Source organism: Salmo salar, chromosome 14, assembly GCF_965601325.2.
Source record: "Salmo salar chromosome 14, fSalSal1, whole genome shotgun sequence".
Taxonomy (NCBI): domain Eukaryota; kingdom Metazoa; phylum Chordata; class Actinopteri; order Salmoniformes; family Salmonidae; genus Salmo; species Salmo salar.
Window position 1 is genome coordinate 65,012,397 of NC_138304.1, and position 112,969 is coordinate 65,125,365.

The window sequence follows — 112,969 nt, forward strand, 5'->3', positions numbered from 1 at the left end:
TTCTAACTAGTGCATTACAACCTCTCTATGGCCAAGGCATGACAGATACCCCTACCGTTACTATCACAAAAATGCAAGGTGCCATAAAGGCAAATACTGCAAAATAGAAATTCATAACTGCTATTTAGATGGAGTAGGCCTAGCCCTAATATGGCATCGGTTTTGAGCGATAAGATTACTGAAACTGGACGCATGCACATACTGTAGGGCTATAGCAGTTCACAATGGAAAAATGAATCCAAATGGAAGAGAGACATTGAATTTGTAATGAAATGAAACGTAAACGACCATGAAAATACACACACTGTTCCAAATGCTGCCAGATTATGCGCTAATGTGACTCCCCGAGCGCCCAGATGTCTCCCAACCTTCCTTTATCGAATCGCATCAGCCTCGGAAAGTCTGCCGATTCAGGGGTTTCTGTCTCTGCTATACACGGTACGAGAATATATAGGGGCGGTGGGTGAGAAGGGCTGCAGTAGTCGCACCATGCACAATAAACCCTGTTTAAAAAGAGTGGTCTCTAAAATAATTTATTGCAATTAAATGAATCAGATATTTTACATAAGAAATTGCTACTGCTGCACAAACAGAATAAAAAGAACACCGTAGTAGGCCTAGCCAATGATCTATATTAACACTAGATGGCTGATGTTATGTATTGGTCAATGAGAAGCCCTGAAGCCATATTGGTACTCATTAGAAGGACCTGTCCTCCATAGGAATGAATGTTATTCTTCAGTTCTAAAATTCTACTATATCAGTATACATGTTATTGGTAGTAGCCAACATCCCTGTTAGCCACACAGGTGGGATTGCAATGTTCATAAACACATGCGAAACAATCAGCTTTCCAAACATTGATCTCTGTTTGAGTCTTTTGCCTTATAAGCAGCCAGGGGCATTGGCCTGGGTGGACACAGGCCCACCCACTGTGGAGCCAGGCCCTGCCAAGCCCACCCAATCAGATTGAGCAAAAACAAAAAAATAATACATTATTATTTAAAAAATACTCCTCAGCATTCATTGCGTTACCGGTGAACACGGTGAGAACAATACAATATGCTCTCCATACCTTTGCTAAGAATTTAACTACAGTGTTTAACATACTACAAAGAACTCTGATTGTAAAATGTCTACACTTTTTAGTCAATAGGCTATGGCTATCCATACCTGTGCATCCCTACTTCTTGGTCACCTATGTGTCTCTAAATACACCACATGACCAAATGTATGTGGACATCTGTTCGTCTAACATTTCATTCCAAAATCATGGCAATCTTGGAACATTGCAGCGGGGACTTGCTTCAATTCAGCCACAAGAGCATTAGTGAGTGAGGTCGGGCACTGATGTTGGGTGGTAAAAGATGGCGTCGACAGTGAGGGCTGCCTCGCTTCTTGCTCTTAGGAAACTTTGCAGTATTTCGTTTTTTTTATGTATTATTTGTTACATTGTTAGCCCAGAATTTTGTTGTGTTATTACATACAGCCGGGAGGAAATATTGGATATCAGAGCGGCGGTAACTCACCAGCACTACCAGCATTACGACCAGGAATACGACTTTCAATCGCTGGAAAATAAATGGGACGAACTGAAAGCACGTACAGTATATCCTAACAATGGGACATTAAAAACTGTAATACCTTATGTTTCACAGAGTCGTGGCTGAACGACGACATTACGAACATACAGCTTACAGCTTCTTAAAACTGCATTGTTGGTTAAGGGCTTGTAAGTACACATTTCACTGTAAGATCTACACCTGTTGTATTCAGCACATGTGACAAATACAATTTGATTTCACATTTGATTTGATTTTGATTTGATTACCAGGCATGCACAACACAGTAAATACATAGGTCTAAACTATAGCCTACACATAGCCTACACACCCTGTTAAGATCTCAATTGCTCGGTTTAGCAGCATTCTTGGGGTCCTACTTTCTGACAAGAGAATCCATGTGGGTGTATATGAGGATCAGTCTCATTATTGTTTAGTTTATTAGGAGCCCCATTAGCTACTGCACATGCTGCAGCTACTCTTCCTGGGGTCCACATAAAATGTACAAATGAATAACAAAGTACAGAACAATTATAGACAATAACATAATATTACATTAAATTCAAAAATAAAATAACAGTTATATATTGAGAAGACACCAAGAGACAACAAATATGGAACTATTTACAAACAATTAATATATGCATATTCTTATACACAGTACAGGTAAATTAGATCTGTAGAAAAAGGAAAGGCGCTGTTGTCACAAAAAGAGCCGTGTTGAATAGACCAAACTGCAGCGGGAATATGGATGCTCATATTTTAATTAAAAAAAAGGAGTAAAGCATCCACTGGAAAAACAATACACACGACAGGAACAGTCTTACAGGCATACAAAAACGCAGTGCAAGAACAACTACCCACAACCCCAAAGAAAAACACACACACCTATATAGGACTCCCAATCAAAGGCAACTCAACACACCTGCCTTCAATTGGAAGTCCCAATCACCAGCACAAACATTCACACATACAAAACTGCCACATCCTGACCCCAAAACTAATACAATAGCTCCATCTGCTGGTCAGGACGTGACAGCTGTGATACAATATGTATTTGAAAGCTAAGCGTACTTTCTGCCTTTTTATTGTAGAGTTAAGCAACCCTTAGCAGTGTGCGTGTGCGTGTGTGTGTGTGTGTGTGTATGTGTGTGTGCGCATTTGAGTGTGTGTGCATGGACACCGGGAGGGAGGTATTTACCCAATTTACTTAATCCCCTGGCTGTCAGTCCTTCCCAACCTGCTTGCACAAACAAGAGTACTTTTTCAACAAGCCTACTTGACAAACTTGTTGGCTAATTAGTTACTCAATGTCAAAGAATACTGTGCATGTTTTACTGAAAATGTGAAACCTGTATATCTGATTTTGACTGAGTATCAGAAAGACACACATTTAGCTAGGGCAACAGATGTAGGATCTTAATTTGAGCCAGTTTGCTACAGCAGGAAAATAATCCTGCAGTAAGAGGAAATGTGAAACCTGAATGGTGGCTGTATATCTGATTTTGACTGAATATCAGAAAGCTACACATTTAGCTAGGGCAACAGATGTAGGATCTTAATTTGAGCCAGATTGCTACAGCAGGAAAATAATCCTGCAGTAAGAAGAAATGTTAATTATTATGTGGATTTCGTAAGGGAAAATCAAGTCTGAAATTTCGAAGTGGAAATTAAACTTCAGAAGCCTCAAATATAGTATAGCCTCAAATACATTACAAGTTAAACATTTCCTGCTGGAAAGTTCTCCAGCAACAGGGTCATCAAATGAAGATCCTGCCTCTGTAGGCTATACTTTTATAGTAAACAGTTTCATTCATCTACCAATATAACCAGTGCAACTATGTGAAACACATCCTTCCACATACAAAACTTATTCACAAAACCCTTATTCACACAAAAACTCACAAAGTAAACACCCGAACAACCAAATTGAAAATTAAACAGGCATTTATTCATGTGGCATGTAATGTAATACACTGTACAAAGCATGGAAGCAGGCAGGTCTTTACATCCAATCACATACTCCCCACCAGGGCACAGTTGCATGCGTAGGCAAGGGATCCAATCAGGGTAATGTACTCCTTGAAGTCCACGGAGCCGTCAGCATCCTGGTCCAGCATCGTCATCAGGTCATCCACTTTAGGACCACCCTTCTGCTCATGCAAATGTAATATAGGATCATTTACATATACATTTGAGTTATTTAGCAGATGCTCTTATCCAGAGCAGCTTACAGGAGCAATTAGAGTTAAGTGCCTTTCTCAAGGGCACAACGACAGATTTTTCATGTAGTCGGATCACAAGTAAAGAAAGACAATATCTTAACATTTCTGTATTTAATTGTCATTCGCACTGAATGGCTGAGACTCCATGCAATATAGAATCAGTAAAAGTTCAATCAAACAAAGCATTAAATTGTTTTTATTCAAATCACAACACACTTAAAGGGGTACTTCAGGATTTTGGCATTGAAGCCCTTTATCTAGAACCCAGAGTTAGATGAACTCGTTGACACAATTTCTATGTCTCTGCGTACAGTTTAAAGGAACTGCTAGCATGCTAGTAGATACCATAGACTTCTAGTCATTGCGGTAATGCTAGTTAGAATTGGCTAGTGAAACTACCTCTAACTTCCTTCGTACTGGATGCAGAGACATAAAAATAGTATCCATGAGTTAATCTGACACTGGGAAAGTAAATAAAGGGTTTAATTGCCAAAATCCTGAAGTATCTCTTTAACAATAAAAGGTGGCATTAGAATAGCATTTACTATCTCATGAGGGGCCAGTTTCCCAGATACAGATTAAGCCTAGTCCTAGACCTAAAAAGAAAAAGTATGCTCAGTGGTAGCTAGCAGGTCGTAATGGACCAATGTGATATTCCATTAGCCGTTGCTGGATAGGTATTGTCTGGCGTAGCACAGAGAATTTTCGACCAACCTTAACTCAATTCGGCCAAACTGTCAGAGTCCAGTTGGTTTGTTTGAATTTAGAAAATGTGGAATTATTATAATGTTTTGCTCCATGAAGTAATCTAACAACGTGTTCATCGCCATCTTGTCTTTTTCAAATCTTTTCTCATTGATTGAGACAGGTGGGTCCACCCCAACGTGTTACGATGACAGTCACCTGTCTCGATCAATGAGAGAAGATTTGAAAAAGAAAAGATGGTGGCGTACACATTGTTGGATTACTTCATGGAGAAAAACATTTATTTTAATAACGGAGCATTTTCTAAATTGAAACAAACCGCATGCAACTGGACACTGACATTTTTGAAGATACATGTTTGGCCGAATCGAGAAAGAAGATCGTATCGCCAAGGTTGGTTGAATATTCTCTGTGCTACACCAAACAGTACCTATCCTCTCGTAGGCCTGGAGACTTCAGTCCTCAGGGGCCTGATTGTTATCACACTTTTTGCCCTAGCTAACACGCCTGACTCCAATAATCAACTAATCATGATCTTCAGTTAAAAATGCAATTTGTTTAAATCAGGTGTGTTTGCTAGGGATAGGGGAAAAGTGTGACACCAATCAGGCCCCCGAGGACTGGAATTGCCCAGGCTTGCGAGCATCACATTAGCCCGTTACAATCTGCTAGCTAGCTCAATGGATACTCGTCATTGAAAGTGATTTTTAGTCCAGGACTATAGGCTTAATCTGTATTCGGGAAACTGTCCCGAGGTGTTGCAGTGACTCACCCCAGCGATGTTGGGCAGCTCTGCCTTGATGAGGTTGGTTAGCTCTTTTTTGTTGAGGGTCTTGGCATCTCCACTACCAGCGTGCTTGTGGAATGTCATGATGAGAGCTCCCAGGGAGGCTTCCAGAGGTGTGGGCTGTGCCATGGTTTCTGAGGGTGATGGTGATCCTGGGGGTGGAAACTATTATAAGTAATAGGCAAGTAGCTTACATGTGGAATGCCATATGTTCTTTACGGGAATGAAGAGGACTATGTAAGTAAGTAAGCACTTACCAAATGAAGAATAGACATGTTAAATTGATAATAGTTTACTGTATTATCTTTTAAGGTTCAGTCTAAGAACTTATTCAGTTTCCTGTCGGTCTTACCTGTGTGTAGAATAGGAGAATCTGTCAGGTGCAGAGGGGGTGGAAAGTAAAGGAGCTTATATAGAACAGCATCTGGTCTGTGACACTCCCCTTGATTCCATCCTCCTCTCTGCCCTTCCCTGTTCCGTCCTCTGTTTCTCCTCACCCTCATCTCTCTCTACGCTACGCCCTTCCTGCATGTCCTTGTGTGACCTGACCTTTCATGGTAGCTGCTTCTCTATAGAATACGCTGTCTAAAAAAGTATTGTCTATATTAATAGCATCATCCTTAGCCTTAATAGCGTTTGTGTGATTAATAGTAGTCTATACACTAAAGTTGCATAACATGCAACTCAAATGAATACGAAACATTATTTGTCCTCTCTTACGTTTTTGTGAACAGTATGCCTTCGTATATTATGTATGTATCATGCAACAACAACTGGTTTAAGTTATGTAAGTAAATTGAAAGTCTGTTTTCTATTACACTGTCCGTGGCATTTCATTGAATGGTAGGGTGTGTCCATGCTCTTTGTCTTGCAGTAAATACTTGCATTCCAGATCAGGTTATATTTTAGTTTATCCTGTTTATGGTTTGTTATAGAGGTGTCATTAAAAGCACAGCCTCTCTCTAACCGTCATTTAAAACAGGCATTTTTAAATCATATCAAATGTTATTTGTCACATGCTTCGTAAACAACAGGTATAGACTAACAGTGAAATGCTAAACTTTTAGCTGTCAGAATGGTGGGTGCAGCTGGTGTATGCAGTCAGGCGCAGGAGAGCAGAGAATTGGGAGAAACATAACTTTACTCAGAATAATGAGTGGTGCAAGGTAAAACAATACACTTGCCCAAACACAAACACATCAACTTTTACACACGGGCAAGAAACAGCACCCGTCGAAATAACCAGTCACCAACATTACCGAACATGACAGAAAACAATCCCGCACAACACCATGGGGGAAACAGAGGGTTAAATACATGAACAATAATTAGGGGAATGAAAAACAGGTGTGTAGAAACAAAGACAAAACAAATGGAAAATGAAAAGTGGATCGGCGATGGCTAGTAGACCGGCGACGGCGACCGCCGAGCGCCACCCAAACAAGGAGAGGAACCGACTTCGGCTGAAGTCGTGACAGTACCCCCCCCTTGACGCGCGGCTCCAGCAGCGCACCGACGCCGGCCTCGGGGACGACCTGGAGGACGAGGTGCAGGGCGATCCGGATGGAGACGGTCGAACTCCCACAGCATCGAAGGGTCCAACACGTCCTCCACCTGCACCCAGCATCTCTCCTCCAGATCGTACCCCTCCCACTCCACAAGGTACTGAAGGCCCCTTGCCCGACGCCTCGAGTCCAGTATGGACCGAACTGCATACGCCGGAGCCCCCTCGATGTCCAGAGGGGGCGGAGGAACCTCCCGCACATCAGATTCCTGGAGCGGACCAGCCACCACCTTCCTGAGGAGAGATACATGAAACGAGGGGTTAATGTGGTAATCGGTGGGAAGCTGTAGCCTGTAACACACCTCGTTTATTCTCCTCAGGATTTTGAATGGCCCCACAAACTGCGGACCCAGCTTCCGGCAGGGCAGGCGGAGGGGCAGGTGTCTGGTCAAGAGCCAGACCCAGTCCCCCGGTCACTGAGGTGGCGGTATGCGCCAGCCTTCTGATGCCTCACGGCCCGCTGAAGGTGCACATGAGCAGCGTCCCATGTCTCCTCTGAGCGCCTAAGCCAGTCGTCCACCGCAGGAGCGAGTGGCGGAGTGAGTTCTGGGCCATCTCTGCCCAGGGTATGAACGCCGCCCACTCCCCCAGCCGGTCCTGGCAATAGAACCGCAGAAACCTTCCCACATCCTGGTTCACTCCACCTGCCCGTTACTCTCGGGGTGAAAACCTGAGGTAAGGCTGACCGAGACCCCCAGACGTTCCATGAACGCCCTCCAGACGCTTGACGTGAACTGTGGACCTCGATCAGATACTATGTCCTCAGGCACCCCGTAGTGCCGGAAGACGTGTGAACAGAGCCTCCGCAGTCTGTAGGGCCGTAGGGAGACCGGGCAAAGGGAGGAGACGGCAGGACTTAGAAAACCGATCCACAACGACCAGGATCGTGGTGTTACCCTGTGAGGGAGGTAGATCCAATAGGAAGTCCACCGACAGGTGCGACCACGGCCGTTGTGGAACGGGTAAGGGTTGTAGGGTGGCTAGGGGCCTTGCACTGAGCGCACATCGAGCAGGGGGAAACATAAACCCTCACGTCCTTATCCAAGGGGGGCCACCAGTACTTCCCACTAAGACAGAGCACTGTCCGACCGATGCCCGGATGACCAGAGGAGGGTGACGTGTGGGCCCAATAGATCAAACAGCCGGTCGCGGACAGCAGACGGAACGTACAGACGCCCAGCTGGACACTGGAGGGGAGTGGGCTCTGCACGTAATGCCCGCTTGATGTCCGTGTGCAGCTGGGAGTGTGATCCATGGACCGCTCCTCTGTGTCATACAGCCGGGACAGTGCATCTGCCTTCGCGTTCTGGGAACCTGGTCTGTAGGAAAGGGTAAACACAAAACGGGTAAAGAACATGGCCCACCTTGCCTGGCAAGGGTCCAGTCTCCTCGCCGCCCGGATGTACTCCAGATTGTGGTGGTCAGTCCAGATGAGAAAAGGGTGTTTTGCCCCCTCAAGCCAATGTCTCCACGCCTTCAAGGCCTTGACGACAGCCAACAACTCCCGGTCCCCCACGTTATAGTTTCGCTCCGCCAGGCTGAACTTCTTCGAAAAGAAGGCACAGGGGCGGAGCTTTGGTGGCATACCCGAGCGCTGAGAGAGCACGGCTCCTATCTCAGCCTCGGACGCGTCCACCTCCACTATGAACGCCAAAGAGGGATCCGGATGCGCCAGCACGGGAGCCGAGGTAAACAGAGCCCTCAGGTGTCCAAAAGCCCTGTCCGCCTCAGCCGACCACTGCAAACGCACCGGGCCCCCCTTCAGCAGTGAGGTAATAGGAGCCGATACCTGACCAAAGCCCCGGATAAACCTCCGGTAGTAGTTGGCAAACCCTAGAAACTGCTGCACTTCCTTTACCGTGGTGGGAGTTGGCCAATTATGCATGGCTGAAATGCGGTCACTCTCCACCCCTGATGTGGAAATGCGATACCCTAAGAAGGAGACTGCCTGCTGGAAGAACAGGCATTTCTCAGCCTTGACGTACAGGTCATGCTCCAACAGTCAGTCGTCCAAGTACCCTGCGCACCAGAATGTCATCAATATACACCACTACACCCTGCCCATGCAGGTCCCTGAAAATCTCATCTACAAAGGCTTGGATGACTGATGGAGCATTCATCAAACCGTACGGCATGACGAGGTACTCATAATGGCCTGATGTTGAACTAAACGCCGTCTTCCACTCATCTTCCTCCTGGATACGCACCAGGTTGTATGCGCTCCTGAGATCCAGTTTAGTGAAGAAGCGCGCCCCGTGCATTGACTCAATCGCCATGGCGATAAGAGGTAGCGGGTAACTGTACCTCACCGTGATTTGATTGAGACCTCGATAGTCAATACACGGGCGCAGACCTCCATCCATCTTCACAAAAAAGAAACTCGAGGAGGCAGGTGAAGTGAGGGCCGAATGTACCCCTGCCCCAGAGATTCAGAGACATATGTTTCCATAGCCGCCGTCTCCTCTTGGGACAGGGGATACACGTGACTCCTGGGAAGTGCTCCGTCTACCAGGAGATTTATCGCACAATCCCCCCGTCGATGGAGTGGTAATTGAGTCGCCTTCTTTTTGTGCTCGGGGAGGCGCATGGTGGAGACCTGGTCTGGACTTTCCACCGTATTAGCACCGACGGAAACCCCTAAACACCTCCCCGAGCACTTTCGTGACCACCCCGTGAGAGCCCTCTGTTGCCACGAAATAGTGGGGTCATGAGAGGCCAACCAGGGTAGGCCCAGCACCACGGGAAATGCAGGAGAATCAATAAGGAAAAGACTGATTCTCTCCTTGTGACCCTCCTGCGTAACTATGCCCAGTGACCTCCCTAATTAGCCCTGACCCTAATGGTCGACTATCTAGGGCGTGCACAGGGATGGGCCTGTCCAAAGGAACAATGGGGATCCCTAAACTATGGGCAAATTATCTGTCAATAAAATTCCCAGCTGCGCCTGAATCTATGAGCGCCTTATGCTGGGAATGCGGGGGGAAAAAAATCAGGAAAATTAATAAACAAAAACATGTGAGCAACAGGGGGCTCTGGTGAGCCTGGTGCCGACTCACCTGGGACGACACGAGAGTGCCCTGCCTGCTGCCTCGACTTCCATAGGAACCTCCCCAGCACCGACCGGCAGTGTGCCCTCTGCGGCCACAGACGGTGCATGGAACGGCCCCTCCTCCGGTCGCCCTAAGTGCAGCATCTCCCAGCTCCATGGGCGTTGCAGCGGTGGTGCTGGGAGATGGAACAAACAAAGCCAGATCTGGACGTCCGTAGGGAGTCGGCCTGCAGGGACACCACACTCACCTTTGACCAGCTGGTGGACATGTTCATCCGGTTGGATAACCTGCTGGCTACCCGCAGACGTCCTCACACAAACTACAATGGTAGTGATCGATCAGGGCCCTGTCGTTCCATCCCGCGCTGGCGGCCAGGGTGTGAAAGTCCAATGCAAACTCCTGTGCGCTCCTCGTCCCCTGCCTAAGGTGAAAAAGCCGTTCACCCGCCGCTCTACCCTCAGGTGGGTGGTCGAAAACTGCCCTGAAGCTGTGGGTGAACTCCTCGAATTGGTCCAACACCTCTTGTCCTTCCCCCCATACGGTGTTTGCCTACTCTAGGGCTTTCCCTGAGAGGCAGGGGACAAGGGCGGACACGCTCTCACGGCCCGAGGGAGCCGGGTGAATGGTTGCCAGGTAGAGCTCCAGCTGGAGTAGGAACCCCTGACATCCCGAAGCCGTCCCATCATACTCCCTCGGAAGAGCGAGCCGAATACCACTGGGACCAGGTGAAGGAGGGGTGGGTAGTGGTGCCATTGGTGGTGTAGGCGGAGGCGCTGGAGGCACTCATCTTCTCTCCCAGCGATCCATCGTCTGCAGGATGCGATCCATGGCGGTGCCGAGATGTTGCAGCATGGCCGCATGCTGCTGGACGCGCTCCTCGACCCCTAATACGGGGTTGTCTGCTCCTGGGTGCAGCTGGTGTATGCAGTCAGGCGCAGGAGAACAGAGAATTGAGAGCAACGTAACTTTACTCAGAATAATGAATGGTGCAAGGTAAAACAGTACACTTGCCCAAACACAAACACACGAACATCAACTTTTACACACGGGCAAGAAACAGCACCCGTCGAAATAACCAGTCACCAACATTACCGAACATGACATAAAACAATCCCGCACATCACCATGGGGGAAACAGAGGGTTAAATACATGAACAATAATTAGGGGAATGAAAAACAGGTGTGTAGAAACAAAGACAAAACAAATGGAAAATGAAAAGTGGATCGGCAATGGCTAGTAGACCGGCAACGCCGAGCGCCGCCCAAACAAGGAGAGGAACCGACTTCGGCTGAAGTCATGACAGCCCAGTGACAAAGAGAGTATGTGTTTATACTGTTGTTTTGATTATACAACAGTATAAATATCACTTGGCTAAGTCATCTGAAGAGCTGAAGGACTAATGTGACTGATGATAAACCTGCAAATAAGTCTGTGGAAATGTAACATGAGATTAAATTCACTCATAATTACTCACCCCTATCAAAATGAAACCTACAGTTGTATTGCTTCTAATAAGTAGTACGTAATCATTTTGTAACTTCGGTGAACTATCCCTTTAATATTTCAAATACACACTGTGGACTCAATTCAATTGTAGAGCCTTAGCTGGATTCATGTAGTTGCACTTTTTCCCATGGTCAAAACAAATCACAATGGTTTTGCGCACTGTGAATACCTCCTAGACATCCTCGCAGGTGGATGCTTCAATTTGACAGATGTTTTTATGGATACTAATTTCACTTTTAATCTGATACGGATCATTTGATGATGAAGATGGTATGGATCTTACATTTGGCACACCTGTAATAATAACATATGTGTTGTTGGCATTGTGCCACTGGTGAAGTTCCTCCTGTGAGAAACATTTCTGACATCTTCTCATGACATTCTCATTTGAACGCTAGGCTCACTACACAAAGCCACTCCCACAACTTTAGCTGCTTACAAAAAGTGAGTTGCAAAAGAGATTTGATAAATGCCATTCACAGCAAATTAAATGTGCCTCTATAAGGCACAAAACACCAGGGAAATGATGACAGTTCCAGAAGTTTTTTGTAGTATAAAAAGAAAGTTGCATATGTACTGTATGTTCTCAACAATTGGCTAAACCTAATGACCAGTGTTTCGGCAACACAGTGCCTTCAGGTTTTAGTGTATCAAATATTTATCTTGGGTATGGACAGTTTGGTTTGGCTGTTTCTCTCTCTCACTGACCATGTAGATATTCAAGTTGAACTCGTTTGGTTGTGAAGTTGATTTTACTATCATTGGAGTTATACAAATAGAGAACCCTCATGCATGATAAACAGCTCAAAGAGCCATTGAATGTCATATGTGAGTCATACACTGATGATGCATAGAGAAATTAAGATTGGGAAAGAGTTAGGAGCAGGGCCTTTTGGAGGCCCTAAGCGAGACTTTGTGACAAACTACATGCAATTCTACTCATTTTGCCCCCTGGAGGTCAGGCACCTGGGCACGTGCCTTGTCGGTATTCGGCCATGATTAGGCCTACAACAAATTTAGATAGCTGGCTAGACTGATTTACCAATCTAAAAAGTGTTAACTGACATAGCTAATTGAGTGACTGACATAACCAGAGAAACATTGCTGATGCAGAACCAATTTCAAACTTGCACCTTGTGTATTCTGCTATTCTAACTCTCAACAGTAAGCTGAGACCCAGTCTGAGTAAAAACAAATACAAATCTTTTGGGGGAGGGGGGGGGGGGGGGGGGGTTGCGACCCCTGGAGCAGATTGAGGGGGAAAAGGGTATACACCGAAAAGGGTGTTTTTTTTTAAAGAAGCTGGGTGTTGTCGCCAGGTGACCCTCACTATATGCCCATGTCTTTTTGGTCAGCAAATTATTTCAAACACATTTATGCACACACACCAGAGATAGAGAGGGAGGGAGAGTCTGGTTAGGGGAAAGAGAGGGGTGAGTTTAATTTAAAAAAATGTAACTAGGCAAGTCATTTAAAAACAAATTCTTATTTACAATGACGGCCTACCAAAAGGCAAAAGGCTTCCTGCGGGGATGGGGGTTGGGATAATTTTTATTTTTTTAATGATATATAAATATAGGACAAAACACACATCACGACAAGAGAGACAACCCAACACTACATAAAGAGAGACCTAAGACAACAACATAGCATGGTAGCAACACAACATGGTAGCAGCACAAATCATGGTACAAACATTATTGGGTACAGACAACAGCACAAAGGGCAAGAAGGTAGAGACAACAATACATCACACAAAGCAGCCACAACTGTCAGTAAGAGTGACCCTCTTTAAACGAAGAGATTGAGATGAAACTGTCCAGCTTGAGTGTTTGTTGCAGCTTGTTCCAGTCATTAGCTGCAGCGAACTGAAAAGAGGAGAGACCCATGGATTATGTGTGCTTTGGTGACCTTTAACAGAATGTGACTTGCAGAACAGGTTAGGGCAGAGAAGCAAGACAGAGAAAAAGAAAGGAATGAAATGGGAGAGATAAAGAGAAGTCTGCCATTTCATCAGCTTCCCCTTATCGCTGCGGTTCCAAACAACCGCATTTAAAACTGTATTTTAAATATTTCACTTATAGTACAGTAATATGTCATTAAAGATATTTCACTAGAGGGCATAAAAACATGACTTATATTAAAGAAATGGACCCGACCATCTAAAAGTTTCAATGTCGCACAATAAAACTGCTGCACCTCTCCATTAGGATCGCTTTACAAGGTCGTTGTAGAGGCAGATTGCTATTTGCTATTTAACCACATAGTGTTGATATGTGAAGCTGCCAAATATACATTACTGCTTTTCTCAAATGTATCTAAATGTACAGCAAAACATAAGAACATGTGGCATACAAATCTATTTGAAATGATTTTCATGAGAGGTTTCCATTAGCTAACCCACTAATATAAAAAATGTGCTGCAGGCTACAGTCACAGACGGTGGAAAGATTTTTGACAGGGGTGCAGGTTTTTTTTGTCTGATTTAGATATTTATGCTTTAATTTCCGAGGGAGGTATTTACTCAGTTTAATCAACCCCCTTGCTGTCAGTCCTTCCCAACCTGTTTGCACAAATAAGAGTACTTTTTCAACAAGCACCCCGTCTAGCCTGCTCAACAAACTTGTTGGCTTGTTAGTTACTCAATGTCAAAGAATAATGTGCATGTTTTGCTGAAAATGTGAAACCTGTATGGTGAATATCAGAAAGCTACACATTTAGCTAGGGCAACAGATGTAGGATCTTAATTTGAGCCAGTTTGCTACAGCAGGAAAATAATCTGATCCAAGATGGTGTAGCAGTCAGACATCTTTGTCTTTGTCTTGTCCCATGTACATATCTTTTTCTTCGCATTCTTTTTAATATTTTTCCTTAAACCTCAACTTCAAAATACTCTCCTGCAACCCGCCTCACCCAATGTGGTGTGGATCTGTTTTTTTTCTAAAGTATTTCGACTTCAATTGGAACGGGAATTCCTCAACTGAAGCTAGCTAGCTAACTAGCTACCAGCTATCAGTCAGCTAACCTTTAGCTCGGAAAGCTCTCGCCAGTTCGTACAACGCGTTTCAAACCAGAGCATACCGGACCTATTTTTCTCTCCATATCCCCGGATTCCTACCGCAAACTCTGAACCTTTTCATCTGGACCGTCGCTGCTAGCTAACCGCAACCCGGGTTGACTACTCCTGGCTAACGTTTCCATCGCGGAGCAAGCACTAATTAGCCTGGAGCTAGCCCATGCTATGCCCATCTCCCGGCGAGGGCTCCTGGGCTACTCCCCTGAAGGCCCATTCTGCTAACCGCGGCCTGCTAGTTATCTAGAGCATATTGGACTGTTAGCTGATCCATCGGCCAGTTTCTTGGACCACTATACCCATTTTGCCAATTGGACTTGGACCCCTCTTCTACTTGGAACCCTACTAATTCCACGACTGGTCTATCGACGTCACCGCACGAGAAGGCAAAAACAGACTTTCCCCCATCGCGACGTCCCTCTAAAGCCCTTCTGCTAACTTACTAGCCCCGGCCTGCTTACTGTCTGAATCACCGTGACCCCAGCCACTCACTGGACCCATACGATTCACTTGGCTGCGCATGCATCTCCCTAATATCAATATGCCTTGTCCATTATTGTCCTGGTTAGTGATTACTGTCTTATTTCACTGTAGAGCCTCTAGCCCTGCTCAATATGCTTTAACCAACCATGTTCCACCTCCCACATATGCGATGACATCACCTGGTTTAAACGTCTCTAAAGACTCTCTCTCTCATCATTACTCAATGCCTAGGTTTACCTCCAATGTACTCTCTTCCTACCAAACCTTTGTCTGTACATTATGCCTTGAATCTATGCTATCATGCCCAGAAACCTGCTCCTTTTACTCTCTGTTCCAAACGTGCTAGACGGCCAGTTCTTATAGCCTTTAGCTGTACCCTTATCCTACTTCTCCTCTGTTCCTCTGGTGATGTAGAGGTTAATCCAGGACCTGCAGTGCCTAGCTCCACTCCTACTCCCCAGGTGCTCTCATTTGTTGACTTTTGTAACCTTAAAAGCCTACTCCCTAAGTTTGCTCTATTCACTGCTTTAGCACATTCTGCCAACCCAGATGTCTTAGCTGTGTCTGAATCCTGGCTTAGGAAAACCACCAAAAACCCTGAAATTTCCATCCCTAACTGTAACATTTTCCGCCAAGATAGAACTGCCAAAGAGTGCAGCTGTCACGGCTGTCGAAAGGATCGGACCAAAGTGCAGCGTGGTTGTAGTTCCACATTTTATTAAATCCGTGAAACTTTGCAAAACGTAAATAACTGAATTTACAAAACAACAAACCGTGACGCAGAGCGAAACAAACACTACTCAAAAGATAATCACCCACAAAACCCAGGAAGAAAAACCCCTACTTAAATATGATCTCCAATTAGAGGCAACGAGGACCAGCTACCTCCAATTGGAGATCAACCCAAAAAACAACAACATAGAAATAGAACAACTAGAACTTAAACATAGAAATAGAAAACATAGAAAAACACAAAACACCCCCTGTCACGCCCTGACCTACTCTACCATAGAAAATCACATCTTACTATGGTCAGGACGTGACAGCAGCGTTGCAATCTACTGCAGAGATAGCCTGCAGAGTTCTGTCTTACTATCCAGGTCTGTACCAAAACAATTCGAGCTTCTACTTCTAAAAATGCACCTTTCCAGAAACAAGTGTCTCACCGTTGCCACTTGCTATAGACCACCCTCTGCCCCCAGCTGTGCCCTGGACACCATATGTGAATTGAATTCCCCCCATCTATCTTCTAAGCTCGTGCTGCTAGGTGACCTAAATTGGGACATGCTTAACACCCTGGCCATCAAGCTTGATGGCCTCAATCTCACACAAATTATCAATGAACCTACCAGGTACAACCCCAAATCCGTAAACACAGGCACCCTCATAGATATCATCCTAACTAACTCGCCCTCCATGTACACCTCTGCTGTTTTCAACCAAGATCTCAGCGATCACTGCCTCATTGCCTGCATCCGTAATGGGTCTGCGGTCAAACGACCACGCCTCTTCACTGTCAAACGCTCCGTGAAACACTTCAGAGAACAGTCCTTTCTAATCGACCTCGCCGGGGTATCCTGGAATGACATAGACTTCATCCCGTCAGTAGAGGATGCCTGGTTATTCTTTAAAACTGCCATCCTCACCATCTTAAATAAGCATGCTCCATTCAAAAATGTAGAACCAGGAATAGATATAGCCCTTGGTTCACTCCAGACCTGTCTGCCCTTGACCAGCACAAAGACATCCTGTTGCGTTCTGCATTAGCATCGAATAGCCCCCGTCATATTCAACTTTTCAGGGAAGTTAGGAACCAATATACACAGGCAGTTAGGAAAGCTAAGGCTAGCTTTTTCAAACAGAAATTTGCATCCTGTAGTCATTGGCGAAAATCTGCTATCAACTTTGGAGGGGACAATTACATGAAATTTTCTCAAGAGCAATTCCTGAGGGGGACACCAAAAGTAGTGCTGTAACACATAGCCTACATTGTAATATGGTAAATGTATATTGAGGAACCAAAGAAATAAGGTTTTTGCCGTACTCCTAACTACCGGTACCCAAAACTACACAACTAATCACAACAGCAATACCATTGCCTTTAACAAATCTTAGTTCAGTCACCAGTTTAAGTTGAGAGTGGGGGTATCCATGGCATTTTCCAATTATGTTCCTATTTTACAAGTTAAAAAAATTGAGAACCTTTCATAATGTTGCCAAACAAAGACTCAACAAACTTACCTGAGACTCCCCGTCTCTGCCAGTCTGTCCCTGCATATCTGTCCCCAACTCTGCTGTCTGTGTGCCATCTGTTGCCTGCTCTGCCTAATGACATCATTGTGAATCATTTCCATTAGAATTTCATTTCTTTCTTATGAACATTTTATCAACTAGTCTTTGAGATATTCGGCAACTAGGGTTCTTACTATGCGTTTTGGTGTATTGAAAAATACTCTGATGTCCGTCTTTTATTTTTCTGCCATTTTTCTACCTGGCTGGCTGGCGGGCTACACAGTGTGTAGTTTATTTACAGTAGGAGATGGGCTTCTATCATCTTCAATCATTCTATTTGGGCTTCGATCTAAAAGGTAGCTAGCAAATGTGAAACGGATTAAAATGACAAGAGTTGACAGCTGTATGAGTTCACCATTTACACAACATATGCTGCAACCTTTTGTAATTTTAATAGTTTGTTTCATATTGGCTGGCTTCCAACAATAGCTGAATTTGCAAAGCTAGCGAGCACCAATTCAGTTTCAGTGGTGTTTGCTATAATCTTTGCTACCCGGGTTAAATAAAGGTGAAATAAAATAAATTAATAAAAGTTCACTTGCGACAATTTAGCTTTTGCAACGAGACCATTAAATATATTTAAGACAATGGTAGAAGAGATTGTAGTTCAGTTTGGATTTCAGTTTATCGCTAACCTTATCACAGGGACTTTGAAGCACTAACTTACATCATCTGCATGCTGATTCCATCTTTGACGACGCCACATAAATGGAATAGGTACTAGCTAGCTTAATAGTTAATATTTGCGCGCTAGCTCTGCATATTCAGCTAGTGTGTGTGCGCGATTGACTGGATTAACCTCACGTCAGTTACGTTCATTGAGTGCCTTTCAGACAGTAGATACGACCTCTACATTACCTAGCAAGCTAAGGAACTGGCAGTGGATCAAACCATTGTGAGGCAAAGGGTGGGGGGGTTGCAATCTTTTGAAACTTAAAAATGCGCTATTTAGTGTCTATAATCAGCACAATTGCTTTCATTGCGTATTATTAATATTATTTAAATTACATAGTTATGTTTCAGTGATATATTGGGGGGGACAAATCATATTTTTCCCAGGATGGGGGGGTCGTGTCCCCCCCGTCCCCCCCGGGATTTCCGCCCCTGCCTGTAGTACAAACTCAAAAAAGTTCTGGGACACTCTAAAGTCCATGGAGAATAAGAGCACCTCCTCCCAGCTGCCCACTGCACTGAGGCTAGGAAACACTGTCACTCCCGATAAATCCACAATAATTGAGAATTTCAATAAGCATTTTTCTACGGCTGGCCATGCTTTCCACCTGGCTACCCCTACCCCGGTCAACAGCCCTGCGCTCCCCACAGCAACTCGCCCAAACCTCCCCCACTTCTCCTTCACCCAGATCCAGATAGCTGATGTTCTGAAAGAGCTGCAAAATCTGGACCCCTACAAATCAGCCGGGCTAGACAATCTGTACCCTCTCTTTCTAAAATTATCTGCCAAAATTGTTGCAACCCCTACAACTAGCCTGTTCAAACTCTCTTTCGTATCGTCTATGATTCCCATAGATTGGAAAGCTGCCGCGGTCATCCCCCTCTTCAAAGGAGGAGACACTCTAGACCCAAACTGCTACAGACCTATATCTATTCTACCCTGCCTTTCTAAGGTCTTTGAAAGCCAAGTTAATAAACAGATTACCGACCATTTCGAATCTTGCCGCACCTTCTCCACTATGCAATCTGGTTTCAGAGCTGGTCATGGGTGCACCTAAGCCACACTCAAGGTCCTAAACAATATCATAACCGCCATCGATAAAAGACAATACTGTGCAGCCGTATTCATCGACCTGGCTAAGGCTTTCGACTCTGTCACAATATTGGCAGACTCAACAGCCTTGGTTTCTCAAAGGATTGCCTCGCTTGGTTCACCAACTACTTCTCCAATAGAGTTCAGTATGTCAAATTGGAGGGCCTGTTGTCCGGACCTCTGGCAGTCTCTGTGGGGGTGCCACAGGGTTCAATTCTCGGGCCGACTCTCTTCTCTGTATACATCAATGATCGCTCTTGCTGCTGGTGATTCTTTGATCCACCTCAACGCAGACGACACTATTCTGTATACCTCTGGCCCTTCTTTGGACACTGTGTTAACTAACCTCCAGATGAGCTTCAATGCCATACAACTCTCCTTCCGTGGCCTCCAACTGCTCTTAAATGCAAGTAAAACTAAATGCATGCTCTTCAACCGATCGCTGCCTGCACCTGCCCGCCCGTCCAGCATCACTACTCTGGACGGTTCTGACTTAGAATATGTGGACAACTACAAATACCTAGGTGTCTGGTTAGACTGTAAACTCTCCTTCCAGACTCACATTAAACATCTCCAATCCAAAATGAAATCTAGAATCAGCTTCCTATTTCGCAACAAAACATCCTTCACTCATGCTGCCAAACATACCCTCGTAAAACTGACCATCCTACCGATCCTTGACTTCGGCGATGTCATTTACAAAATAGCCTCCAACACTCTACTGTAATGTAATGTAATACACCGTACAAAGCAGATGGAAGCAGGCAGGTCTTTACATTCAATCACATACTCCTCACCAGGTCACAGTTGTATGCGTAGGCAAGGGATCCAATCAGGGTAATGTACTCCTTGAAGTCCACGGAGCCGTCAGCATCCTGGTCCAGCATCGTCATCAGGTCATCCACTTCAGGACCACCCTTCTGCTCATGTCAATGTAATATAGGATGTAATATAATATACATTTTAGTAATTTAGCAGACTCTCTTATCCAGAGCAATTTACAGGAGCAATTAGAGTTAAGTGCCTTGCTCAAGGGCACATCGACATACTTTTCATGTAGTCGGATCACAAGTAAAAAAAGACACAATACCTTAACATTTCTGTATTTAATTGTCAATCGCACTGAATGGCTGAGACTCCATGCAATATAGAATAAGTCAAAGTTCAATCAAACAAAGAATGAAATTGTTTTTATTCAAATCTCAACACACTTAAAGCGATACTTCAGGATTTTGGCATTGAAGCCCTTTATCTAGAACCCAGAGTTAGATGAACTCGTGGAACCAATTTCTATGTCTCAGTGTACAGTTTAAAGGAACTGTCACGCCCTGATCTGTTTCACCTGTGCTTGTGATTGTCTCCACCCCCTCCAGGTGTCACTTATTTTCCCCAGTGTATTTATCCCCGTGTTTCCTGTCTCTCTGTGCTAATTCGTCTTGTCTGGTTCAAGTCAACCAGTGTGGTTTTCCCCGTGCTCCTGCTATTCTCTCTTTTGCTAGTCCTCATGGTTTTGACCCTTGCCTGTTTTCTGGACTCTGTACCTCCTGGACTCTGATCTGGTTTTGACCTTTTGCCTGTCTATGACTATTTGCTTGCCTACCCCTTCTGGAACTAATAAATATCACACACTCAAGCCATCTGCCTCCTGTGTCTGGGTCTGAGCCCTTATAGGAACTGATAGCATGCTAGTAGATACCATAGACTTCTAGTCATTGTGGAAATGCTAGTTAGAATTGGCTAGTGAAACTACCTCTAACTTCCTTCGTACTGGATGCAGAGACATAAAAATACTATCCATGAGTTAATCTGACACTGGGAAAGTAAATAAAGGGTTTAATTGCCAAAATCTCAAAGTATCTCTTTAATAAAAGGTGGCATAAGAATAACATTTACTATTTCATGAGGGGCCAGTTTCCCAGATACAGATCAAGCCTAGTATGCTTAATAGTAGCTAGCAGATTCAGATTACTTCATGGAGCAAAACATTTATTTTAATAACGGAGCATTTTCTAAATTGAAACAAACCATCTGCAACTGGACACTGACAATTTTGGCCGAATCGAGAAAGAAAATCGTATTGTTAAGGTTGGTTGAATATTCTCTGTGCTACACCAAACAGTACCTATCCTCTCGCAGGCCTGGGCACTCCAGTCCTCAGGGGCCTGATTGGTGTCACACTTTTTGCCCTAGCTAACACACCTGACTCCAATAATCAACTAATCATGATCTTCAGTTAAAAATGCAATTTGTTTAAATCAGGTGTGTTTGCTAGGGATTGGGGAAAAGTGTGACGCCAATCAGGCCCCCGAGGACTGGAATTGCCCAGGCCTGCGAGCATCACATTAGCCTGTTACAATCTGCTAGCTAGCTCAATGGATACTCTTCATTGAAAGTGATTTTTAGTCCAGGACTAAAGGCTTAATCTGTGTCTTGGAAACTGGCCCGAGGTGTTGCAATGACTCACCCCAGCAATGTTGGGCAGCTCTTTTTTGTTGAGGGTCTTGGCATCTCCACTACCAGCGTGCTTGTGGAATGTCATGATGAGAGCTCCCAGGGAGGCTTCCAGAGGTGTGGGCTGTGCCATGGTGTCTGAGACTGATGGTGATCCTGGGGGTAGAAACTATTATAAGTAGTAGGCAAGCAGCTTACATGTGGAATGCCTTATGTTCTTTATAGGAATGAAGAGGACTATGTCAGTAAGCACTTACAAAACCAAGAACAGACATATTAAATTGATAATAGTTTACTCAGACCAATGATATCACACAGATTACTGACTTGAACTCTTGTTTAAATGCATGAACAGATGGAGACATTACAAGTATTTGGACACAGTAGTGTAGTAAATAAATGTACAGTATAACCTTTGTTAATGATTCTTTCCAGTCACGCAACCGTACCTTATGTTGATTACTGTTCCAAATGACATTCATGTACGATATCTAACCCAAAAGCATTTAAAAAATGGATTTTACATGTTCCTGCTTTGTACCCTATTATCAAATTTTTATTGGTCACGTACACATACAGTATTTACAGATGTTATTGCAGGTGCTGCTAAATGCTTATGCTTCTGCTACAACTGTGCAGTAATACCTTACAATATACGAAAATCCCAAAAATGTAAAGTCCATGATCAGTTCCTTCGTTCTGTTGATGTTGAAGGAGCGATTATTTTCCTGCCACTACTTCGGCAGGGCCCTCACCTCTTCCTTGTATTATCTTTTAAGATTGTCTAAGAACGTATTCAGTTTCCTGTCGGTCTTACCTGTGTGTAGAATAGGAGAATCTGTCAGGTGCGGACGGGGTGGAAAGTAAAGGAGCTTATATAGAACAGCACCTGGCCTGCGACACTGTTATTTGTCACATAAATACAAATGCAAGTATTTTTGGGGAGGCTTGCGTCGCCCTGGCGGCCAGGGGCCTAAGCAACCGCAAATGTCACTCATGCCTGGAGCAGATTGAGAGGGGAAAAGGGTGTAGGCCGAAAAGTTTTTTCTATTATTAGGAAGCTGGGTGTTGTCGCTAGGTGACCCTCCTTATACGCCCATGTCTTTTTGGTCAGCAAATTATGTCTTAACACGTTTATGCCACACACACACACACACACACACACACACACACACACACACACACACACACACACACACACACACACACACACACACACACCAGAGATGGAGAGGGAGGGCGAGTCTGGTTTGGGGAAAAAGAGGGGGGTGAGGGTTAGGGCAGAGAAGCAAGACAGAGAAAAAGGAATGAAATGGGAGAGATAAAGAGAAGTCTTGCATTTCATCATCTTCCCCTTATTGCTGTAGTTCCAAACAACCACATTTAAAACGTTATTTTTTATCTTTCACTTATAGTACAGTAATATGTCATTACAAAGATATTCCACTAGAGGGCATAAAAACACAACTCTTGGAGGGTCCATTTCATCAATAAAAGTCATGTCCCACAATAGAACTGCTGAACCCCTCCATTAGGATGACTTTACCCCTACTTTAGGACCACTTTACATGGTGGTTGTTGAGACAGATTGCTATTTGCTATTTAACCATGCAGTGTTATGTGGTGCAGCCAGATATACACTTCTGCTTTTCTAAAATGTATCTAAATGTACAGGAAAAATTAAGAATCTATTTTAAATTATGTTCATGAGAGGTTTCCATTAGCTAACCCGCTAATATACAAAATGTGCTGTAGGCTACAATCAGACAGCGGAAAGATTTTCAGACAGTTGTGCAGGATTTGTTTTCTCCCCGATTTAGATATTTATGCTTTAATTTCTGACATTTGGTAGATTATTTATTAGTCTTGTCTATAATTAAATACATGCAGCTTCTCTTCTGTCTTTATAAGTTGCCCTAGGAGACTAAATAAACCCTTGCTCACCAGATTGTCACAAATAGATAGATTGAATGCTTCAAACTAGTTGACATCGGTACAGTTCTCTGTGATCTCTGTTTCTTTCATGAAGTTAAGGCATTTATGGACTGGGGAGAAAATGCAATAACAAAAAAACATTGTGTAAAAGATTTTCAGTGCAAAATGTCCAAATGACATCAGTTTGACCGGTTGCGAGGAGATAGAAAGCTGTGAAAATGACCCAACATGTTTCTGATAAGATTTCAGTTTGGATTGGATGCATATATCTGGTTGAATTGAAATACTACCTGTTTTTATGACACTGATCAAGATAGCACCCCTACTGACAGTATCTGACTGTGCTTTTGCATTCTCTCATATTTCTCCGCTCGAGTAAAGATGTTGCCTACATTTTGTGTATAATTTTACTGCCATAAATTATTAATATTAAGACTATGTGAGAGGTTATGGACCAACAGTCAGTGTCCAGATTTCAGTTTCCATTTAACGGATCTCAACAGTAGGCTACGGTTCCCTTGATGAACCATAGGCCTATTTGAAGTCCCCATCTTGTGACTGTCGAATTTGTATGGCGCCTCACAATCATCACACATAACATAAGCACTGCTATCATCCTCTTTTACCACTTCACCAAATCATTAACAAACATTACTTTTCTGGCCCTCCCTCTTCCTTTTCTGGCCCTCCCTCTTCCTTTTCAACTCCCCATTTCGCAGCTTTTCTTTTATTGAATTAAAATCAGATAATGTCCTTTTTGCCTCTGTGGATGGCATGAACTTTTTCTTGACTTGTAGGCAGGCCTATTTAGCGCGCGTACAGTTAGGCCCTAAAACTTAGGCTTATGCACTAATGCCAGATAAAATATTGAAAGATAAACCTCAATGTAGCGGACCTATAGGAGGATGTGCTCATTGTAATGGCTGGAATGGAATCAATGGAATGGTAACAAACACATGGAAACAACCTGTTTGAAGAATGGCGCTGGAGGGGACTTATTTTTAACTTATTTTTTTTTACTTATTTTGTACATAATGTTGCTGCTACCGTCACTTATGACCAAAAATAACTTCTGGACATAAGAACAGCGATTACTCAACTCGAACTGGGCAAAGATTTTTCTTTAAGGAGTCCAACGCGAAGGATATACTGCTTTCTCAGGAATGGTCCAAATCCCCATCATTTGTGTGAAGAAAAGACAGAGAAAAAGGGGGCGGAGGTCGGGCTGCCTTCTGAGAATTCGTAGGCAAGTGAGTAAACCCCCTCTACCATCAGTCCTATTAGCCAACGTGCAATCACTGGTTAACAAAATGGATGAACTCCGATCAAGGATAACCTACCAACGGGACATTAAAAACTGTAATATCTTATGTTTCACAGAGTTGTAGCTGAATGACACAATGGATAACATACAGCTGGCGGGGTTTTCGGTCCATCGGCAAGATAGAACTGCTGATGCTGGTAAGACAAGGGGTGGCGGTCTGTGTCTATTTGTAAATAACAGCTGGTGCACAAAATCTAATATTAACTAAGGTTTTACTCGCCTGAGGTAGAGTATCTCATAAGCTGTAGACCACACTATTTACCAAGAGTTTTCATCTATATTTTTTGAAGCTGTCCATTTACCACCACAAACCGATGCTGGCACTAAGACGGCACTCGGCGAGCTGTATAGGGCCATAAGCAAACAGGAAAATGCTCATCCAGAGGCGATGCTCTTAGTGGCCGAGGACTTTAATGTAGGGAAACTTAACATCCGTTTTCCTTAATTTCTAAATCAAATCAAATTGTATTTGTCACATGCGCCGAATTCAACAGGTGTAGACTTTACAGTAAAATGCTTACTTACAAGCCCTTAACCAACAATGCATTTTTAAAACAAATAAGTGTTAAGTAAAAAATAGATATGTAAAAGAAATAAGTAACAAATAATTAAATGGCAGCAGTAATATAACAGTAGCGAGGCTATATACAAGGGGTACCGGTACAGGGTCAATGTGCTGGGGCACCGGTTAGTCGAGGTAATTGAGGTAATATGTACATGAGGTAATATGTAGTTAAAGTGACACTGCATAGATAATAAACAGAGTAGAAGCAGTGTAAAAGGGGGGCGGGGCGGCAACACAAATAGTAATTTGATGGGTAGCCATTTTCTTTTGCTGTTCAGGAGTCTTATGGCTTGGCAGTAGAAGTTAAGAAGTCTTTTGGACCTTGACTTGGCGCTCCGGTACCGCTTGCTGTGCGGTAGCAGAGAGGACAGTCTATAACTAGGATGGCTGGAGTCTTTGACAATTTTTAGGGCCTTCGTCTGACACCGCCTGGTATAGAGGTTCTGGATGGCAGGAAGCTTGGCCCCAGTGATGTACTGGGCCGTACGCACTACCCTTGCGGACGGAGGCCAAGCAGTTGCCATACCAGGTGGTGTTGCAACCAGTCAGGATGCTCTCGATGGTGCAGCTGTATAACTTTTTGAGGCTCTAATGACCCATGCCAAATCTTTTCAGTCTCCTGAGGGGGGAAAAGGCTTTGTCGTGCCCTCTTCACGACTGTCTTGATGTGTTTGGACCATGATAGTGTAACCGATGTGAAATGGCTAGTTAGTTAGTGGTGGTGCGCGCTAATAGCATTTCAATCGGTGACGTCACTCGCTCTGAGACTTGAAGTAGGGTTTCCCCTTGCGTTGCAAGGGCCGTGGCTTTTGTGGCGTGATGGGTAACGATGCTTCGGTGGGTGTCAGTTGTTGATGTGTGCAAGGGTCCGTGGTTCGAGCCCGGGTTGGGGCGAAGAGAGGGACGGAACCTACACTGTTACAATAGTTTGTTGTTGATGTGGACACCAAGGAACTTGACGCTCTCAACCTGCTCCACTACAGCCCGGTCGATGAGAATGGGGGCATGCTCTACCAGCATGTTAAATGTGCAACCAGAGGAGAAAAACTGTAGACCACCTTTACTCCACACACAGAGATGTGTACAAAGCTCTCCCTCGCCCTCCATTTGGCAAATCTGACCATAACGCTATCCTCCTGATTCTTGCTCACAATCAAAAACTAAAGCAGAAAGTACCAGTGACTCGCTCAATAAGGAAGTGGTCAGAGGACGCAGATGTTAAGCTACAGAACTTATTTGCTAACACAGACTGGAATATGTTTTGCATTGTCCCCAACCCACCCCCCATTTTTACACTGCTGCTGCTACTCTGTATATTATCCATGCATAGTCACTTAACCTCTACCTACAGAATAACTAACCGGTGCCTCCGCACATTGACTCTGTACTGAGGACCTATATACTAGGTGTTGTCAGAGGATGGCCCAAAAAATTGTTAGACTCCAGTCAACTATATAGCCTCCTTATTGTTATGTACCTCACTCTCAATTTTCACTGTTCTCATTATTCTGTATATAAGTGGGAGATTAATAAAATGTAGGGCTATTAATAATTTCTAAAATAAAAATTGGCCCTACTTGTCATGTAAATGAGTAAGTCATTTTAATAATGTTAAATACACAACACAAACTATTCTTTGACTGTGTTTGCAAGGTTTACCAATGTAACCTACTATATAGCTCAGTATATCCACCGTATCATTACTTCACTCAAGGCAGCGCATAGGCTACAGGGCGGCGCCTGTCTATAAATTCTCAGACGCAATATTTTTCTCAGCTCTGCACGATTCAACTCTTCTCAACTCTTCTCAACCGCCAACTCCACACTCGTGAACGGTAAGAATTCAGCATCTAATATGTATACTCTTGTTCATGTCCAACTGGTAGTAAAAAAAATGTCTACGAATGTAAAAGGTCGCTTCGGGCTAAAAAGTTTTGTTAATCCTATCTGATCTCTTCCTCAAACTCAGGAACTAGTCAGCGGACTTGAAATACTTTAATTCATGCTTGGTCTTGTGCGATTGGCTTTGAAGTGCAGTTTTCTAGGGTACAGTCCAGACTTACAGTAGTACCTTTTTAGGTGTTCTGCATTGATTAAGGATTTTAAAACTTCATAGTTTCTAAACTAAAATAATCACATTTGTCATAAGGACAAAAGAGCATGTCCAACACATAGATGTAGAACCTAGAATGTTTGCTAAACAATTAGAGTATTATAATTGTGTGCATTATAATTTTTTGGTCTAAAAGAATCTGAGTTTGTAATATTATTTAACAATAAAGAAATTGACTGAAATAAAGGTGTGGCTCACTTTGACTGGGTTAAGAGCTGACTGTGGACATGTACAGACACTTATTTCCTCACTGTTGGTGCAACCTCTCTTTCTCGAGTCTGGTTTGTCTTTCCTTTTACCCTACTTTCCTCGGTTTTGGACTACATTTTTTCCAAGCTCAGTCCATTTCCTCTCTTCTCTCATACCACACCCTATTTCATTGGCTCTCTTTTACATTTCCCTTCTATCTAATTCAACCAGGTAAAGTTAGGTCAAATGATCTGTGTGCTCTCTGTATCTGACTGGTGTGAATGTATTTTGTGTTCTGTATTTGAAAGAAAATAACTTAGTAGTGAATCTGTGATTTAACTTTTGTTGGTGATTTTTCGGGATTACTCATGAGCATTACTCATCGGAACGGGCAGGGCACATGGTGCTGATTTTCTTCAACATGGCCCATTCAATCACACACACACCATTCAGATTACGAAGTTCCCTCATGAAATATAGTTCCTTTAGCCAACATCTTGTAAAGTACAGTATTTGTGTAAAAAAAAAAATTTTTTTTTTTTTAAAAGCCAGAATAAAGATACACGTTAGTCACATGAATGCTTTGCTACCCTGTCATTCAAGTGTAATTTCTCTCTCTCGCTCTCTCTCTCAGTGCAACCTAACTTAGACCGGCAACCATGCCATCAGAACTGGAACGAGCAATGGAGTCCATGATCACTGTGTTCCACAAGTATGCTGCTAAGGAGGGCAATGGCAACACTCTGAGCCGCCGTGAGCTAAGGGACCTGATGGAGAACGAGCTCTCTGGCTTCCTCAAGGTGGCCATCTCTACTACTATCTCTACTATGTCTGTGTATCACATGGCACCATAGGGCTCTGGTCAAAAGTTGTGCACTATTTAGGCAATAGGATGCCATTTGGGACGTACAGCATATTATCTCTATTACTATATACTATTAGCTATAGAAGAACTCCCTGTTAATTTGATACAGAAAACATGCAGATTTATGATTAGGGTCCGGAGTTTTTCCTGATCACGTGACTTGACCAGGAAAAACTCAGGGGCCCAGGTCATAAGGCCCAGAGTTTTCCTTGGTCAGGTGGTTGGCAAAAAAAAACAGTATTTACATTGTTAGTATTATTAAAACATCCCTGTCTTCCTTTCAGTCTCAGAAGGACCCAGCCACAGTAGACAAGATCATGAAGGATCTGGACTCCAATGGTGATGGAGAGGTGAACTTTGAGGAGTTTGTTTCTCTAGTTGTGGGCCTGTCCATCGCCTGTGAACAGTGCTACCAGATGCACAAGAAGAAGATGGGGAAGTGAGGGATGAAAAGAGGAGAGGAGGAAGGGGCGTGGAGAAAAGGGTTCTAGTTTTCACTTTTGTAATGATCACACTGTCCATTAAACACAAAGACCAAGGAGTTGTTGTCATTATTTTGTGTGTGTGCATGCATGCATTAGAGAAAGTAGTTATAGATGCAGGTTGTACGTGTTATACTGTAGCTAGTCTATTGGAATTCAATTAGAGTGAAAATATTGTAGATGTGTGTTTCTTTGTCTACAAAAAAATGCATAATAGTCTTGGGGGCAGTTTCTTGGACACAGATTAGGCCACAGGAGGTTGGTGGCACCTTAATTGGGGAGTACGGGCTCGTGGTAATGACTGGAGCGAAATTAATGGAATGGTAACAAATACATCAAACACATGGTTTCCAGGTGTTTGATGCCATTCAATTTGCTCCATTCCGGCCATTATTATGAACCGTTCTCCTGTATAAAAAGCAATTTCAATGGATAATTGCTGTTGAGCTTGTTTTTTTTGTCCAGAACTAGGATTAATGTGTCTGAGAGACTGCCCAATAAAGACACCATATGACATGTCCTTTCAATCTTGTACAGATCACATTTAGATTTTAGTCGTTTAGCGGACACTCTTATCCAGAGCGACTTACAGTAGTGAGTCCATATGTTAACGTACTTAGCCACTCCTCAGTAAAAGGCACATGACAGCCCACTTGGAGTTTGCTAAAAGGCACCTAAAGGACTTTGTGTCAGAACTCACTAGTAGTGATGGGGTGAAGTCAGGCGCAGGAGACCAAATATGCGTTAGTAGAGCGTTTTATTTACTGAGTCCAAAACACCATACCCAGGCATTGAACAAGGAAAACAAACCAGACCAAAATGTCCACCTCAACAGGGTCGGAACACAGTCCAGAATAAACGTCCTTCCAAAAATACACAAAACAAAACCGCCCCAAAACCTCACGACAGGTAAACACAAACAATCCCGCACAAACCTCAACCTAGAAAGCGAGACTAAATACCCCACTAATGAACTTAACTAAAAACAGGTGTAACACAACACAGACAAAACCAAACGAAAAGGGGATCAGTGGCAGCTAGTAGGCCGGCGACGACGACCACCGAGCGCCGCCTGAACAGGGAGAGGAGCCACCTTCAGTAGACGTCGTGACAATCAGACCATGGTTAACAAGATTCTCTGGTCTTATGAAACCAAGATTGAACTCTTGGGCCTGAATGCCAAGCGTCACGTCTGGAAGAAACCTGGCACCATCCCTACAGTGAAACATGGTGGTGACAGCATCATGCTGTGGGAATGTTTTTCAGCGGATGGGACTGGGAGACTATTCAGGATCGAGGGAAAGCGGAGCAAAGTACAGAGAGATCCTTGATGAAAACCTGCTCAGGACTGAGGCGAAGGTTCACCTTCCAAGAAAACGACCCTAAGCACACAGCCAAGACAACGCAGGAGTGGCTTAGGGACAAGTCTCTGAATGTCCTTGAGTGGCCCGGACTTGAACTAGATCGAACATCTCTGGAGAGACCTGAAAATAGCTGTCTATCCAACCTGACAGAGTTTGAGAGGATCTGCTGAGAAGAAAGGGAGACACTCCCCAAATACAGGTGTGCCAAGCTTGTAGGGTCATACCCAAGAAGACTCGAGGCTGTAATCACTGCCAAAGGTGCTTCAACAAAGTACTGAGTAAAGGGTCTGAATACTTATGTACATTTAATTGATTTTAGAATAAGGCTGTAACGTAACAAAGTGTGGAGAAAGTCAAGGGGTCTGAATACTTTTCGAATGCACTGTATGTAACAGAGGCCAACAAAATAACTGTAGGGTGGTTTAATTATAGGACACATAGTGGGCTATATTTTCATATAATTATTTTCCCACAAGGCCTTTCTCATTGTGTGTCATGGTCTGGTGCAAGTTGAGTAACAAAAGCTGTTATTTCCTCTCTCATTCTCTCTCTCTCTCTCTCTCTCGACAGGGCCTTCCCTCTCTTGTTCTCTGAGTACACTTAGGCAGGGCCTACTTTGCTGCCAACCAATGTTATTGGTTACAAGGCAAACAGGGGTGTTGCTAGGTAACTGTGGGTTGAGGGGGAGGTTGCATAAACAGTATAAACACTATATCCACATGAGTTACATCCACATGAGTTACACGCCCATGTGACACACAAAAGGGTTTTACAATGGGGACTTCTCTCTGTATAATTTCATAACATCCTCTCTACTCACTTTGTGCTATGTGCATTTTACAGAATACTGTAATGCTGTATAGTGTACTGTGTTAAATAAGACAACAAAACTACAGTAATTTACATATTCTCAATTTAAGTGAGACAACACTAGATACGTTCCCACTTCTCAAGGTGAAAAACCGTTCAAAATACATCATTTCTACCAGTTTTGCAATTGAAACAAAATATTTTCAACCAGTTTTGCTCAATGGGTTGGAAGTCATTGATCATTGGTTTGAGAGTCTTTTTGTAAACACATTTTCGGGAGAAAGAAAATCGGAGAATTTCGATTTCAACTATTTAGATACAAATTCCATTTTGGATAGTTCAATAAAACTAACTTATGTAGTTCCATTTACAATGCCTGTCTCAAAGTACAGAACCAGTCAAAAGTTTAGACACGCCTACTCATTCAAGGGTTTTTCTTTATTTAATTATTTTCTACATTGTAGAGTAATAGTGAAGACAATAAAACTATGAAATAACACATATGGAATCATATAGTAACCAAAAAAGTGTTAAATAAATCTAAGTATATTTTATATTTGAGATTCTTCAAAGTAGCCACCCTTCGCCTTGATGACATCTTTGCACACTCACACTCACACTTTTCATTTTCTCAACCAGCTTCACGAGATAGTCACCTGGAATGCATTTCAATTAACAAGGTGTGCCTTGTTAAAAGTACATTTGTGGAATTTCTTCCCTTAATGCATTTGAGCCAAGCAGTCGTGTTGTGACAAGGTAGGGGTGGCATATAGAAGACCAAGTCCATATTATGGCAAGAACAGCTCAAATAAGCAAAGAGAAATGACAGTCCATCATTACTTTAAGACATGAAGGTCAGTCAGTACGGAACATTTCAAGAACTTTGAAGGTTTCTTCAAGTGCAGTCGTAAAAACCATCAAGCGCTATGATGAAACTGGCTCTCGTGAGGACCGCCACAGGAAAGGAAGACCCAGAGTTACCTCTGCTGCGGAGGATAAGTTCATTAGAGTTACCAGCCTCAGAAATTGCAGCCCAAATAAATGCTTCACAGAATTCAAGTAATAGACACATCTCAACATCAACTGTTCAGAGGAGACCGTATGAATCAGGCCTTCATGGTCGAATTGCTGCAAAGAAACCACTACTAAAGGACACCAATAAGAAGAAGGGACTTGCTTGGGCCGAGAAACACGAGCAATGGACATTAGACCGGTGGAAATCTGTCCTTCGGTCTGCTGAGTCCAAATTTGAGATTTTTGGTTCCAACCACCGTGTCTTTTTGAGACGCAGAGTAGGTGAACGGATGATCTCCGCAAGTGTGGTTCCCACCGTGAAGCATGAAGGAGGAGGTGTGGGGGTGCTTTGCTGGTGACACTGTCAGTGATTTATTTAGAATTTAAGGCACACTTAACCAGCATGGCTACCACAGCATTCTGCAGCGATAGGCTATCCCATCTGGTTTGGGCTTAGTGGGACTATCATTTTTTTTCAACAGGACATAGACCCAACACACCTCCAGGCTGTGTAAGGGCTATTTGACCAAGAAGGAGAGTGATGGAGTGCTGCGTTAGATGACCTGGCCTCCACAATCACCCGACCTCAACCCAATGGAGATGATTTGGGATGAGTTGGACTGCAGAGTGAAGGAAAACCAGCCAACAAGTGCTCAACATATGTGGAAATTGTTGGAAAAACGTTCAAGACTGTTGGAAAAACGTTCCAGGCGAAGCTGGTTGAGAGAATGCCAAGAGTGTGCAAAGCTGTCAAGGCAAAGGGTGGCTACTTGGAACAATCTTATATATACAATATATTTGTTTAACACTTTTGGGTTACTACATTATTCCATGTGTTATTTCATAGTTTTGATGTCTTCACTATTATTTTACAATGTAGAAAATAGTAAAATAAAGAAAAACCCTGGAATGAGCAGGTGTGTCCAAACTTTTGACTGGTACTGTATGTCTAATTGATTAAAAACAAGCACAAGGTTTGGCACTGATCAAAGTTCTTATCTTCTGTATTCTGGAATAATGGCGGTCAGTCCACAGTTCCATATGTGACCACTAGATGTCAGGAGAGTATGGCAATCCTACTGTTAAACTCTGAGCTATTGCATTGTTATACGGAAGAAAACTAATTTAAAAAGGGAGGGACTACAAGAATGAGTGCAACGAGAAACTAGTTTTCATATTCCGTTGCAGAAGGATTTGCTGAGATGTGCCTTAATAAGTACGACCCAGGTCATTTGTTACTGTCAACCCTCACATACACAAACAACCACATAACACTGCTGCTTACATTAACCTCTACCGTGTGCTCTTCCTTTTATATTTTCTGTCCTTTAAAGACAACAACGTTTAGATTGAGAGAAGGTGTTGGGGAGGGGGCAGTAGAGGGAAAAAAAGGCAGAGAGGAGTTGCACAGGGGAGGTCAGTCAAGTCAAATTAAAAATCTAACTGTATTTGTCCCATGCGCCAAATACAACAGTTGTACACTTTACCGTGAAATGCTTACTTACGAGCCCTTTCCCAACAATGCAGAGTTAAAAATAGAAAATAGAAACACAATACGCAATAATGAGGCTATATACAAAGGATGTCGCAATATGTACTCGTATGCTATATCTCATCATGGTTACACAAACATATTTGAAGATGAAGATGTTTGTGTTCTCATATGATAAGTTGGTAATATGTGTGTGGATGTGTGACTGCTGTTTATTTATCTATTGCTCCTATTTATGAGCACTGGGTAATAAAGGCCTGGGTTGTGTGTGTGCGTGCCTGTGTGTCAGTGGGCCTCTTGTTGTTTCCTACAGTATCTTACACAATTGAAACATCAGTCACTTAGGACCCTGGGACTGAATACTGCAACTGGATCCTGGACTTTCTGACAGGCCGCCCCTAGGTGGTGAGGGTTGGTAAACAACACATCTGCCACGCTGAACCTCAAAACGGGGGCCCCATCAGTGGTGTGTGCTTAGTCCCCTCCTGCAGTCCCTGTTCACCCACGACTGTGTGGCCACGCACGACTCCAACACCATCATCAAGTTTGCTGATGACATGCCGGTGGTAGGCGTGATCACTGACGACATGGGACAGCCTACAGGGAGGAGGTCAGAGACCTGACAGAGACCTCTCCGTCAACGTCAGCAAGACAAAGGAGGTGATGGTGGACTACATCGACAGGGCTGTGGTGGAGTGGGTCGAGATCTTCAAGTTCCTTGGTGTCCATGTCACCAAGAACTTAACATGGTCTTCTCACCCCAGCACAGTTGTGAAGAAGGTGCGACAGAGATTTGGCATGGCCCTTCAGATCCTCAAAAAGTAATACAGCATTGAGAGTATCTTGGCTGGCTGCATTACTGCTTGGTATGGCAACTTCACCACCCTCGATCACAAGGCGCTGCAGAGATTGGTGCGGACGACCCAGTGCATCACTGGGGCCAAGCTCCCAGCCATCCAGGACCTCTATACCAGGTGGTGTCAGAAGAAGGCACTAAAAATTGTCAAAGACCCCAGCCACCCAAGCCATAGACTGTTCACTCTGCTACTGCACGGCAGGCAGTACCAGAGCACCAAGTCTGGGAGCAAAAAGGCTCCTGAACAGCTTCTACCCCCAAGCCATAAGATTATTTGCATTGACCCTTTTTTGCACTGACTCACACTGACTTTATGCACACTTACTGGACCCACACACTCACACATACTTAAACTGACACTCCAACAAAAACAGTCACAAACACATGCATATTGACACCACACACACACTGCTTATTATCTATCCTGATTGCCTAGTTATTTTTACCCCAACCTACATATTATCTCAACTATCTCATACCCCTGCACATTGACTTGGTACTGGTACTCTAAGGCCAAGGGGATATTCAGTGGTAATTGTTTTGTTTTCATTTTTATTTAACCTTTATTTAACTAGGCAAGTCAGTTAAGAACAAATTCTTATTTACGATCACAGCCTGGGTTAACTGCCTTGTTCAGGGGCAGAACAACAGATTTTTTACCTTGTCAGCTCGGGGATTCGATCCACCAACCTTTCGGTTACTGGAACCAACGCTCTAACCACTAGGCTACCTGCCGCCCCAATCTTATAATCGTATAGATACCAAAGATAGTTGAAAGTTAGACCATTAAATTGGATCCTATTGTATCGGAGGCTCATGCTATCTTGAAGACATGTTGAATTAAGGACGAATTCCAAGGAGGAATATATACAATGTATACACGTACAGACAAATGCAGAAATCCAAGAAAGTACACATAATGCATACTTGATTAAACCACTGACCATATGCACGCACACATCCATGCACACACGCACACACATGATGACCACCAAGACTGCATTGGTTGCAATAATGGTAGAGATGGGCCTGACGCTCAGATGTTCCCAATTATGTTCAGTCAGGCGCCTGTCTGACTCATCTGCTCATTGTCATGTCAGTGAGTCACAATCCCGACCTCGGAAATGTGGAATGAAATCACTGTGGAGGAAGAGTGGACCCACTCACTACTGTAACACTCCCAGGTTTATCCAGTGAGTCAGGAGGAATTCCGTTTGCAGAACTTAACTGGAACTAGTATACACACACGCACACACATTCAGCTTCCTCACTGAGTCACACACGCACACACAAGTGATTTGAAGGAGAACCAGCCCCACACAGTAATCTAGATGCACATTTTTAGGAATAAAAGCATGCAGGGAGTTATGGGAGTGGTACATAAAGCGTGCACTCAACGTCTTTCTCTGTCTCCAATTCAAGCGTTACATTAAAAGAGCCTGACAAATTACTCAAAACAATAAACTGTTGGAATCTTTCCACTGTGTGTGGGTCAGTGTTTCTATTATTCTTCTTACAAGCTTTAGAAAAGCATCACAAGATGAAGTTGATTATCATTTCTCAAAGCAACAAAGAAGGAGCACAGGACAGAGACTCTGCCTAGGCCTGTTTCGTGTGTGTGTATGTGTGTGTGTGTGTGTGTGTGTGTGTGTGTGTGTGTGTGTGTGTGTGTGTGTGTGTGTGTGTGTGTGTGTGTGTGTGTGTGTGTGTGTGTGTGTGTTATGTAATGGCATATACAGTATTTTAGTGCAAGTAAAGCCAGATATTGATGTGAAGAGCTACAATACAGAAATGATATAAGATGTGTTGGTGATTAAAAGTGTTTTCTTCTCAGTAAATACAGTAGTATTATGGTACTGTAACTCAATTACATTATTTATACATATTGTAAACTATTTATCCTCCAGTGAATACAGCCCATGCCTCCCAGTTGAAAGATGTTTGGTCAAGTTGTGAAGCAATTCCTATAAATGCATCTAAGAATCTAACTGGTGACTGAAGTTAACTGTGACCAAGGAAACCGCAGGCTTTTGGGACATGTTGTAATTATATAAATGATACCGCATGATTCACTCAGACAAGCAGGGCTGTGAAGCTATGTTCATTTCCCTCTGTTAAAGACATATCCAGCAATAGGCATGCATCCCAAATGGCACCCTATTCCCTTTATAGTGCTTTTGACCAGGGCCCATCAAAAGTATTGCACTATGTAGGGAATAGGGTGCCATTTGGGACGCAATCCTGTAGCGAAATTTGATTCTAGATCTGCTGTCTTACCACACTTAAATAAGTTTAATGTGTTCTCATATAGTCAACTTTGCAATGGGCTACTTTTACTGTTCGAATGGAACTCATATTATACTGTATCTACAGTATGACTGTGCTTATCCATATGTACAATGTAGTGCAAGTCTGTAGGACACTACGCTGTATGTGAACTTTAAACCACCAGTGCACAGTATCAATAACGTGTTGTCAATAACACAGTATCAATAAGACATACTAGCTGGCAGATTCAATGTTAGCGTCACCCATATGCATTACGGACAAGTTACAAAAGTAGGCCTGTTTGGCAGACAATAATACATTATGGGCTTTAATACTATAGCAATCAAAATAATTCTTAAGCAAATCCCCTCTTTGGTCAACCTACAATACAAGTAAAGGCTGCTGGTCATAAGCTCAAGGTAAACTTGATGTAAATGCATTGTTATACCTACATTGTGAGAAGGGCAGTGAATTGTTCTAAATGTATTGTATTGCATCTAAAGTCTTGGGAACGAATGGTTGGATATAATGCAGGGATTTACACCATGTCAGGTGCACCAAGCTAAACGTCCACTATTATGCAATCTGGTGTAAATAGAGACAATTAACACTATCAGGTAACATGATAAATGAATGATAAATGAATGAAGAGAAAAGTAATAGTTAATGTACCAGAGAAAGAGAGAGGGGGAAGAGAATTTAAGGACCAAGATAAAGGGAGGGATGGAGGGTGTGGTTCTGTATAAAACACATCCCTCTCGCCATCAGTCTCTCACTATCTCACTCTCTCCATATACACTCACTTTCTACTTTGCTTTCTCATTCTTCCTACATCTCGGTGAGTAGAAAATGTCATCTTGGGTTTCTTAACTGGGCTGTCTGATGTTTAAACTTCAATGTTACTGCAGAGTTTTTTTAAATGTAATCCCTGCTTAGTATGTTTTGATTTGTGCACTTCTATTTTTCTCTTGATATTTTCTCACTTTAAAACAAAATGTCCTTCTTTGGTTCCTATTGTGGTTGTCTTATTATGATGCATTGATTCTGTAACTGAGGCTTGCAAACCAGTCATTCCGTAGTAATGTGTTTTACATTGCACAGGACAGGTTGGGTGTAACATATCACTGTGCCCACTACTCAATAGTTGTAATGGAAAAAACCGACAATATGTCAACAGTTTTTGGTTCTCCTATTCTCATTCCCTTTTCCTTACTCTCCCTTCTTTCATTCATTCTCCGTCTCATCTGGCTAACGTTACCTTGGCTCTACCCTTTCCTCCCTCAGCCACACCCTAAATAGCAGGGGCACACACACACACACACACACACACACACACACACACACACACACACACACACACACACACACACACACACACACACACACACACACACACACAAAAGATTAAAGAAGTGACTCTCTTGGGGTTAACACACCGCATATGGAAAATGAGTAATCCACAGATGGGATTTGCCCAGACCTTAACCTGTTTCCTCATCAGGAGCCATGTGAATTACCAGGAGAGCAGGATCGTTGCCATAACAGTGCCTGTGTTTTTCAATATAGAACCTGTGGTAGAGACCATGGTTGCCTCCCAAATGGCACCCTATTCCCTATATAGTACACTACTTTGTTTTGACCAGGGCTATGTAGGAAATATGGTTCTACCATGGGCTCTGTGGAAACCAGGGTTTATTTGTATCCCTCTTCATGGAAAATACAGACAAAAACACAAGAGACAAAAGCTATGATGAAAAAGCTACCGTATGATGCAAAACAAAAACCATGTGCTGTCAGTGAATTCATTGAAATGGTTTAATGCCCCACAAATGTCCAGAAACGTTATTTATTTAGTGCTTCTAATAGGTTGTGTGTCCCTCTGTTTCCCCTTTAACTATAGTCACCATGTCTGGGGTCCAGCAGGCCATGTCTCTCCTCATCGCCTCCTTCCACAAGTACTCTGGGAAGGAGGGAGACAAGTTCACCCTCAGCAAGGTTGAGCTGAAAGAGCTGCTCCAGGCTGAACTAGGGGAGATGCTGGGGGTGAGTGAGACTGAGCAAGTCCTAATGATCTGGGATCAGATTTCTTGTTGCACTACAGCAGGAGTGTCAAGCTGAATTCCTGTAGGGCCGTCCCACTGGGCACAGACGTCGGTTTAGTTTTGGTTTACATTTGGTTGAGTTGTCAACTAATGTGAATTCAATGTGAAATCATCAAAAAAAATTACCATGTCATTGGATTTAGATTAAAAGTTAGGTGAAAAAAATATTAAATTCCCTTATGTTGATTACATTATTTTAATCCAATCAGTTTTCCATGTAGATTCAACATCATCACATTTAATTTGGGGGTTGAAATGATGTGGAAACAACGTTGATTCAACCAGTTTTTGCCCAGTGGGGTGTGTCTGCTAATTTTTGTTATTTCTTTTCAATTTGTGTCCAATGAAGACCTAGACAAATAGGTGAGGGCCCTCAAGCAATTGAGTTTGACACCCCTGCACTAGATACTGCACTGTTACAGTATCTAGTGTTGTTGGTTAGGGTAAGTAAGCATTTCACTGTAAGGTCTACACCTGTTGTATTCGGCGCATGTGACTAATACCATTTGATTTGACTTGATTTGATGCTGGATCAGTTCTCTCTCTTCAGAGATCCATTGGGCTGGGCAGAATAGGAAAGCTGGAAAGATGGGGTCCATTTTTGAATACAGCTCAAATAAACAATGCTTGCTAACTCCAGCAATGGCATCCCAAAATACTGAAACTCAAAGATTTATCTCACCATTGGCCAGAAATACAGCAATGTGTTGCCATGATCAAAATAAACGGATAGATAAACCAAGACAGTTTGCTGTGTTAACCTCCCTTCTTTCTTCTGCATTCTCTCTGTTTGCAGAAAGCCAGTGACAAGTCAGCAGTGGACAGAATCTTCAAGGACCTGGACTCTAACAAAGACAACACTGTTGACTTCAAGGAGTATGTCACTCTGGTGTCCTGCCTCACGGTGATGTGCAATGACTTCTTCATAAAGAAGTAGAGCACTTTCGCCACCTAGCGGCCGTCATGCAAAACTGCAGGAGGAGACTTCCATTTTCTCTCAACTAAACAGAGATTTCACGGGAGGGAGATACACTTGGAGGACAGTGACATGCAAACACAGTGAAGCAGTGTAGAGTAGTAATCTTACAGTAATAGATAATAGTCAGGTTGAATCTGTGAATGTGTCCTTGTAATGCAAATCCATTAATAAATAAATTAGATCAATAAACTAATTTGATGAGTATGTTCAGCCTGCCCTGGTCTGGGATGGTGTCATTTTACATTTACATTTACGTCATTTAGCAGACGCTCTTATCCAGAGCGACTTACAAATTGGTGTATTCACCTTGTGATATCCAGTGGAACAACCACTTTACAATAGTACAGCTATATCTTTTTTTTTTTGGGGGGGGGGGGGGGGGGCAGAGCTGTCCTGGCGTCGTGAGGGAGCTTGTTCCACCTTTGGGGTGCCAGAGCAGCGAACAGTTTTGACTGGGCTGAGCGGGAACTGTGCTTCCGCAGAGGTAGGGAGCCTAGCAGGCCAGAGGTGGATGAACGCAGTGCCCTTCTTTGGGTGTAGGGACTGATCAGAGCCTGAAGGTACGGAGTTGCCGTTCCCCTCACAGCTCCGTAGGCAAGCATTTTTGTGTGCTGCTGTCACTTCTTCATATCATACGTTTCTTACTGAGGTTTTGTTTAAAGTTGTGATTATAATTCCTCATGAACTCAATAGATATTAGATCATTGATTTAATGAATTGTTCCTTCAACCAAAAGTTGAGCAATTATGTCTTAATTAATTTTCCAGAAGGAACTTCAGTTGTGGCAAGTGGGATTAGATAAAGATAAAGGTATTTATCTTATTAGGTACATCCATCTAGTACCGTGTCGGACCCCCCTTTGCCTGCAGAACAGCCGGAATTCTTTGGCGCATGAATTCTACAAGGTGTGTTGTTCAAACGTTGCTTAATTTGTATCAAGGGACCTAACATCTGCCAGGAAAACATTCCCCACACCATTACACCACTGCCACCAGCCTGTACCGTTGACACCAGGCAGGATGGGGCCATAGACTCATGCTGCTTACGTTATTCCTGACTCTGCCATCAGCATGACTTGATTTATTAGGATCCCTACTGGCCGACGCCAATGGTGACAGCAAGTCCTACTGAGGTGTGACACATAACGAAAAACACATTACACACAAAAAAAAGACTTTCCAATTTATATACATTTAAAAACATGAACATGTACTGTGTGTGCATCTATCAGTTACACATACATATGTCAGTACATACACACAAGAAGTAGGTCACATGGGGGAGGCGTGTTGTGCCGTGAGGTGTTGCTTTATTTGTTTTTTGAAACCAGGTTTGCTGTTCACTTGCGCTATGTAAGATGAAAGGGTGTTCCATGCATTCATTCATGGCTCTGTATAATACTGTACATTTCCTTGAATTTGTTGTGGACCTGGGGACTGTGAAAAGACCCCTGGTGGCATAAGTGTGTATGTCAGTGCTGTTTATACAATGGCTCGGTCTAATCCTGAATGCTGATTGGTTAAAACCACATTCCAGCCGGTGTCTATTCCACCAGCTAAATCTATGATGTTAAAATGCCTATTTACTCTGTTCCATCTGACTGCGCAATCCACTGTCTCATCAGCCCAGCCAGGCAATTTATACGCTTGATCTCCACTAGAAAAAGCATCTAGACATTATCTCACATTTCTTTTAGACTAACATTTAGTTTTCAACAGCAGAGAAACCTTGCTGTCTCCCTCTCCAAATTCACACAGCAATGTGCCTGTTTCACAGACGTTTTCCCGCCAAAACTCTAACACGTTCTAAAGTACTGGAACAATATTTCTAACATAGGAAACTTTTTCACACTATGTGCAGGACAACAATCCTATCCCCATGAGTAGGGCAGACATATCACATATCTCAGCTGAAATGACAGAACGTGAGACTGAAGTTAAAGAGGATAATTTCTTGGCTCCCAAGGACAAAGACGGAGTGAATGAAACATTGGAGTTGGTACCTGGTGAGCCAGAGTCTACAACAGTGACCTCTCATTCCAAGAAAAAGAATAAGAGGGAAAATGCTAAAACTCTGGAGGTTAATAAGGGACCCCGAAGGTGGTGAAACTCTGGGGAATACAAAAGAAGGCAGCCAAACATCAACGCTGGCCTTCATTCAAACAATCCGGAATCAACAAACACCCAAGCGGCCCAGGGTACCAAGCTCCTCATCAGAGTCTGGAGTTAGGTCACCTGCTGAAATGGAGGATGTAATTCTGGGAAAAGTGGAGGAAAGTCCCCCTAATTAGCCATCCAGACCAAAATAATTGATGAAGGATTGAAATAATCTATATCTGAGTAATCTAAATGATCTGGTTCAGAGAAGGATATTCTGTGTATGTGAGCATAACTTCTGTCGCTAACATGGCTTTTCAAGAGAATGAGCAATCTGCTGATAATTTAATTTTAATGCCAACTCTTGATACATGTCCCAAACAAAACCCGCCTGAGTCAGAAACCCAGTTGCCTTAACACAGGTATTAGAAAACATTGTGCCATGAAACTTTTTCAAACCATTAATCAGGCTAAAATGCTCTGGGATCCTCGTTCCAAAACTAGAGGAATATTGGGAGGTCATCTGAATATTCGTAGCATTATTCTTAGAGTGAACAGGTAGAACATTTATTGAATGACTCCAATCTAGATTTTTTTCTGTTTCTCTGAGTCATGGCTGAAGAAATCTTCCCTTATTTCTTCCTTTAATGTCCCTGGATATTCCATATTCAGGAGAGATAGGGTAGAGGGGGTGGATTGCTTATGTACATTTAAATGCAATCATATCATATGGAAACATGCCAATGACCTTGAATGTATGGGGCTGATGTCTTCCTCTCCCCTCATATGTCTCTCACTATTATTGGATTATATCGAACACCAACATCTGATATCTTGTTTTATGACCATGTAAATGCCATGCTTAAAGAATGTGATCATAAGAAAGAGATCATCTTCATGGGCGATTTCAATATAAACTGGGAAAACAAAACTTGCATTAAAAAACTCAATGAGATCACAGATTATTTCAACCTGACTCAAATAATACAAGGTCCAACCAGACTAACACAGTCATCCCAGACTCAAATTGATCTGGTGTTTACTAACAGACCTGATCGAATAACTAAGTTCAGTAACTTACTAACTGGCATATCTGATCACAATGTTACATTGGTGGTTAGAAAGCTCACTAAAAAGAGATTTAAGAACCATATTAATGTGCAACAGTATGATTTTAAAAAATCCAGAAAAGTGAGCAGAGTAACTACGATGCAGTTCTAAGTCAAATTGGCTGCTCTGATCTGTTAAGCAATGAAGACCCAGAGTCTGGATACAGAACATTTCTGTCAGCTTTTGACAAAGTGGATACCTCTTTTACTAGGACATTTCTGCCATGGCTCAACAAGGACCTCTGGAGGCAGATGAGAGAACGGGATCTTTCCTTGAAAAAAGCACTAAAGTCTGGTAAGAATGATGACAGATGTGTATTTACAGCACTGAGAAATAAGGTGGTTAGGAATATTAAAAAAAAAGCAAAAGCAGAGTTCTTTCTTAGAGTGATCAATGAAGCGAAAGGAAATGGCAAAGAAATTTGGGAAAATCTCAACAAACTAACAGGGAGAGGAGCTGAAAAGGCCAAAATATTTCCTGAATTAAAAGTTAATGGGATTCTAATTCAAGACTCCGATTTCATATCCACCACCTTTAACCATTTTTTTGTTGACTCTGTCAGGGAACTGGCTCAAAGATTTTCATCCAAGACCACAGTTCTCACTCCCATATACAGTTGAAGTCAGAAGTTTACATACACTTAGGTTGGAGTCATTAAAACTCGATTTTCAACGACTCCACAAATTTCTTGTTAACATCTAGACGTTCCGCTAGCGGAACACCTGCTCCAATATCCAATGATAGGCGTGGCGCGAATTACAAATTCCTCAAAAATACAAAAACTTCAATTTTTCAAACATATGACTATTTCACAGCATTTTAAGGACAAGACTCTCCTTTATCTAACCACACTGTCCGATTTCAAAAAGGCTTTACAGCGAAAGCAAAACATTAGATTATGTCAGCAGAGTACCAAGCCAGAAATAATCCGACACCCATTTTTCAAGCTAGCATATAATGTCACAAAAACCCAGAAGACAGCTAAATGCAGCACTAACCTTTGATGATCTTCATCAGATGACACACCTAGGACATTATGTTATACAATACATGCATGTTTTGTTCAATCAAGTTCATATTTATATCAAAAAACAGCTTTTTACATTAGCATGTGACGTTCAGAACTAGCATACCCCCCGCAAACTTCCGGGGAATTTGCTAACAATTTACTAAATTACTCACGATAAAACGTTCACAAAAAGCATAACAATTATTTTAAGAATTATAGATACAGAACTCCTCTATGCACTCGATATGTCCGATTTTAAAATAGCTTTTTGGTGAAAGCACATTTTGCAATATTCTAAGTACATAGCCCAGCCATCACGGGCTAGCTATTTAGACACCCGGCAAGTTTAGCACTCACCAATATCAGATTTACTATTATAAAAGTTTGATTACCTTTTGTTGTCTTCGTCAGAATGCACTCCCAGGACTGCTACTTCAATAACAAATGTTGGTTTGGTCCAAAATAATCCATCGTTATATCCGAATAGCGGCGTTTTGTTCGTGCGTCCCAGACACTATCCGAAATGGTAAATCAGGGTCGTGCGCATGGCGCAATTCGTGACAAAAAAATTCTAAATATTCCATTACCGTACTTCGAAGCATGTCAACCGCTGTTTAAAATCAATTTTTATGCAATTTATCTCGTAAAAAAGCGATAATATTCCGACCGGGAATCTCCTTTTCGGCAAACAGAGGAAAAATCACAAAGACGGGGGCGGCCAGGGCACGCGCCTAAGCCCACAGTCCCTTGATCGGCCACTTGAGAAAGGTGATAATGTGTTTCAGCCTCGGGCTGGGATGACGACATTCAGGTTTTTCCCGGGCTCTGAGCGCCCATGGAAGACGTAGGAAGTGTCACGTTAGAGCAGAGATCCTTTGTAAAAGATAGAGATGGCAAAGAAGTTCAAGAAATGGTCAGACAGGCCACTTCCTGTAAAGGAATCTCTCAGGTTTTGACCTGCCATTTGAGTTCTGTTATACTCACAGACACCATTCAAACAGTTTTAGAAACTTTGGAGTGTTTTCTATCCAAAGCCAATAATTATATGCATATTCTAGTTACTGGGCAGGAGTAGTAACCAGATTAAATCGGGTACGTTTTTTATCCAGCCGTGAAAATACTGCCCCCTAGCCATAACAGGTTAACAAACTATAGTTTTGGCAAGTCGGTTAGGACATCTACTTTGTGCATGACACAAGTAATTTTTCCAACAACTGTTTACAGACAGATTATTTCACTTATAATTCAGTGTATCACAATTCCAGTGGGTCAGAAGTTTACATACACTAAGTTGACTGTGCCTTTAAACAGCTTGGAAAATCCCAGACAATGACGTCATGGCTTTAGAAGCTTCTGATTTTCCCATGAGTCAATTGGAGGTGTACCTGTGGATGTATTTCAAGGCCTACCTTCAAACTCTGTGCCTCTTTGCTTGACATCATGGAAAATCAAAAGAAATCAGCCAAGACCTCAGAAAAAAATTGTAGACCTCCACAAGTCTGGTTCATCCTTGGGAGCAATTTCCAAACGCCTGAAGGTAACACATTCATCTGTACAAACAATAGTTCGCAAGTATAAACACCATGGGAACACGCAGCCGTCATACCGCTCAGGAAGGAGACGCGTTCTGTCTCCTAGAAGTGAACGTACTTTGGTGCAAAAAGTGCAAATCAATCCCAGAACAACAGCAAAGGATCTTGTGAAGATCTTGTGAAGATGCTGGAGGAAAAGTATCTATATCCACAGTAAAACGAGTCCTATATCGACATAACCTGAAAGGCCACTCAGCAAGGAAGAAGCCACTGCTCCAAAACCGCAATAAAAAAAGACAGACTACGGTTTGCAACTGCACATGGGGACAAAGATCGTACTTTTTGGAGAAATGTCCTCTGGTCTGATGAAACAAAAATAGAACGTTTGGCCATAATGACCATCATTATGTTTGGAGGAAAAAGGGGGAGGCTTGCAAGCCAAAGAACACCATCCCAACCGTGAAGTACGGGGGTGGCAGCATCATGTTGTGGGGGTGCTTTGCTGCAGGAGGGACTGGTGCACTTCACAAAATAGATGACTTCATAAGGGCAGGAAAATTATGTGGATATATTGAAGCACCATCTCAAGACATCAGTCAAGAAGTTAAAGCTTGGTCGCAAATGGGTCTTCCAAATGGACAATGACCCCAACCATACTTCCAAAGTTTTGGCAAAATGGCTTAAGGACAACAAAGTCAAGGTATTGGAGTGGCCATCACAAAGCCCAGACCTCAAACCTATAGAAAATGTGTGGGCAGAACTGAAAAAGCGTATGCGAGGAAGGAGGCCTACAAACCTGACTCAGTTACACCAGCTCTGTCAGGAGGAATGGGCCAAAATTCACCCAACTTATTGTGGGAAGCTTGTGGAAGGCTACCAGAAAGGTTTCACCCAAGTTAAACAATTTAAAGGCAATGCTATTAAATACTAATTGAGTGTATGTAAACGTCAGACCCACTGGGAATGTGATGAAAGAAATAAAAGCTGAAATAAATCATTCTCTCTACTATTATTCTGACAATTCACATTCTTAAAATAAAGTGGTGATCCTAACTGACCTAAGACAGGGAATTTTTACTAGGATTAAATGTCAGGAATTGTGAAAAACTGAGTTTAAATGTATTTGGCTAAGGTGTATGTAAACTTCCGACTTTAACTGTATAATAATAAACCAATATTCAGAATTCCTGAAATCTCAGCGTCAGCAGTGGACAGTATTATTAGCTTCTTCAGGAGCTCAAGAACAAAATATGTATTTGGTCTAGACACTGTATTCCTGAAGAGACACAAATATTCTCTGATTGCCCCTATTGTACATCTAGTTAATCTGTCCATCAAATACGGGTTCTTCCCCAATGCTTGGAAGTCTGCTGCTGTGATACCTGTTTTAAAATTTGGTGACCCAACACTGGTGGAAAATTACCGACCTATAAGCATTCTTCCAGTGCTATCAAAAGTAGCTGAAAAATGGGTGGCTGATCATCTGACTGATCACCTCATTCAGGGCTACTCCATACATCAAATGCTATTTGGATTCAGAACTAACTATTCTACCGAAACAGCCAATTGTTATTTTCTGGAGTGCATTAAATCTAAACTGGACATAGGTAGTGAAGTCGGTGCAGTCTTTTTGAATCTTAAAAATGCCTTTGATACTGTGAACCATGAGGTCCTCCTATCCAAACTATCCTTCCTTAATGTGTCCACTGAAGTTATTAGTTGGATGTATTCCTATCTGACAAACAGAAGTCAAAGGGTTCATTTCGGGGACACTCAGTCAGACTCTCTTTACTATAACATTGGGGTCCCACAAGGGTCAATATTAGCCCTCTCCTTCTGTTTACCATTTATATAAATGATCTCCCATTTGCTTTCCCACAAGTTAACTTGCAGAAATATGCAGACGATACAGTTCTCTATGTACACTCAAAAAATAGACAGTTGGTTGTGAACATGTTAACTGAAGCTATGGTACATGTTTCTAAATGGATGACTAATTCTTGCCTGCATTTAAATATCGACAAGACTGTTTGTATGCACTTCTCTAAGAAATTCATTGATTCTTCCCAACGAGCTGTTCTTGTTAATGGGGAGAATCTGAAAGTTGTGTCTAACTTCAGGTATCTTGGTGTCATTTTGGACTCCAACTTGACATTTAAGAAACATGTGAAGGTGGTGGTTAACACGGTTAAGTTAGATTATCCAACTTTAGGTTTATAAGACCTTTCCCTCCTCTGGAGGCCGCCAAACTACATATTCATACTATGATCTTATCACATTTGAGATATTGCCTCACATGCTGGTCACAAGCAGGAACTACTATTCTGAAACCAACTGAATCCCTCTACAAACAAACACTTAAGATTTATGATAACAAAACAAACAGTTACCACCATTGTCATATAATTTACAAACATAATATATTTAGTCTGGATAGCTTTAAGCAGTATGTAGATGCAAGCCTTGTCTTTAAGATCCTGCATGGTCTTACCCCTCCACCCCTATGCCGGCATATAATGCTCAAGGAAAGCACCTCCAGGATAACAAGGGCAGTAACTAGAGGGGTTTACGTTGTCCCTTTTCGACACAGTAAAATCGGTCAATCGGCCTTCTCTGTTAGAGCTACAATATACTGGAATGCAATGCCCATGGACTTGAGAAGCTGCACTGATTATTGTACTTTTAAATTTGAATTGAAAAATGGCTCAAATCTATCCAAACCTGTACACATGAGTTATCTGTGGTTCCTCGTATGTAAGACGACAGTTGATGATGGTATTGTTGTTGTTAGAATGATTTATTACTGGATGTAATGTATTGTATTGTTTCGGTGAGTATTTATATTGTGGTTGTGTAATTGTCCTTAGCTGCCCTGGGACTATGGGTGCAAATGAGCTTTTGGCTAACCCTGGCACATTTACATGGATGTTGCATTATTGTAATATTGATGTTGATTAATGTGTGTTGTCCCCTATAAATAAAGAAAAAATAAATGTGGGGAATTGTCAGTGGAGTTCTAAAATAATTATGTAATTTCAGTTGTTATTTTGTTATGTAATTAAAAATGTTTTGAACTCTTAAATCTCAACACGAGGTAGAGACAATAGTCACCTCCTGGACAATCACTGGTACGGCTGATTAGCTGTCCTAAGTAAAGTATCTAGAAAAACGAATTTAAGTGGGACCAGTGGAACCAGCTATCATCACTCCAATGGGAACCATCGACACCTTCTTCAAAGAGGCAGCTTCAGGAGCGAATGGAAAGTAGAATAAACTACGTAGTTCTGTTCAGGACTACATGACAAGTTACCGGATACAGGACGACGGCAGAGAACAACAGTAGAAGACGAGTGGGGACCCCTTTTGGACATTCAGAGCCTTGCAAGCGTGCCACGGAAAGGCCCAACACCCTTTCTAAGAAGGCCTGTTTCTGACAGCAATACTTGGCGAACCAAGTTTCATGATTTCTTAATCCAAACGGGTGGCAGTTTGTGTGCAAAGTATATGATTACTGGGAGAGTAGTTTCTAAAGTGTCTCTTTCTCTCACTCTCTCTCCCTCCCTCTCCATCTCTGTGTCAGTCCTCTAGGGATCTGTTTCTAATGTATTAAGTGTGTATGTTTACCCTGTGTTATCATTTAGTTAGCTAGTAAATAAATAATTAAACCCATTTGTGTAGTATTGAATCATAAATAAGGCTGGGGTTTTTGCAGATGCAGGAGGTTACGACTGTTCAGAATGATGATATGATACAAGATTATGATTAATGAGTTGACTGTTTATGGATGTAATAGGTAAAGACCTTTAGAGTTTAATTCGCCCCAAATTCCTAATGAGTTAATTGTTACATAATTAATTTAATTGGGTAGCAATTAAACATAGTTAGTTGATTAGATAAATAACAGTCACTAGATTAATGAAAGTAAAGTCACGACAATCAGCTGGCTTCATTTTTATGGATAGATACAAATACATGTAAATTGAAAAAAAGGTCAAACGAAACGAAGAGTTAGTTTGCAGTCTTTCTAGCTTCAGTTTGAAGTGATTGTGTTAGCTGTGCTGTTGGCTAGCTCCTCTGAACAACAGTGTCCTGATGAGAGAACCCATTTTCTATGCCTCATTAGCTAATTGTTATGGATGAATCCAAATAAATGTCACCATAAAACAGCTTAAACAAATTCAAATGCAGCTACTCTGTTGTTATTCTGGCAGCACTGTTTGATGTGACTGTAAGTTAGCCATAGTTGGCTAGCTAGCAAGCAAGCGATAAGAACGTTGCCAGCCAGTATGGCAATGGAACATTTAGAACGAATGATTGGGTCGCGTCCATAGATACAGAACAAAAAGACGAATGACCAGCCGGTTTGGATAGCAACCCCAGATTTTTGTCAGGACTATATCTTGTGGAAGGATGTAATAATATGAATACATTTGTCAAAATAACATTTTTAATGAAAATATGTCAAGCATTATTTGAATATTTATTTTTTTATTTTACCTTTATTTAACTAGGCAAGTCAGTTAAGAACAAATTCTTATTTTCAATGACGGCCTATGAACAGTGGGTTAACTGCCTTGCTCAGGGGCAGAACGACAGATTTGTACCTTGTCAGCTTGTTGGTTGTATAAAAGTGATAATGCCCTCAAAGCCGGTGTTTGGAGGATATACTGGCACGGTTTGCCGGCCCTCGGCTACGTCTAGAGCCTAACAACACTCATGCCAATATATCCTCCAAACACCGGATTCTCAGGCATTATCACTTAAGTGTAAGTTGACTATGCAAACAATTTGGAATTTCCAACGCATTAATGAAAAACAAGAAGTGACAGTGTCAATCTTTCCTCAACTCTCAGCCAAAAAAGACTGGAATGCATAGTATTAATATTAACACTGATTACGATGAAGAGCAAGATGTGCCGCTCTGTTCTGGGCCAGCTGAAGCTTAACCAGGTCTTTCTTTGCAGCACTTGGCCATATGACTGGACAATAATCAAGATAAAATCATATTAGAGCCTGCAGGACTTGCATTGTGGAGTGTGGTGTCAGAAAAGCAGAGCATCTCTTTATTACGGAGAGACCTCTCCCCATCTTTACAACCATTGATGCAACAGGAAACGGGATTCGTCGGGCTAGGCGATGTTTATCCACTCCTCAATTGTCCAGTGTTGGTGACCTCGTGTCCACTGGAGCCACTTCTTCCTGTTTTTATCTGAAGGAGTGGAACCCAGTGTGGTTGTCTGCTGCAATAGCCCATACGTGACAAGGACCGACGAGTTGTGCGTTATTTGCCTGTTTGTGGCCCGCCTGTTAGCTTGCACGATTCTTTCAATTCTCCTTCGACAAGCTGTTTTCGCCCCACAGGACTGCTGATAACTGGATGTTTTTTGTTTGTCTCACCATTCTCAGTAAACCCTTGACACTGCCGTGCGTGAAAAGCCCAGGAGGCCGGCCGTTTCTGAGACGCTGGAACCGGCGCTGCTGGCACCTACTATCATACCACACTCAAAGTTGCTTAGGTCACTCGTTTTGCCCATTCTAACGTTCAATCGAAGAGTAACTGAATTGCTCGATGCCTGTCTGCCTGTTTTATATAGCAAGCCACGGCCATGTGACTCAATCTGTAGAAGCGAACCATTTTTGTGAAAAGGGTGGTGTACCTAATAAACTGTAAACATAAAGTAAACATATAAACAGCAACATTCACATGACAGATACAAATGCTTACAAGGTATATACAAAATAAATGTAAGTCACAACAATCAATTTCATTAAAAAGCTGTGCTATACAAGACAAATGTAAGTCACACAAATCAATTTTCACTTAAAAGCCGTACTGTTTGTAACGCTCTTGGTTTCAATAGGTAAAGACCTGAGTATTAGCCTTGATGGCAGTACTGGCTATTCAGTCGATGTGTAAGATCCAAAATCATTTATTTACCCCTCTTACGTGTGCGCTCTTTGTAAATGTTTCGGAGAGCTTTTTTCTTTCTCCCTCCAAGCTTACCACTGACCTGAACAACTCTCTCCTGGGTATTCTAACTTGCCCATGTGAGGGAGACAAACCAGGCAACTACACTAAAGGTTAAGACAGGTTCAATAAAACATCTGTAAAAGGACTGTAAAACAGATGAATTGACATTCAGACTTCTAAGTTTACGTACGAAGTACAGTCTGGACTGACATGTAGAGTGTAAATAAGACAGGAGAGATGACTGAGCCCTGTGGTGATCCATTTGAGATGGTTTCCTTGTGCTGCACTCACCATTGAATCTCACCCAGCGTGGTCTATTTGACAAAATAAGATCAAATCCACAGAATGAGGTTTGGACTTAGGTTCATATTCAAAAGTTTCTGACCTATTAGATGTGGCTGTATTGTGTTAAAAGCACTGGAAAAGTCTACGAATACCATCCGGGCATAGGACTGAGGCTTCTCAAGATGGGACTGAACACAGTGTAGTAAGCACACAAGACTATCGTCCCCTCCTCTCTGTTGCTTGTAAGCGAATTGAAGAGGGTCTACAATGTCTCAAATTTTGTTTTGTATGTGGGAGAGAACCAGGTGCTCAAAACTTTTCATTATGACAGGTGTTAATGCAACAGGGTGGGAATCGTTGAGGACAGGTTGATTATTGTAGACACAAGCAGCTTGTTAATTCTTTAGAGTCTAAGATGTTGAGGGAGGGACGATGCTAAGCTGACATACGGAAAGGTTTTAAGATGGTCATACTAGGGATCATTTAGCTATTTGATTTTGAATTTTAGGACCCCTTTAGGTATAACAAAAAAATATACAAAAATGATGTAACGGTTGTCGTTGGAAGTTGAAGGAGTGGACCAAAGCGCAGCGTGGTAAGTGTTCATGATTTTTATTATTCAATGAAACACTCGATCAAAAATAACAGTAAACGAAAAGCGCACAGTTCTGTCAGGTACAGAATACAAAACAACTACCCACAAACACAGGTGAGAAAAGGCTGCCTAAGTATGATTCCCAATCAGAGACAACGATAGACAGCTGCCTCTGATTGGGAACCCTATTCGGCCAAAACAAAGAAATAGATAACATAGAATGCCCACCCCTCATCACACCCTGACCTAACCAAATAGAGAAATAAAATGTCTCTCTAAGGTCAGGGCGTGACAGTACCCCCCCCCCCCCCCCCCCCCAAAGGTGCGGACTCCCGGCCGCAAACCTGAACCTATAGGGGAGGGTCCAGGTGGGCATCTACCCTTGGTGGTGGCTCCAGTTCGGGGCATAGCCCCCGCTCCGCCCGCTGATCTCTCTGCTTTTGTGTCACCGGACCGTGGATCGTCGCCGGAGGAAACGGACCGTGGATCACCGCCGGAGGCTCCGAACTGGGAACCCCTGTTGGAGACTCCGGACTGCAGGCCGTCTCAGGAGGTTCTGGGCTGCAGGCCGTCTCAGGTGGTTCCGGGCTGCAGGCCGTCTCAGGTGGTTCCGGACTGGGAACTGTCGCCGGAAGCTCTGGACTGGGAACTGTCGCCAGAAGCTCTGGAACGGAAAGGCGCACTGGAGGCCTGATGCGTGGGGCAGGCACAGGTGGCGCCAGACTGGTAACACGCACATCAGGGCGAGTGCGGAGAGCAGGAACAGGACACACCGGACTGGGCAGGCGCACTGGAGGCCTAGTGCGTGGAGCCGGGACAGGTGGCACCAGACTGGTGACACGCACTTCAGGGCGAGTGCGAGGAGCAGGCACAGGACGTACTGGGCTGTGGAGGCGCACTGGAGACCTGGTGCGTAGAACCGGTGCAGGATATACTGGACCGTGAAGGCGCACTGGAGGTCTGGAGCGTAGAGCTGGCACAACCCGTCCTGGCTGAATGCTCACTTTAGCCCGGCACGTGCGGGGTGCAGGCACAGGATGCACTGGGCTGTGAAGGCGCACTGGCGACACAGTGCATAGAGCTGGTGCAGGATATCCTGGACCGTGAAGGCGCACTGGAGGTCTGGAGCGTAGAGCCGGCACAATACGTCCTGGCTGAATGCTCACTTTAGCCCGGCAAATGCGGGGAGCCGCACGAGTGCACCGGCAACGAGCGCACCGGGCTGTGAATGCGCACTGGAGATACAGTGCGCATCACCGCGTAACACGGTGCCCGACTGGTCACATGCTCCCCACGGTAAGCTGGCTCAGGTCTCAACCCTGACTCTGCCAATCTCCCAGTGTGCCCCCCCTGAAAATTTTGGGGGGGGCTGCCTCTCGTGCTTTCGTCATTGCCGTGCTAGTTCCTCGTATCGTCGCCGTTCTGCTCTCGCTGCTTCAATCTCCTCCTTCGAACGGCGATACTCCCCGGCCTGCCTCCAGGGTCCTTTCCTGTCCAGGATTTCCTCCCAGGTCCATTGGTCCTAAGTACGCAGCTTGGTCCTTTGGTGGTGGGTAGTTCTGTAATGGTTGTCGTCGGAAGTTGAAGGAGTGGACCAAAGTGCAGCGTGGTAAGTGTTCATGATTTTTATTATTCAATGAAACAGTCGAACAAAAATAACAATAAACGAAAAGCGCACAGTTCTGTCAGGTACAGAATGCAAAACAGAAAACAACTACCCACAAACACAGGTGGGAAAAGGCTGCCTAAGTATGATTCCCAATCAGAGACAACTGATTGGGAACCCTACTCGGCCAAAACAAAGAAATAGATAACATAGAATGCCCACCCCTCATCACACCCTGACCTAACCAAATAGAGAAATAAAACGGCTCTCTAAGGTCAGGGCGTGACAAATGATTTGATAAAATATAATATTATAATCTAGGAGACACAATTTTCCACCACCATTTTCTGATTTTAGGACAATTTTGGATGTTGCACACAGTTGGCTAAACACGGTGTGCATCATCCCAAGTTGTCCAAAAATCCCCAAAAAGTGAATCCACGTCTCTAATTAAAAATCTCTTGTAACTTCAGTAGGCTACTGCTACAGTATCCTATGCTTCGGAGGGGAGGGGCAGGTAGCCTAAACACACTGGCAAAGATTTTCAGCTGGCAGGCAGAGAGACACTATAATAAGTTTCTGAGTGACAGATGGAGAGCTTTGCATTGGCACTTCGTTGTGTTTTGTGTGTGTGTGGTGTGGGATATTCCTAATGTTTGGTATACTCATTTGTTTTTTATTTATTTTTCAATTCCATAATCATAACACACAGCAAGTTAATACACACACTGCCTATTGAGTAAACAAATATGAGATGAATTAATTACTGCACTAAGTCTGGGTCAACTGATGCCCATGGGGAAACAATGCATCCAAAGCCATTTTAGAGAACGTTAACATTGTACACTCAATGTACCATGTATTCTCATAACAATATTATCTGTTGAATATGCTGTAGGTTAGTGGACATAGGCCTACTGGTACAATGCACATGAGGGGGTACTTCAGGGGTACTCCGGGCAGAGCAAAATTAATTTGGGGGTACAGTAACCGAAAAAAGTTGGGAATCACTGCTGTAGGTCAACTTTCATTCAAAAATCGTTTAATTCAAATAACATGTCATTGCAAAAACATTTGCATTAAAAGGACACATTTCATTTTCTGCAAACCAAATAATAAAACCTCAGTACAAAAATGCATAATGAAAAGCTCATTGTGTGAGGCAGTCCCCAACTTGAAGCAGCTACTGGCCTACTTATGTGTAGGAAGAGCATTCAACGAGCATAACCTCATGAGGGTACACTTTAGCCTTTGATTGTGGCCTCCTGTAATTTTATATTATCAAGATTCACACAAAATGTAAACTAGACATTTTGACTGGAGGGCTACTCCAGACTGCAACTATTATATGTACAGTAGATCTACATCAGCAGGCTATGCACCATGTACATAATAGGGTGGTGACACAGGAGGTTGGTGGCACCTTAATTGGGGAGGACAGGGGCAATGGCTGGAACGACTGTAAGAAATGATATCAAACACATGGTTTCCATGTGTTTGATACCATTCCATGAACTCCATTCCAGCCACTGTTAGGTGTGGTCCTCCCCTCAGCAGCCTCATGTGGGGGTGATAAACTTATGTTTGTGTAGGTTAAACCGGAATACAATAAACAGAAAGCATCTGCATACGCTGACAGATCTCAGATCCCGCGTTGCGTGAGTGGGGAAAGTGAAAAGCGGGGTCTCGTGATGCGATCAAGGGGCGGGCTGACTGAGGGGATTCGATTATCTGGCCCGGGATATCTCGGTGAAGGCATGAGCCAGGTGGCCCATTCAAAGCATACGGCGGCAAAGTCTGCTCAAAACAAAAGTAGCCTAGGCTAGATTAAGCATGTGGTGTAATCAAATTAAATTGTATTGGTCGCATACACATATTTAAAATGTGTGTGTGATGGGATGTATAGACATTATGGACAGTATGTGGATAGAATATTTAGTATATCTGTAGGATATAATAGTATATAAACAGCAATAGTTGAATAGGATGGCATTGACAAGAATACAGTATATACAAATGAAATTAATAAAACAGTATGTAAACATTATTAAAATGACCAGTGTTCCATTATTAAAGTGACCAGTGATTCCATGTCTACAGTATATACAGTTGAAGTCGGAAGTTTACATCACCTTAGCATCACCTGTTGCTTCAATATATCCACATAATTTTCCTGCCTCATGATGCCATCTATTTTGTGAAGTGCACCAGTCCCTCCTGCAGCAAAGCACCCCCACAGCATGATGCTGCCAACCAAGTGCTTCACGGTTGGGATGGTGTTCTTCAGCTTGTAAGCTTCCCCCTTTTTTCTCCAAACATAACGATGGTCAATATTGCCAAACAGTTCTATTTTTGTTTAATCAGACCAGAGGACATTTCTCCAAAAACTACAATCTTTGTCCCCATGTGCAGCTGGCTTTCATATGGCGGTTTTGGAGCAGTGGCTTCTTCCTTGCTGAGCGGCCTTTCAGGTTATGTCGATATAGGACTCGTTTTACTGTGGATATAGATACTTTTGTACCTGTTTCCTCCAGCTACTTCACAAGGTCCTTTGCTGTTGTTCTGGGATTGGTTTGCACTTTTCGCATACCAAAGTACGTTCATCTCTAGGAGACAGAACATGTCTCCTTCCTGAGTGGTATGACGGCTGCGTGGTCCCATGGTGTTTATACTTGCGTACTATTGTTTGTACAGATGAATGTGGTACCTTCAGGCGTTTGGAAATTGCTCCCAAGGATGAAGCAGACTTGTGGAGGTCTGCACATTTTTTTCTGAGGTCTTGGCTGATTTCTTTTGATTTTCCCATGTTGTCGTACCAGGCAGTGATACAGCCCGACAGGATGCTCTCAATTTTGCATCTGTAAAAGTTTGTGAGGGTCTTAGGGGCCAAGCCAAATTTCTTCAGCCTGCTGAGTTTGAAGAGATGCTCTAGTGCCGTCTACACCACACTGTCTGTGTAGGTGGACCATTTGAGATTGTCAGTGATGTGTACGCTGAGGAACTTTAAGCTTTTCATCTTCTCCACTGCGGCCCCATTGGTGTGGATGGGGGTTTGCTCCCTCTGTCTTCTGAAGTCCACGATCAGCTCCTTCGTTTTGTTGACGTTGCGGGAGAGATTAACTTCCTGGCACCACTCTGCCAATGCAAAAGTGATTGCTTTAGATAAAAACGCTTTATCTGCCTTACCAATCAAAACTACTTAGAAAATGCTAACATAAATTTGGTGGAAAATAAATGTTGCATGTTTCTGGAAGATGCACCATGCTGTCTTGTTGACAACATGACTGAGCAGCACATTACTGTTGGATTTGAGAAGGGCGCTCCTTCTTCACCCGTTCATGTCACGGGCCATAGACCGGTGCACCGTGGTTCAGGTTAATAGAACTCCCTCTGAGTCGGTCTCGAGGAGCTAGTCTGAGCGTATTTCTACTTGTTGTTTTGAAACCGTTAAACACCGACCGGAGGCATTGAGTAGAAGATGGCGGATGTTGAAGGCGATGAAATTAAGTCGGCTCTCCCTTCGGCTTCCCGTAATGGACCCGCTGCAGGTTCGGTAGTCGGTATCGGAGTCCAAAATGCTACCCAAGTGACGTCAGGTCCACGAATGGTTAGAATTGTAAAGTCGGAATCAGGATATGGATTCAACGTTCGTGGACAAGTTAGCGAAGGAGGACAACTGCGAAGCATCAATGGGGAATTGTACGCACCTCTTCAGCATGTCAGTGCTGTTTTGCCTGGAGGGGCAGCGGACCGAGCTGGCATATCAAAGGGTGACAGGATTCTGGAGGTGTAAGTCAGCTTTCTTTACCCATAATAGCGGCCGTTAGCTAGCTAGCTAGCTACCTCTGGGGAGGACTGATGCCGCGTTCAAAACAACTGTGAACTCAAATCTCCGACTGGGAAAGTCGGAAAAAAGGAGCTCCGACTGGGAAAAATGTATTTGAACGGTCATCCAACTCGGGAATCCGCATCATGCGCGCTTTCAAACAACTGAGAACTCGGAAAAAACGAGTTCAAATCATGACGTCAGTGGTTTTCAGATCGGGAATTCGGAGCTATAGAAAGAGGCCCTAGTTCTCGAGTTGTATGACCTTTCAAATCGAATTTCTTCCAATTTCCCAGTTGGTTTGAACACATGGAAGTCGGAGAGTTCCAAGTTGTTTTGAACGTTGCAATAACTAGGTATTTAGCAAAGTGGCTAACGTTAGCTAGCAAGTTGCTAGCTAGTTAACCTCACTGCAGTAATTGGCTGAAACGTTATCTGTAGCTCGCTAGTACACTTTAGCTAGCTAGCACCCATGCTAATTAGCTAGCAAGCATTTCAATAAACAAATCCAGACCGACAATCATTGCACAAATTTGTGAGTAGTGTGTATTCAAGTCATCGCACCACCAAAACAAACAATATGATCTTTGCTAGCTAATTTGGTAGAGTACGTTTGCGCAGTCAGTGAGTGATTTTTAACACTGTGCTCATGAGTGTAGAATGTCAGAGTTGTCATTGGTTTCTTTCTAACTTTTTAATCATTTTTTGAAATGGGAGATTATAAAGATTGCCCTATCTCCCAGTCTATCGTCCTCATGACTGACAGGATAAGGACAGTGAGTAGGTCAGTTATTGGCACTCAACCAACTGTAGACAGACAGTTCACCAACTCAACTGTGTGTGAAATGGGTTTTGTACTCAGTCTGACAGTCTACCATAGTGGGGGGGGGGGGGGGATGTTATGTAGCCTGGTTATGTAGCCAGTCAATCATGCTTTGAAGTGTTTGTTTGCCACATTTCTGAGTGTTTGTGTGCAAGTCGGTGTGTCTGGGTGGAGTTGATACAGGCAAAGCTGGACCCTCGTTTTGAAAACATTTTGGGGCAAGGCCAGCACCTCAACCTTCCTAAAAAAAAGTTGCAAAGGAAATGGTCTTCCTACACTACATTACTCAGTTTATGTAATTGCAGAAGCAGTACAGTCTGTTCAGACAACAGATTTTTCTTTTGAGTATTAGTTTGCCTTACTCTTGAGGAACAAGAAAATGGAAACGATACCAAACTTTTCTCGGTCAATGAGGAACATGGTAGACAACTTGCTGAGGCATCAAAATGGTATTTCTACTTCCAAATGGCACCCTATTCCCTATGTAGTGCACTATGTAAGGAATAGGGTGATATTGGGACGTAAACCTTTGCCTTCCTAACGGTATATCGTATGATAAGTAGTGTTCATGTGACACATTAATCAGCCACTGCTGCTTCCCCAGCAATTGGAAATAATCTTGGTGTGTAGTCAAGTTATTCCCCCAGTGCCTACACCTCTAGCTCACATCAGTGGATCAGGCTTGAAGGCTAGTTTGTTTGTTTACGCATGCACACTTGCTGTTTTACTAGGTGGCTTTAGGCTGTTGTCAATTCCTACTTATTGATTGAGAGAAACCTAAAAGTTCTGCAACATTTTATTTGGCGATTTAAATTATTTAGATTCACCCTTGTCAATGAGTGAAAAATGATAATGTAGTAGCCAGAGGTTGGCCAACTCTCTTGGTACTGTCCCTGTTTTATTTTGACTTTATTCCCATTCAATTCACCTACCTTCACGTTTCTGTATATGGTATTCATGAGATTAATTTGGCAGATGCTACAGAGAACTATTTTTCTGATTCATAGAAGGATCACGGCTACATCAAAGCTGTGATGTGGAGAGGGGTTAGCCTACATCTCCCTCTATCCTTTTTTGTTGTTTGTTTCCCATTCTTTGTCCCTCTGACTAAGCTTGAGGAAAGTTCCCAATACAGACTCGTTTTCAGCCGGCTACATTTTCCACTTCATATTAAATAGGGTACTTTTTATTTAAAAGTTTCAATTTGCTAGTCCGTCGAGCCCTCTCCTGCTAGAATGAACGACATACGTCTTATAGCGATCTATTGGTAGGATAGGCGCCTGTCAGTCACAAAGTGAGTGATGACAGGGAAACACAGCAGAGAGGAAGAGGTGAAGCATTTCTATGTGCATATTCTGGACCTAAGCTTGTCTCCTGCCTTCCCGCCTTTGGGACAACGACTCCCATTGTTAGGGCGGAGACTTGAGCATATCATTTATATACAGATCTCTAGAAGCAGTCGAATTTCTTTACACGGAGGGGAGAGAGCATGATGCTTGTGAATTTGCATGTCCCATGCAATGTAATTGGTAACGATGAGTCAAAATCCACAACTTAGCTACGCAGCGTCGTGGAGCATAGTAGGCTATTTACTGTGGTCTAACAACTGAACAGCAAGTGTTGACTAGTTTATAAAAGGTGAACTGACTGAATAAAGTCGATCTCCTATATCCTTTTGCCATTCATGAATCATGCAATGTTGTTATGTCCATGGTATCATATCGGGACTAGTATACCAAAGGATTTCTTAAGTTTTGAATTGATAACGATGGTGAATCATCATTGCAGGAATGATGGGTCGAGGAGTGCATAGTTGAGAGGTACCCGGCTCTACGTATTTTAGTGATTTGTGACCCAACGACACTGCCCCGGTTAGAATGGGAATAAAGCAGCCCAAGAGTTGACACATATGCAAACTTTATTTAAACACACAGATAAAGATGAACATGGGGATGGTAGTGGTTCTGAAATAGACAGAAACAGATGTAATGAATACACCAGGGCACAGATGCATATGCAACCTGCAGAGTATTACACAGTAAACGCAGAGGGGAAACATGCAATAGTAGTAACTAACTATGAAGAACAATATACAAATGTCACACAACTCACTTTGGGCACGCACACCATTCCACAAGTCCAGATATGAATGAGTCCAGCTGTTGTTGTGCAGGACAGAGATGAGCTTGCTGTTCTCTGACTGCTTGAAGTATTGTGTGACCTGCAGAGTCAAGACGATGGGCAGCTATCCAGCCCCTAGTAACCTCCCTAGCAACCTATCGAGGCACAGGTCACACACATCAGAGTTTGAGAGGCACGTTTATGGTACTCCCTAGATTCTCAGGCTCTGGTCGTGGGGAATGGGAAGTGGAGTGTGCAGCTCAGGGTTGTGAGGTGCTGATAAGTAACCAGCAGGGAATTCATAACAGCCACCCCTAAATATGAGCAGCGTACAAAATAAGTAATTCCATGCTCGAATGTCAGTCTAGAGCCTATTGGTCCCAAGGTAGGTCCAGCCCCCCCATCAGAGGTAGGCAAGGAGCAGCGGCGGTTCCCCAACTGAGGCAGGAAAGTCCCCCTGTGCAGGAACCAGAGCAGACCCCAACGGTAAACTCGAGGCCAGATCAGGCGGCAGTGCTGGTGAGCCCAGGGCAGATGGTGGATCAGCTCAGACACCAGAAGCAGGAATAGGTAGTGCCCCTGGGACAGGACACGGGGGGGTGAAGTCTGAGTGGTCGACCCCAGTGAGGTCTGGTGTGTCCCCCACCGTCACATCTGGGGTTGAGTCCAGAGGCAGCAGGACTGGACCTGGATCAGGTGTTGCACGCTGGGCAGGTGCATCCTGGACATACCGAATAGGACCAGGGCTATGGCTGGGTTAGGTGAAGCTGTTCTGTCAGTAACTGGTGACAGTGGTGTGGCTGGGTCTCCCCATGGGCCCAGGTCAGGGCTGGAACGGTCATCGGAGGTAGCAGCAGACAGGTCCGGTGCTTCTGCAGGATTCCATAGTGCAGGGACAGGCGGTGAGGAATAGGGTCCGGTCAGCAATAGGTTTACTACCGCGTGGCGATGCTGGCCAAGCCAGAGAGAGGGTTCCCCCAGACTTCGCCGTGCTGCCAAAGAGGCAGCATAGTAAAGTCACAGTCGTAGCCGGTAATGTTGCTGGGGTTGGAGAAGCGGCGTCATACTGCTGAACTCCATACGACTATTCCAAGTCTTCCCCTGTTGGAGAGGGCTCCCCTGACCGGAGGAAGCCTGGGATCTGGTCTGGTCAGAGAGTTTGAGAAGCAGGTTTAGGGTACTCCCTAGACACTCAGGCTATGGTCCTAGGGAATAAGGAGCGGAGTGTGCTGATAAGCCCGGCCCGTGCGCGTCTAATACTTTGTGTAGCTGTTAGCGAGGATGCTAATGAAAAGACTTCTGGTAGATGGAAAGGTTTCCCAAAAAAACTTCTCAATTAAATGTTAACTACAAAGTAGCCTATGCTTATCTGTCAGAATGATATCATGATCATTTATCAATCCAGTGGGTATTCGTTTTGCAAACACTATCATATGTGCACTACAAAAACACAGCTGAACAGCCTCTTGCTAGGTGTGCACTTTAATTAAAGGGTAACTACACCTAAAAGTCAACATTTCTCAGTTTTAAGCGTTGTTGTGGACGTGTGATTTTTTTTTTTTTATTTATTTATTTTTTAAGAGCAAAAACCTGTGAAAAGCGGAAACCTAGAAAAACAAAACCTTACATTTTTCGAGATAATGTGGGATATTTCATTTGTCTAAAATACATAATTTGAAGAACAAACAGTGACAATTTCATATCTTGCGGTAAAACTTTAATCTCAAGGAGATGTTAAAGGTTTAATGTTCTCTTACATAGAAAATAGTCCTGATCTTATAGGCCAGGGGTGTCAAAGGTTACTAAAATGAATAAGTAATGATGGAAACAGTGTGTGGCAGGCAGGCGCTCCCCTGCCCTCCCTCCCTCAACCCCCTTGGTACTCAGAGGCAGATTAGCCGAGACACCTGATGCTGCTGCCATCGGGCCTCAGCATCGTGAGTTAAGGAGGGAGGCATGTCACCATATGGTAAACTTGTAGGGCGGCAGGTAGCGCGCTAGTCCAGTAACCGAAAGGTCACTGGTTAGAATACTCGAGCCGACGTGGTGAAAAATGTGTCTGTGCCCTTGAGCAAGGCACTTAACCCTAATTTGCTCCAGGGGCGCTGTACTACTATTGCTGACCCTGTAAAACAAAATATTTTCACTGCACTTATCCGGTGTGTGACAACAAAACATGCAGTGCATTCGGAAAGTATTCAGACCCCTTGGCTTTTTCCACATTTTGTTACGTTACAGCCTTATTCTAAATTGGATTTAAACAAAAATCCACTCATTAGTCTCCACACTACCCCATAACGACAGCATAAACAGGTTCAGAGATTATTGCTAATATATAATAAAAAAAATGTAAAAAAAAAAATATCACATTTACATAAGCATTCAGACCTTTTACTCAGTACTTTGTTGAAGCACTTTGGGCAGCGTTTACAGCCACGAGTCTTCTGGAGTATGACGCTACAAGCTTAGCACACCTGTATTTGGAGTTTCTCCATTCTCTCAGATCCTCTCAAACTCTGTCCGGTTGGATGTGGAGCGTTGCTGCACAGCTATTTTCAGGTCTTTCCAGAGATGTTTGATCGGGTTCAAGTCCGGGCTCTGGCTGGGCCACTCAAGGACATTGAGACTTGTCCCGAAGCCACTCCTGCGTTGTCATGGCTGTGTGCTTAGAGTCGTTGTCCTGTTGGAAGGTGAACCTTCGCCCCAGTCTGAGGTCCTGAGCGCTCTGGATTAGGTTTTCATCATGGATTTCTGTGTACATTACTCTGTTCATCTTTCCCTCGATCTTACTAGTCTCCCAGTCCCTGCTGCTGAAAAATATCCCCACAGTATGAGGCTGCCACCACCATGTTTCACCGTCGGGATGGTATTGGGGACCTTCAATGCTGCAGACATTTTTTGGTACCCTTCCCTAGATCTGTGCCTCGACACAATCCTTTCTCGGAGCTCTACAGACAATTCCTTCAACCTCATGGCTTGGTTTTTGCCCTGACATGAGCAGTCAACTGTGGGACCTTATATAGACAGGTGTGTGCCTTTCCAAATCATGTCCAATCAATTGAATTTACTACAGGTGGACTCCAATCAAGTTGTAGAAACATCTCAAGGATGATCAATGGGAACAGGATGTACCTGAGCTCAATTTTTAAGCATACTTATGTAAAATAAAAATAAAACAGAAATACCTTAAATGTGCAAACAATTTAAACGTTCTGCTTTGTCATTATGGAGTATTGTGTGTAGATTGATGAGGAAAAGCATGTATTTGATCAATTTTAAAATAAGGCTGTAATGTAACAATGTGGAAAAAGTGAAGGGGTCTGAATACTTTCCGAATGCACTGTCTATATACAGTACCAGTCAAAAGTTTGGACACATCTACTCATTCAAGGGTTTTTAGTTTATTTTCCTACATTGTAGAATAATAGTGAAGACATCAAAACTATTAAATTGTGTTAAAGAAATCCAAATATATTTAGGATTCTTCAAAGTAGCCACCCTTTGCCTTGATGACAGCTTTGCACACTCTTGGTATTCTTTCAACCAGCTTCACCTGGAATGCTTCTCCAACAGTCTTGAAGGAGTTCCCACACATGCTGAGCACTTGTTGGCTGCTTTTCCTTCACTCTGTGGTCCAACTCATCCCAAACCAATTGGGTTGAGGTCAGGTGATTATGGAGGCCAAGTAACAGACACATCTCAACATCAACTTGAGATGGTTTTGGATCAGTTGGACCGCGGAGCGAAGGTAAAGCAGCCAACAAGTGCTCATCATGTGTGAGAACTCCTTCAAGACTATTCAAAAAGCATTCCAGGTGAAGCTGGTTGAGAGAATGCAAGAGTGTGCAAAGCTGTCAAGGCAAAGGGTGGCTACTTAGAAGTTTCTCATATAAAATGTACACTGCTCAAAAAAATAAAGGGAACACTTAAACAACACAATGTAACTCCAAGTCAATCACACTTCTGTGAAATCAAACTGTCCACTTAGGAAGCAACACTGATTGACAATAAATTTCACATGCTGTTGTGCAAATGGAATAGACAACAGGTGGAAATTATAGGCAATTAGCAAGACACCCCCAATAAAGGAGTGGTTCTGCAAGTGGGGACCACAGACCACTTCTCAGTTCCTATGCTTCCTGGCTGATGTTTTTGTCACTTTTGAATGCTGGCGGTGCTTTCACTCTAGTGGTAGCATGAGACGTAGTCTACAACCCACACAAGTAGCTCAGGTAGTGCAGCTCATCCAGGATGGCACATCAATGCGAGCTGTGGCAAGAAGGTTTGCTGTGTCTGTCAGCGTAGTGTCCAGAGCATGGAGGCGCTACCAGGAGACAGGCCAGTACATCAGGAGACGTGGAGGAGGCCGTAGGAGGGCAACAACCCAGCAGCAGGACCGCTACCTCCGCCTTTGTGCAAGGAGGAGCAGGAGAAGCACTGCCAGAGCCCTGCAAAATGACCTCCAGCAGGCCACAAATGTGCATGTGTCTGCTCAAACGGTCAGAAACAGACTCCATGAGGGTGGTATGAGGGCCCGACGTCCACAGGTGGGGGTTGTGCTTACAGCCCAACACCGTGCAGGACGTTTGGCATTTGCCAGAGAACACCAAGATTGGCAAGATTGGGGTGGCATTTCTTTGGGGGGCCGCACAGCCCTCCATGTGCTTGCCAGAGGTAGCCTGACTGCCATTAGGTACCGAGATGCGTTCCTCAGACCCCTTGTGAGACCTTATGCTGGTGCGGTTGGCCCTGGGTTCCTCCTAATGCAAGACAATGCTAGACCTCATGTGGCTGGAGTGTGTCAGCAGTTCCTGCAAGAGGAAGGCATTGATGCTATGGACTGGCCCGCCCGTTCCCCAGACCTGAATCCAATTGAGCACATCTGGGACATCATGTCTCGCTCCATCCACCAACGCCACGTTGCACCACAGACTGTCCAGGAGTTGGTGGATGCTTTAGTCCAGGTCTGGGAGGAGATCCCTCAGGAGACCATCCGCCACCTCATCAGGAGCATGCCCAGGCATTGTAGGGAGGGCATACAGGCATGTGGAGGCCACACACACTACTGAGCCTAATTTTGACTTGTTTTAAGGACATTACATCAAAGTTGGATCAGCCTGTAGTGTGGTTTTCCACTTTAATTTTGAGTGTGACTCCAAATCCAGACCTCCATGGGTTGATAAATTGGATTTCCATTGATTATTTTTGCGTGATTTTTGTTGTCAGCACATTCAACTATGTAAAGAAAAAAGTATTTAATAAGATTATTTCTTTCATTCAGATCTAGGATGTGTTGTTTAAGTGTTCCCTTTATTTTTTTGAGCAGTATATTTTGATTTAACGCTTTTCTTTTTGGTTACTACATGATTCCATATGTGTTATTTCATAGTTTTGATGTCTTCACTATTATTTTACAATGTAGAAAATTGTAAAAATAAAGAAAAAACATTTAATGAGTAGGTGTCCAAACTTTTGTGTGATTTTTGTATTTATTTTAATTGTATTTTTTGTAGCGATAGGGAGTCGATAGCGAGAGACTCACCACTCAACCAACATTGGAAATAGATGTATATCAGTTGTAAAAGTTTAGCCGGTTACAGAGCTATACCAAGGAGCGTTGTTACTAGTCACTCACTAGACAGAATAAGGCAAACGTGTATAATTTCGGAGAAGGTGTTGGAGGATAGGTCTAACCAAACACTACCACCATTAACGGGCATAACATGAGCACCGACTGATCCCGTCCCACCATCTCTCACTCTGCGTCCCACAGTAATGGTGTGAGCGTGGAGGGGGCCACCCACAAGCAGGTGGTGGATCTGATCCGGGCTGGGGAGAGGGAGCTGGTGCTTTCTGTGCTGTCTGTGCCGCCCCAGGAGGCAGATGGTCTTGAGGCCGGGGATGAGAGCGCCGCCCAGCTCAGCTATGACTACAGCGACAAGCAGGCCGTGCCCATTTCCATCCCCACCTTCAAGCACGTGGAGCAGCACGCCGAGAGGTTTGTGGTGAGTAAAAAATACATCGTTTGTAGTGAGGTTTCTGGCTGGCCTTGTTTACTAGAGAATGACAAAACTTTTCTAAAAGCCCAATGTGTCTTTCGCAGTGCAGAGTTCGGCCATGCCAAAATGTGTAGGCCTTTGTCAGTAATCACGTATAGAATGCGACCTACACTGAGTATACAAAACATTAGGAACACCTTCCTAATATTAAGTTGCACCCCCCCTTTTGCCCCCAGAACCTCCTCAATTTGTCGGGGAATGGACTCTACAATGTGTCGAAAGCATTCCACAGGAATGTTGACTCCAATGCTTCCCATAGTTGTCAAGTTGGCTGGATGTCCTTTGGGTGGTGGATCATTCTTGACAGACATGGGAGACTGTTAAGTGTGAAACCCAGCAGCGTTGCAGTTCTTGACACAAACCAGTGCGCCTGTCACCTACCATACCCTGTTCAAATACACTGACATTTTTGGTCTTTCCCCTTCACCGTCTGAATGGCAAACACACAATCCATGTATCTGTTGTCTCAAGGCTTAAAAATCCATATTTTAACCTCTCCTCCGCTTTATCTACACTGATTTAAAGTGGATTTAACAAATGATCATTAGCTTTCGTCTGGATTCACCTGGTCAGTCTATGTCATGGAAAGAGCAGGTGTTCTTTGTTTTGTTTACAGGGAGTACCAGCACCAGATCAATGTGCAGGGGTATAAGGTATTTGAGGTAGATATGTACATGAAGGCAGGGTAAAGTTACTAGGCATCAGGATGGATAAGTGTAAAATAAAGAACAGAGTAGCAGCAGCAAACGGTGTGGTGAATGTGTGTGGGAGTGTCAATTCATACCCCTTATTCCACATTTTGTTGTGTTACAGCATGAATTAAATTTTTTTTAAATATATGTATTTTCTCACCCATCTACACACAATACCCTAGAATGCCAAAGCTAAAACGTGTTTTTAGAAATGTTTGCTAATTTATTGAAAATTAAATATAGAATGATCTAATTCACACCCCTGAGTGTTAGAATCACGTTTGGCAACGAATACAGCCGTGAGTGTTTCTGGGTAAGTCTCTAAGAGATTGTACAATATTTGCACAATATTCTTAAAACAATTATTCAAGCTCTGTCAAGTTGGTTGTTGATCATTGTTAGACTGCCATTTTCAAGTCTTGCCATATATTTTCAATCCAATTTAAGTCAAAACTAACTAGGCCACTCGGGAAAATGCAATGTTGTCTTGGTAAGCAACTCCAGTGTATATTTGGCCTTGTGTTTTAGGTTATTGTCCTACTGAAAGGTGAATTTGTCTCCCAGTGTCTGTTGGAAAACAGACTGATACAGGTTTTCCTCTAAGATTTTGCCTGTGCTTAGTTCTATTGTTTCTTTTTATCCCCCCCCAAAATCCCTAGTCCTTGCCAATGACAAGCATACCCACAACATGATGCAGCCACCACCATGCTTAGAAATATGAAGAGTGGTACTCTGATGTTCGTTTTGCCCCAAAAATAACGCTTTGTATTCAGGACATAAAGTTCATTTCTTTGCAGTTTTACTTCAGTGCCTTATTGCAAACAGGATGCATGTTTTGGATAATTTTTATTGTACAGGGTGTCATTTTTTTATTCCGTCATTTAGGTTAGTATTGTGGAGTGACTACAATGTTGTTGATCCATCCTCCGTTTTCTCCTATCACAGCCATTGTTTTAAAGTCACCAATTCTTGAGCCGTATCCTTTCTGGCAACTGAGTTAGGAAGGACGCCTGTATCTTTGTAGTAACTGGTGTATTGATAACTTCACCATGCTCAAAGGGATATATATATTTTTTTACCCATCTACCAATAGGTGCCCTTTGCGAGGCATTGGAAAACCTCCCTGGTCTTTGTTGTTGAATCTGTGTTTTGAAATGCACGCCTCGACTGAGGGACCTTACAATTATCTGTATGTGTGGGGTACAGAGATGAGGTATTCATTGAAAATCATGTTAACCACTATTATTGAACATGGAATGAGGCCCCCAAAAAATAATGGGGGGGGGGGGCAGCCATGCTCTCTTCATGACTGCAGGTTCCTGTGGACTAAGGCTGTTACGGTAACAGTATTACCGCCACACCAGCGGTCATGAGTCAAATTCCACGTGACTGTTTAATCACGGTAACTAGGCTTCTCCAAAACTGGGCTCTGATGCTGCTGATGGTCATTAGTAGCCTACCAAACTTTCTAACTGCCAGTCGCTTATGTAGCCTAGCCCATAGTCTTATATGTTTTGATAAGGTGCGTATCACAACTAAAGTAGCCAATTAACTCAAAACGTAGCTTATAGGCCTAGGACCCCTGGAACACATTAGAGAGCCTAGTGAAACATGTTCTTATAAGCCCAGTCATTACGCAATCGCAATAGTGGAAAGTAAAGATACCTTAGTAGAAAAGGACTCAAGTGAATGTCACCCAGTAAAATACTACTTGAGTAAAAGTACATGTAATTACTCAAATATACTTAAGTATCAAAAGTAAATATTATTTCATATTCCTTATATTAAGCAAACCAGATGGCACAGTTGGCTTTTTATTTATTTGTAAAAAATAAAAAATGCAGATGGCTAAACCACACTCCAACACCATTTACGAACAAAGCATTTATATTTAGTGAGTCCACCAGATCAGAGGCAGTAAGGATGACCAGGTAGGTTCTCTTGATAAGTGTGTGAATAAGTGCTAAGCATTCGAAATATAACGAGCTGTTAGGGAAAATGTATAGAGTAAAAAGTAGTAAAGTAAAAGTTGTTGAATGTGAAGTACAGACCCACCCCCCCCCCACCCCCCCAAAAAACTCATTAGCACTTTAGTCATTTTTCTTAAGTACACCATTTGTGTAATTGCGTGTGAAATCAGAGTTTTGACTGTCCACTATTTAAGAGGATCCCAGCTTTCTTATGCTGCTATATTTATTGCTCAATTCTTAAAATTAAGCACATTCATCCACTTTACAAAGGCACCACGTGAGTTTCAAGTTTGGGTAAGCTAATTTTCACCATAAAAATTCACCTTTTTTATATGAAAGAAGAATATAAACGCTACATGCAACAATTTCAAAGGCAGTAATGTAACAAAATGTGGAAAATGTCAAGGGGTTTGAGTACTTTCCGAAATGCACTGTGTATGTACAGTGGATTCGAAAAGTATTCAGAACCCTTGACTTTTTCCACATTTTGTTACCTTACAGCCTTATTCTAAATGGATTAAAATGTTTTTTCCCCCTCATCAGTCTACACATTACCCCATAATTACAAAGCATAAACCGGTTTTTAGAAATTGTTGCTAATTGTTTAAAAATAATTAATAATATCACATTTGCATAAGTATTTAGACCCTTTACTCAGTACTTTGTTGAAGCACCTTTGACAGTGATTACAGCCTCAAGTCTTCTTGGGTATGACGCTACAAGCTTGGCACAGCTGTATTTGGGGAGTTTCTCCCAGTCTTCGCTGCAGATTCTTTCAAGCTCTGTCAGTTTGGGTGGGGAGCTTGGCTCTGGCTGGGCCACTCAAGGACATTCAGAGACTTGTCCCTGAAGCCTCTCCTGTGTTGTCTTGGCTGTGTGCTTAGGCCATTGTCCTGTTGGAAGGTGAACCTTCGCCCCAGTCTGAGGTTGTGAGCGCTCTGGAGCAAGTTTTCATCAAAGATCTCTCTCTGTACTTTGCTCCGTTCATCTTTCACTCGATCCTGACTAGTCTCTCAGCCCCTGCCTCTGAAAAACATCCCCACAGCATGATGCTGCCATCACCATGCTTCACCGTAGAGATGGTGCCAGGTTTCCTCCAGACGTGACACTTGGCATTCAGGCCAAAGTGTTCAATCTTGGTTTCATCAGACCAGAGAATCTTGTTTCTATATGGCCAGAGTACTTTAGGATCCTTTTAGCAATCTTCAAGTGGGCTGTCATGTGTCTTTTACTGAGGTGTGGCTTCCTTCTGGCCACTACCATAACCATAAAGGCCGGATTTGGATGAGTGCTGCAGAGTTGGTTGTCCTTCTGGAAGATTCTCCCATCTCCACAGAGGAACTCTAGAGCTGTATCAGTGACCATCAGGGTCTTGGTCATCTCCCTGACCAAGGCCCTTCTCCCCCGATAGCTCAGTTTGGCCGAACAGCCAGCTCTAGGAAGAGTCTTGGTGGTTCCAAACCTGTTCCATTTAAGAATGGAGGCCACTGTTCTTGGGGACCTTCAATGCTGCAGAATTATTTTGGTACCCTTCCCCAGATCTGTGCCTCGACACAATCCTGTCTCAAAGCTCTACAGACAATTCCTTAGACCTCATGGCTTTGTTTTTGCGCTGACATGCACTGTCAACTGTGGGGCCTTATCTAGACAGGTGTGTGTTCCTTTCCAAATCATGTCCAATCAATTGAATTTACCACAGGTGGACTCCAAGTTGTATAGACATTTCTCAATGGTGATCAATGGAAACAGGATCCACCTGAGTTCAATTTAGAGCCCCATAGCAAGACTGTTGGAAAAGCATTCCAGGTGAAGCTGGTTGAGTGAATGCCAAGAGTGCAGTACCAGTCAAATGTTTGGACACCTACTCATTCAAGTGTTTTTTTCTTTCTTTGAATATGTTTTACATTGTAAAACAATAGTGAATACATAAAAACAATGGAATAATTAACACATATGGAATCATGTAGTAACCAAAAAAGTGTTAAACAAATTTAAAAAATGTAATTTTTTTTGGATTCTTCAAAGTAGCCACCCTTTGCCTGGATGACAGCTTTGCACACTTGGCATTCTCTCAACCAGCTTCATGAGGTAGTCACCTGGAATACTTTTCCAACAGTCTTGAAGGAGTTCCCACATATGCTGAGCACTTGTTGGCTGCTTTTCCTTCACTCTGGTGTCCAACTCATCCCAAACCATCTCAATTGGTTTGAGGTCGGGTGATTGTGGAGGCCAGGTCATCTGATGCAGCCACTCCATCGCTCTACTTCTTGGTCAAATAGCCCTTAAACATCCTGGAGGTGTGTTGGGTCATTGTCCTGTTGAAAAACAAAGGATAGTCCCACTAAACACAAACCATAAAGGATGGCGTATCGCTGCAGAATGCTGTGGTAGCCATGCTGGTTAAGTGTGCCATGAATTCTAAATAAATCACTGACAGTGTCACCAGCAAAGCACCCCCACACCATCACTCTTCTTTCATGCTTCACGGTGGGAACCACACATGCAGAGATCATCTGTTCACCTACTCTGCGTCTCAAAAAGACACGGCGGTTGGAACCAAAAATCTCAAATTTAGACTCATCAGACCAAAGGACAGATTTCCACCGGTCTAATGTCCATTGCTCATGTTTCTTGGACCAAGCAAGTCTCTTCTTATTGGTGTCTTTTTAGTAGTGGTTTCTTTGCAGCAATTCGACCATGAAGGCCTGATTTGACGCAGTCTCTTCTGCCCAGTTTATGTTGATGTGTCTCTTACTTGAACTCTGAAGCATTTATTTGGGCTGCAATTTCTGAGGCTGGTAACTCTAATGAACTTCTCTGCAGCAGAGGTAACTCTGGGTCTTCCTTTCCTGTGGCGGTCCTCATGAGAGCTAGTTTCTTCATCAGCGCTTGATGGTTTTAGTGACTGCACTTGAGACATTTTCTGGATTGACTGACCTTCATGTCTTTAAAGTAACGGACTGTTGTTTTTCTTTGTTTATTTGAGCTGTTCTTGCCATAATATGGACTTGGTCTTTTACCAAATAGGGCTATCTTCTGTTTACCAACCCTACCTTGTCACAACGCAACTGATTGGCTCAAACCCATTAAGGAAAGAAATTCCACAAATGTACTTTTTAACAAGGCACACCTGTTAATTCAAATGCATTCCAGGTGACTACCTCATGAAGCTGGCTGAGAGAATGCCTTGATGACAGCTTTGCACACTCTTGGCAAAGGGTGGCTACTTTGAATCCCAAAAATGAAATATATTTTGATTTGTTTCACACTTTTTCGTTACTGCATGATTCCATGTTATTTCATAGTTTTTGATGTCTTCACTATTATTCTACAATGTAGAAAATAGTCAAAATAAAGAAAATCCCTGGAATGAATAGGTGTGTCCAAACTTATTTTTTTTATTTAACCAGGTAGGCCAGTTGAGAACAAGTTCTCATTTACAACTGCGACCTGGCCAAGATAAAGTAAAGCAGTGCGACAAAAACAACACAGTTGCACATGGGATAAACAAACATACAGTCAATAACACAATAGAACAATCTGTATACTGTGTGTGCAAAGGAGGTAAGGCAATAAATAGGCCAATAATAGCGACGTAATTACAATTTAGCAATTTACACTGGAGTGATATATGTGCAGATGATGTGCAAGTAGAAATGCTGGTGTACAAAAGAGCAGGAAAAACAAATATGGAGATGAAGTAGGTAGTTGGTGGTGTACAACTTTTGACGTGTGTGTGTGTGTTATAGGATTGGAAATGATGCAGACAATTATATTGATGGAAGCTACAATCTGTCTGCAATATTAAAGCTGATCTACCACCTAAAATATTTTTAAAAACTGTACAGTGTGGCGTTATCATTACTACAAATGTTTTTCTAGGCACACTGGTGTTCCCAAATTAGGTCCAGGTCACACAACAAAATATTTAGAAGCATATGCAACCAAAACGGTCGCACTTTAGAGTCCTGTGTACATGTCTCATCTTTTACAAGTGAATACTGTGCATCATTTCCCCTGTGTTCTGTCATATGCCACCTTACCGCTCACCTCGGTCTGTTCCCTACAGGTGTACAACGTGTACATGTCGGGCAGGCAGCTGTGTTCCAAGCGCTACCGGGAGTTTGCTATCCTGAACCAGAACCTGAGGAGGGAGTTTGCCAGTTACACCTTCCCCAAGATCCCAGGGAAGTGGCCCTTCTCCCTGTCTGAGCAGCAGCTGGACACACGCCGCAGGGGCCTGGAGGAGTACCTGGAGAGAGGTGAGAGAGAAGGAAGCAAAGGTAGAGAAAGAGGTAGAGTGTACCTGTAGAGAACTGAGGAGAGTTAAGGAAAAAATCTTAAGGATGGCAACTTAATTCCCTTCAATGATGTGTAATGCTGACATGCAGATAGTGCCTATAGCGCCAACACCACAGGTATCATATTACACATAGAGATGTGTATATATAACTATTATTACGTTCTATTTCATTCTGTGGTATTACACCCCTTCCACATGTCAGTGCTGGAGATCAGCTGAGGAGAGATGAAAAACAGCACGTGCTTTATTTTTGGAACGCCTTTGTGAGTTAATTGGAGGAACAAGTAGCACAGAAATCTGAGTTTTTGGAGAAGTGAGAAACCACGTATGCTATTAGGCCGTGTGTCGAACTCCAAGATGGCTCTATATCTCCTGCAGACAGATGGCAAATCATTGCAATACTTGTGGAATGCCCTGGAATGTGTATGTACCGGTAATATAACTTCAAGTGTGCACGTGAATGCAATATGGTAAGATTACCTTTTGCTCTTTCTCTTATTTTCTCCTTCTGTAGTTTGTTCAGTACGGGTGATTGGTGAGAGTGACATCATGCAGGAATTCCTTTCTGAATCAGATGAGGTACGTTTGTGCAGACAGTTTCCGTAGCTCCAGGAGAGCATCTTAAAACACACGCTGATACTCACCTTTTCTTTCTCTGTCAGAATTACAATGGCGTTTCAGACGTGGAGCTGCGGATAGCCCTGCCAGACAAGACCATCATCTCTGTCAGGGTGCGCAAGAACAGCACAACTGATCAAGTCTACCAGGTATAGAACTGTTTTTATAGAGAAGTTCCTCACTTGTAGTTAAATATATGCTGACCAAACCGGGCACGCGCATGTAGATTTTTGTCCACCCACACCAGACACGATCAGGACACCCAGGTTGAAATATCAAAACAAACTCTGAACCAATTATATTCATTTGGGGACAGGTTGAAAAGCATTAAACATTTATGGCAATTTAGCTAGCTAGCTTGCTGTTGCTAGCTAATTTGTCCTGGGATATAAACATTGGGTTGTTATTTTACCTGAAAGGTCCTCTACTCCGACACAGATAAAACGGTAAACCGAATTCCTCTCTCGTCATCTCTCCTCCTTCCTCAGGCTTCTTTTTTACTTCTTTGGCGGTTGGCAACCAACTATTCGGGGCGTTACTACAACCGACTGGAGTGCGGATGTCAGTTCATCTTTCAATCACCCACGTGGGTATATGCTCCTAAACACCAATGAGGGGATGGCACGTGGGTATATGCACTTAAAAACCAATGAGAAGATGGGAGAGGCCGGACTTACAGCGCGTTGAGTGTCACAAATATAACCTATTTCTATTTTAGCACCTGGCCACGCAGACGCTCGCAAGCAGTGCGGGTGCAATGACTGAATAACATGTATGTGTACATTTTATTTTGCGACGCAAGCGGTGTGGTCAGCATGTGTAACCATTTTTGGTTGCATATGCTCCTAAATATTGTGCTGTGCGACCTGAAATTTTATTTTGGGAGCACCAGTGCGCCAACAACAAAAAAAATTGCCCAGATATTTGTTGTAATGATTAGGCTTCGCTGTACCGTTGTTACCGAGTGCCCCAGAGAAATTGGTCTCTGCCTAGAAAACTGCTCGAACTAGCCTTTTATTCAAGTCATTATTAGAGGGACAGCCCAAAGCACGAACAAGGTCGAGAGGGAGAGGAGTTGGCAGCCCCCGATGGTACCACTGGACACCGGTGCTATGGCGCTGGCATTTTCCACCTCTCAAAACACACTGCTAATAAAGTTAAAGCACTAATTAGTTTAGCTAGATACTGTAATGAATAGCTACAGTGCCTTTAGAAAGTATTCGCACCCCTTGACTTTTTCCACATTTTGTTGTTACAGCCTGAATTTAAAATTGATTAATTCGACATTTTGTATCACTGGCCTACACACAATACCCCATAAGTGGAATTATGTTTTTTCAAATTTTTTGTCCATAAGTATTCAACCCCTTTGTTATGGCAAGCCTAACTAGGTTCAGGAGTAAACTTTTGATTAACAAGTCACAAGTTGCATGGACTCACTCTGTGTGCAATAAGTGTTTAATATAATTTATTTTAATGACTACCTTGTCTCTGTACCCCACACATACAATTATCTGTAAGGTCCCTCAGTTGATCATTGAATTTCAAACACGCCTTCCCTGTGGCTCAGTTGGTAGAGCGTGGTGTTTGCAACGCCAGCATGGTGTGTGCAATGCCAGGGTTGTGGGTTCGATTCCCACGGGGGGCCAGTACAAAAACATTTTTTTTTTTTTAAATGCATGAAATGAAAATGAAATGTATGTATTCACTACTGTAAGTCGCTCTGGATAAGAGCGTCTGCTAAATGACTCAAATGTAAATGTAATGAATGGTCTCGGGATGCTTTACTGTTGGACTGACACAGGACTGATGGTAGCGCTTACCTTGTCTTCTCCGAACAAGCGTTTTTCCGGATGCCCCAAACAATCGGAAAGGGGATTCAGAGAAAATGACTTTACCCCAGTCAGCAGTCCAATCCCTGTACCTTTTGCAGAATATCAGTCTGTCCCTGATGTTTTTCCTGGAGAGAAGTGGCTTCTTTGCTGCCCTTCTTGACACCAGGCCATCCTCCAAAAGTCTTCGCCTCACTGTGCGTGCAGATGCACTCACACCTGCCTGCTGCCATTCCTGAGCAAGCTCTGTACTGGTGGTGCCCCGATCCCGCAGCTGAATCAACTTTAGCAGACGGTCCTGGCGCTTGCTGGACTTTCTTGGGAGCCCTGAAGCCTTCTTCACAACAATTGAACCGCTCTCCTTGAAGTTCTTGATGATCCGATAAATGGTTGATTTAGGTGCAATCTTACTGGCAGCAATATCCTTGCCTGTGAAGCCCTTTTTGTGCAAACCAATGATGACGGCACGTGTTTCCTTGCAGGAAACCATGGTTGACAGAGGAAGAACAATGATTCCAAGCACCAACCTCCTTTTGAAGCTTCCAGTCTGTTATTCAAACTCAATCAGCTTGACAGAGTGATCTCTAGCCTTGTCCTCGTCAACACTCACACCTGTGTTAATGAGAGAATCACTGACATGATGTCAGCTGGTCCTTTTGTGGCAGGGCTGAAATGCAGTGGAAATGTTTTTTGGGCATTCAGTTCATTTGCATGGCAAAGAGGGACTTTGCAATTCATCTGAACACTCTTCATAACATTCTGGAGTATATGCAAATTGCCATCATACAAACTGAGGCAGCAGACTTTGTGAAAATTAATATTTGTCATTCTCAAAACTTTTGGCCATGACTGTACAATCACGTAACATCTGTAAACAATTGTTGGAAAAATTACTTGTTTCATGCACACAGTAGATATCCTAACCGACTTGCCAAAACTATTGTTTGTTAAAGAATATTGTTTCTCATGGTCTGAGAGTCTTTAGGTGCCTTTGGCGAACTCCAAGCGGGCTGTCGTGTCTTTTTACTGAGGAGTGGCTTACCATAAACGCCTGATTGGTGGAGTGCTGCAGAGATGGTTCTCCCATCTTCACAGAGGAACTCCAGAGCTCTCTGAGTGACCATCGGTTCTTGGTCACCTCCCTAGCCAAGGCTCTTCTCCCCATTTGCTCAGTTTGGCCAGGCAGCCAGCTCTAGGAAGATTCTTGGTGTTTACAAACCTCTTCAATTTAAGATTGATGGAGACCACTGTGTTCTTGGGGACATTCAATGCTGCAGCCATTTTTTTTTTGTACCCTTCCCCAGATATGTGCCTCAAACAATCCTGTCTCGGTGCTCAACAGACAATTCCTTCGACCTCATGGCTTGGTTTTTGCTCTGACATGCACTGTCAACTGTGGGACCTTATATAGAAATGTATGTGTGCCTTTCCAAAACATGTCCAATCAATTGAATTTACCACAGGTGGACACCAAGTTGTAGAAACATCTCAAGGATGATCAATGGAAACAGGATGCACCTGAGCTCAATTTCAAGTCTCATAACAAAGGGTCTGAATACTTATGTAGGTAAGGCATTTCTGTATTTAAAAACCTGTTTTCAGTTTGTCGTTATGAGGTATTGTGTAGATTGCTGAGGAATTTATTTAATCCATTTGAGAATAAGGCTATAACGTTAAAAAAAATGTTTAGTCAAGGGGTCCAAATTCTTAACGAAGGCACTGTAGCTGTCAAACTTTTTTTCCTTTCTTTTAAAAACTTTTTTTGTATAGTATAACTACTAGGTGTAGTGGAACTACTAGGGATGCACAATGTATCGGTAAGCATATTAGCTAAAAATGCCAATGTCGGCATCGGCCTGATATGCAAAACCGATGTCAAAGCTGATGTGCATAGCTATATAACGTAGGAAGATGAAGTAATGACGTGCAACACAGCATTCCTAACCTAGCCCACAATGTCTGCTGTGTGGATCTATTTTGAAGTTTCAAAGGAAGATAACAAGAAGGTCATATGCAACATTTTTGCTGCTATTATTTCCCGAGGAGGGGAGAAAGTGATATTTTTCAATACCAGAAATGTAATTACTCATTTGAAAGTGCATCACCCCCAGACTTTCAGCCACTACTTAGAACAAAAGCAGAAAAAAATTAGGCATACACTTCCAACAAGTTCAAGTCGAGCAGTCATTTGAAAGAATAAGACAATTTCAGCGAGACAATCCATTGACGCCAAGATAATAGAATTCATTGCCCTTGACAATCAACCGTTCTCTGTCGGATGATGTTAGCTTTCGCTGATTGGTCGAGCACCTCGAGCCCCGGTACACACAACCAAGTAGGCGCTATTTTTCAGGTGTTGCCCTACCGGAGATACAGTATTGTTGAAACGCACATCCATGAGCTACTTGCTATGGGCGTTACTGCTATTAGCTTCACAACTGACGTTTGGACCAGCGATGTCAGCCCCATGAGCATGCTGAGTCTGGCAGTACAGTGGGTCGACAAGGATTTCGTACTGAGGAAAGCCGTATTGCGTTGGTCAAGAATGTGCTGGTTCTAATACCGCTGCTGCCATTTCAATGGCATTTGAGAACATGTTTGAAACTTAGAAACATGAACACATTCCTAGCTCCATTCGAACAACTGACTGGGAAATAAGCTCATCCACTGCGTCTGCAGCAGACGTGATACCCTCTGTCATGGCATTGGTATCAGGTTTTTTGGCAAGGAAAATATCAGACATCGGTATCAGCCAAAAATGTCAGTGCAGTGCAGCCCTAGTAACTACGTAACATTTCGTGTCACCTTATGTCACGGTGTGAAAACAGTTTTCATTGGCACACAAATCCAAAATAATGTATTCATTGCAAAATCGAATGCTTCTTTACCTTGATAATTAAAACCTAAATCGATGCTGTCATTGTGGTTCTTCAATAATTATGCAGAGTTTTTGTTGGATGCGCATTTGGTGTCCATCTGATTAGTTGCGCCGGGATATTTTCACATGTCATCTGAATGACTGTTAAGTGGCAAACAGCTGTTATGATGGCGCATGCGGTGCAAGAACAGCCCAAGTGCTGGGGAAAAAAAGGTGTTCGCAAGGAATGTCAAGAATATTTTGGTGTCTCATTCGTTGAAGACAGTTTTGATCATCTGTTGTTGTCTGCTTGATTTACAGCAGGGTCTCGATAGATTTAACAGAGAAAGCATCAAGGTAATGAGTTCATGTTTTTGTGCCTCAATTGTATAGGATAGACTATTGCGCACAACCCAACGCTATTCATATTAAATATTCTAGATATAATGACAAATGACATAGCCTAGTGGGCTTATTCATAATATAATCTGGTAATGAAATAACATGACCAATACATTTTGTTTTCCATGTTACACCTGCAATTTTAAACAATACAAGGGGCTTGAAGTACTTGAATTTGGAGCTCAGAAATTACTGTACAGTAATTGGCCTACCATGAAAATGTTCTCAATTTGGTGACAATTTATACGTTTTCCTGCTCCCTTTTGTTTGTTTTCACACCACTTCAATTGAAGGCTGTTGCACTACTCTGTTGTGGTAAAATCACTTGTGGTTATTATGAGGATGACAACATCTGTTGGTCTCATCTTGGCTTTCCATACAAATCCTTCCATTAAAAAGGAACCTTTTTTATCACTTTCTCATTATAAAAACAGCGATGGTGAGATTCAAATGTTAAGATTACAGCAATTCATGGCTTCATTATGTGTGCCTGCTTTGGCCACATACCGTAATTTCCGGACTATTAAGCACACCTGAATATTAGCCGCACCCACTGAATTCTTAAAGTATTATTTTGAACATAAATAAGCCGCACATGTCTACAAGCCGCAGGTGCCTACCGGTACATTGAAACAAATTAACTTTACACAGGCTTTAACGAAACACGGCTTGTAACAAAAATAAATAGGCTTTAACGAAACACGGATTATAACAAAAATAAATAGGCTTTAACGAAACATGGCTTGTAACAAAAAAAATTATAATTAGCAGTAAGCTTTAGTTGTCTTTTTGCACTGAGTCAATTCCTCACGCTGCTGTTTCCAACGACTTATCATCGACTCATTAAGACCAAGCTCCCGTGCAGCAGTTCTATTTCCTTTTCCAACAGCCAGATCAATCGCATTCAACTTGAAAACTGCATCATATGCATTTCTCCGTGTCTTTGCCATGATGAGGGTGACAAAATGACTACCGTAATCAGAATGATGGGAAGTTTGAGAAGCTCGATTTAATCTAAACAGTAAACAAAAAAGTTGTTTGACCTTAACCCGTTCGGCAATTTCATTGGTCTAATGAAAGCTTCATGCCGCCAAAAAACTGAGCACGTCACAGAATGTGTTTTTTTGGGGGGAAAAAAATTGGAAAGCGGGAAAAATCCATATATTAGCCGCGTCATTGTTTAAGCCACAAGGTTCAAAGCGTGGGAAAAAAGATGCGGCTTATAGTCCGGAATTTACGGTAGGCTACAAAAATCACCATGCATGCATCCAATCTATTTAAGGTGTGTTTGTTAATCCAATCTGGAGTACCAGAGTGTGCTCTGGGCATTTGTAAATTCAGAGCGTTGTCAGATTGTCCGTTCGTAAATTCAGAGCGTTTTGCTCTCGGAGCGTTCAGAGCGCACACTGGATGCTCTGGCCGAGGAGTAGGGTTGGTCCAAGCATTCTGACCTCAGAATGGCAGTCAAGCACCCAAGCTAACTGGCTAACGTTGGCTAGGTTAACGGAGCAAAATACAGAGAGATCCTTGATGATAACCTGCTCCAGAGCGCTCAGGACCTCAGACTGGGGCGAAGGTTCACCTTCCAACAGGACAACAACCCTAAGCATACAGCCAAGACAACACACAGGGGTGGCTTTGGGACAAGTCTCTGAATGTCCTTGACTTGAACCCGATCGAACATCTCTGGAGAGAGCTGAAAATAGTTGTGCAGTGACGCTCCCCATCCAACTTGACAGAGCTTGAGAGGATCTGTCAGGTTGGAGAAGAATGGGAGAAACTCCCCAAATACAGGTGTTCCAAGTTTGTAGCGTCGTATCCAAGAAGACTCAAGGCTGTAATCGCTGCCAAAGGTGCTTCAACAAAGTACTGAGTAAAGGGTCTGAGTACTTATGTAAATGTGATATTTCAGTTTGTTTATTTTTTAAATGGAAAAACAAAATCAGATTTTTATTTTTTTTGCTTTGTTGTTATGGGGTATTGTGTGTAAATTGAGGAGGGGGGAAAAAAACTCCATTTTAGAATAAGGCTGTACTGTAACAAAATTTGGAAAAGTTTGAGGGGTCTGAATACTTTCCGAATGCACTGTATGTTGAATAGGTGGGCCAATTTGCACATTGGAATTGCATGTACAAATGTCGAACTGCATGAAAATCCTTAATTTTTTATTTCAAACCATTTTGACATTTTGATCACAATGTCACACATTGGCCCCATTTTCTTTATAGAAAGACCTTAATATGCTACAGTACTTTACAAACTGTTCGTATACACCCTTTTAAAGAGACCATTTTCAATGTAAGGCTTCTCAGTAGATAAATAGAGATTTTACACAATGTAGAAACCCAATTACCGTTTTTTGTATCAATTTAGCTTTGTAATAAACAAATCTTTACAGGGTTACATAATAGTTTCTGGGGTGCATGTGCTTCAAAAATAGCTAGAATTTATATAGTTCATATATATATGTGTGTGTGTGTGTGTGTGTGTGTCAATCAATTAAAAAAATTAAAAAAATTCTGGTGCTCCTTTATTTTATATTGTGCTCCTAACACCAGTGATTCCAATGATTTTTGTTTTATTTAAGAGCGCAACAGTGTGTGCTGGCTTTTGTCACAGCCCAGCGCTGCAATACCTGCATCTTAAAGTAGGTGTGCTGATCTAGGATCATTCCCCTTGTCTTATTAATTATGATATAAAATGCAAAACTGATCCTAGATCAGCACTCCTATTGAGACATTATGTAAATATGGGCCCTGTTCAGGAGGATGTAACAATACAGAACTTTCAGATGGCAATCATGTCATTTGTACAATTTCTGTGTCAGATATGATAGGGAAATGTCAGCTCTATTAATTATATTTATATCTGCAACATAAAGTACACCACTGAATACACCCCTGATTTAACCAAATAATGATAATAATAATAATACATTTTGTTTTAAGAGCTTTTCAAGATGCCCAAAGTCACTTTACATACGCCATGAAATCAGCAGGATAAAAAACAAAATCACATATTAAAATAAGTATATAAAAGTACACTAAACAGGATAGATTAATCATGGAGATATTCATCAAGACCCTGGTTAGTTGAAGTATCAGGTGGGTTAATGCTGGGTTGGGACGAAGGCTTGCACTCCCAGGACCAGGGTGTATAACACTAGATCAATATCAATACATGGCTCTTATGTGACTGAATGGTGCTTAAATATCAATAATTGATAGGCTGCTACTGTACTTTCCCTCTCTCTATTCCCCAGGCTTTAGTGATGAAGGTTGGTATGGACAGCATCATGGCCAGCTACTTTGCCCTCTTTGAAGTCATCAATCACTCCTTTGGTAAGACCATTCATCTGTTTTATTCATACATTTTTTTGGAGTCCACAGCTACTCCATGTACCGACCCCTTTACCTTTCACCTTTACTCTTCTGATCAGTACAGTTGCATCTCAGTAGTCTAAAGTGGCTTCCTTCCATTCAACTGCACCGATCTGAAACGACGGGAAGGAGACGAGGAAGTGAAACCTCTCTAGTCTATTGAGAGTTTGTAGACTACTATATTGTTTTAAGGGTATGGAAATAAATAGGCTGCCCCTCTCCATCTTTCCCTAGTGCGAAAACTGGCCCCCAACGAGTTTCCCCACAAGCTGTACGTGCAGAACTACACGTCAGCCGTGCCGGGCACCTGTCTGGCCCTCCGCAAGTGGCTTTTCACCTCTCAGGAGGAGGAACTTCTCAGGGACAACCCGCTGGCCATCCACTATTGCTTCCACCAGGTAAGGGCTCCCTCTTGATTATTTATGCTTTTTTATTGAGGAAAGATATTTATATATATATATTTATATATATATATATATATATATATATTTATATTTATTTATATATATATATTTATATTTATTTATATATATATATATATATATATATTTATTTATTTATATTTATATATATCTTTCCTCAATGCGTTTGAGCCAATCAGTTCTGTTTTGACAAGGTAGGGGTGGTATACAGAAGATGGCCCTATTTGGTAAAAGACAAAGTCAATATTATGGCAAGAACAGCTCAAATAAGCAAAGAGAAATGACAGTCCATTACTTAAAGACATGAAGGTTAGTCAATACGGAAAATTTCAAGAACTTTGAAAGTTTCTTCAAGTGCAGCCGCATAAACCATCAAGCACTATGATGAAACTGGCTCTCATGAGGACCGCCACAGGAAACGAAGACCCAGAGTTACCTCTGCTGCAGAGGATAAATTCATTAGAGTAACCCAATAAATGCTTCATAGAGTTCAAGTAACAGACATCTCAACATAAACTGATCAGGGGGGACTGTGTGAATCAGGCCTTCATGGTCGAATTGCTGCAAAGAAACCACTGTTAAAGGACACCAATTAGAAGAAGAGACTTGCTTGGGCCAAGAAACACGACCAATGGACATTAGACCAGTGGAAATATGTCCTTTGGTCTGAAATTTTTGGTTCCAACCGCCGTGTTTTTGTGAGACGCAGAGTACGTGAACGGATGATCTCCGCGTGTCAAGGCACACTTAACCTCTTGGGGCTAGGTGGGACGCTAGCGTGCCACCTGTGGTGCACTCCATCAACAGCAGGTGCATTTCAAGAGCGGCAAATTTGAATCCAAATAAATGTCAAAATTCACATTTTTCAAAAATACAACTATGTTACACCATTTGAAAGATAAACATCTCCTTAATCTAACCACGTTTTACGATTTCAAAAAGGTTTTACGGCGAAAGCATAAATTTAGAGTATGTTAGGACAGTACATTTACAAGAGTTGTGTGTAATGTTTTGTCAAGTCAAAGACAGGGTCACCAAAACCATAAAACCAGCTAAAATGATACACTAACCTTTTACAATCTCCATCAGATGACACTCCTAGGACATTATGTTAGACAATGCATGCATTTTTAGTTCTATCAAGTTCATATTTATATACAAAAACAGCGTTTTACTATGGCATTGATGTTGAGGAAATCGTTTCCCTCCAATAACCGGCAGTCAAGTCAGCGTCACAAATTAAATAATTAAAATTAGAAAACATTGGTAAAATATTATATTGTCATTTAAAGAATTATAGATTTACATCTTTTGAACGCAATCAACTTGCCAGATTTAAAAATAACCTTACTGGGAAATCACACTTTGCAATAATCTGAGCACTGTGCCCAGAAAAATACGCGTTGCGATACAGACTAGACGTCATGTTGGGGAGATCTAAAATCGAAAATACTATGTAAATAATCCATTACCTTTGATTCTCTTCATCAGATGTCACTTCCAGGTATCACAGGTCCATAACGAATGTAGTTTTGTTCAAAAAAGCTCATCATTTATGTCCAAAAATCTCCGTCTCGTTAGCACATGATGTAAGCCAGCCGGACTTCTCGTCATGAACGAGGGGAAAAAATATATTTCCGTTCGTTCAAACATGTCAAACGTTGTATAGCATAAATCATTAGGGCCTTTTTTAACCAGAACATGAATAATATTCAAGGTGGACGAATGCATAGCCTTTTATAACGTATTGGAACGAGGGTACCCAACATGAAGTAGCGCGCCAGGTGTCTAATGGGACATCACCGTTCCATGGCTCTTGTTCGGTCAGATCTCCCTCCAGAAGACTCAAAACACTTTGTAAAGGCTGGTGACATCTAGTGGAAGCAATAGGAAGTGCCAAAATATTCCTAAACCCCTGTGTTTTTCAATGGGATAGGTTTAAAATCAATACAACACATCAGGTATCCACTTCCTGTCAGAAAATGTCTCAGGGTTTTGCCTGCCAAATGAGTTCTGTTATACTCACAGACACCATTCAAACAGTTTTGGAAACTTTAGAGTGTTTTCTATCCATATATAATAAGTATATGCATATTCTAGTTACTGGGTAGGATTAGTAACCAGATTAAATCGGGTACATTTTTTTTATCCAGACGTGCAAATGCTGCCCCCTAGACCCAACAGGTTAACCAGCATGTCTACCACAGCATTCTGCAGCGATACGCCAGTCCCACTAAGCCCAAACCAGATGGGATATCATTTGGTTTTCAACAGGACAATGACTCAACACACCTCCAGCCTGTGTATGGGCTATTTGACCGAGAAGGAGAGCGATGGAGTGCTGCATCAGATGACCTGGCCACCAAAATTTGAGATGGTTTGGGATCAGTTGGACCGCAGAGTGAAGAAAAAGCAGCCAACAAGTGCTCAGCATATGTGGGAACTCCTTCAAGACTGAAAAGCATTCCAGGTGAAGCTGGTTGAGAGAATGCCAAGACTGTGCAAAGCTGTCATCAAGGCAAAGGGTGGCTACTTTGAAGAATTTAAGACCTGAAATATATTTTCATTTGTTTAAAACTTTTTTGGGTTACTACATGATTCTATGTTATTTAATAGTTTTAATGTCTTCACTATTATTCTACAATGTAGAAAATAGTAAAAATAAAGAAACCCTTGAATGAGTAGGTGTGTCCAAACTTTCGACTGGTACTGTATATTATTATTAATAATAATATTATTATTATTATTATTATTATCTGGGTTACTGTATTCAGGGCCTAAAATGTACGTTTTTATTTTTAACTGTTGCAGGTAGATGGATAAAAAAAATCTACCAGCCACTCAGATTTACCAGCCAAAATACTTTTAACCAAACTGTCAGTTGAGACAAAATATTCAGCTGCCCCTTTAAGGGCGGGAGGTTCCCGTGATAACGGGCGATGAAGTTGTCAAGTGTGTGTCTGAGATTTGGGATCTGACTAGGCTGAAGCAGCAGACTCAAACTAACATTGAAATACAACCGAGCTTGTGAACAATGTAAATAGCCAAGAAAATCTCGCTTTGTAGACTTTCCAGTAAGTTAGACCAACTTTTATGCCTGTGTGCAGCGCCTCCAAAAATGAATCGATCAGTACTTCATTGTGTGCACAGTTACCCAGCCAGGCAGTGTTGCTGCGTGAGGTGGAATATAGGATTTGTATTTCTTTGTGCGATTAGCAGCTACAGTATGAAACAAAACAGCAGAATTACTTTTTAAACATTTACTGCAGCATTTTCTTGCTAGAAAATCTCAACTCGCACATGTGCACATACTTGACTTTTGACTTTATTTGTTGTGCGAATGTAAAGAGCCCTTCAAGTTTACTACCCTCCACGTGGCTGGTGAAAAACATTCATACCTGAATCTATCCCCATTTGGCAGGTGGCAAATGTTAATTTTATGCTCTGCTGTATTACTGGTCCTGAGTCAGTGTTAGGCTACTGTATCCGTGCTCAGTTTCAATGATATTACCGCCCACTACTGCTTCCCAGTGCCACTGCTCTGATGTCAGTGCCTGATTAGATTAAATGTGGTCTCTAACAAAGCCTCTCTCTGTCTCTCTGTCTCTCTGTCTCTCTGTCTCTCTGTCTCTGTGTCTGCTAAGGCATTGGATGACGTGAAGAAGGGATTCATCAAAACAGAAGACACTTCTTACCAGCTGACGAAACTGGCAGAGCAGCGCAAGATGGCCATGGTTAGTCCCTTTTTCTAGTCTCTCGTTTCTATTCTCTTCCCATTGCCAGTGGTCCTCTGTAGCTCAGTCGGTAGAGCATGGCGCTTGCAATGCCAGGATAGTGGGTTTGATTCCTGGTACCACACGTACGTAAAATGTATGCATGCATGACTAAGTTGTTTTCGATTAAAGCCCCTTGATAACCAGCGCACTTCTTTCTGTATGTTGTAAAAGCGTTACATGGTCACGGCCCATTGTCACGAGAATTTTTTTCCCAATGGTTGAACTCAACTATCACTCAAGCTTTGTCTATTTCCCCAGAGGTCGTAAATCTCCGGTTTAATAAAGAATTAGACAAAGTCTCAGATTCTGCAATAGATCAAAGACTTCAAAATGAGAACACAATCCTTTTATAACATACACACACACACACAAATGAACTCACATGTGTAGAAACTCCACCTCTCTAACACATAGTTTTTCATTATCTTCTGCAAGACTAGCCATTTCTAACAGTTACTCCCCTACCTAGGTTGGGGAGGCCTCTTTCCTGTTATTGGTTTCAGAGTTATCAGAAGTCGACAGTTCAGTTGGCCTTGAATGTCTCAACTATACCCAGCTCATATTGCGAAATAGTAACACAATGTCCTAGTCACACACATTATTGAATTATGACTAACACATTTCATACAGTTATATGGTTTCAGGGTGGAATACTTTAGTCATTATCTTAAACATACAAATTATTCTATCACCCATGTCATTGCATAGTGCAGAAAATACACGAGAGTTCAGGTGCTTTGCTTTAACAAAGTTAACCATTTTCACTGTAGTGTCCAAAACATCTTTCAAGCTGTTAGGCATTCCCTTGGCAGCAAGAGCCTCTCGGTGGATGCTGCAGTGTACCCAAGTGGCGTCGGAAGCAACTGCTTCCACGCGCGTTACCACTCCACTATGTCTCCCTGTCATGGCTTTTACGCCATCAGTACCAATACCAACACATCTTGTCCACCAAAGTCCATTTGATGTCACAAAGCTGTCCAGTACTTACAAAATATCCTCTTCTGGTTTGCAGAAAAGGATGTGTTCCTTAATTGACCCCCCCATAAGCATAACAGACATATACCAGGAGCTGTACCAGGCCCGCCACGTCTGTTGACTCATCCAGCTGTAACGCATAGAATTTACTGGCTTATATGCAAAGCAGTAATTGTTTCGAAACATCTCCTGCTATGTCACTGATGCGTCGTGGAACAGTGTTGTTTGATGAAGGAATTGTCTGTATAGTTTTTTTGGGGCCTTTTCACCCAGCATTGTCCCAGCCAGATCTGCGGCAGCAGGAAGAATTAAGTCCTACGCAATAGTATGGGGCTTGCCTGTCCTAGCCACTCGGTAGCTCACCATATAAGACGCTTCTAGACCCTTCTTATTAATGGTATCTGTTGCTTTTATACATGTCTTAATTCTCGCTCAAAAAACTCCCATGGCTTATTTTTCAAATTGCCATGTTTTGTTTCTAAATGTCTGTGCAAGAGTGGTTTCATCGAGTTGTGAGAGTACTTTTGCACATATAACACACTGTGGCTGAGGAAAGGCACTACTCCCAATATAAGTGAACCCCAAATCAATGTAGTTCTCATCATGCTTGCTCCGCTCCTCTGTTGTTCAGTGCTTTCCTGGGTAAGGGGGCAGTAGCTCTTCGGCTGCAACAGATTCACAATTGTCAGTGTCCATGCTAGCTGGGCTAACAACATGTAGAATTACTGATGCTAGTATGTGCTCGTGGAAGCAGAACAACTTGTCGTCGACAGGTGCAGGTGTGGTACTGCTAGTAGTAGCAGTACTATCAGTAGAGCTGTTATGTGTCTCTATGGACACGGGCCTTACTTTTTTAACCATTTATCAATTTTCGAGCAAACGGAATGAGCAGCACCTACGTTTGGCTACATAAGGACCCGTAGTGGAATTCCCGTGAAAGCATAACGCTTAATGTGATTGGATGTTAATTATTTTACTAGGCTACCTGTATTTGACATTGATGTTATTTTGCTGAACACTAGGTGGTTTAATTTTATTTTTAGCAGTGAAACAAAGCTACTCTGGCGCGAGAGGAAAAACCTCACCCAAATTTATAGCTCCGTTGGAAAATATAAATGGACTGTTTGAAAATGTGAAGATTATAAAAAATGTGAATCACATTTTTATTTGGCGTACCCCTAACGGCATTGCGCAGTGCCCAGTTTAGGAATACCTGATGTATAAGGTTTTCAAAAGTGAAAACATTTGAAAAGGGGAAACTATTTAATTTGAAACACTATGTTCCCTATGCACTTTCAGGATTTGTTGCAAAAAATTGTTGTTAAAAACGTGTTTTTTTTTTTTTTAAATGTCATAGTTAAATTGACATTCTAAAAAAAATATGACTTATTTCATGTAAAGAAGTATTCAACATTATTTGACATTAAGTTTTATAAGTCGCAGTATAATAAAAAATAAAATTGAAATCCACGTATGACTGGATGACCCCTCATTTTGAATGACTGTCTACAACAGGGCTGCCCAATCCTATTTCTGGAGATCTACTGTCCTGTAGGTTTTCAGTCCAACGCTAATATAGCGTATCTGGTTCAGCTAGTTAATGTCTTGTTGAGCAGCTAGTTAGTAGAATCCAGTGTGTTAAATTAGGGTTGGACTGAAAACCCACAGGACGGTAGATCTCCAGGAAGAGGGTTGGGCAGCCCTGGTCTACAACTTCTGTTAAAAAAAAGGAAAACCATATAACATTTTACAGAAATGCATTTTTTTCTCGTATAGACTCAGCTGACCCTTGTTTACACAATAACATAATTTAATTGTAAGTTAAATAACAGTAGCGAGGCTTTATACGGACGGTACCGGTACAGAGTCAATGTGCGGAGGCACAGGTTAGTCGAGGTAATTGAGGTAATATGTACATGTAGGTAGAGTTGAAGTCACTATACAGAGAATAGCAGCAGTGTAAAAGAGAGGGGTGTGTGTGTGTGTGTGTGTGTGTGTGTGTGTGTGTGTGTGTGTGTGTGGGGGGGGGGGGGTGCAAGTAGTCTGGGTAGACATTTGATTAGATGTTCAGGAGTCTTATGGCTTGGGGGTAGAAGCTGTTAATACATCTAGACGTTCCGCTAGCGGAACACCACTCCAATATCCAATGATAAGGCGTGGTGCGAAATGCAAACTCCTCAAATCCGAAAACTTCCATTTTTCAAACATATGACTATTTTACAGCATTTTAAAGACAAGACTCTCCTTTATCTAACCACACTGTCTGATTTCAAAAAGGCTTTACGACGAAAGCAAAACATTAGATTATGTCAGGAGAGTACCCAGCCAGAAATAATCAGACACACATTTTTCAAGCTAGCATATAATGTCACAAAAACCAAAACCACAGCAAAATGCAGCACTAACCTTTTCATCTTCATCAGATGACACTCCTAGGACATTATGTTGAACAAAACATGCATGTATTGTATAATCAAGTACATATCAAAAACCAGCTTTTTACATTAGCATGTGACGTTCAGAACTAGCATTCCCACCGAACACTTCCGGTGAATTTACTAAATTACTCACGATAAACGTTCACAAAAAAACATAATTATTTTAAGAATTATAGATACAGAACTCCTTTATGCAATCGCGGTGTCCGATTTTAAAATAGTTTTTCGGTGAAAGCACATTTTGCAATATTCTGAGTAGATAGCTCGCCATCACAGGCTAGCTATTTTGACACCCACCAAGTTTGGTACTCACCAAACTCAGATTTACTATCAGAAAAATTGGATTACCTTTGCTGTTCTTCGTCAGAATGCACTCCCAGGACTTCTACTTAAATAACAAATGTTGGTTTGGTTCCAAATAATCCATAGTTATATCCAAATAGCGGCGTTTTGTTCGTGCGTTCAAGACACTATCCGAAGGGTAACGAAGGGTGACGCGTGGACGCGTATCGTGATAAAAAATGTCTAAATATTCCATTACCGTACATCGAAGCATGTCAAACGCTGTTTAAAATAAATTTTTATGCGATTTTTCTCGTAAAAAAGCGATAATATTCCGACCGGGAGACGTCCTTTCCGTTCAGACTCAAAATCTAAAATGGACTCTTCACGTGCATGCGCGCGCCCGTCTCATTGTTCTCAGATCGACCACTTACCAAATGTGCTACTGTTTTTCAGCCATGGGCTGCAAAGTCATCATTCAACGTTCTGGCGCCTTCTGAGAGCCTATGGGAGCCTTAGAAAATGTCACGTTACAGCAGAGATCCTTTGTTTTGGATAGAGATGACAAAGAAGGCCAAGAAATGGTCAAACAGGGTACTTCCTGTACAGAATCTTCTCAGGTTTTGGCCTGCCATTTGAGTTCTGTTATACTCAGACACCATTCAAACAGTTTTATAAACGTTGGAGGGTTTTCTATCCAAAGCTAATAATTATATGCATATTCTAGTTTCTGGGCAGGAGTAATAACCAGATTAAATCGGGTACGTTTTTTTTTATCCGGCTGTGAAAATACTGCCCCCTATCCATAACAAGTTAAGAAGCCTTTTGGACATAGACTTGGAGCTCCGGTACTGCTTGCCTTGCGGTAGCAGAGAGAACAGTCTGACTAGTGGCTGGAGTCTTTGACAATTTTTAGGGCCTTCCTCTGACACTGCCTGGTATAGAGGTCCTGGGTGGCAGGAAGCTTGGCCCCAGTAATATACTGGGCCGTACGCACTACCCTCTGTAGTGCCTTGCGGTCGGAGGTCGAGCAATTGCCGTACCAGGCAGTGATGCAACCAGTCAGGATGCTCTCGATGTTGCAGCTGTAGAACCTTTTGAGGATCTCAGGACCCATGCCACATCTTTTTAGTTTCCTGAGGGGAAATAGGCTTTGTCGTGCCCTCTTCATGACTGTCTTGGTGTGTTTGGACCATTCTAGTTTGTTGTTCATGTGGACACCAAGGAATTTGAAGCTCTCAACCTGCTCCACTACAGCCCTGTCGATGAGAATGGGGACGTGCTCGGTGATCCTTTTCCTGTAGTCCACAATCATCTCCTTAGTCTTGGTTACGTTGAGGGATAGGTTGTTATTCTGGCACCACCCGGCCAGGTCTCTGACCTCCTCCCTGTAGGCTGTCTCGTCGTTGTCGGTGATCAGGCCTACCACTGTTGTGTCGTCAGCAAACTTAATGATGGTTTTGGAGTCATGCCTGGCCGTGCAGTCGTGGGTGAACAGGGAGTACAGGAGGGGACTGAGCATGCACCCCTGGGGAGCTCCAGTGTTGAGGATCAGCGTGGCAGATTTGTTGCTACCTACCCTCACAACCTGGGGGCGGCCCGTCAGGAAGTCCAGGATCCAGTTGCAGAGGGAGGTGTTTAGTCCCAGGTTCCTTAGCTTGGTGATGAGCTTTGAGGGTACTATGGTGTTGAACGCTGAGCTGTAGTCAATGAATAGCATTCTCACATAGGTGTTCCTTTCGTCCAGGTGGGAAAGGGCAATGTGGAGTGCAATAGAGATTGCATCATCTGTGGATCTGTTTGGGCGGTATGCAAATTGGAGTGGGTCTAGGGTTTCTGGGATGTGTTGTGAGCCATTACCAGCCTTTCAAAGCACTTCATGGCTACGGACGTGAGTGCTACGGGTCTGTAGTCATTTAGGCAGGTTGCCTTTGTGTTCTTGGGCACAGGGACTATGGTGGTCTGCTTGAAGCATGTTGGTATTACAGACTCAATCAGGGACATGTTGAAAATGTCAGTGAAGACACCTGCCAGTTGGTCAGCACATGCCCGGAGCACACGTCCTGGTAATCTATCTGGCCCCGCAGCCTTGTGAATGTTGACCTGTTTAAAGGTCTTACGTCGGCTACGGAGAGCGTGATCACACAGTCGTCCGGAACAGCTGATGCTCTCATGCATGCCTCAGTGTTGCTTGCCTCGAAGCGAGCATAGAAGTGATTTAGCTCATCTGGTAGGCTCGTGTCACTGGGCAGCTCGCGGCTGTGCTTCCCTTTGTAGTCTGTAATAGTTTGCAAACCCTGCCACATCCGACGAGCGTCGGAGCCGGTGTAGTATGATTCAATCTTAGCCCTGTATTGATGCTTTGCCTGTTTGATGGTTCGTCGCAGGGCATAGCAGGATTTCTTGTAAGCTTCCGGGTTAGAGTCCCGCACCTTGAAAGCGGCAGCTCTACCCTTTAGCTCAGTGCGAATGTTGCCTGTAATCCATGGCTGATTGTTGGGGTATGTACGTACAGTCACTGTGGGGACGACGTCCTCAATGCACTTATTGATAAAGCCAGTGACTGAAGTGGTGTATTCCTCAATGTCATCGGAAGAATCCCTGAACATGTTCCAGTCTGTGTTAGCAAAATAGTCCTGTAGTTTAGCATCTGCTTCATCTGACCATTTCTTTATAGACCGAGTCACTGATGCTTCCTGCTTTAATTTTTGCTTGTAAGCAGGAATCAGGAGGATAGAGTTGTGGTCGGATTTACCAAATGGAGGGCGAGGGAGAGCTTTGTACGCGTCTCTGTGTGTGGAGTACAGGGGATCTAGAATTTTTTTCCCTCTGGTTGCACCTTTAACCTCTCTCGGGTATGTGGGACGAAATCGTCCCACCTAGTCAACAGCCAGTGGAATCCAGAGGGAAAAAAACCTTAAAAATCCTATTACTTCAATTTCTCAAACATATGACTATTTTACACCATTTTAAAGACAAGACTCTCGTTAATCTAACCACATTGTCCGATTTCAAAAAGGCTTTACAACGAAAGCAAAACATTAGATTATGTCAGGAGAGTACCCAGCCAGAAATAATCACACGCCCATTTTTCAAGCTAGCATATAATGTCACAAAAACCAAAACCACAGCTAAATGCAGCATTCACCTTTGATGATCTTCATCAGATGACACTCCTAGGACATTATGTTATACAATACATGCATGTTTTGTTCAATCAAGTTCATATTTATATTAAAAAAACAGCTTTTTACATTAGCATGTGACGTTCAGAACTAGCAAACATACCGAAAACTTCCGGTGAATTTACTAAATTACTCACGATAAACGTTCACAAAAAACATAACAATTATTTAAAGAATTATAGATACAGAACTCCTTTATGCAATCGCGGTGTCAGATTTTAAAATAGCTTTTCGGCAAAAGCACATTTTGCAATATTGTGAGTATATAGCTCGCGATCACGGGCTAGCTAATTTGACACTGACCAAGTTTGGCATTCACTAAACTCAGAATTACTATAAGAAAAATTGGATTACCTTTGCTGTTCTTCGTCAGAATGCACTCCCAGGACTTATACTTCATCCACAAATGTTGTTTTGGTTCAAAATAATCCATAGTTATGTTCAAATATCCTCTGTTTTGTCCGTGCGTTCAGGTCCCTATCCGAACGGTGACACACGGACGCATGTCGTGACAAAAAAATTCAAAATATTCCATTACCGTACTTCGAAGCATGTCAAACGCTGTTTAAAATCAATTTTTATGCGATTTTTCTCGTAAAATAGCGATAATATTCCGACCGGGAGACGTTGTTTTCGTTCAAAGACTGAAAGAAGAAAATGGACTCTTCACGTGCACGCGCGCACCCGTGTCATTGTTCTCAGATCGACCACTATCCAAATGCGCTACTGTTTTTCAGCCAGGGACTGCAGAGTCATCATTCAACATTCTGGCGCCTTCTGAGAGCCTATCGGAGCCTTAGAAAATGTCACGTTACAGCAGAGATCCTCTGTTTTCGATAAAGAGGCTATAGAAGGCCAAGAAATGGTCAGAGAGGGCACTTCCTGTACAGAATCTTCTCAGGTTTTGGCCTGCCATATGAGTTCTGTTATACTCAGACACCATTCAAACAGTTTTAGAAACTTTAGGGTGTTTTCTATCCAAATCAAACAATTATATGCATAATTGGGCAGGAGTAATAACCAGATTAAATCGGGTACGTTTTTTATCCGGATGTGAAAATACTGCCCCCTACCCTAGAGAGGTTAACATGTTGTTAGAGATTTGGTACAACTGATTTAAGTTTCCCTGCATTAAAGTCTCCGGCCACTAGGAGCGCCGCCTCTAGGTGAGTGGTTTCCGGTTTGCTTATTTCCTTATACAGCTGGCTGAGTGCGGTCTTAGTGCCGGCATCTGTCTGTGGTGGTAAATAAACAGCCACGAAAAGTATAGCTGAGAACTCTCTAGGCAAGTAGTGTGGCCTGCAATTTATCACAATGTACTCTACTTCAGGTGAGCAAAATCTAGAGACTTCCTTAGATTTCGTGCACCAGCTGTTGTTTACAAATATTCACAGACCGCCCCCCCTCGTCTTACCGGAGTGTGCTGTTCTAGCTTGCCGGTGCAGCGTGTATCCCGCTAGCTGAATATCCATGTCATCTTTCAGCCACGATTCCGTGAAACATAGGATATTACAGTTTTTGATGTCCCATTGGTAGGATATTTGTGATTGTACCTCATCTAGTTTATTGTCCAATGATTGCACGTTGGCGAGTAATATTGACGGTAATGGCAGCATTCCTAGTTGCCTTCTGCGGGTCCGGACGAGGCATCTGGCTCTTCGTCCTCTGCGTCGCTTCCTTTTGCGAATAATTGGGATGTCTGCCCTGTGGGGTGTTTGGAGAATATCGTGTGAGTCCTGCTTGCTGCTGTTGTTGTTGAAAAACTCTTAGTCTAATCCGAGGTGAGTGATCGCTGTCCTGATATCTAGAAGCTCTTTTCTGCCGTATTGGTTAGGAGACCGTAAAACGGCGGCCATCTCCTCCGGCGCCATTATAAAACTGCTACTGTTAGAGGGTCCAGTTACATTAGACGTTATTGTTATCATATCGTTTTCTTCACTGCATTGTAGGCAAAAGACCATGCTCATAATCATTAGTGTTTCGCGTTGCTACTGTCTAATAACGGATGTAAAAAAAAAGAACGATAGCAAAAATGTGTTATGTAAAAGAAATGTCATACTCCACATTTAGGGGGGCCACAAGGGGGTCCAAAATTGTTGTCACAGGGGCACCGGCCCCCCTTGGCCCCTCCCCAGAACCGCCCCTGCCGAGATGCTCTTAAGCTGAAGGGCTCAGGCTCTCTGATCATTGACTTCACATCTCCTTCATAGTAGAAGGTGATGTCTGGCACAGAGGGCTATTCTCAGTCAATTTACCTGGTAAAATAAGGAATAAATAAATTAATGTGTATATTGAATGCGTATGTGCCTGTTTGGTGCCTACTGTGTGGTTGATGGCGGTCTATCTTGTCTGTCAGTACCTGAGTCTGCTGCGCTCCTGTGAGGGCTACAACGAGGTCATGTTCCCCCACTGCGCCTGTGACTCCCGGAGGAAGGGCCATGTCATCACGGCCATCAGCATGCACCACTTCAAACTGCACGCCTGCACAGAGGATGGCACGCTTGAGGTGAGTGAGATTGGAGTGTGTGTGTATACACTGACTTCTATTGTGTGTGCCGTGCTTCTCTCACATACAGAACAAAAGGGAAAAACATTTGAGTGTATGTCTGTGTATACTCTGGCTCATACTCTGTGTATGTACTTACCATTCTCTCTCCCGCCCCATCAGAACCAGGTGATAGCGTTTGAGTGGGTGGAGATGCAGCGCTGGGACACTGACGAGGAGGGCATGGCGTTCTGCTTTGAGTACGCCAGGGGGGAGAAGAAACCTCGCTGGGTCAAGATCTTCACACCATACGTGAGTTTACAATAAACAGACAAAATACACAAGGACATCTCCCATAAATCACTGCTTTAATATGTTCAGCCATCAATGAGCAATTCTCCTTTGCCAAGATAATCCATCCACCTGACAGGAGTGGCATATCAAGAAGCTGATTAAACAGCATGATTGTTACACAGGTGCACCTTGTGCTGGGGACAATAAAAGGCCACTCTAAAATGTGCAGTTTTGTCACACAACATAATGCTACATTTGTCTCAAGTTTTGAGCGAGAATGCAGTTGGCATGCTTACTGAAGGAATGTTCATCAGAGCTGTTGCGAGATAATTAAATGTTCACTTCTCTACCATAAGTCGCCTCCGATGTTTTAGAGAATTTGTCAGTATGTCCAACCGACATCACAACCGCAGACCATGTGTAACCACGCCAGCCCAGGATTTCCACATCTGGCTTCTTCACCTGCTGGATCGTCTGAGACCAGCCAGCTAGACAGTCTAGCCACCCAGACAGCTGATGAAACTGTGGGTTTGAACAAACCGACTTTAGCGGGCAAATGCTCACCTTCGATGGCCACTGGCACGCTGGAGAAGTGTGATGTCAACATTGTGAACAGAGTGCACGATGGTGGGGTTATGGTTTGAGCAGGCATAAGCTATGGACAACAAACACAATTGCATTTTATCGATGGCAATTTTAATGCACAGAGATACGTGAAGAGATCCTGAGGCCCATTGTCGTGCCATTCTTCCGCCGCCATCACCTCATGTTTCAGCATAAAGCACCTCCCCATGTCGCAAGGATCTGTATGAAATTCCTGGAAGCTCAATGTCCCAGTTCTTCCATGGCCTTAACCTCTATGGGCTAGGTGGGACGCTAGCGTGCCACCCGTGGTGCACTCCATCAACAGCAGGTGCATTTCAAGAGCGGCAAATTTGAATCCAAATAAATGTCAAAATTCAAATTTTTCAAACATACAACTATTTTACACCCTTTGAAAGATAAACATCTCCTTAATCTAACCACGTTTTACGATTTCAAAAAGGTTTTACGGCGAAAGCATAAATTTAGAGTATGTTAGGACAGTACATTTACAAGAGTTGTGTGTAATGTTTTGTCAATTCAAAGACGGGGTCACCAAAACCATAAAACCAGCTAAAATGATGCACTAACCTTTTACAATCTCCATCAGATGACACTCCTAGGACATTATGTTAGACAATGCATGCATTTTTAGTTCTATCAAGTTCATATTTATATCCAAAAACAGCGTTTTACTATGGCATTGATGTTGAGGAAATCGTTTCCCTCCAATAACCGGCAGTCAAGTCAGCGTCACAAATTAAATAATTAAAATTAGAAAACATTGGTAAAATATTATATTGTCATTTAAAGAATTATAGATTTACATCTTTTGAACGCAATCAACTTGCCAGATTTAAAAATAACCTTACTGGGAAATCACACTTTGCAATAATCTGAGCACTGCGCCCAGAAAAATACGCGTTGCGATACAGACTAGACGTCATGTTGGGGAGATCTAAAATCGAAAATACTATGTAAATAATCCATTACCTTTGATTCTCTTCATCAGATGTCACTTCCAGGTATCACAGGTCCATAACGAATGTAGTTTTGTTCAAAAAAGCTCATCATTTATGTCCAAAAATCTCCGTCTTGTTAGCACATGATCTAAGCCAGCCGGACTTCTCGTCATGAACGAGGGGAAAAAATATATTTACGTTCGTTCAAACATGTCAAACGTTGTATAGCATAAATCATTAGGGCCTTTTTTAACCAGAACATGAATAATATTCAAGGTGGACGAATGCATACTCTTTTATAACGTATTGGAACGAGGGTACCCAACATGAACTCGCGCGCCAGGTGTCTAATGGGCCATCATCGTTCCATGGCTCTTGTTCGGTCAGATCTCCCTCCAGAAGACTCAAAACACTTTGTAAAGGCTGGTGACATCTAGTGGAAGCAATAGGAAGTGCCAAAATATTCCTCAGCCCCTGTGTTTTTCAATTGGATAGGTTTAAAGGTAATACAACACATCAGGTATCCACTTCCTGTCAGAAAATGTCTCAGGGTTTTGCCTGCCAAATGAGTTCTGTTATACTCACAGACACCATTCAAACAGTTTTAGAAAATTTAGGGTGTTTTCTATCCATATGTAATAAGTATATGCATATTCTAGTTACTGGGTAGGAGTGGTAACCAGATTAAATCGGGTATGTTTTTTTATCCAGCCGTGTCAATACTGCCCCCTAGCCCTAACAGGTTAATACACGCCAGACATGTCACCCATTGAGCATGTTTGGGATGCTCTGGATCGACCTGTACAACAGCGTGTTCCAGTTCCTGCCAATATCCAGAAACTTCGCACAGCCATTGAAGAGGAGTGGGACAACATTCCAATCAACAGCCTGATCACCTCTATGCGAAGGAGATGTGTCGCGCTGCATGTGGCAAATAGTGGTCACACCAGACACTGACTGGTTTTCTGATACACACCCCAACATTGTTTTTAAGATATCTGTGACCAACAGATACATATCTGTATTCCCAGTAATGTGAAATTAATAGATAAGGGTCTAATTTATGTATTTAAATTGATTGATTTCCTTCTATGAACTGTAACATGCTGACCACACTGCTTGCGTCAAGGTGCGCAAGCATTGAAAAATAAATGTACACATGCATGTTATTCAATCATTGCACCCACACTGTTCATGCGTGCCAATGAGCGTCTGCGTTTCCAAGCACTAAAATAGAAGTCAGTTCTATTTGTGACGCTGAACGCAGTGCAAGTCCTGCCTCTCCCATCTTCTCATTGGTTTATAGAAGCATATTACCCACGTGCCATCTCCTCATTGGTTATACCCACGTAGGTGATTGAAAGATGAACTGAGGTCGGTTCGTTGTGGTAATACACCTTATTATGAAAGTTAGATGCCAATCGTCATATAAAGTCCAAAGAAGGAAAAAGCCTGGGAGGAGAGAACAAGAAACAATTCAGTTGACCATTTTATGTGTGGTTTAATTATCGGAGTAGAGGACCTTGTGTATTTCAGGTAAAATAACAACACAATGTATTTATCCCATGATAAATTAGTTAGCAACGGCAAGCTAGCTAAATAGGACAAATTAGCTAGCTACTACAAGCTTGCTAAATAGGACAAATTAGCTAGCAACTACAAGCTAGCTAGCTAAATTGTCATAAATGTTTAATGCTTTTCGACATGTCCCCAAATGAATATAATTGGTTCAGAGTTTGTTTTGATATTTCAACCTGCGTGTCGAGATCGCGTTTGGTGTGGGGGAACAAAATCAATTGGCGCACGTGGATGCACAGTTTGGGCATGGTGTAACTTGCATTTTTTAGTCTTCCCTGTGGCTCAGTTGGTAGAGCATGGCGTTTGCAACACCAGCATGGTGTGTGCAACGCCAGGGTTGTGGGTTCGATTCCAACGGGGGACCAGTATGAATTGTTTTTATTTTTTTTATGTATGAAATGTATGCATTCACTACTGTAAGTCGCTCTGGATAAGAGCGTCTGCTAAATGACAAAAATGTAAATGTTTTTATATTTTTGTTAAGTGTATGTAGAACAGTTCATTCTAACAAAGTGTGTTTGTCGTCTCCCCAGTTCAACTACATGCATGAGTGCTTCGAGAGGGTCTTCTGTGAGCTCAAGTGGAGGAAACGGGTACGAGTCACACCCTTCCTTCTCCTCCAATACACAACTAATTGCCTGTATCCCAAATGGCACCTTATTCTCTTTATAGTGCACTACATTTGACAAGGGCCCCATTAACCGGTCAACAAACGGTTACATTTTATCCAAACAGTAAAATAATGTGACCAACTGAAAATGTATCAGATCGGGCGGCAGGTAGCCTAGTGGTTAGAGCGTTGGGCCAGTAAACGAAAGGTTGCTGGATCGAATCTCCGAGCTGACAAGGTACAAATCTGTCATTCTGCCCCTGAACAAGGCAGTTAACCCACTGTTCCTAGGCCGTCATTGTTAATAAGAATTTGTTTTTAACTGACTTGCCTAGTTAAATAAAGGTTAACTAAAAAAAGGAAATTATAAAAGCATGTTTCACTACCAGCTTTTTGAGGTGCTCTCACGCTGGCTAACAGGTGACAAGCAATTTAATTCCACAAAATTATGAAAATGTCCCTATAGACTGATGAGCATGACCGGTCAACCATTAACATCCCTAGTTTTCAAGCTAGTTTCCTGCAATTCTATGCATTTTGCCATGGCTAATGCAGTGTTCTTTTGATCAAACATAACAACAAAGTTAATACTGCTCAACTATTTTTTTTTATATAAAAAAATATATATATTCTCCCTGACTGTCTAGCTTTTTTGTTGGTGATTATTAGTTCTTAAAGATTGTAGTATTAAAAAATATATATTGGTCCATTATCTTTTCTACATTATCCTTTTCATAATTTTTTTACTGTTTCGACTTAAGCGACCCACCCAAAGATTACAATGGCAGAACAATTCCATTGTCTTACAATGTTGTTTAAACAAAAAAAGACATGTTTTATTGTCACACCAGATAGGTGAATTGAAATGTGTTGTTTTACAGGGTCAGCCATAGTAGTATGGCGCCCCTGGAGCAAATTAGGGTTAAGTGCCTTGCACAAGGCTCAGGAATTCGAACCAGCAACCATAGTTACTGGCCCAACGCTCTAACTGCTAGGCTACCTACCGCCCTCACCGTTGTAAGAGTTTTAGACAATGGATTTTACAACATTAGGTACTCTAAATGTCCATTTCCCTCTCTCTCCGCCAATAGTTATTTTCTAAAACTCATTCTCCTTTCCCTCTCCACATGTTAGGTTGAAGAGGAGGCCTCTGACAAAGACAACCAGAACTGCAGTAACAACGGTAAGTGTGCTCTGGAAAGCCTTGTTGTCCAACATAAACCACATCAACCGTTCACAATGCTGCTGATAAGAGGCTACTTATTTCACAAGTTTTAACAGTCCACTATACTCAGTGACATGAAAGCTTAAAGCACCCCCGTCCAATATTCCCAGTAGGTAAGAATGAGTGGGAACAGAGCGAAGTTGGTCGTCTCCTTAGGCGAGGTGTACAGGAGCACACATACAGGTGTATGCTTATGAGCATAAAAGAACAGCAGCCATGTGGTCCATATCAAGGTCACTTCCTTCCCAGGCACAAAGATGAATAATCCCAGACTGACAGGTATTTACCCTGTGGCGACTGTCATATAGCAAAGGCAAATGAACAGCAAAGTAATATGAATGGCAAATGCAAAGTGACCAGTAAAGACAAAGTGAACAAAGGTATGTGAATAGCAAAAGAAAGTGAGCAGCAAATGAACAGGAAAGGTAAAGGGCAGCAAGTAACCAGCAAAAGCAGAATTGTAGAGTGGACACTGGACACTATGTCTGCTCTGTTTATAACATCTGCAGCTTCATTGTTAGGAAGGGAAAGTGGTTGAGTTGAACCTGGTTGAGTTGAACCTTCTCTCTATTCTAGAATATCTCCCTGCTCTGGAGACACAGAAGGGATGGCGCCATCTAGGGGGCGAGATCGCTACATCCTAAATACTCCCACCACCAGAACCAGAATCGGTCCACTCACGCCATCACAGCCACAACCGAGATTGACATCTGCAAAAGAAACAAAAAAAAACTAAGAGTACTTAGGCGATCCACTCCCCAAATGACAACTGGAAACTGATTTTAAAATCACACAAACCCAGGAATTCTCAGATAGATGACGAGCAATGAAGGAAAAAAAACATTAATGTCATTACTAGATGTTCATAGAATAGCATATACTTTTTCCTCCATGCATCACCCCTCCGACATGGGGCGGGACACTAGCTGAGTTCTGCCACCCCACTGGTTGAGGAAACAGAACAGTACAGTTCGATTGGTCAATGTTCACAGCAGTCTGCGGCACCATTGGACGAAGAGAACTCCTTAATTCAGCGAGGAAGCCAGCCGACATCTGCGACGTGATTGTGACGGCCAGCTCTGCTGTACGTTTGGTCCGGGCCAATGCTTTCAATGTGCCTCTGGTCTACTGAACTACAAGCTGACATGCTGGGAAACAAAATGGAGGGTGGGCGGGCGGGACACCATTGTCACTGGCAATGGTTTTCCCTGATGCTGGACATTATCAGATGGATTAGGTTTTCTGGATAAGGGGGGATAAGAAACAAAAGGTTATCCGTCAAAAGCTGCAGGCTATAAAAACAGTTGTTGCACAATATAAGCTCCCAGTAATTAGTTGTGTGGTTAACTTAACAAATTAATGGCAGCTTATCTATATGTGTGTGTGCAACTCTATTTTTATAGCCTATAGTTTACTCGCCGTTAGTCAGCACATCTTCTAATTTTTTGGGCACCAGCTTATGCTTTTCAAAAGCATAGGAAACAAAAGTAACTGACTGGAGATGCAAGGGGTTATTGTGTTTTGTTCATAAAAACAATACAGCTATGCTTTAGAAAAACCTGCTAAAGTGATATATTAATATAAGAGCTCAACTAATTCCTTATTCTAACCGTGTGGAAAACTTCCTTCTTGGCTTCTCATTCTTGCTCTATTTTTCACATTTTCTAACCTTTCTAACACACTCTAGTCTAGACTGATGTCTGTTGGCAGTTCACCACCAAAAGAGTGAACATTTTATCACCTTAAAATGTTTGTGGTGATTCAGCAGAAACTCCAAGTTCGGAGGTAAAATTGTGTTTTTCATCAAAGTGGTGTTGCCATCTATTGAAGGAAGTCGGGGTTTGACCTTGTGAACTAAACGTTCAGAGAAACTAGAAACCAGCTATTATTTCCCCCACTCTGAGTATTGATCAGCAAACAGACAGGGATGGAAGTAGTGTGTTGGGTGCAGTGCCTATCGCAGCCAGCAGAGAGCGGTAGAGTACTACTAAAGTACTATGTACTACTGAGTCAGTATTCAGCAGACATGACAGAGATTGCTCCGCTGGGCAGTGTAAATCAACCACTAAGTACTGCTCTACAGTTTGACCATTACCCGTGTGTGTGCACCAGTGTGTGTCTGTGTATAAGTGGGACCATGGCCACAGTTATGATGCACGTTGTCTCTCTGCCCCTCATTGCACCTTGTCTAACCAAACGGTCACAGTATTAAGGTGGCGTGAGCATGCGTCTCCAGGGGCATATTCATTACGCCGATTCTGTTGCAAAACCTGTCTTAAACGGAATGAAACTGGGAGGGACCTACCTGAATTTGGTGGATAGAGATCTATATACTTTCTCTGTTTTGGTTTGGAAACGGTCTCCGTAATGAATAGACCCCAGTGTTACCCTCAGTATTGTTAAGGCAGTAGGCATGATTAGGATGTGATATATGGGGGTTTAGGTTTTGAGGCAGCAGATAAAGACCAGGGCGGAGTCCCAAATCGCACCATATTCCTGATGTAGTGCACCTCTTGATGGCTCTGGTCAAAAAGTAGTGCACTACATAGGCAATACGGTGCCACTTGGGACAGAACACAGAGAGGGTTGTGCAGGGTGACAGCTGTGCAGATAGATGGATGGGAGGCATTTCCCCTAGTGAGCGCCGCCTTGCAGCCTTTTCAAGCTGTGTAAGGTTAGCTCACACCTCTTCTATGCCTCAGCCCCTCTCTCTCCTGTCCCTCTCTGTAGCAGAAACTATGTTTAAATAAAGGATATTACTGAAGTTTGACAGGTGTAACATTTTACCATTCTTAATTGAATGGTTCTGCACTGCTTGCCTTCCGAAAGGAGAATAACCAATGACAAACGCTACACTAGCATTTCCGCTATAAACACCACAGCTGCATTCTGAAAGAAATGCTAAAGATGTGCAATTGAGGTGCTGCCTGTTCGTTTTGACAGCCAGTTTAGAGATGGATGACATAAAGAACGTGTGTGTGATTTTTGAGAGGGGGGAGAGGGACAACGAGCAGGTGTGTGTGTGTGTGTGTGTGTGTGTGTGTGTGTGTGTGTGTGTGTGTGTGTGTCCGTCCGTTCTGCGTGCCAGTGTTCCGTTCTTCCACTCCAGGTTGGTCTGCCATCAGACTAGATGTGGTTGCCTTAGCAGCACTACGCTGTGTGAGCATGCCCAGTCTCGCCCCAGACCGCATAACAAAACTGACTCACTCACTCACTCACCCTTATAACGTATTCATGTTAATGTTCTTTAATGTTTGATGTCGTCGCGATGGTATCTGTTCTTGTGGGGAAAAAAGCCTTTGACAGACTTCGGTCTACGTCCCTAGGCTGTAGCAGGTGCTGTCTGTTGGCTCTCATACCCTGGAAGTACAGGGGCGCATGCATACAAATTCACATACACAGGTGCACACACTTGTATGTGGAGTGGGTTGTCAGTGGTCCATCGTCATGGTTACAGGGAGTAGGAGCCAGTGAGATGCCGGGGATGCTAAGATGTTGTCTTTGTGACTCATTTGTTCCGAGCTTTAATAACGCTAGTCACCTGTGCTTACTTTGCTGCATCTCTATAATGTCAGTTGTAAGAGAGTGATCATGTCTCCCCGATCGAATGTATTTCAAAAGGTCTTTCACCCCTACCTTTTTGTTTGCAGTATTATTAAAAGGTCAGTGTCCTCTGATAGCAGCTTGACACTGTTGTTGTAGATTCAGCCACCACTACATTAATATAAGAGTGAAAAAACGGGGCCACGTTCAGTAGCCAAACTCCTTATTCTACATGTCGGAAGGGGTGTTTGTTCTACATTTTTATATCTGAACGTTCCAAAATGTTTTGCCCTGTTGAAAGCACCCTGGCATTAAAGGATAGCACACGCTTCTTAACACTTGAGCTAGGCATTCTAAACGACTAACTAACATGGTGTAAATGCTGTTTTCCGACTGTTAGCCTTCTTTGTGTAGGTAAAACATGGATTTCTGTTCTTTACGTTTCACATGAGCAGGGCTTTTGTTCCATGTCAAGTACAGTAGGCAACATTAAAACCTAGACATGTTTATATTTTGTCTTCAGCATAACTTGTAAATGATTCCTAAAAATGTCCTTTGGATAAAAATGCACTCTCTCTCAATTGAAAACTTTAATTTATTTCAGCAAATTATTAAAGCTGTGGGAAATCATAGTGTAGTGTCCTAGTACTACTGTAGGGTATTTGGGGAAGCAAGACTAAAGACTAAAACTAAAAACATGAATAAACAACTGATACTGTAACACAAAATGGAACGTTTTTTTATATCTTAAAATATATGAAGGTTTAATAACCAATATAAAAAGGAAAAAATATTACAGGTTTGGAAATGTCATGTAGAGAAACATTGTAACATTATTTTAAATAAAATGATATTGAAGAAAAATTGTGTTCAATGTTTTTACTGTAGTTTTTTCCTGTTCATCCCTAGGGCAAAGACTATAATTGTTTGTGGTCACACACACTTGCATGCTGAATGTGAAGTTAGTAATTAGCTCAATTTGTTGTTGGAACAACTCATTACCTCCTACTGTCATTTTGATAAAGTACTCAGGTGCTGCTTATCAATGCATGGATTGTTATTCTCCACAGGGATATCACTGATGTCTGGGTTCTGCTCCTGTGAAGTCTTCATTACCCCCCTGGGTAGGGATGGACTGGCCAAAGGGCAATTCTGGAAAATGCCAGATGGGCTGGTCCATCTTTAGCCCAGTAGGCCTTATATATTTATTTTATTCGTTTATTTTGGGCAAAATTGTAATTATTTTGCTTGTTTTGGGGGCCGGTGTGGGGGCCTCAAAGGGAAAAAATGGGCTGGTGTGTTGGAAATGCCTGGGTTGATTTCTGGTCCCAGTCTATCCCTGCTGCTGGGGTGAGGAGACACTTTTCTGACTGTTGATCGCTCTTTCAAAAAGTCAGATTTGTAAAACCTGTCAGAATAGTGCCCTAAAAAACCTGTAGTAGGGAACACTGACAAAAGTTAAAGTTTCGATGGGCACTCCCTGCAAAGTTCTTTATTATACTGTCATTGTGCTGTCAGTCAGTCATACATTACCATGTTTCTGTGATGGCACTATGACATAAGGCAGCTTGTTAGGCCTAGCACAAGCACAGATGAAATGGAGTCTTACTAAAAAAAAAAAAACAGTTACACAAATTATCCAGAATTGCTCATGTGATCCTTAATTGCTCGCTCCCCCTTAGCCTCAACAAATGGCTTATTTAGATTTCTCATTATGGTAGAGGAATTTGGTTTGTTCAGGTAAATGTATATAGGGCTCAGGGGCCAATCGATTAGAGCTGCACTGCTGACTGCTCTAATCTTCGAGAGGCTGCAGCTGTATGTCAAACCTGGCACCCCAGTGGTAATGGGCCCCAATAAAGTCCCCGGCTGAGACCCAAATGGCACCCTATTCCCTACATGGGCTGTGTTTACACAGACTGGCCAGAATTGGGCAAAAGCTCAATTGTGTTGCGTGTCTAAACAGTCATTTTGCACTACTTTTGACCAGAGCCTAAATGGGCCCTCGTTAAAAGGGAATTACATAGCTACCATTTACCTGATAGTACATTTTTAGGTTAGCAGTGTATAATAGTGCTGAGCGATTAGTGCTTTTTGAGGTCGGTATAAACAATTATTAAAAAAATCATTATGCATCGTGGGTTGAATGCTGTAACACAGAATAAAACAATTAATACAAGTCCCATGATGGTAGTGTCTTCCCATTTACTTATGACCATTTATTCACGTTACTTTGATTCAATATTTAAGTTGTGTATATTATCATCTAATCTCTCTAGACCTGCCTATGTCTGGCAAAATTACAACTTTAGTAGTTCTTCAAAGTAAATAAGGCATACTTTTATGACTGCTGAATACCAACTATCACTTAGATCATGAATTTTCACCTAGCGATACCTCACGAAGCAACTGCTCACAATCACTCTGGATCGCGCATTCTTCTGTCTCTAATGTAGTAGTAGCAAAGAAACAGACCAAACACGTAGGCTCGCAATGGATTATGGTCATTGTAGTTAATAACCACGTTTTCTACGCTAAACTATGTAGAATATTGGCCTGTTGCAAACTACAACTCCCTACTACATCGCACCGTTCGGGCTTCATCTGATTAATCTCTAGAGAAACTACGCAATGTGCACAGAAAAATAAATGGAATTCAAATAATTGAACAGACATCAATTACTTATTTAATAATGAAAATGTCAGTTAATCGCACTAGTGATAAAGGTACTTTTGTCTTCAGTTTGAGTTCAACATTGTTCATGAACTAATATTAATTGATTCTCTTTTTTTCCCCCATTGATCATGGAAGTCTGAGCTACAATTTAATTCAACCACGTGCACTTTGAACCCTGACCATCATAGCTGTTCCAGGTGCCTCTCTCTCCATCTTCATGTCCATTTCTACCTAAAGAATGATGTTCCGGACTTACCTCTCTGGGGTATGTGGGATGCTAGCGTCCCACCTGCGGGGGACACTATTCAACAACCAGTGAAATAGCAGGGTGGCAAATTCAAAACAACAAAAATCTCATAATTCAAATTTCTCAAACATACAACTATTATATCCCATTTTAAAGATACACTTCTCGTTAATCCAACCACATTGTCTGATTTCAAAAAGGCTTTACGGCGAAGCATAACATTAGATTATGTTAGGACAGCACCTAAACAAGAAAAACCACACAGCCATTTTCCAAGCAAGGAGAGGCGTCACAAAAACCAGAAATACAGCTAAAATTAATCACTAACCTTTGATCTTCATCAGGTGGCACTCATAGGTCTTCATGTTACACAATACATGTATGTTTTGCTCGATAAAGTTCATATTTATATTTTTAAAAAAAAACATTTTTACATTGGCGTGTAATGTTCAGAAATGTTTTTCCTCCCAAAACATCCGGTGAATGAGCACATCAATTTACAGAAATACTCATAAACGTTGATAAAATATTCAAGTTATTTAAAGAATTATAGCTACACTTCTCCTTAATGCAACTGCTGTGTCAGATTTCAAAAAAGCTTTACGGCGAAAGCAAAGTTTGCAATAATCTGAGTACAGCACTAACAAGCCATACAGAAAAGACAAAAATTACATTATAAATATTCACTTACCTTTCATGATCTTCATCAGAATGCACTCCCAGGAATCCCAGTTCCAGAATAAATGTTTGTTTTGTTCGATAAAGTCCATAATTTATGTCCAAATACCTCCTTTTTGTTCGCGCGTTCAGTCCACTACTCTAAATGCAGTAAGCACGCGCAACATGTCACGACGAAAAGTCAAAAAAAGTTATATTTCCGTTCGTAGAAATATGTCAAACGATGTATAGCATCAATCTTTAGGACGTTTTTAACATAAATCTTCAGTAATATTCCAACCAGACAATTCCAATGTCTTCAGAAAAGAAAGGAACACAGCTCACTCTCACGTGAGCGTGCGCCTCTGAGCTCATGTCATTTTCTCACTCATCTACTTCCAGGAGCTCTTATTCTATCCATATTCACAGTAGAAGCATGAAACAATGTTCTGACTGTTGACATCTAGTGGAAGCCTTAGGAAGTGCAAAATTAACCCTAAGTCACTGTATACTGTATAGGCAATCACTTGAAAAACTACAAACCTCAGATTTCCACACTTCCCGGTTGGATTTTTCTCAGGTTTTTGCCTGCCATATGAGTTCTGTTATACTCACAGACAGACATCATTCAAACAGTTTTAGAAACTTCAGTGTTTTCTATCCAAATCTACTAATAATATACATATCCTACCTTCTGAGCCTGAGTAGCAGGCAGTTTAATTTGGGCATGCCTTTCATCCGGATATCAAAATACTGCCCCCTACCCTAGAGAAGTTAATCAATAAAGACCCAGTATAAAAGTCAATTGACCCATGTTTCGGTCCGCCTCAAACTGTCCAACCTTGATTTACGACTAAACTAGAATACCCTCATTAGCCCACTAAACGCCCACAACCAGCTGGCCACTTAATCTTGTGACCGCAGAGGTTTGGGACAGCTGAATGACAGTCAGCATGGTGAGTGAATGTGGCTTGGCAGGCTTAGTCTACATCCTGAATGGCACTCTGTTCCCTATGGTGCACTGCTTTTGACCAGAGCCATATGGGCCCAAATAGGATGTAGGGTACCATTTGGGACGCATATTTAATCAAGGCAGTCCCCAGGTGGGACCAGGCGGGTACGGGCATCAATCACGGTCTGGAGCAGGTCTCTGCCTCTCACTCTCTCTCCTTTCTGTCTCTCTCACTCTGCTTCACATCAGCTCTATCGACCAGCGCTCCCGGCCGACCGGTAATTAAAAGGTATTGATCATCTGCACATCGGGAATATGGTCCGAGGGAAACAGAGCAAACGGTAGGGGTGGGGGGTTCTGAGAGGCTTTTAAAAAAAATATATATAAGGATGTGGACCTACAAGCCTTGTGCATTTATTCGGTGTGTGTGTAATGGATGTTTTTGTGCTATGTAAATTATGTTTGCAGTGTGTGCAGTATTAACAGGTGTGTGCGTGTGTGTGTGTAACTGGTCTATGTCTGCCGCAGGCATGTGTTTGTCTCAAATCGAGCTGCAGGTTTTCATTCCGCCTGTGCTCTGCAGTAATGTATATTTTAATGCACAATTGCAGCGCCCATTCACACATACTCAAACAGTCTAAGGGGTAATGTTTCCAGCCGGGTACTCTTCAATTGGCCGCCTGGAGAAATGTCTCTCGGTGTGGAGAGTGCATTGGCTACGCACTTGCTCATTAACTGATACTGAGAAGGAGTGAGAAAACAACTGATTGATTTGAAGCATGCACACACGCATTCCTCTACACACACACAAACAACAGCATGGGCACACACACATACTCCTTATCTACTCTCTTCTTTTTCCATCTGAGTGAACCCAGTAAATTTGAGAGCTCAGAGTGCCAACACTGCACATTGCCAACCCAAGTGCTTCTGAAAGAGGGAAAGAGAGAGGATCGAAAAGAGAGAATTACCCAGTCAGACAGCCTACAGTACAAGAACAGCTGCTATAATAAGTATAGCCCCGCCATCCGTCTGACACACTGACTGAGTAACACACTGAAGCTCAAACACTGACCACACACCCTGAGAGAGACGGAGATGTACACACAAACACACACACACACACTACCAGTCAAAAGTTTCAGGACACCTACTCATTCAAGGGTTTTTCTTTATTTTCACATTGTATAATAATAGTGAAGACATCAAAACTATGAAATAACACATATGGAATCATGTAGGAACGAAAAAAGTGTTAAACAAATCAAAATATATTTGAGATTCTTCAAATAACCACCCTTTGCTTTGCACACTCTTGTCATTCTCTCAACCAGCTGGAATGCATTTCCAACAATCTTGAAGGAGTTCCCACATGCTGAGCACTTGTTGGCTGCTTTTCCTTCACTCTGCAGTCTGACTCATCCCAAACCATGTCAATTTTGTTGAGGTCGGGGGATTGTGGAGGCCAGGTCATCTGATGCAGTACTCCATCACTCTCCTTCTTGGTAGAATAGCCCTTACACAGCCGGGAGGTGTGTTGGGTCATTGTCCTGTTGAAAACAAATGATAGTTCCACGAAGCCCAAACCAGATGGAATGGCTTATCGCTGCAGAATGCTGTGGTAGCCATGCTGGTTAAGTGTGCCTTGAATTCTAAATAAATCACAGACAGTGTCACCAGCAGAGCACTCCCACACCATAACACCTACTCCATGCATTACGGTGGGAACCACACATGCAGAGATCATCCGTTCACCCACACCGCGTCTCACAAAGACACAGCGGTAGGAACAAAAAATCTCAAATTTGGACTCCACAACAAAGGACAGATTTCGTTCGGTCTAATGTCCATTGCTCGTGTTTCTTGGCCCAAGCAAGTCTCTTCTTATTATTGGTGTCCTTTAGTAGTGGTTTCTTTGTAGCAATCTGGACTTAGCCCTATTTGCTAAAAGACCATCTTCTGTATACCCCCCCCCCCCCCCCCTCCTTGTCACAATACAACTGATTGGCTCAAACGCGTTAAGGTAAGAAATTCCACAAATTAATTTAACATGGCACACCTGTTAATTGAAATGCATTCCAGGGGACTACCTCATGAAGCTGGTTGAGAGAATGCCAAGAGTGTGCAAAGCTGTCATGAAGGCAACAGGTGGCTATTTGAAGAATCTCAAATATAAAATATATTTTGATTTGTTTAACGCTTTGTTGGTTACTACATGATTCTATATGTATTATGTCATAGTTTTGATGTCTTCACTATTATTCTATAATGTAGAAAATTAGTAAAAATAAAGAAAAACCCTTGAATCAGTAGGTGTTCTAAAACTTTTGACCGGTAGTATACAGTCGTGGCCAAAAGTTATGAGAATGACACAAATATACATTTTCAAAGTCTGCTGCCTCAGTTTGCGTGATGTCAATTTGCATGTACTCCAGAATGTTATGAAGAGTGATCAGATGAATTGCAATTAATTGCAAAATACCTCTTTGCCATGCAAATTAACTGAATCCCCCAAAAAAACATTTCCACTGCATTTCAGCCCTGCCACAAAAGGAACAGCTGACATCATGTCAGTGATTCTCTGGTTAACACAGGTGTGAGTGTTGACGAGGACAAGGCTGGAGACGAGGACAATTTTGCCTAAGAACACAGCCATGAATAAAGAATGGTACCAACACATCCTCCGAGAGCAACTTCTCCCAACCATCCAGGAACAGTTTGGTGACGAACAATGCGTTTTCCAGCATGATGGAGCACCTTGCCATAAGGCAAAAGTGATCACTAAGTGGCTCGGGGAACAAAACATTGATCTTTTGGGTCCATGGCCAGGAAACTCCCCAGACCTTAATCCCATTGAGAACTTGTGGTCAATCCTTCTCAGGAGGTGGGTGGACAAACAAAAACCCACAAATTCTGACAAACTCCAAGCATTGATTCTGCAAGAATGGGCTGCCATCAGTCAGGATGTGGCCCAGAAGTTAATTGACAGCATGCCAGGGTGGATTGCAGAGGTCTTGAAAAGAAGGGTCAACACTGCAAATATTGACTCTTTGCATCAACTTCATGTAATTGTCAAAAAAAGCCTTTGACACTTATGAAATGCTTGTAATTATACTTCAGTATTCCATAGTAACATCTGACAAAAATATCTAAAGACACTGAAGCAGCAA

The 112,969-nt window shown here is 42.6% G+C and overlaps 5 protein-coding genes across 6 annotated transcripts; 3 read left to right on the forward strand and 2 right to left on the reverse strand.

Moving 5' to 3' along the window:
* Positions 1–3,491: 3,491 nt before the first annotated feature.
* LOC106570104 (protein S100-A1) lies at positions 3,492–5,740 on the reverse strand. Its single transcript, XM_014142112.3, has 3 exons — positions 5,632–5,740; positions 5,265–5,431; positions 3,492–3,715 (listed from the first exon to the last, which is right to left on the reverse strand). The coding sequence occupies exons 2-3, from the start codon at positions 5,406–5,408 to the stop codon at positions 3,578–3,580; spliced, it is 282 nt and encodes a 93-aa protein (XP_013997587.3). The 5' UTR covers positions 5,409–5,431; positions 5,632–5,740; the 3' UTR covers positions 3,492–3,577.
* Positions 5,741–12,896: 7,156 nt separating this feature from the next.
* LOC106570103 (protein S100-A6-like) lies at positions 12,897–22,444 on the reverse strand. Its single transcript, XM_014142110.3, has 4 exons — positions 22,282–22,444; positions 21,478–21,620; positions 19,811–19,933; positions 12,897–13,268 (listed from the first exon to the last, which is right to left on the reverse strand). The coding sequence occupies exons 2-4, from the start codon at positions 21,595–21,597 to the stop codon at positions 13,173–13,175; spliced, it is 339 nt and encodes a 112-aa protein (XP_013997585.2). The 5' UTR covers positions 21,598–21,620; positions 22,282–22,444; the 3' UTR covers positions 12,897–13,172.
* Positions 22,445–26,986: 4,542 nt separating this feature from the next.
* LOC106570100 (protein S100-A1) lies at positions 26,987–28,996 on the forward strand. Its single transcript, XM_014142102.3, has 3 exons — positions 26,987–27,123; positions 28,225–28,390; positions 28,740–28,996. The coding sequence occupies exons 2-3, from the start codon at positions 28,250–28,252 to the stop codon at positions 28,896–28,898; spliced, it is 300 nt and encodes a 99-aa protein (XP_013997577.1). The 5' UTR covers positions 26,987–27,123; positions 28,225–28,249; the 3' UTR covers positions 28,899–28,996.
* An 8,505-nt stretch (positions 28,997–37,501) lies between these two features.
* Positions 37,502–40,026, forward strand: LOC106570099 (ictacalcin). Its single transcript, XM_014142101.3, has 3 exons — positions 37,502–37,579; positions 38,642–38,784; positions 39,640–40,026. The coding sequence occupies exons 2-3, from the start codon at positions 38,647–38,649 to the stop codon at positions 39,778–39,780; spliced, it is 279 nt and encodes a 92-aa protein (XP_013997576.1). The 5' UTR covers positions 37,502–37,579; positions 38,642–38,646; the 3' UTR covers positions 39,781–40,026.
* Positions 40,027–57,408: 17,382 nt separating this feature from the next.
* snx27a (sorting nexin 27a) lies at positions 57,409–106,130 on the forward strand. Of its 2 annotated transcripts, none has more exons than XM_082961082.1 (13): positions 57,409–57,815; positions 66,570–66,801; positions 73,587–73,779; positions 74,335–74,399; positions 74,483–74,587; positions 82,792–82,870; positions 83,144–83,307; positions 86,976–87,065; positions 96,344–96,493; positions 96,656–96,784; positions 100,422–100,481; positions 101,633–101,681; positions 101,834–102,277. In XM_082961082.1, the coding sequence occupies exons 1-13, from the start codon at positions 57,505–57,507 to the stop codon at positions 101,986–101,988; spliced, it is 1,782 nt and encodes a 593-aa protein (XP_082817208.1). In that variant the 5' UTR covers positions 57,409–57,504; the 3' UTR covers positions 101,989–102,277. The 2 variants fall into 2 exon arrangements, with proteins under 2 accessions (XP_082817208.1, XP_013997574.1); XM_014142099.3 differs by lacking the exon at positions 101,834–102,277 and adding an exon at positions 102,300–106,130 and having other exon boundaries at positions 57,411–57,815.
* The last annotated feature ends 6,839 nt before the right edge of the window (positions 106,131–112,969 follow it).

What these genes read in the sequence shown, in the direction of transcription:
- LOC106570104 (XM_014142112.3), bottom strand. Translation starts at nt 5,408, where the DNA reads ATGGCACAGCCCACACCTCTGGAAGCCTCCCTGGGAGCTCTCATCATG. An exon ending in AGCTGCCCAACATCGCTGGG is followed by an intron (nt 3,716 to 5,264) that starts GTGAGTCACTGC and finishes TTGCATGAGCAG; the next exon opens with AAGGGTGGTCCTAAAGTGGA.
- LOC106570103 (XM_014142110.3), bottom strand. Translation starts at nt 21,597, where the DNA reads ATGGCACAGCCCACACCTCTGGAAGCCTCCCTGGGAGCTCTCATCATG. An exon ending in AGCTGCCCAACATTGCTGGG is followed by an intron (nt 19,934 to 21,477) that starts GTGAGTCATTGC and finishes TGACATGAGCAG; the next exon opens with AAGGGTGGTCCTGAAGTGGA. An exon ending in ACGCATACAACTGTGACCTG is followed by an intron (nt 13,269 to 19,810) that starts GTGAGGAGTATG and finishes TCCTCTTTTCAG; the next exon opens with TTCGCTGCAGCTAATGACTG.
- LOC106570100 (XM_014142102.3), top strand. Translation starts at nt 28,250, where the DNA reads ATGCCATCAGAACTGGAACGAGCAATGGAGTCCATGATCACTGTGTTC. An exon ending in AGCTCTCTGGCTTCCTCAAG is followed by an intron (nt 28,391 to 28,739) that starts GTGGCCATCTCT and finishes TCTTCCTTTCAG; the next exon opens with TCTCAGAAGGACCCAGCCAC.
- LOC106570099 (XM_014142101.3), top strand. Translation starts at nt 38,647, where the DNA reads ATGTCTGGGGTCCAGCAGGCCATGTCTCTCCTCATCGCCTCCTTCCAC. An exon ending in AACTAGGGGAGATGCTGGGG is followed by an intron (nt 38,785 to 39,639) that starts GTGAGTGAGACT and finishes CTCTGTTTGCAG; the next exon opens with AAAGCCAGTGACAAGTCAGC.
- snx27a (XM_082961082.1), top strand. Translation starts at nt 57,505, where the DNA reads ATGGCGGATGTTGAAGGCGATGAAATTAAGTCGGCTCTCCCTTCGGCT. An exon ending in AGTCATCAATCACTCCTTTG is followed by an intron (nt 82,871 to 83,143) that starts GTAAGACCATTC and finishes ATCTTTCCCTAG; the next exon opens with TGCGAAAACTGGCCCCCAAC. An exon ending in CAGAGGATGGCACGCTTGAG is followed by an intron (nt 96,494 to 96,655) that starts GTGAGTGAGATT and finishes CCGCCCCATCAG; the next exon opens with AACCAGGTGATAGCGTTTGA.